This window comes from Phyllobates terribilis, unplaced genomic scaffold (genome assembly GCF_046119375.1).
Source record: "Phyllobates terribilis strain yellow unplaced genomic scaffold, ASM4611937v1 Scaffold_2__4_contigs__length_985480577, whole genome shotgun sequence".
Taxonomy (NCBI): Eukaryota; Metazoa; Chordata; class Amphibia; order Anura; family Dendrobatidae; genus Phyllobates; species Phyllobates terribilis.
The window spans coordinates 14,148,928-14,293,106 of NW_027362762.1; the positions used below are offsets into that span (position 1 = coordinate 14,148,928).

Consider the following 144,179-nt stretch of genomic DNA (forward strand, 5'->3'; position numbering starts at 1 on the left):
GACTGAAGGCGAGAAGACTGAAGATGAGAAGACTGAGGTCAAGAAGGTCAAGGATGAAAATACTGAAGCTGAGAAGAGTGGAAGACTGAAGGCGAGAAGACTGAAGATGAGAAGACTGAGGTCAAGAAGGTCAAGGATGAAAATACTGAAGCTGAGAAGAGTGGAAAACTGAAGGCGAGAAGATTGAAGATGAGAAGACTGAGGTCAAGGATGAAAATACTGAAGCTGACAAGAGTGGAAGACTGAAGGCGAGAAGACTGAAGATGAGAAGACCGAGGTCAAGAAGGTCAAGGATGAAAATACTGAAGCTGAGAAGAGTGGAAGACTGAAGGCGAGAAGACTAGAGATGAGCGTTGTTCTACTCGAACTGTTCGCCAATCTCAAATTCGAGCTGTTTTGGGCGGTGTTCGAGCCGTTCGGCGAACACGAACGATTTGAGAAAAATTCGGCTGTTCGAGGTTATGTTCGATAACTGTTCATGCACCAAAATCATAACTGGATTTTTTCTCAGTAATGATGAAAACTAATGTTAATACGCAGTTTGAGTGTACAGCGGGGCGGGGGGAGGGGCAGGGGATGGATCTCTGCAGAAATAATGAAGATCTCCATTTTTTTTTCTCTTTCCCGCATTTACAGTGGGGAGGTGCAATCTGTCAGCCTATCAGCAGCGCACACACGGAGCGAAGTGCTGTTTTTCACACAAGCAAGGGCATGTGTCATTGGCAGTGTATGTCACATGTCCTTGCCCTATAAGACCAAGCCATTTTCCCCGTCGCCACCATTTTCTCACTGCTGCAGCTGCGTGTTAGACGGCACCGCTGTTGCTGTGTGCGCTATACCTTGTTAATTTCAAGCCAATTTTCGCACAAATCTACAGATAGCTTGGGAGTAGGGAATAGTCGTGATTGCAGTTCTTTTAAGGACTAGGTTACAGCATTTCCTACGACTTTTATCAGGCAGGTCTGTGCTCTTAAATAGATAGATTGTGGGAGTAAAGACTAATTGTAATTGGAGTCCTTTTCAGGACTAGGTTACATCAGTTCCTATCAGTTTTTGCCAGGCAGGTCTGTGCCAGTGCTGTGCAAGTTTTTTTCACAGCATTTGGCTGAATCTAGCAAAGCTAATCCTTTTTGGCCTATTGCAGAGTGTGTTAGTCAGTGGAGTAGCCTATCTGTGTTGCAAGATATACCACCTGTGTATAGAATACCAATTTTTTTACTGCACCTAGTGAAGTAAAACCTTTTGGGCATAGCATCATTCTATTAGTCCATCTATACTGACCTCCATCAGGTTGCAAATTGAATATAATTTTTTTCTGCATCTAGCTCTGAAAAAATATTTGGGCTTCTAGCAGTGTGTGGGACTTTCTCTATTAGTCCATCTATACTGACCTCCATAAGGTTGCAAACTGAATATAATTTTTTTCTGCATCTAACCCAGCCAATAGTTTTGGCCTAATACCACAGTTTGGCCACTCAGCTCTGCTCGGTTACCATCCATTGTTTTTTTGTGCAAACAACTCCAGAGTTGTGAATTAGTTAACCACCAAAATGAGTGGAAAAAGGCCTGCTGCTGGTGGAAAGGGGAATAGGCGTGTTGGGAAGGGGAAAAAAGGTTGTGTCCGTGGGGTAGGTGTTAAAGCAACAGTAACATCTGCAGAAGAAAGACCATCTTCCAGCCAAACTAAAATGTCTACTTCTTTTAGCGGACAATGTGATAAGATCCCTTTCTTACGGCCACGCCAATCGCTACAAATTCCAGATGAGGCACAAAAACAGCAGGTGCTTCAACGGATATCAAGTGCTCCTTTAAGTGGGCTCTCCTCCACATCAACTTCAACATCACAAATACTCCTGTCCTCAGAGGTGTCACCCCAATCGCACTTGCTTCCTCACAGCTCCCAAATCTCCAGCTGCCCGTCTGAGTGTGAGGTAGAACAGATGGTTGAGTCTGCAGAGCTGTTTACTCATACTATAGCCTGGGTATCAGAGGTCGACTCCAGCGCTTCTGTGAATCCAGACGAGGAAATGATCTGCACTGATGCCCAGAATCTTTATGAGTCGGATCCAGGACCAGACGCAGAAGGTTCTGACCATAATGTAGACCCTCATTCCTAAACTGTAACTCCTGTTGGTGGAGACAATGAGGAAGACGATGATGAGACTCAAATACCTGATTGGAGCGACAACTTTAGTTTTTTGTCAGGGCAGGAACAGGTTGGCTCTGAGGACGACGGGTGTGATAACGCACAGGGTGATGATGATGAGGTTGGAGATCCCACTTACTGTCAACCCACAGTCAGCCAAGCGATGAGGTCAGCAGAGGAGGTGGAGGAAGATGCTAGTGACGACGAGGTCAGGTTGCGCCTTCCTGGACAGAGACGTAGTACTGGAAGCACGTCAACAACTGCATCCTCAAACACAACTCTGCCTCTCACCACAAGTCGTGGTGGCTCTTCAGGTCGCATGGGTGCTAAGCCTTGCATAGCCTGGGCATTTTTTCAGATCGATAAAGATGACCCAACTCGTGTTATCTGTAACATTTGTCAGCAAAAGCTAAGTAGAGGCCAAAAAATACATAGTTTGAATACTTCATGCATGAACTGGCACATGGACATGAAGCATAAGTTGCAGTGGGAAGCTCAGTGTGCTACAATGCGGCCTAGCCGGCCGGGCCAACCACCGTCTGCCATATCTTGTGCATCCGCGGCCTCTTCATCCTCTGTGACTGGGGGGACAGCAGTCACACCTGTTTTGGGGCGCAGACCTGCCACCTCTTTACCCGCAACAGCCAGCGTGATTGGCAGGTCATCATTTTCTTTGGAGGTGGTAACACCAGCTGGTGTTGAGCGCTGTCCGACATCGATAGCACCACCTTTGGATCAAGGCAACCTAACATGTCCGCCTGCATCTTCCTCACAGACCGGCAGTTTGCCGGGGACACCCTTATCAACCCCGTCTAAGCACAATAGCCAGCCCTCGGTCCCTCAGATGTGGACAAGTAAAAGACCATTTCCTCCTAGCCATGAGAAAGCTAAGAGGTTGAATTTCACCATCTGCAAGCTCTTGGCTACAGAAATGCTGCCTTTCCGCCTGGTGGACACAGAGGATTTTCGAGACCTTATGTCCGTCGCAGTGCCCCAGTACCAGATGCCCAGTCGGCACTACTTCTCAAAGAAAGGTGTGCCTGCGCTCCACCAGCATGTCGCACACAACATCACCGCTTCTTTGAGAAACTCTGTGTGTGACAGGGTGCATTTCACCACAGACACTTGGACGAGTAGGCATGGACAGGGACATTACATGTCGCTGACTGGGCACTGGGTAACTATGGTGACAGCAGGACAAGGGGCTGCTGTCCAAGTCTTGCCGTCCCCACGAGTTGTGCGTCAATCCTCTTTATGTCAAAGTTCCTCCACTGCTTCTGCCTCCTCAACCTCCTCTCGGTCTTCTACCTGCACCCAAAGCCTGTCTGGTCATGCCACAAGCTTTCTAACTGCGCAGAAGGGATCCTGCACACCTCCTTACTATGCTGGCAGTAGGGCTCAACGTCATCAGGCGGTTTTTACTTTGAAATGTCTGGGAAATGTGAGTCACACAGCTGAGGAGTTGTGGTCAGCTCTGGAGAACCAATTTCATGAATGGTTGTCTCCACTGGACCTGAAACCAGGGAAGGCCGTGTGCGACAATGCTGCAAACCTGGGTGCGGCCCTTCGCCGGGGCAATGTCACACATGTGCCTTGTATGGCTCACGTGTTGAACCTGGTTGTCCAGCAATTTTTAGCCCACTATCCCAGACTAGATGGCCTTCTTCAGAGGGCACGGTCGCTGTGTGCTCACTTCCGCCGTTCGCATCCCGCAGCTCAGCGACTTACATCTCTACAGAAGTCGTTGGGCCTGCCACTTCACCGGCTAAAATGCGATGTGCCTACCCGGTGGAATTCAACTCTGCACATGTTGCAGCGACTGTGGCAGCACCGACAAGCCCTGGTGCAATACGTTCTGACGTATAGCCTGGGCCAACGAGATCCAGAGGTGGGGCAAATCACGCTGGAGGAGTGGTCTCAGATCAGGGACCTATGCACCCTTCTGCACAGTTTTGAAATGGCGACGAAGATGTTTAGTGCTGACGATGCCATTATCAGCATGACTATTCCGGTGATTTACATGCTGGAGCACATGTTAAACAGAATTCGGAGTCAGGTGGTGGCACAAGAGGAGGTGGAGGAAGTAGAGGAGGAGGAGTTGTATGCGGAAGGGCTAACATCTGCAAGGTCCAGACGGTCGGCAGCACCAAGGCGGCAGGCATGTGAGGGTGGGGGAGATGGTTTTACCAGGGTGCATGGTAGCAGCCACACTAGTGAGGAAGGTGCAGGAGCCCAGGAAGAAGTGGAGGACGAACTGATGGAAGACTCATCAGATGAGGGAGACCTTGATCACATTTCTGTTGTGCGAGGTTGGGGGGAGAGGACAGAGGAAGGAAGCATGATTGTTACCTCGCCACCAACACAACAGGGACTTGGTGCTCCTGGATGCGCAACACACATGAGTGCCTTCTTGCTGCACTACCTGCAACATGACCCTCGAATTGTGAGAATTAGAAATAATCCTGACTACTGGGTTGCCACACTGTTAGATCCCCGGTACAAAAGTAAATTTGCCGAAATTATTCCTGCCATAGAAAGGGATGCACGCATGCAGGAGTATCAGCAGAGACTGTTGCAGAATCTTACATGTGCTTTTCCACAAAACACCAGTGGTGCAAGTAGTGAATCTCACAGTTCCAACTTGCCAACCGTGGGACCGTCAAGTGTTCAGCACTCAAACCGTAACAGAACCACAGTATCTGCTGGTAACATCAATTTTGCGGAATCATTTCACCACTTTTTTAGCCCATCCTTTGCAAGGCCACAGGAGACAAGAAGTCTGACACATAGTCAACGCCTAGAGACGATGATACAGGAGTATCTCCAAGTAAACATTGAAGCCATGACTGTGTCACTGGACCCTTGCTCTTTTTGGGCTTCCTATCTGGATAAATGGCCGGAGCTAGCCACTTACGCCTTGGAGATCTTGTCATGCCCCGCAGCCAGCGTTCTGTCTGAACGTGTGTTCAGCGCTGCTGGTGGTGTGCTGACAGATAAGCGCACGCGGCTCTCCACTGATAATGTAGACAGACTCACGTTCATAAAGATGAACAAATCATGGATCCGAAACGACTTTTCTACCCCTGTGTCATCCTGGGGAGAGTAAAAGCTTGATGATTGGTTAAAATCACCCTACCAACCGTTTTAAGCTTTCAAATTACTAATCATGTTTATCTGTATCTTGGCTGGAAAATAATTTGGGCTTTGTAGCAGTGTGCAGTACTGATTCTATTAGGCCATCTATACTATACTCCACCAGATTTAAAATTACTAATCATGTTTATCTGTATCTTGACTGGAAAATAATTTGGGCTTTGTAGCAGTGTGCAGCACTGATCCTATTAGGCCATCTATACTAAGCTCCACCAGATTTAAAATTAATAATAATTTTTAGCTGCATCTAGCCTGGAAAATAATTTTGGGGCTCCGAGATGCGCAAGACACATAAGTGCCTTCTTGCTGCACTACCTGCAACATGACCCTCATATTGTCAGAATTCGAAGTAATCATGACTACTGGGTTGCCACACTCTTAGATCCCCCAAACTTTTCGATCAACCGTTTCATTTTAATAAAGACCAAAAAAATTGTCATTTTTGAAATTATAAGCATTAGCAGGTTATTAAAAACTGAAATCAAACAGTTTTCAACTCAAAACTTTATTCTAGGTGATGTTACATTTTCACATAGGACCCCTTGTTCGAAAGGAGCTTCTGAACTCTCTCGTCCATTGAATTTGTCAGGTTTTGGATGGTTTCTGCTTCAATTGTTTTGCATGAGGACAGAATACCCTCCCAGAGCTGTTGCTTAGATGTGAACTGCCTCCCGCCATCATAGACACTCCTTTTGATGATGCTCCAGAGGTTCTGAATGGGGTAGAGGTCAGGGGAGCATGGGGGTCACACCATAAGTTTGTCCCCTTTTATGCCCATATCAGCCAGAGATGCAGATGTTTTATGTGCAGCATGAGATGGTGCATTATCATGCAAAAAAATGATCTTGCTGTGAAATACACGGTTCTTCTTCTTGAACCATGGCAGGAAGTGCTGTTTGAGAAAATCCATATACATTATGGAGTTCATCTTTAGTGCCTTCAGGGATCCTAAAGGGGCTGACAATCTCTCTCCCCATGATTCCAGCCCAAAACATTACTCCACCTCCTCCTTGTTGGCGCTGTAGCCGTGTTTGCGTGGGGTGTCCATCAACCAGCCATCCTCCACTCCATCCATCTGGACCATCGAGCGCTGCACGGCACTCATCCGTGAACAAAACAGTTTTGAAATCAGTCTTCATGTAATGTTTAGCCCACTGGAGCCGTTTCTGCTTGTGTGAAGTGGATAGAGGAGGTCGACAGGATGGCGTATGCACAGCTGCAAACCTCTGAAGGACCCTGCATCTTGTTGTTCGGGGGACGTTGGAGGCACCAGCAGCTTCAAAAACTTGTCTGCTGCTATGACAAGGCTTTTTTGCCGCTGCTCTTTTAACCTGACGTAATTGCCTGTAGGAAAGAGTCCTCAATTTGCCCTTATCAGCACGCACACGTGTGTACTGTGAATCAGCTACATACTTCTTGATTGCCAAGACACTTCATCCTGATCATCGCACAATGTTGATTGTAGTCATGCCTTGACCTAAACACTCCACAATTTGTTGCTTCTCAGCAGCCGACACATCCTTTTTCTTTCCCATTTTGGCAGAAAATGTAGGCTGCTTAATAATGTGAGACAGCCTTCTTAAGTAGTCTTGCCTTTCATTGGACACACCTGCCAAACTAATTAGCACTGGTGTCTGCAATTGCTTACAGTGATATAAAGAGCCCTGACACACATCACCATCAATGAGTTTAACTGACAAACAAACAAATTCTTCCCTTATCACTCCTAAACACTTTTTGCATAATAATTTGGAACACAGTGTACATGTGCTTTTCCACAAAACACCAGTGGTTCACGTAGTGAATCTTACAGTTCTAACTTGCCAACCGTGGTCTGTATGGAGTTGTTCAATAAAGGGCCCAAAATTAAGATAACATAGATGGGTGAGGTCTCTATGAATAGGAATTCCTAAGTATTTGATACCCTGTGAGGGCCAGGCAAAGGGAAAGTTGGACTGGATGGAATCCTATATGGATTTGGGGAGGGAGACATCGAGGGCCTCAGACTTCGCTGCATTGATTTTAAAATTTGACCATGTAACAAAGTGATCTATTTCAGCCATAACAGCAGGGATGGATATATGTGACTGAGTGATATATACTAGGACATCATTAGCAAATAGAGAGCACTTGTACACGGTGCCTCCCACCTCAATCCACCTAATATTGGGGTTATGGCGAATTGATGAGAGCAGGTGCTCCGTCACTAGGATGTATAAGAGAGGGGACAGAGGACATTCCTGCCTTGTCCCATTGGTGATTGTGAAAGGTGATGAAAATGTTCTGACGCACCCCCTGGGCCTTGGGACACCCGGAGCCGGACCCTTTTTGGTGGATGCTGGTGGCTGTAGTCTTCGTGGCGGCGACCCGGTTCCGTGGCTCAGGGTGGTCAAACCAGTGGCGGAACTATTTATGTCCGACTACGCCACCCGTGGATTGCGGTCAGAGTGAACCGCCGCTGCAGGGCAGACCGCTGAGGCTGGTGTTGTGGGTGCAGCAGAGCGTAGCATAACTCCCCACGGGAGGAGTATAGCCTCAGGGCAGTGTATGCGGAGGATGGGGGTGATGGTGCAGGGCAGCAGCAGTAACGACACGGAGTAAGTGATGCAGTCCAGGGCCTTTACTCACAGTTCTTATTATCCAGACCACGTCTGCAGGTAACGGCTGCCCACGTCGTACTGTGCTCACCAGGTGAGGGGCTCAGACAACTCCCAGATAACTTGGCGCCAGTTTCCCTGACCCTATGTGCTGCCCTCCTAGCGGGTGTAGCGAGGGGCTGCGCCACATAAAATGTCAGAGCCTCCGGTTTCTAGCTGAGGGTCGTTTCCTGCCTCCACTAGTTTCGGGTACCGGTCTCCCCCTTTGGCCTGACCCCTCCATGCAGGTGGATTCGGGCGTGCGGTGGCGACTCGCCCGTCCGCACCCCTGAGATCCCTTCGTTCCTCGTTCCTGGAGCCTTCTCCGCTCCTCTTCCTTCCTTCTCCCTCTTCCAGGCCTGGGCCTCTGTTACTAGGCCCGCCTCCGGAGCAGAGCTCATGCAGAGCCCCTGCTCCCTGCCACTTCTGCTCAGACTTCTCTGCACTGAACTAAGATGGTGCCCACCTTTTATACTCCCTTCTCAATGCACCCAGGAACTGCTTCCTCCCTGCTCCTGCACTACAGGGTTCCCCTTCCTCAGTGTTCCCTCCCCCCACTCCAGCCAGGGACAGGGACTGTCGTGCCCATCTCAGGGGCATATTGGTCGCCCTACCCCACGGCAATGTGGTGTAATGCATGCAGGTGTCGGGTCCTGATCCACACTCCATCCTTACCTGAGAGTGAGATATCACACCTCTGGGTGAGGTGCAATACCTCTGTAGCAACCGAGCCCTCAGGGTGCTACAGTTCCATTTATCTTCAGCCTAGGTGACGCATTGTGATACAGGGCCGTGATTTTGGCTATAAAAGGGTCCCCTAGACCCCTACCCCAAGCTTTTTAAGAGAATCATATATGGCGTGCCAGGAGACTCTATGGAATGCTTTCTCAGCATCCAACGAGAGTATCTAATTACAAATTTTTAACTGCATCTGTGGCACCCCAGGGGTCTGGTTTCCACAGTAACAAGCAATGTTATGTCTGAGAGCAGGTGGGAGGTCTCTTGGCCAGGGATCCTGTGCATGCCACACCTCCTGCCCAGTCTTGGGAGGGGAAGACCTTCCCCTATATAAACCCGGGGCTGAAGCAGGGTTAGTCAGTCAAGGAGAGTAGAGACAAGAAACAGTCACAGGAAGAAACAGCAGAAGCTCAGTGGGAGCAATACTACTACAAGTCAGGGGCTGGCAGCTGCAGAGCTCGCCCTGACTGAGAAGCTTTCTTACCGGACCCGGCGTCCGAGGCTGTGGGGACTAACTCTTACCCAGCAGCAGAAGCCGACCGGCAGGGGATTTCAGGTCCTCAGGCCCAGAAACCCGAAGGCACGGTCACACGCGTGGGACCAGCGCCGCCATCGTGGAGCGGAAGCCATTAGAAGGCCCCGAGTCACCGGCCATACGGGTGAGCACCACACGGTACACTCAGGGACGTGGGCTACTTATATCCGCTTCTAGCAAGGTAGCCAGAAGAGTACAGTCAGTTTGGGAGGCCTACAACTCCGCCTGGCCAGGGGAGATCCCATCTGCTCAAGGACTGACCAGGCCCCGTTCGCTAGCAAGTACTCCGGGAGGGTCTATCGTTGTTACCAGTAAAGACCCTGAATTACACCGCACCGTCTCTGAGTGGTTCCTGCTACCCTCATCTTCCACGTCGGCTGCCCTGAGGCCATACCCCTCCCGTTGGGGGTTATACTATCACGCTGCACAATTCTACACCGGCCTCAGCGGTCTGCCCTGCAGCGGCAGCTCCATAGCTGCAAATCAACGGGTGGCGTAGTCGACACACAAATAACATCTATCAAGACTGCCACACACTGAGTTGACTCCCTGGGCACGGACCGGGTCCCTGCCACTCGGAGACTACAACCCTCATCTGATCCGGTTCCGGGTAAGCCCCCATGCGCGAGACGCTGCGCGACACAGCAGGCCCAGGGGCGCGTCAACTTTGGCGTAGTCGGCAGGATTTCGTGCCCGCAACCACCGGGTACTGCGTGCCTGAAAAAGAGACTTTTAAAACTTACCATCCGTGAAGTTTTCCCGCCATCGGTGAAGATTCCCGCCATCCGGCGCCATTTTCAGCCTTCTTCCCGTCATCTGTGAAGATTCCCGCCATCCGGCGCCATCTTCAGCCTTCTTCCCGCCATCCGTGGAGTTTTCCCGCCGTTGGACGCCATCTTGAGGACGCCGCGTGGGAAGAAGAGGGGCGTGGACTCCGAAAGCGCGCGAGAACTGAAGCCCCGCCTCACGTCCGGACGTTGCGTAAGGTCCTGGAAGGAGCCCAGCAGACGCCGACGTCACCGGAGCGCGACGGAAGGTCCTCAACCCTGACGATCTACTGCGGAGCCGCGGCCTACGGAACAGGATCATCGCAAGGTAGGCCACGGTCCACTAGGGGGGAGGAAGATGTCGGATGCGGAGGAGAGCTTCATTACCTCAACCCCCGCCAGCGCCACCGCTGCTGCAGTTATTCCCTTCACCATGCCCTATATCCCGGGAGCAGCTTGGCTACCCCAGTACTCAGGGGAGTCACATACCCTGCATGACTTTAGAGAAAAGCTGGATAGCCTCTTCCAGGTGTACCCCCTCACAGAAGAGCAAAAAGTGAGCATCCTGGTGGCCCAACTAACCGGGGCAGCCAAAAGGGAAGTAAAATCCTGGCCACCTGGGAGGAAGACTGTCGCAGGGATACTAACCCGGCTGAAGGATACCTTTGATACCCGCACCTCAGCCGAGATTAAGCTTAGATTCTACGGGTGCAAGCAGCGAGCGCATGAGAGTATAAGGGACTATGCACTAAACCTACAAGAGGCCCTGAGGGCCATTAAGCAGACCGACCCTGATGGAGTGGGAAACGAGGACAGGCTGTTGACCGAACAATTTATAGAGGGACTATATTGTAATGCCCACCGAACCCAGTTGCGGGCGATGGCCTTACAGGATCCCCATCTGGGCTTTGCACAGTTCAAGGACAGAGCCATCCGGGTGCTCCGAGAACCGGCACCGGGTGGCGTTGTGACCCACAGGCGCCCAGCTATCACTTACCACCAGGAGGCGGCGCCCTTGTCGGCAGGGCCTGTGGGAGCTGATGCGCAGGCTTTGGACAATGACCCGGCTCCAGACCTACACCATCAGGTCCAAGAGCTAGCTAAGAGCGTTGCTGCGCTAACCCGAACTGTGCAGTCTTTACAGGTTTCCACCCCAGGGAAGATCCAGCTGGCATCCGGACCGGAGGACATCCCGTGGCGTCGACCAAGGAGGACCCCACCGGCCAGAGGAAGACCCAGTGACCGATACAGCGAAGACGGACGACCCATCTGCCGCCGCTGCAATCAACCCGGACATATGGCAAGGTACTGTTCTTTAAACGGGCACAACCTGGGGTAGAGGGCCAACCCCCAGGAAAAAGATCACCAGGCCCATCGAACTGGCGCGACAGATATGTGGGAGGACGTCCAGTCTTGCCTGTGGTACTGGATGGCATTCCCATGAGTGCCCTACTGGACACCGGGTCACAGGTCACCACCATCCCGTACGTGCTCTTTAAGCAGTACTGGAATGACTCGGATATTACCCGCTACCCTGACGACGACTTGAGTATCATCGCCAGCAATGGCCAGCCCGTGCCACAGTTCGGATTTAAAGAGGTGACCATCAAAATCGGTAGAGTCGAACTGGCAGCACAGGGACTGATCATTGTAGATATTGACAAACATGAGAGTCACCCAAAAATAACTCTAGGAACTAATGTAATTGAAAATTGTCTTGCAGAGGTGATTTTCCTTTTACAGCAGGTTGCCAAGAACGCCAGCTCCGGCGAGCAGCGGGTGCTCCAGAAAGAGATCCGGGCACTGATGCGACGGCAACAGGTGGAACTCTCCGGCGGTGAGATTGGTAGCGTAAGAATGTGTGACCCTTTTCCTATTGCCATGCCCCCAAAAAGTGAAATGATGATTTGGTGCCGGGCAGCTATTGGTCTGAGAGGTAGGGATTACCAGGCAATGGTAGAACCAGTTTACTCGGACAGTAGGCCCACCATTTTGACAGCACGGGGGGTGGTTGATGTACGCCATGGGAGGGTGCCCGTTCGCATAATAAATATCGGGGAGAGGGAAGTGTACCTGCCCCGGTATGCCACGCTAGCCAAATTATATACCATTAACCAAAATTCTATACAATCTGTGGAACCCTTGCCTCCATCTCACCCGGAGGAAGGTAACGGCTCTAAGAAAAACATGGAGGACTGGTGTCATCAACTACATCTGGGTACTGACTCCACTCCCGCACACCAGAAACAAGGAGTCTATCGGGTGGTTCAAGAGTACGAGAGAGTGTTCAGTAAACACCCGTTAGACTTCGGGCGAGTCAAGGGGGTAGAACACCACATCCCCACGGGAGACCATCCTCCTATAAAAGAGAGGTATCGACCCGTACCCCCTGCCCACTACCAACACGCCAAGGGGATGCTTAGAGACATGAAGGAGGCTGGGGTGATCAGGGATAGCTGTAGCCCCTGGGCAGCTCCACTAGTCTTAGTCAGAAAAAAAGACAACACCATGAGGATGTGTGTAGATTACCGGAAAATCAACCGTATCACACACAAGGATGCGTACCCCTTACCAAGGATAGAGGAGTCATTGGCTGCTTTAAGATCTGCTAACTTCTTCTCTACCTTGGATCTCACTAGCAGGTACTGGCAGGTTCCTGTAGCAGAGGCGGACCGGGAGAAGACCGCATTCACCACCCCGATGGGACTTAGCGAGTTCACCTGCATGCCGTTCGGACTCTGCAACGCACCAGGAACCTTCCAACGACTAATGGAGTGTTGTCTGGGCCACAGAAACTTCGAGACGGTCCTGTTGTACCTGGACGATGTCATCGTATATTCCAAGACGTATGAGGACCACCTGAAACACCTGGCGGAAGTGTTCGAAGCTCTGGCGAGTTACGGCCTAAAGGTGAAACCCTCCAAGTGTCACCTCCTGAAACCAAAGGTGCAGTACCTGGGACACGTGGTGAGCGCTGACGGAGTGGCTCCCGACCCTGATAAGATCACCGCAATTAAGGAATGGCCAAGCCCCTCCAGCGTAAAAGAAGTGCGGCAGTTCCTCGGGTTGGTAGGCTACTACCGAAGGTTTATTCCCGGTTTCACCAAAAAGGCAGCACCTATGCAGGACCTCCTGATAGGCCAGTCCCGGAAGGCCAAGAACCAGAAGCTGCCCTTCAAATGGGAGGAGTCGGAAGAAGAGTCCTTCCGCCAGCTGAAGATGGCCCTCACGGGGGACGAAATCCTGGCGTACCCGGATTATAGCCAGCCCTTTATCCTCTACACCGACGCCAGTAACATCGGGCTAGGAGCCGTACTGTCCCAGATCCAGCAGGGGAAGGAACGAGTAATCGCCTACGCCAGCCGAAAGCTGCGACCCACCGAAAGGAACCCCGAGAATTACAGCTCATTTAAGCTAGAGTTCCTGGCCGTAGTATGGGCAGTCACCGAGCGCTTTAAGCATTACCTCGCTTCTTCCCGGTTCACCGTGTACACGGATAACAACCCGTTGACACACCTGGACACGGCAAGACTCGGTGCCCTGGAGCAGAGGTGGATGGCCCGTCTGTCCAACTACGAGTTCACAATCAAATACCGGGCCGGACGCTCCAATACCAACGCGGACGCCCTGTCCAGGATGCCCAACCTGCCGGACGAAGGAGAAGATCCGGAGGGACTGGAAGAAGTTGAACTCCCTGCGTTCCACCGTCATGGGACTATCCAGTACTCCCACCGGGTAAGGAGTAAGCAGGCTGCTACGTTGAACCCCTTACCTCACTACAACTGGGCGGAAACGCAAGACAGCGACCCTGCCGTCCGACTGGTGAAGGAGATGCTGACTCGCCCGGAGGCTTGCCTTGAACCAGACGCTCCGGAGGAAGCCAAACAATTATGGGCAGAGAGGAGTCGACTGTTCCTTTACAAGGGGAAGTTGTGCCGCAGAATGGTTAACTCCCGGACGCATGAACTACTCTGGCAAGTAGTGGTGCCACGAAGAGACGCAGCCATGGTGATGGAGGCATACCACGACGGAGCTGGACACTTCGGGTGGAAGAAGCTGGAGTTCCTGCTGCGCAAGCGATTCCACTGGGTAGGCATGAGGGGAACCATTGAGAAGTGGTGCAGAGACTGTGGCCCGTGCAACCTAAGAAGGAAGGACCGTGCCAGCCAGAAGACTCCCCTGCAGTCTATCGTCACCCGGCAGCCGTTGGAACTGGTAGCCTTGGATCATGTAAAACTGACCCCAAGCAGAAGTGGCTACGTCTACGCACTAACCATCGTGGATCACTACTCCCGGTTCTTGGTTGTCGTCCCCGTCAAGGACTTAACAGCTCGAACAGCAGCGAGAGCCTTCCAGCAGCATTTCTGCCGTCCACACGGGTACCCGGACCAAGTGTTGACAGACCAGGGACCTGCCTTTGAAGCGGAGGTCTTCCAAGAATTCTGCACTCTGTATGGCTGCCGGAAGATAAGGACGACACCCTATCATCCGCAAACTAATGGACTTTGTGAGAAAATGAACCAGGTGGTAATGGATCTTCTGAAAACGTTGCCCCTGGAAGAACGCAGTCTGTGGCCTGAGAAGCTGCCCGATCTGGTGGACCTATACAACCACATCCCGGTAGGTTCCACCAACTGTACCCCGGCTTACCTAATGAGGGCAAGACCTGGTAAGTTACCTGTTGACCTGGAAATGGGAGTCCTGACACCCGAGGACACTTCACCAGAAGCAGACTGGGACACAGAGAGGCAGCAGCAGTACCGGAGAGTACAGGAGAGCGTGGAGCGAAGTCTCTGTCAGGCTAGGGAAAGACAAGAGAAAACTTACAACCAGTATGCTCCCGCTGTTCCCCTGGTACCCGGAGAGCAGGTCTTGAAGAGGAAGAGACGGCTCCACAAGTTGGACGACCAGTGGGAGAAGGACCCGTACACCGTACTGCCCTCAAGCCACGAGAACCCGAAGGTTTGTACCATCAGTAAAGACGGAGGGGAAACTACAGCCATTGTATCCCGGGACCACCTGAAGAAGTGTCCCGAACAACTGAGGAACCCTGAAGAGGAACAAGAAGACCATCGACCCGTAGAGGAAAGGGAAGATATGGTTAGTACTGTGCTCGGGGACTTCCCTCGGTCTTGGACTCAAGTCGATGGTGCGGTTGTGGTACCCGTACTCACCTTCCTCCAACCAGCATCCCAAGCACCTACGGAGCAACAGGTAGAGCTGGAAGAACAGCCGGTCCAGGAGGCAGAAGACCCCACACCCGCAGACCAGGAGGATCAACCCTCTGCTTGCAGTGAGCCTGCCATATCCCTAGTGAGCCAAAGAGCCGGTAGACAGCTGCCCAGTTTACCATTGACAGCTCCTACACCCTGTAGTTCAGGGCTAGACAGTCAGCTCCGTAGGTCCACTAGGGCCACTAGAGGCCAGTTACCCGCACGCTGGAGGATTTAAAGTGTATAAATTGTTTTATTTATGTTTACCTGTGTATTGTTGCTTGTGTATAATTTTGTGTTTCTAGTTATTTTTAGGAATCCTTGGTGGATCTACCGGGAATCCTTGTACAATTAGTTGGAGCGTAACCCAGGATGGACTAGAGACTGTTAAAGACTCGGGGTAGGACAGACCCCTACCTGGTTACGTCTCCCTGATTTGGTGAAATGGACACCTTTGTTTCTTCAAAGACTGCACCCGGTTACGGACATGCCGTGACCACCTTTATGTGTTTCTTTATTGTATTGTTATTGTTATATCTTGTTATGTTTTTCTAAAATATGTTTAGTCCCGGAGTACTAAATTTCACTAGGGGGGAATGTGGCACCCCAGGGGTCTGGTTTCCACAGTAACAAGCAATGTTATGTCTGAGAGCAGGTGGGAGGTCTCTTGGCCAGGGATCCTGTGCATGCCACACCTCCTGCCCAGTCTTGGGAGGGGAAGACCTTCCCCTATATAAACCCGGGGCTGAAGCAGGGTTAGTCAGTCAAGGAGAGTAGAGACAAGAAACAGTCACAGGAAGAAACAGCAGAAGCTCAGTGGGAGCAATACTACTACAAGTCAGGGGCTGGCAGCTGCAGAGCTCGCCCTGACTGAGAAGCTTTCTTACCGGACCCGGCGTCCGAGGCTGTGGGGACTAACTCTTACCCAGCAGCAGAAGCCGACCGGCAGGGGATTTCAGGTCCTCAGGCCCAGAAACCCGAAGGCACGGTCACACGCGTGGGACCAGCGCCGCCATCGTGGAGCGGAAGCCATTAGAAGGCCCCGAGTCACCGGCCATACGGGTGAGCACCACACGGTACACTCAGGGACGTGGGCTACTTATATCCGCTTCTAGCAAGGTAGCCAGAAGAGTACAGTCAGTTTGGGAGGCCTACAACTCCGCCTGGCCAGGGGAGATCCCATCTGCTCAAGGACTGACCAGGCCCCGTTCGCTAGCAAGTACTCCAGGAGGGTCTATCGTTGTTACCAGTAAAGACCCTGAATTACACCGCACCGTCTCTGAGTGGTTCCAGCTACCCTCATCTTCCACGTCGGCTGCCCTGAGGCCATACCCCTCCCGTTGGGGGTTATACTATCACGCTGCACAATTCTACACCGGCCTCAGCGGTCTGCCCTGCAGCGGCAGCTCCATAGCTGCAAATCAACGGGTGGCGTAGTCGACACTCAAATAACATCTATCAAGACTGCCACACACTGAGTTGACTCCCTGGGCACGGACCGGGTCCCCGCCACTCGGAGACTACAACCCTCATCTGATCCGGTTCCGGGTAAGCCCCCGTGCGCGAGACGCTGCGCGACACAGCAGGCCCAGGGGCGCGTCACATCTAGCCCAGGAAATACTTTGTGCCTAGTAGCAGTGTCTGCTAGTCAGCGGATTATCCCGGCTGTTAAGCAAGCTATACCACCTGTAGTTTGGACACTTAATTTTTTCAAAGGAAATGCTTCGGGACCACGGGATACTCAGTGAAGAGCATCAGGAGGCACCCCAAGGCATAGGGGCTGGTACTGGTAGTAGGATGCCTTGCGGTGGACAGCCGAGCTCGATCCTTATAAAAGCTTTTTAACTGCAGCAGCTTTAGTGGACGCTACTGGAGCTGGAATTACGCGGCTGCTGGCATGAGACTTGCCCTCCAATAGATCCTTGTAAATGGATTTAAAGTGTATTCATTCAAATTAGAGAGACAATTTAAATTAAAAAGCTTAGAGCTGCCTCCACCACAGGGGGGCTCGCTCGACCCACCAGCGGACAGGCACCAGTATTGGGAGAGGGGGGCTGGCCATCAGGGTTCACCGCGGCTCTGGCACAAACCCGGCGACACGGAGGTGGCACGGGCAGGAGCGGACTGAACGTGTCGGCATCTCACTTTTTGGATTTTAGAAGGGCATGACATGCCTATATCTGTGTCTCCCCCTCCTTTTACTCCTCCACCTCTTTTCTTTTCGCATGACTATATGTACTTGTCACTTTTCCATGTGTTAGTTGTGTCTTCTGAGCAGTTTGTCAGCTTTTGGACACCTTTGAAGGTGTTTTCTATGTGTTTCTATGTGTTTTTGTTTGCCTGCCATTGGTTTTAACGGTGTTCGAAGGTGTTCGACGAACAGTTCGACGAACAGTTCGGCGAACACACGGGTGTTCGACGAACCGAACCGAACTCGAACACTACGGGGGTGGCTCAACACTAGTGAAGACTGAAGATGAGAAGATTGAGGTCAAGAAGGTCAAGAATAAAAATACTCAAGCTGAGAAGAGTGGAACACTGAAGGCGAGAAGACTGAAAATGAGAAGACTGAGGTCAGGACGGTCAAGGATGAAAATACTGAAGCTGAGAAGAGTGGAAGACTGAAGGCGAGAAGACTGAAGATGAGAAGACTGAGGTCAAGAAGGTCAAGGATGAAAATACTGAAGCTGAGAAGAGTGGAAAACTGAAGGCGAGAAGATTGAAGATGAGAAGACTGAGGTCAAGGATGAAAATACTGAAGCTGACAAGAGTGGAAGACTGAAGGCGTGAAGACTGAAGATGAGAAGATTGAGGTCAAGAAGGTCAAGAATAAAAATACTGAAGCTGAGAAGAGTGGAAGACTGAAGGCGAGAAGACTGAAAATGAGAAGACTGAGGTCAGGACGGTCAAGGATGAAAATACTGAAGCTGAGAAGAGTGGAAGACTGAAGGCGAGAAGACTGAAGATGAGAAGACCGAGGTCAAGAAGGTCAAGGATGAACATACTGAAGACAAAAAGAATGAAAATGAGAAGACAGAGGACAAGAAAAGTAAAGAAGAAAAGGCTGAAGACTAGAAGACCTAAGAAAAGAAAGCAGAAGATGAACATATTGAAGATGCGAAGACTGAAGACAAGAAGACAGAAGATGAGAAGACCAAAGACAACAAACCGAAGACCCGAAGAGAGCAGAGGACCTGTTGGAGAGCTGTGGCAGCAGGACAGGTGAGGGGTGGGCCTGGGGAGAGGTGATTATGATTATGATTATTATTTTTGGCCCTTTCCAAGCCCTCTGTTTATTATGCTTTGGCGCCTGCTGGACACTTTTGCTTCAGACTGAATTTATTTATGCCAAATTAAATGTGCCAGATGATTCAAGTGAATGTGACCAAAATAAATCATAAGCGATTCACACATATCTACTGGAGAGTTAATTTTCTGTACGATTAGTTATTTTAGCTATTATATGATTTCATCCTCAGTCTCCTCAGTGAATATTCTCCTCCGCGAGACTCGGTCTCTGAGGCTCAGAGACTGGATATAAAGGAGGAGAGTCTTCAGGTGTCTACGCTTCTGCCTCCTCTTCCCTCCGGTCTCGCTGCCGTGTGTCGGTGAGAACCTTCACTCCTGATTCACTCTGTTTTTACTCTGGTCAGACCTAAAGTCTGATTGGTTCCAGACACAACTTTTTAAAGCTACATCATTCTCTTGAATGTTTTGGAAAGCTTTGAATCTTAGCAGCGATTTTTTACATTTTCAAGAAATTTTCAAAAAATCAGTTCCATAGCAGCTCTGAGGAATCTTTTATATCTGCAACAATCCATAGGCATTTGGGACGTCAGAAGAGAAACAAACTCCTTTTCTTTAATATAACGTTTATCATAAATGATTTGTTAATTAGATTCTGTAGGTCGATCCGACACCGAATATATATCACTGTTATATGTTTTAATGCTCTTGCATTTTCATTTTAATGATTACTTTTTTGCGTCATCGTGTTCTCAGGACATTTCTGTTTTCACACTGACATCTCTTTATGGAAACTTGTTTTCTCTGTGAATTGAACTGTATTTTCTATTTTGCGTTTGAGTTGCTTTTTTAACACTTTTGCTCCATCTTTTTGGAGAGAAAGTGACCAAAAATTAAAAAATTCTGTAAAGAAGAATGGCACTCCATCCTAATATGTGAGGGGCACGGATGGGGTCCCAATGCTTATAACACAACAACTTTATGGAATCCGGCACTCAGTTAAAGATTTTTACTTGAATCAGAGTAGTGTATAGATATTTTTTTTGGACATTTCGGTCTCTGTGATATGTATCATTGTATATGTACAAATATAATGAGACAAGATTCCGGTTGATCAGAATTCACAAGAACGGCCTGTCACAGAGAAAAGCAAAATATACACGAGGCCAATATGCAAATATCCCTAATTTTAACGCTCTAAGTTAGACAATCAATTGTGATAGAAAAATAGACCAGATCAAGATAGGAAGGAAGTGAACTCAAGAGATTAGGTCAAAAAATAAAATAAAAAAACAAATAGAACAACAAGGAGTTAGTGAGTAGCACATAAGTACAATGGAAATGGCAATAATGGTGACCTAGATGGGTAGTCATAAGTTCACTGAAGATGAAGTTGAATTTTTTTATCTTCTGCCCTCCCCTCATTTTTTGTATATGTTCTTCTTTTTTATTGTTTTGTCTTTTTTGTCATCTATTGTTAACCCTGTTCACAGAGTTTGACCATAATTGTATTCTTTTCTAATTTCAGTGTAGTTTCTGAACAAGGTCACAGAGACCGAAACGTCAAAAAAAATTCTATACACTACTCTTTGATTCAAATAAAAGTCTTTAACTGAGTGCCGGTTTACATAAAGTTGTCCAAAATAAAAAAACAACAGCCTACTGTAATAAATGAGAAACAGCGCCACCACGGGGAAAGTAAGGAATTACACAGTCCCCTTTGATAGCAATAGCATGCACTTGGCAGGCACGGTCCTCCAACAAGGTGTTTTTTTGTAGTTGCTTCATGTTCCAAGGATGAGGATCCTGAAAATCCTCAATGATCCTCAACACCTATTGCCTCTAAATTCCCTAAAATGGTATTTAAAAATGGGTTTTCTACATCAGAGATTCAAGGGTTCGTCAATACCATATGTGGTCTTTCTGGTTGTTAATTATGTCATTCCCTAGTTCAGTGGATCCCACCCACACGTCACTCTCACATGGCTCCAGAATAATGAAATATGGGGAGCTGTTTTCAGGATCCTCGTGGTATAGACATATGTTACTTCCATTTGCTTCCTCAACAGAAACCAGAGGCATCTTAATATGAAGGGTCTAAAGGGTCGCGGATATCTAACCTTCCCCAAAACAGCAGAGATTACTGAATTTCCCAATCTGATTCCTGAAATAAGAAGCTCAGAAAACCTCATGAAATGGACTAGGGATGAGGAGCAGACTGGACAATAATATGTTTCAGTGATTGTAGGCAGAGGTCTCTAGCGTAGACCGATGGCCAACCACTTAGCCCTCCCTAGTATACAGTATCTAGAAAACACAAGTTCCAAAATGTCCCAAATCTTTGTAGACAAAGTGCAGAGTATTGTACTTGGTGCTACTGGATTCCATTTTTGTGGAATCTTCTGTTCTTTGTACCTACATATTAATTTCTCCTTCTGAACGCCCATAACATTTTTCCTCTTCACATTTTGGTCTTTTTGGTTGACAATTCTAATGATGAACATATTACTGTTGTAATCTAAGGTAGGTGTCCTCTTAGGATACTAAATCTTGATTTCTTTTAATTATTTTCCAGTTCAGGTTCTATCCAAACTCCAGCGTGTAATAGTCTCTGACTTCTCCACAGCAGACATTGCGGAGGTGGCCGATCTTCTCAGGTTGTCCACTTTGCACCTTGATCCTTCTCTTCAATGTTCTCAGGTGATTTTGGTGACTCTTCCTCCTCAGTAACCGAGTTTTGATGACTGGCAAATTTGTAGATGGTGTTAAATTAATATCTATGTAATTTGATTCTGTGTGTTCCCATCATGGAGAAGATTCTTCCCTGTTTTTTCCATGTTGTCCTCATTCTGCCTCATTTCATCTAAACATTAATGTGCCCTATGAACTCCATCTTCTTCCATTTTTATTTACAGGATACCAGAAGTATAACATTTCTGATGGAAATGTTGAACACAAGCACTTTCCACCCAGACTACTTCCTCCTGATGGGAATCCCCGGTCTGGAAGAATCACATCTCCTGCTCTCCATACCATTCTCTATAATGTACGTCATGGATCTTATTGGAAACTCCATCTTGATTTTGGTTATCGAAAGAAGTGAGACTCTCCATCAGCCCATGTACCTGTTCCTGGTGATGCTGGCCACTTGTGACATCCTCCTGAGCTCCACCACCGTGCCCAAGACTCTCTGCATCTTCTGGTTTAACTCTCATACAATCTCCTTTAATGGTTGTCTTGTCCAAATTTTCTTTATTCATTTCAAATTTGGGACGGAGTCCGCCATCTTGGTGAGCATGGCTTTTGATCGTTACTATGCCATTTGCCAACCTTTAACATACACCTCTACCCTCACTGGAACATTTATTAGGAGAATAATATTTTTTGCCCTTCTTAGAAGTTTTTGCATCATTACTCCAGTTGTTTTTCTACTTTATAGACTACCTTATGAAGGCAGCAATGTAATAGAGCACACGTATTGTGAGCACATGTCCATGGCCAGGCTGGCTACTGCCGATACACTAGTCAATGTGGTATATGGACTCATCATAGCGGCTAGTGCCACTGGCATGGACTTGATCCTCTTTGTCATTTCATATGTTGTTATTATCAGGGCTGTACTACGACTCCGATCCTCAGAGGCTCGCCTTAAGACCTTCGATACGTGCACGTCTCATGTCTCTGTCATCATCCTCTTCTATATACCGGCCTTCTTTTCTTTCATTATCCACAGAATTGGCCATAAATACATCTCTCCCCGGTTCCACATCCTCTTGGCCAATCTCTACGTCATTGTCCCACCAATGATGAACCCAATCATCTACGGGGTGAAGATGAGAGAGATCAGACAGCGGGTGGTGGCCATGTTCTGTAAAGTATTTATTGGAGATCGACATGAGAGATAGTATCTGAGAACGATGAGACTGTCGTAGACCAACGTGGTCCTCAGATTAGATGAATCTCCACAATCTATAACTCAAGTGGAATACATTACCGAGCTTTTCTAGGGTATTGAAAATGATCTGCTTCTTTTTTTTTTATAAAAATAGTGAAACTCTTGACCATAGGATTTATCTGGTATCAATTAGAATGGGACTAAGAAGTATTATCAGACACAGCCATGGACTGAACCGCATTGTTTTAGTTGGGGTAAAAAGAGAAAAAAATAAAAGCTGATAATTTTTTTTCTTGTTTGGACAACCTATTTAACTAATTTGTTCTCCTTGGTTTTGGGTTATTTAATTAGCATTTAAGCTCATACTAATAAAAGTGGTGTATTATGTATCATGCTGCCTAAAAAACGCATACTGGCCTCTTAAATGTTTCTCATGATTGGAAAAGATTCTAGTAGAGATGACATCAAGAACATAGAAGAACATTAACAACACGTGTGAAAGAAATTCACTGAAAAGCACCATCAGAGGATAGATGTAAGTACAGCTCAACATAACTGAGATACTAATCACTCAGGAGGTGTCTGCCACTTTGATAAGGATGCCCTTCCATGTAATAGTCCATCAATATCAGTTCAGAAGAGGATCAATTCCCCCATCAATTAATTGACTCAAGGAGCAATAAGGTTCCCACAAGCACCATGTCACCTTCATTGTCATCTTCAATTGGTAATGACTGTTAGAGCTCAGTTCTGTTCCCATAAATTGGACTGAGCTGCAGAGATCTGAGGTACCAGGAATGGTTGTACCAAAATATATGTCCTGGGAAACCACAGAGGGGACGTGGCACTCATAGCGGAGGTGCTCATTAAAGTAGCTGGGGGATGCTGAAAGTAGGATTTATAACAGTCTGATATTGATATTTTTTTCTGGATTACTATCAAACACTTCTTTAAAGAGAAGAACAAAATTAGACATCCCTGGTAGTGATTAGAGATGAGCGAATGTTTCAATATTCGATTCAGATTACGATTGCCGAATTTGGAATATTTGTCGAACATTACCTAGAGCAGTAGGATTCAATGGGGGACAAAAAAAAAGCATACACAAAACCTTCAGATGGGCCCAAAAGCTTCCAAAACACATCAAATTAGGGGTAGACACCTGGAAAGTGCCATCAATTGACCCAGAGTACAAGTACTATAATTATTATTACTATTACAGTGACAATTATTCCGTGGCGCTTTACATGTGAAAAGGGGTCACCGACTGGTACAAGAGGATAGAGGACCCTGCCTGCGAGGGTGCACAAACAATCTACAGGGGATGGGCGAGGATACAGTAGGTCAGGGTACAGCTAGTCGTGCAGCGGTATGGTGGAGCGAGGCTTATTGCAGATTGTACGCTTGTCACAAGAAGTGGGTCTTCAGCTTAATTTTCAAGGTTTGCCCGGTAGGAGACAGTCTGATATGTTGGGGTACAGCGTTATCACAGTAGGGAGGATGCACGGGAGAAATCTTGTGCGCGATTGTGACAAGAAGATATAAGAGGGAAGTAGAGAAGGAGATCTTGGAAGGATGGGAGGTTGCGTGCAGGTAACTAGTAGTCATGAGCGAACATGCTCGCTACTGCTCGGTACTCACCCGAGCATCACTGGGCTCAAAATGCTCGGCGAGTATTTCCGAGTTGCTCGAGCGGAAACTCGGATCCCACTCCATGCATGTTTGGCGCTCTTTAGGGAGACACTGAACATGCAGGTATTGTCTGCCACACACTGTAATGTCGTAGCCATGTTGGTTATGGCATTACATTGATTGGCTGGCCGCATAGCATCATCAGGTCCATATCAGACCTGGCGCCGCCATGCTCGTCACAGTCACTCCGGAATCAGACAGTGTAGGGAGAGCTGCTGCTGCGTCAGGGAGAAATTTGCTTGTTTATACTTAGTATAAGTATTCCACAACATATATATATATATATATCCATCTGAACTAAGAGTCCTTCTGAGGACTAATCCAGCTGCATATATTCAGCGGTGATAGCAGGAGTTAGGCAGGCAGGCAGTGTATGTTGCAGACTGCAGGGCATACAGCACAGGAGGGTCCACTGAACGTCCTGTCTGCTGCTGCTGTAATAATTACAGATATTTGTAGACATAGCCCCAGATATCAGGGGCCAGGGCAAATTTTTTTTATCTTAATCCTGGTTATTTGCTTAAAAAGCAATCCAGAGTACAGCATTTTTCTGCTCCATTTGCTTGTTCTCACTGCAGAATACAGCCAGATCTGTTCCATATTTCAGCAATAAAATCCAGAAATTTAAACTGAACGTGGAAAATATTGGCCTCCTTTTCCATTCTGATGCAGTGTGTCGGTCAAGCTATTCACACTAGGTCTCTGTGTAGAATAATATTAGTAAGCTACAGGCCTGCTATTGAAAACCGTGGTTTTCTGTCAGACGTACCACATATAACTGCGGTTCTAATCCAGCAATTTGTAGTGAACGTGGAAAATATTGTCCTCCATTTATAGATTATAGCAGTGTGTCAGTATACAACATTTTACAGCTCCATTTGCTTGTTCGCAGAATACAGCCAGATTTTTTTCGTTTTATTTATATTACTGTAATGTGGAAGCAGAGGAACTTTTTTCAACTATCAGACGCACGTTATCCATATGACTGCCATAATAATGCAGAAATTTTGTGGAGCGTAGCAAATATTCCACTCCTTTTAAAGTCAGCCACCTGTGTTTTATTGAACCAATTGACACTTGGTCGCTGACAAATACCATACTATTAGGCGACTGCCTGAAACCGTGGCCATCAGACGTTATCCCATATGACTGCCCTAATAATCCAGAAATTATTGTGAGCATGTCAGATATTACACTCCATTTAAAGTATTGCAGTTGAGGGTTCAAACCTCTTCTCAGTTGGCCACTGACAAATAGCATATCTGTGAACAATGTTGTCAGAGTATTACACTACTTTTGCGGACTGACCAAAAAAAATATGCAAAAAACAAGGTAAAATGGAAAAAATGTTAAGAAACATTCTTTCCAGGGTAATGACTTGTATATAAGGCCAAAGAAATAAAAAAAAAAAATTATGGACTGTGGAAGACATTTATGCGACCAGAATGAACACTCATGTATAGCTGGTGATGATACCACCTAGCAGCAGCACCTGTTCCTATTGTAAATGCATCTGACAGCGTTATCGATAGGGAATAGAATAGATTTTAATTTTTTTGGACAGCACCAGCAGCACGAAGTATAAGGCTATAATACCTGTCTGGATCGATGTAATACGCTATCCATACTGCGATACCTCACCCATAAAAGAGTTTCAGATGAGACAGTTAATATTCTAGAATATAGAATCTATTTGAATTGTCCTTCCAATTATTAAGGAGTGTGTCTCCTATACTGTTATTGCATATGCAACAATTTCAAGGGCTGTCAAAAATTAGAACGCACTCCAATAGAGACATAAAAAAAAATACAGTAGGATCTTTCTTTAGTATAAAAACCAGAGTCACCAATGTAACCTCAATGTAATCACATTGTTCAGCTCCTGCACCTCCTCCTCCATCTCCGAAATGACCACATCAGTCACAAGCTGACAGCACTGCAGCACTGCCTTGGCCAAGCGGCAACAGGCTGTGCTGAAGATAACATGCTTAATGCATAGGTGACAAACCGCCCAGCGCTGCAGAGTTGTTGAAAGCTGTAACACAGCAGCCTGATCTGTGGCTCTCACCGCTGAACATACAGCCAGGCATGGTCGTGTGTGACAATGGGCGGAACCTGGTGACAGAGAAATGACAGCTGGGGTAGATACGGTTTCCCTCTATGCCAGTCCTTTCTCCGAGCTAAAGAATATGGCTGTGGTGAAATACAACTCTCACCGAGAAGCTGTGTGAGTGAAAAACATTGGGCCCACCAGAGGATTTGATTTTGAGGGCTCACCTTACTCCCCCGCTCAAGAGCCCCATCACAGCTTGCGCTATCATGAACTCTCCTGATGTAGAAGCCAGGGCCCACCCAAGGATTCTCTGATGTGCCTGTAAAACCCTGCCGAGAAGCAGTCCTGGCTAACAAAAAAGTGTGTGGGAAGGTTCCTGGACACTCTTTAGCTGCTTTTTTACTGTGGACTGGCTCCAGAAATCTATAAGATTGCAATCTATGATCCCTTCACTGGCTCCCAATTGGCCAGAGACTTCAGTTCAAAACTGTAACCATGACATGCAAAGCCATCCACAACCTGTCTGCTCCATATATATGTGACCTAGTCTCCCGGTACATACCAGCACGCAACCTCCGATCCTCACAAGATCTCCTTCTCTACTCGCGTCTTTCTCCTCTTCCCACAATCGCATACAAGATTATTCCTGTGCATCCCCCCTACTCTGGAACTCTGTACCCCAACACATCAGACTTTTGCCTACTGTTGAAATCTTTAAAAGGAAGCAGAAGACCCACCTCTTCCGACAAGCCTACAACCTGCAGTAACCCCAAAATGAACTCCTTTAATTTCCTCCCTCTACTAACCTACCTATACCTGACTTTGCAATTTCCTTTAGGTGCTGCCACCATAACTCCTACGCCTGCTATCTTGTAGTCATATTTGACACACAACTTACCTTTATTCGACTTGGAAATCACCTGCACCTTAAAAACTTCTCCAGAAGTCGACCTTTCATACTGCAAAAACTCTTACTGTCTCTCTTATTCACTAGTGCAACTCTCTTCTAATCAGTCTCCCCCTAAATAAACTGTCTCCTCTCCCATCCCTTCTGAATGCAGCAGCCAGGGTCATATTTCTATCAAGCCGCTTCACTGACATCTCTATCCAGTGCCAGTCACTGCATGGATTAGGTCAAACAATCACTACAGAATACAATACAAACTCATCTCTCTCACCCACCAAGCTGTCTACAGTTCTACACTAGCCTACATCTCTTCCCTCATTTCTGTGTATCACCCCTCCTGTGCCCTCCATTCTGCACCTGATGTAAGACTGACATCCTCCTTAATCAGAACCTCACACCTCTGTCTCCAAGAATTCTCTCGTGCCGTGCCAGTTCTCTGTAATGCCCAAAATGCGTACAACGCGATAGTCACGGTAAATGCAGGGGAACATAAAGTCAGCCTTGTGTGCCAGACTGCCAACAGCCAAGACTTCCCTGTTCTCACCAAGAGTATGACTGTCTATGTTCTCTTCCTCCTCCTCCTCATTATCACCCAATCCACGTTGAGATGAGATGAGGCTGCGCTGGGTAGCATCACCCTGTACAGTTCCCTGCTCCGCCTGCAATGCCTCCTCTTTAATTGTGAGCAGCGAGCGTTTCAGTAGACACAAAAGCGGGATGGTGATGCTAATTATGGCGTCATAGCCGCTCAACATCTTGGTGGAGTCCTCAATGTTTTGGAGGACGGCACAGATGTCTGACATCCATGCCCACTCATAAGCTCTTATGTGCGGAGGCTGACCTGAATGCCGACGGATGTGTTGAAGCTGGTACTCAACAACTGCTCTCTGCTGCTCTAAATCATTTCAAACATCTGCAATGTTGATTACCAATGCGTAGTCACATCGCACACCAATCGGTGAGCTGGAAGCTGCAATCCCTGCTGAAGCCTTGACAGGGCGGCGGAAGCTGTAGCTGACTTTCTGAAATGGGCACACAGGTGGCGTACTTTCACAAGCAGATCTGAGAGATCCGTGTAGATTTTGAGAAACTGCAGAACCACTAAGTTAAGCACATGGGCTAGGCATGGTACATGTGCGAGCTTGCCTAGCTTCAGAGCTGACACCAGGTTCTCTGATACAGCTTTCAACAACTCTGAAACAGTGTGCGGTTTGTCGCCTAAGCATACAGTCCTGCTTATTGTTATTGCTACACATGAAGTTTAAGTAAATAATCTGGAATATGTCCTGAAAAAATAAATCAAATGATGGAGATGGAGGCCAAAGAGGAGGAGGTGCAGGACCTGTAGAATGTGGGGGCAACCCTGATTGACCCAGGGCACACAATCCGCTGCGTCAGGAGGACATGTCCGTCCCAGGGTCCCACTGGGTCCCAGCTTCCACAATATTAACCCAGTGGAATGCGTCAGTGAGATGAACGGTCCCTGGCCACATTCACTTGTCCACGTGTTTTTGGTTAGGCGGTCCTTCCCACTTAAGTGCACTGGGGAGGGAACGGGTAATGTTCTGGGACTCGTGTTTGTGGAAGGTGGAGACAATACTGGGAGAAATAGTGGTGGCTGGGGACCGAGTATGGACACCCGGCCACCGCCGGCATGAGGTTGTGGAAAGCTTCCGCATCCACGAGCCTAAAAGGCAACATTTCAAGTGCAAGCAGTCCAGAAATGTGGCAGTTTAGTATTGCGGCCTGTAGGTGGGTGGGTGACTGGCTGCATACTTGCGCTTGCATTCCAAGGACTGTGGTAGGGACAACTGAACGCTGCAAAGGGACAATAACGTGGACGGTGATGATTGCAAGTCTGCAATGACAGGTGCAGGGAGGGAGGCATCTTCGCATGAGCCATGGACAGGGGACTGGCGTGCATGCACAATAGCGGAAGAGGCAGTGGTGTCACCGGCAGACACTGTTTCTGGACCTTGGTGTTTGGCTCAGCTTGTCAGGTGCTTTGCTGTCATGTACCTGAGCATGCTGGTGGTGGTCAGGCTGGTAGATTTGGTGCTCTTGCTGATGCTGGCCTGGCAGATATTGCAAATGGCCTTTTTGGGGTTATCTAAACAGTCGTTAAAAAAGAACCATACTCGGGAAGACCTAACAGTTGTACTGGCAACTTCCGTTGTGTTGGTGTTCCGGGGAGCAGTTGCCCGCCTTGAGTCTGTGGCCACCACACTTCTTCTCCCTGCCTGTTGTGGTGCTACGCCTCCCTCCCCCTGTGTACTGCTGTCCTCGCTCTACATGTCCCATTACCAGGTTGGGTTAGTGATTTCATCGTCCACCGCTTTGTTTTCCACTTCTCCACCCTGGTCCTCCACCTGCCTTTCTGCCCATTGTGTCTCATCATTATCCACCTCTTGCGACAGTATTTGCACTTTCCCACCGTCACCTTCAGGTGACCATGGCTCCTCAAATCACTACATGTGATTTTCTGTTGCCCTGCTCAATGCTGGCCGGTCGAGAGGCCCAAATTTATCGATGGAAAAGTGAACAGCTCATGGGTTAACCCTGGACTCTAATCTCTCCTTCAAACCACATATCCAAGCTCTTTTCACTTCCAAGCAGATCGAGCGAGAGGACAAAATCTATAAATGGAAAGATTAACAAAACAGCTCTTGGAAGTGTCCAAGTGTGGGATCAGTTGTCTCAGGGCACTCAGAATGGTGGGAGGAAGGAGGATCAGGGTGAGGAAGATGCTGACTCCAAGTAAAAAAAATCTCCCGGATCCACACATTCCTCAAACAAGAATCTACAAAAACACTAGTGCACGCCCTCATCATCTCCCTTCTCGACGACTGCAACCTCCTGCTCTGTGGCCTCACCTCTAACACTCTCGCATTCCTCCAATCTATCCTAAACTCTGTTGCCCGACTAATCCACCTGTTCCCCCCGCTATTCCCCGGTCTCTCCTCTCTATCAATCCCTTCACTGGCTCCCCATTACACAGAGACTCCAGTTCAAAACCCCAACCATGGCATACAAAGCCATCCACAACCCGTCTCCTCCATACATCTGTGACCTAGTCTCCCTGTACTTACCTGCACGCAACCTCCGATCCTCATAAGATCTCCTGCTCTACTCCCCTCTTAAATCCTCTTTCCACAATCGCATACAAGATTTCTCCCGTGCATCCGCCCTACTCTGGAACTCTCTACCCCAACATTTCAGACTCTCACCTACTGTTGAAACCTTTAAAAGGAAGCTGAAAACCCAACTCTTCCGACAAGCCTACAACCTGCAGTAACCCTCACTTCACCACACCGCTGCACGACCAGCTCTACCCTCACCTACTGTATCCTCACCCATCCCTTGTAGACTGTGAGCCCTCGCGGGCAGGGTCCTCGCTCCACCATACCGCTGCACGACCAGCTCTACCCTCACTTACTGTATCCTCACGCATCCCTTGTAGACTGTGAGCCTCCTCACGGGCAGGGTCCTCTCCTCTCCTGTACCAGTCGCTGTCACATTTTTGTTCAAGATTATTGTAATTGTTTTTGCGATGTATACCCCTTTTTCACATGTAAAGCGCCATGCAATAAATGGCGATAAAGTAATAATAATAATGTGATCCAGACTCACATCTACTGAGACTGGACCATGTGAGAGACAGGGTGGTGGTGGTGGTGGCGGCTAAGTGACTGGAAGAATTATCTGCTATCCAACCAACAACCTTTTCACACTGCTCTGGCTTCAATAGTGGTGTGCTGCGGTCCCCTAGAAATTGGGACAGGAAGGTAGTTCGAAATGACGTGGGAGTTTGTTGTGCTCCCTGAGCAGGCACAGTTTCATCTTGCCCACGGCCTCTGCGTGCACCATAACCATCACTATAATGTTCACTTCCCCGTCCCTTGACACACACCTTGCCCATTTTAAAAGGAGTTTAAGATTTGTCACGTTACCAAAAATGTCTGAATTATTACCTCAGTAATATAGGATCATGTCTGATGAGATGATCACACTTTTATGCAGTGACCTGGGAGTCAGTTGCTTCCAGGGGAACAAAAACGCATCAAAAACGCTATGTGTGAACATAGCCCAAGGTGTGGAGGAGTATTTTTAGTTTTGGTTATTTATTTTGCCTTATATACAAGTCATTACCCTGGAAAGGATGTTCCTTAACATATTTTCCAGGAAAATCCATATAGGTTTCATTTTTGTATGTTTTATTCATAAAAGTGGCGTAATACCTCTGACAACATTGTTGACAGCAGTAACCTGGGAGTCAGAAATGCTTCCAGGGGTCTTCCCCATGCTGTTCCCATGTCATTTGAGCACTGTTCCCATCAATTTGGTTGGGCAATTTTTATATTTTTAGGCCCTCTGCAGACCTCCAGGGGGAGCCGCAGAAAAAATGCTCGAGTTTCCCATAGACTTACAGTGGGCTCGTGACTCGGGTCGAGCACCCGAGTATTCCAATTTGCTCGACCCGAGCATCGAGCACCCGAGCATTTTAGTGCTCGCCCATCACTAGTCGTTAGACTCAGACTTTCATTCCTGAGTTGCTGGACAGAGTTCATCATGCAAAGTTGTTCACAAAACTGGATCTTCGAGAGGCATACAATTTGGTTTCTGTTAGACCAGGTGTTCAATGGAAAACAGCATTCAGATCACATTATGGACACTATGAGAATTTAGTCATGTCTAGTGATGAGACCGCATGCTCGCTACTGCTTGCTGCTTGCCCGAGCATCTCACTGCTCGAGATGCGCGGTGCTCGCCGAGTATTTCCGGGTTGCTCGGCAGGAGCTCGGGTTCCCTCCCTGTATGTTTTGCGCTCTTTACAGAGCCAATGAACATGCAGGTATTGCCTGCCACACACTGTAATGCCGTAGCCATGTTGGTTGTGGCATTACAGTGATTGGCTGGCCGCACAGCGTCATCAGGTGAATATCAGACCTGGCGCCGCCATGCTCGTCACAGTCACTCCGGAATCAGACAGTGTAGGGAGAGCTGCTGCTGCGTCAGGGAGAGATTTGCTTGTTGCTAGTTAGTGTAGGTGTACCAGACTATATGAGGGACACATATCTAACTCGCCCCCTGGGCCGTGGGGCACTCGGAACCGGGCTTTAGGGCAATGATGGGAGTAGTAGTGGCAACCCGATCCCGTGGCTCAGGGTAGTCAGACCAAATGCTGTGGCAGTCTATTTGTAGGGTTTTTGAATGTCCGACTACGCCACCCGTGGATTGTGGCTATGATAAACCGCCGCTGCAAGGCAGTCCACTGAGGCTGATGGTGTGTGCAGCAGAGATAGTATAACTCCCCACGGGAAGAGTGTAGCCTCAGGGCAGTGTGCTGGGATGCTGGGGGTGATGGTGCAGATGCAGCATAAAACACACAGAGTCAGTGATGCAGTCCAGGGTCTTTTACTCACAGTTGTTATCCGAGTCACATCTGCCGGCAATGACTGCCCAAGCCGTACTGCGTCCACCAGGTGAGGAGCTCGGTCAACCCCCAGGCAATTCAGGAGTATGGCACAGGACCCCCTTTTATCCTTTCTCTGGCCTCTCGTGCCCCACCAGTGACCACCCTTCTGTCCAGCTGCCTCGGGCCTTCTCTTGGTGAAACCTGTCGTCAGTTTCCCTGACCCTATGTGGTGCCTTCCTAGCGGGTGTAGCAGGGGGTCGCACCAGTAGATGATCACGACCTCCGGTCTTTGGCTGAGGGATAATTTACCTCCACCAACTTGGGACTCCGGTACCCTTCTGCGGCCTGACCCTTCACCCGATATCTCGTGGGTTCTTAGGGTCCCTTCTGCCTTCTTGTTTCTGGAGCCTTGCTACTCCTCTGTCTCTTCTCCTTCTCTCCTGTTCCTTCTTCTCCTTCTTTTCTCCTCTCTGGCTCCGGCCTTCACCCTAGGCCTGCCTCGTGGAGCTGAGCTCAGGCTGAGCCTCAGCTCCCTGTCAGCTCTCTCTCCTGCTCTGACTGAACACTCTCCTAAGATGGCCCGCACCTTTTATCTGCTTCACTGTGTCTGAGCTCAGGTGACCTGCAACCAATGAGCTCCTTCCTATGCTCCATAAACCGTCCCCTTCTGCTCCTACATCACTGGGTTCTCTCCCCCCTCCCCACTCCAGCCAGGGAGATAGTCAGTTGTGCCTGCAATAAATGGGAGCATCTGCGAACTGTCCCCCGGAAATGAGGAGTGTGTGTATGCAGCTAACTGAGCCCTGGTCCATACTCCATCCTTACCCGGGAGTGGAATATCACACCTCTGGTTGAGGTGCAATACCCCTGTAGCAACCGAACCCTCGGGGCGCTACATATCCATCTCAACACACAGTCCTTCTGAGGACTAATCCATCTGCAGAGATATCAGGCAGGCAGTATATATAGGCAGGCAGGGTATATAGCAGACTGCAGTGCATATAGCACAAGAGGCTCCATTCCAGTTTTGTCTGCTGGTGCTTTTACAGATATTTCTAGAAATAGGCCCTGGTCTCAACGGCCACGAATATTTTTTTTATATCTTAATTCTCATTATTTACTTAAAAAGCAATCCAGAGAACACGTTTTTTCTGCGCCATTTGCTTGTTGGCACTGCAGAATACAGCCAGGTCCTTTCCATATTACAGCGCTAAAAAGCCAGCTATTTAAAACTATGGTTTGTCCATCACACGGATCATATATAATTGCGCTGAAAATATTGCCATTTATGGCCTTCATTTAAATTTTGTTGCAGTGTGTGAGTGAAGATATTGACACCAGTTTGCTGTTAAAAATAGTTACCTACAGGCCAGGTATTTAAAACTGTGGTTTGTCCGTCACACGGATCACATATAAGTTAGCTCCAAATTCAGCCATTTGTAGTGAGCGTGGAAGATATTGTGCTCCATTTAAAATGGCAAGGCACATGGCAAGGGACCGGGAAGTGGACGTGATGGTGATGATGGTGCATGTAGAGGCCGAGGCCATGAACTAGCTGAAATTGTGCCACAACAAACACCCGCATCTTCTCGCTTGACCTAACTGTCCCAATTAATAGGGGACCGCAGCACACCACTATTGAACACAGAGCAGTGTGAAAAGGTTATTGATTTGATAGCAGATAATGCTTCCAGTCACTTAGCCACCACCACCACCCTGTCTTCCACACGGTCAAGTCTCAGTAGCCGTGAGTCTGGACCGCATATTCCTCACCCTGATCCTCCTTCCTCCCACCATGCCGAGTGCCCAGAGACAACTGATCCCACACTTGGACACTCCGAAGAGCTGTTCACTTTTCTATTTATAGATTTGGGCCTCTTGCCTGGTCCACTTGAAGTGGGGCAAGAGGAGATCGCATGTAGTGATGCCCAAATATTTGAGCAGCCACAGTCATACGAAGGCGATGGTGGGAAAGTGTCACAAGAGGTGGACGATGATGAGAATTGCCAGAAAGTCAGGAGGAGGACCAGGGTGCGGAAGTGGAAGATGAGGTGGTTGATGATATAGTAACTGACCCAACCTGGCAGGAGGACATGCAGAGCGAGGACAGCAGCTCACAGGGAGGGAGGCAGAGCACCCCAACAGGTAGGAAGAAGCAGTGTGGTGGTCGCAGACAGAAGGCTACCATTCCCCGTAACACCAACATGGTGGAAGTTGCCAGTACAACTGTTCGGTCTTCCCAAGTCTGGTTGTTTTTTAAAGACTCTGCCAAAAACCCCAAAAAGGCCATTTGCACCACCTGCCAGGCCAGCATCAGCAGGGGTAGCAAAACTACCAGCCTGACCACCGCCAGCATGATCAGGCACATAGCAGCAAAGTACCCGACTTTGTGGGCCGAACCCAAGGGTCCAGGAAAATTGTCTGCGGGTGACACCACTGCTTCTTCCGCTGTTGTGCATGCAAGCCAATCCCCTATCCATAGTGCATGTGGAGATGCCTCCTGCCCTGCACCTGTCATTGCACACTCTCAACTAGCGCCATCAGCAAGCACATCCTTATCCCAGTGCCGCGTTCAGTTGTCCATACCCCAGTCTTTGGAAAGCAAGCGCAAATACGCAGACACAAACACGCAAACACACCCCACAGGCCACACTACTAAATTCCCACATTTCGCGACTGCTTGCGCTTGAAATGTTGCCTTTTAGGCTCGTGGAGATGGAAGCTTTCTGCAACCTGATGGCGGCGGCTGTCCCTCGGTACTCGGTCCCCAGCTGCCACTATTTCTCCAGTTGTGCTGTCCCACAACATTAGCCATGCCCTCAACAATGCAGTTACAGGGAAAGTCCACCTAACCATGGACACGTGCTTGTGGGCAGGGATGGTACATCTCACTGATGGCCCACTGGGTTAACATAGTAGAAGCCGGGACCCAGTCGGACCTTGGGACGGAACACGTCTTTCCGACTCCAAGGATTGCAGGCCCTAGGTCAATCAGGGTTGCCCCCACAGTCTACAGCTAGTGCACCTCCTCCTCAGCATCCTCCTCCTCTTCAGCCTCCATCTCCGAAATGACCACATCAGTCACAAGCTAGAAGCACTGCAGCACTGCCTTGGCCAAGCGGCAACAGACTGTGCTGAAGCTAATATTCTTAGGTGACAAACCGCACAATACTGAAGAGTTGTGGACAGCTCTGAGATAGCAGGCAGATCTGTGGCTCACACCTCTGAACCTACAGCCAGGCATGGTCATGTGTGACAATGGCCGGAGCCTGGTGGAGACTCTGTGCTTAGCCTCGTGGTTCAGCAGTTTCTCAAAAACCGGAGCTACCGGATCTGCTTGTCAAAGTACGCCACCTGTGTGCCCATTTTAGAAAGTCAGCTACAGCTTCCGCCGCCCTTGCGGTGCTTCAGCAGCGTTTGCAGCTTCCGGCTCACAGACTGGTGTGTGTGATGTCTCCACACATTGGTACTCTACATTGCAGATGTTGGGAAGGATTTGTGATCAGAAGAGGACAGCTGTTGAGTACCAGCATCAACAAGGCCATCGGTATTCAGTTCAGACTCCACACATAAGACCTCAGGAGTGGACATGGATGTCAGATACCTGTACCATCCTCCAGAACTTTGAGGACTCTACCAAGATGGTGAGCAGCGATGATGCCATAATTAGCGTCACCATCCCGCTTCTCTGTCTTCTGAAATGCTCTCTGCTCACAATCAAAGAGGAAGCATTGCAGGTGGAGCACGATGAGATGGAGCAAAGAACCACAAAGCCCAGCCTCAACTCATCCCAACGTGGATTGGGTGACAATGAGGAAGAGGAGGAGGAGTAAGAATAAAGCTAGTTTCCTGCGCTATATGCGGTACTACCTGCACAACTGTCATACCGTCTGTTCAGCGTGGATGACCTGAGGACAGAGAGGAGGAAGAGGAGGAGAGCATGGCCAGTCATCCTCTTGGTGAAGACACCGAAGTCTTGCCTGTTAGCAGTCTGGCACGCATGGCTGAGTTTATGTTACTCACTTGACCCTCGGGTTCTCAAAATTTTGGGTCACAGTCATTACTAGATGGTGACACTTCTAGACTCACGCTACAAGGAGAACTTTATATCTCTTATTCCTGAGGCGAACAGGTCTACAAAAATGGGGCAGTACCAGAAGGCCCTTGTTGCGGAACTATTAAAAAATTCCCATCTGAAAACGCTGGCGGCAGAGGTCACAGTTCATTGGACAACCAAGGAGTACTGGCGAGAGAGACACAACTCCAATCCAGCAGATGCAGGGGAACACTGTCAAAGTTCAGGGAGAGGTTTCTCAGCCCCTCCCATTGCACAGGCCCTGAGGCGCAGGGTACTCTCACAAGGAGTGCAAAGTTTGGGAAGATGCTGAGGGAGTACCTTGCCGACTGTACCAACGTCGTCCGTGATTCCTCTGTGCCTTATAATTATTGGGTATCCAAGCTGGATACGTGGAATGAACTGGCTCTCTACGCCTTGCAGGTCCTGGCCTGCCCTGCCGCCAGCGTTTTATCAGAGCGGGTTTTTAGTTCCGCTGGTGGAATTATAACTGATAAGCGCATCCACCTGTCAACTGAAAATGCTGACCGGCTGACTCTTATAAAAATGAACAAGGGCTGGATTAGGCCAAACTTCTCAACACTGCCAAATGATAGCAGCGTAACATAAACTCAAATCTAGTGTCTTATTTTGTGAGGTGCAACACCCACATAATTTTTTTAAAAGGTGTTTATGATGCCGCTAAAAAAATGTTTTTATACAGTATGTTCATGTATACCCCCCAGGGATAAATATTTGTCAGCCCATACACTTAGTACATGGGCTTTACAAAGTATAGGAGACCCGCTCCTTTCTAATGAGAACATTTTTTATGAGACCCTCCTCCACGTCTTTTCCAAGGTGCACTGGATAGCCTCCAAATTTTTGGCAGCCTTAGCATTCACTGCAAAGGCCAACACTATGGGAGATCCACTTCCTAATAATGGGAACATTGTTTTCAGCTGGCCCTCTGACCTCCAGGTCTCTTCCAAGGGACATTGGAGTGCCTCCAAATTTTTGGCAACCCTTGCATTCACTGCATAGGCAAACACAATGGGAGACCCACTTCCTAATAATGGGAACATTGTTTTCAGGAGGCCCTCCTCTAATTCTCTTCAAAGGGGTATTGGGGTGTGTCCAAATTTTCATAGGGGTATTGGGGTGCGTCCAAATTTTGGCCAGCCCTGTCACTCACTGCATATGCAATAACAGTATAGAAGACCCACTCTTTAGTAATGGGATCAGCAAAGCATAGCCGGCTGATGGCTCTCTAACAATAGTGAGGGTCGACTGCTGGCCCTTTAAGAATAGTAAAGGCCGCCTGATGACCCTATAAAAATAGGCTTTGTGACTTTCAGAGTCCCTCCATCATAAATGAAACAGGATGTGTCTGATGATGTCTCACACACCACATGGCCAGATAAGGTTGTAAAATGTTAAAATGACATTTCCTGGTGAATGCATTTGTCACGGTTGAAAGCAATGCAAAAGTGCAAAAACGCACCAAAAACACTACATGTGAACGTAGCCCAAGGTGTGGAGGAGTATTTTTGTTTTTGGCTATTTATTTTGCCTTATATACAAGTCATTACTCTGGAAAGGATGTTCCTTAACATATTTCCCAGGAAAATCCATTTTGGTTTCGTTTTTGTATGTTTTATTGTGAGTCCGTAAAAGTGGCGTAATACCTCTGAAAACGTTGTTGACAGCAGTGACCTGGGAGTCAGAAATGCTTCCAGGGGTCTTCTCCATGCTGTCCCCATGTCATTTGAGCACTGTTCCCATCGATTTGGGCAATTTTTAGACCGTCTGTAGACCGCCGGGGGGAGCAGCCTGAAAAATGCTCGAGTTTCCCATAGACTTACATTAGGCTCATTGCTCGGGTCGAGCACCCGAGTATTTCAATGTGCTCGACCCAAGCATTGAGCACCAGAGCATTTTAGTGCTCGCCCATTACTAGTCATGTCGTCTGGACTGTGCAATGTTCCTGCAACATTTCAGCATTTTGTTAATGACATTTTCAGAGACTTGCTTGATCAATTTGTTTTCATTTATCTGGATGATATGCTAATCTTATCTAATTCTGCAGAAGAGCATCAGAATCATGTGAAAACTGTGCTAGAGCATCTAAGAACCCATCATTTTTAGATTAAGCTGGAAAAATGTCAGTTCCATCAAACAGCGTTCTTGAGCTATATAATCTCTACTCAAGGATTGCAAATGGACTCTAGCAAGATTTAAGCTATCACTGAGTGGCCAACGCCAAAAAACGTGAAAGAAGACCAACAATTTGTGGCCTTTGCCAATTTCTACAGACGTTTCATTAAGAATTTTTCAGGTATAATTGCACCAATTATCAAATTAGCAAGGAAAAGCATATTGTTTGCTTGGTCTCCTCAAGCACAAGATGCTTTTTCTTGCCTTAAGACAAAGTTCACCACATCTCATATACTGATTCATCCCAATCCTGAACATGCCTTTATTGTAGAAGTGTATGCTTCAGACAGTGCAGTAGGGGCCATTTTATCACAAAGAACAGGAACAAAAGATTTTCTACATCCTTGTGCTTATTTCTCCAGAAATGTGACCATGTCAGAGAAGAATTATGATGTGGGGAACAAGGAATGGAGATATCATCTAAAAGGAGCGACTCAACAAATAGTTTTTCTAACTGACCATCGTTACCTTGAATTTATCAGGTCTGCCAAATGTTTGTCTCTTCCCGCCAGGCTCGAAGGAGTCTCTTTCTTAACATTCAACTTTGTTATCTCTTACAGATCTGTCTCCTGTAACAGTAAGGCTGATGCTTTATCTAGGATCTTCTCCAAAGATTCTTCTACAGCAGCACCACCAACAACTTCTTCCTGAGTCCAACTTCCTGGGGGTGATCCATAACAAAGATTTGCTGGTAGATATTCAGGAAGCATACGAGACAGACCCAATTCTTCTGCATCCACTAGATCTCTTACCTTTCAAAATAAAGTATGGACTCATAATCATTGCATCTATGTTCCAGAAACTGTGAGATTTAAAGTATTAAAACTAATCTATAACTCCACGTTAGCAGAAGCAATTAAAAAAACACAAGAATTTCTGTCTCGTTTCTTTTGGTGGCCAAATTGGCAAAAAGATGTTAAACAAGATGTATCTTCCTGTAACACTTGTGCTATGTGTAAAACTCCTGCACATCACCAATGGGATTATTGCAGCTTCTGAAAATTCCAACTCGTCCTTAGGGCTTTATATATGTGGACTTTATTGAGGAACTACCAGTTTCAAAGGGAAAGAATTCAATCCTAGTAGTAATGGACCAACTCACCAAAGCAGAACATTTTGTCTCCTGCACTGGTTCACCACCTGCTAAAGACACGGCTGATCTTATAATTCAAATGTGTTTCGTCTTCATAGGGTTCCAGACGAAGTTGTCCTTGATCCTGGAACACAATTTATATTGGGATTCTGGAAGAATTTTTGTGCAGCATTGGACATAGATGTCAGTTTATCTTCTGTATCCATCCTCTATCTAATGGTGAGACTGAACGCACAAAACCAAACCTTAGAGAAATATCTCAGCTGCTTCATTTGTCATCTTCAGGATGACTGGGTTGATTTGCTTCCTATGGCAGAATTTTCTTACGACAATTCTCAAAATGCTTCCACCAAACAAACGCCATTCTTCGCAAATTCTGGGTACCATCCAAGTATACTTCCTAATTTTCCTCCCAGAGAAATACCTAGCACTGCTGTCACCGACAGAATACAATCCCTGCAACAAAATCTGGAAATACTAAAAGACACTTTAGAATTGCCCAGAAGAAATATAAAGAAGCAACAGATAAATCTCGCAGACCTTCTCTAAGCTTCCAAGTGGGTAATGAAGTATGGCTTTCCACCAAGAATTTGAAACTCCATATACCCTCACCAAAACTGGGTCAAAAATGTATTGGTCCATAATAATAATTGGACAAGTTAGCTCAGTAGCTTTTCGCCTTCAACTTCCCAGAACAATGAAGACAGATCCAGTGTTCCATGTCTCCTTACTAAAGCCATTTGTTCCAAATCTTTTTCCAGGGAGTCGTCTGCCTCCTCCTGATCCTATTGAAGTGGATGGTCAAGAACCACAGTTGAAAAGGTCCTGGATTCCAGCATATTCAGAAACAAGTTGCTAACTACTTAATAAAGTGGCAAGGGTATTGCCCTGAAGATAATTCCTGGGAACCTGTAGAAAATCTCAATGCTCCTCAACTGCTTAAAGAGTTTCACCAAAAATACCCACATAAACCAAGCCAAGCATCATTCGGAGGCCACTGTTGAAAGGGGGAGTAATGTCAGGATTTGTGTTGCCCTTCTACAGTTTAACTACTAGTGGCTGCTATTGTTCACTTTAATAATTATGCTGCAGCTTCACTCCTTACCACTGGTGGCTGCTGTTGTGTTCTGCAATTGCCCTTTACTATGATGGCTGATTCTGAATCTATTGAATCCATCTTGTTTCCTGTTTGGGCCTACTTAAAGCCACATGGACCTCTCACTCATTGCTTGAGTATTGTGTCTAGCTGTTAGCCTAGTTCCAGTCTCAGCTCCTGAACATTCTTACCCAGACTGTTCTCATTCATCTATGCATTATTTCCTACAACTCCTTGCTAACTTCAAGATCTTCTACTACCACTTGCTGTTCCTACTTGTGCTCCTTCGGCCACTGGTTTCCAGCAGTACTAGGCCAGTATCGTAACAGGGACCAAAGCGAGTGCCTCAAGGCACAAGAGGCAAAATCCAGGGAGTATAATCGGTTGGCTCGAGTGAGAAAATTTAAGCCTGGGGATCGGGTACTTGTGTTAGTGCCCACAGTGGAGAGCAACTTCCTTACCAAGTGGCAGGGACCCTTTGAGGGGGTAGGAAAGGTGAGAGAGGTCAACTATAAAGTACACTGACCAGGGAAAAGAAAGCAATTCCCCATATATTATGGCAACCTACTAAAACCCTGGAAGGATAGGGACCCGCTTGAAACCCCTTGCTTGTTGGCCTAGTCGGACGCCAACATTGCGGGTGTCAAAGTGGCAGAAACTTTGCTGCCTTTTCAAAAACAGTATGATCAGAAACTGGTACACCAGAATAGAGACAGGTTCTCTCAGTTACCAGGTATCCCTCGTGGCATCAGGCACCAACAAAAATTTCAGCCACAACTGCCAGGAAAATTGTTCAGGATGCAAAGAAAAACCCACAAATAACATCAGCTGAAATTCAGGACTCTCTGAAAACTAGCGGTGTGGCTGTTTCAAGGTGCATAATAAGGAGGTACTTGAAGAAAAATGGGCTGCAGGGTCGAGTCGCCAGAAGAAAGCCATTACTGCACAAATGCCACAAAGTATCTCACCTACAATACGCCAAACAGCACAGAGACAAGCCTCAAAACTTCTGGAACAAGGTAATTTGGAGTGATGAGACCAAAATTGAACTTTTTGGCCACAAGCATAAACGTTACATTTGGAGAGAGGTCAACAAGGTCTATGATGAAAGGAACACCATTCCTACAGTAAAGCGGGGAGGTGGATCGCTGATGTTTTGAGGATGTGTGAGCTACAAAGGCACAGAAAACTTGGTAAAAGTTGAAGGAAAGGTAAATGCAGCACGTTATCAACAAATACTGGAGGCAAATTTGCACTCATCAGCCAGGAAGCTGCGCATGGGACGTACTTGGATGTTCCAACATGACAATGATCCAAAACACAAGGCCAAGTCGACCTGTCATTAGCTACAGCAGAACAAAGTGAAGGTTCTGGAGTGGCCATCTCAGTCTCCTGACCTCAATATTATTGAGACACTCTGGGGAGATCTCAAGCGCGCAGTTCATGCTAGACAGCCCAGGAATTTACAGGACCTGGAGGCCTTTTGCCAAGAAGAATGGGCAGCTTTACCATCTGAGGAAATAAAGAACCTCATCCACAACTACCACAAAAGACTTCAAGCTGTCATTGATGTTAGAGGGGGCAATACACGGTATTAAGAACTGGGGTATGGGAACTTCTGATCAGGGTCATTTGGATGTTTTTGGTTGTCATTGAGATTTAAAAAGAGAAAACACAGTAGTTTGACAATAAATGGCTTCACCCCATCAATAACCATGAGTGGAGGAAAAGGTTTTTTGTTCTCATTCATGTTCTCTGAAACAAGACCAAGAAAGGAAAAATTCTGCCGGGGTATGTAAACTTCTGAGCACAACTGCTACTATATATGTGCCCGTGGTCAGCATACCCTTTCCTTTCCCCTTTCAGACTTCCCAGTATCAGGGAATAAGCAGGCATCCATTGATGTCTCCTCAGGATGTCGGATAATTAGCGCTAATTGCTCATCTTTCCTGATGGTCCCAGGTGACTGATCGCAGGTGAAGTATTTAAGTCATAAGGTTCCTTCTGAAAGTCTCTGTGTAGTAAGACGTCGGCTGCAGCAGCTTCAGCTCCATATTCGGTGAGTCCCCTCCAGGTGATCCCCTTCGTGACGGGTGGCTTTAGTTCTGGTGTTTTATGTGGCACAATGTAACTCTAAGGCTTCATCCAATATCCAACATCTATGGCACCAACAGAAGTCTGTGGCATAATGCGCTGCCATGTACAGTACTTCATATTGTATATTATTGTATACAGAGGTTTACCATGATATTTTGCATCATTGCACTTTGTTCTACAGTGATATTCATGGCTTTGTGTGTCCTTTTGTAAAGTGCCTCCAGCATTGTGGCACATAACTGTATGGACACTGTGACGCTTGGATGGATGCTTGGATGGACGTATGGACGCTTCTCTGAGCGCGAGACCTTAGGCAGCCATATTACACAGCAATAGAGTGTCGGCAGGAGGAGAAACCTAACAGCCATCCAGATCTAGTCCTTCCATCATCTGTGAAGTTCCTGACATTTTTCGGGTACTAGGTAATGAAGTACAGATATCAAGGATAAAATCAAGTTATCGGGTTCATATCCCATAGCAGGTATTAGCTCCATGGTCTGCATCTATGGTGGGTTGTCCTGCGACTTGGTCCATTGTAGATGTAGGTTCATGTATGTCAGGGACCCCCCAGCATTACAAGACATATATTCACACTCCTACATGGTGGGCAAGTAAATATTCTAGAGACTAAACCATCAAAACCATGAGATGAGCCAGAACGAGCGTACAGAAAGAGTCTGCCAGTAGAGTGCTAATGTGACGGTGCTATAAGGATGACACGGTACACCAATGGTTGACCCGACATGATATCGTAATCCATTACCACCCACATCATATAAAGCTGTTCCATGTACACGTAGAGGATCATTGATGCTAGATGTGTGTCTCCATAGATAACATAGTGTTTTAGAATCCAGTGTATCTAAGATGTGATACATCAGCGCCTCCTCCTCCACGTCATCCCTGTCCTTTTCCCTGAGTTGACATTTCCATCCTCTGGATTTTAGGCTCTTTACCTCCTATTTCGATATTTCCTGTTTTCAGTCTTGGTGTTGGGAGAAGTCTTCGTGTTTTTCACAGTCACGGTGAGGAGATGATTGCGTCATTTTCTTGAAAGTATTGACGTTTGGAAATTTGAATTTCTAATCCAATGTTCCTAAGTGTCATAACAGATAATGCAGGAGGTCGGATCTAGAAACCAATCTTACATGGAAACAGCTCGTAAATTCAGGAGACAGCCCGGTGAAATCAGGGGGTTCCTCATGGAGCTTTCCCATGACTGGTCTTCATTGGAGACCCTCATACCCCCATATGGGCAAATCATTCTCCATATATCAGGTACTTCATGTGACGGGAGCTAGTTACCCCATCCGCAGATATCCAATCTTCTTCTGCTGGCCCCTGACATGGAAAGGCTTTTCTTACACTGGGATATATAAAATATGACTATCGCACAGTGTCTCCAAGATGAACTAAACTTTTATTCTCACAAGCAGGTTTTATAGAGAATCACACAGGCTATTTTTAGCACCCATTGTTCTCACCAGATAATACCCAAAGTAGGCTCCGAGACAGCAGTTATGCAACAACCCATTATTCAGCACATTGTCTGTTTGCCACTGCTAAGTGAGCACAGGAAGGTGGGGGTGAAGAGTGCTTCAGTCACATCACAGAATGTCCAACAATATGCGATCCACAATATTCACACCACTTTATAACATTATGTCACATTAGCTGCATAGGCACTATGACAACCCCCATGTGGCAAAATCTTGGAGTACGGGGTTGATCCGTCACACTTCAGGCATACCATGTGCAAAGACGAGCAAAAAATCCAGCCCAAAGCCATGTCATCTCCATAGACATTGGTCGTAGTGAAAAGCTTACTAACTGTAAATATAACATAGCTATAGGGTTATAGGATATTGCCTGAGACACAATTCAGTGTGCGATTTGATATCTGCAAGTGTCTATATATGTGTGACTGTGTGTATACATGTTGACGTGTGTGTGTCTATATACCGTATTTGTTTGAGTCTATGTGAAGTGGATTAGTGATTGTCAGTGAGACCTTCACCCCCAACATTAATGTCTGACCTCTGCAATTCTTACACAAATTCCTACTGATTCCCCAAATTCATATCAAAAGTCAACCTTCAAGAGTGGAGGCAGTTATATTAATGCCAATGTTATGGAATGGGATGTGATGCTAATTTATGTAGCTGGGATAGTTAGGGGTGCATATACTTTTCACCAAAATAGTTTAGATAAAAATGTTCCACTGACCAGAGAAAGTTCCCGTAGTAGGGGTGTAAATCTCCTCTGATGTGTGTATCTGTTGTAAACTTCTTACTATAGATATCCTCATCACAAGAGGAAAGTGGCAACTGCTCCAGGACAAGCTCCAACAGTTGTCCCTTTTCTGGAGCTATTGGGAAACATTTGCATTCGTGGAGCTCTGAAGAAATGATCTAATAAAGATCTCCAAGATTTATCTCACATCTGCACTCTCTTGTGACCCAATGAGGTCTCATCTCCTAGTGCTGGTGGATGGATATGTCTTGTTTTCTATGATTCCACTTTGTATCATTGGTGTTTCTTCTTTTAGATGCAGGAAACCTTTCACGTCGTGATTGCCATTGATTATGTCAAACATGAGCGTATTCCACCCTGACTATTTCATCTTACTTGGGGTCCCTGGCCTGGAGGACTCACATCTCCTGCTCTCCATCCCCTTCTCCATAATGTATGCAATTGCTTTGTTTGGTAATTCCACATTAATGTTTGTCATTGTCACCAATGACCATCTCCACCAGCCCATGTACATCTTCCTGACGATGCTGACGGCCACGGATATTCTTCTCAGCTCTTCTGCCGTTCCAAAGACCCTCAGTATATTTTGGTTCAATTCTCACGAAATTCTCTTTAATTGTTGCCTAATCCAGATCTTCTCCATCCACTACCTCTTTGTTTTAGAGTCGTCCATCCTCTTGACCATGGCTTATGACCGATATATTGCTATTTGCTCCCCACTGACCTACACAACCACCATAACGGCATCATTTATCAGGCGGATATCACTTGTGGCCATTATCAGGGCCTTCTCTATTATCACTCCTCTTGTGCTTCTTCTCAATCGTCTTCCATATAATGAAAGCAACACGATAGCCCACACTTACTGCGAGCATATAGCAATGGCGCGCAAGGCAACTGCAGACATCACTGTCAATAGTGTGTATGGCTTGGTGTCTGCATTTTCCTCCACAGGAGTAGACATGATTCTCATCGCTGTGTCCTACGGGATCATCATTCGGACAGTCATGAGTCTTCCAACTTCTGAAACTCGATCGAAGGCCTTCAATACCAGCTTGTCTCATGTGTGCGTCATCCTCCTCTTCTACATACCGGCCTTCTTCTCTTTCATTGCCCACCGAGCTGGCCAAGGTAAAATCCCCCCATCTGCTCACATCCTACTGGCCAATCTCTATGTTATCATCCCTCCAATGATGAACCCCATAATCTACGGAATCAGAACCAAAGAGATAAGAAACAGGTTGGTTGCCATGTTGTGTAAGAATATGAGGAGAAATTCCTTCTCTGTCTTCAATCTTGGCCAAAAGACTCGAGTGACCAAACAAGAAAGATGTGGAGCAAATCATGTTAGCCATCATATCGATATTGTAAGTCCTATGAGTTGTATACCCATCCTACCATAGTGAGTCCACCCTACAAATCTATCATGTCATACAGGTGATTGATCATATCCTACGAGGCCTCATTTACTGAGAACCATTTGGTGGACTGTGTGAACTATGTCAAGGACCGCTCAAGATCCTCAAGTCAGCACTTGTCACCAGGAGCCATCACGTACATGGAAATATAAGAAAAAAGTAACCAAAAGATTAAATGTCTGTAATTATTATATTATATAATCGTCCACTATCTGGTAGAAGATGTGTAATAGATGACAATCTATGTTACACAGTGTACCTTTATTACTGAATCCATCGTTATGTCACACACGGCATTCATGCACATATACACCAATAAAGGAGATATATATTTTAATATCCTCATTCACTGGGCGGAAGCCAAAACTTTAAGTGTACTACCCTACTGTTGGGAATATCTGCTCATGCAGTAATGAAAACCATAGTGGTCGTAGTCTGGGTTGATGCCGTGGCATCCTTCTACCATGGTCACCCTACATTTAATGCTGTGGTGGGGTCTTCTGCTGTGGTTTCTTTACAGTTAATCAAATGGTATCCAGGCACATTCTGGATTGCTGGGAGCCAAGAGAACATACTACTGGCCTCTGCTGTCTGGTGAACAAAGGCCTATATACCGTATTTTTCATACCATAAGATGCACCCCAAATTTTCAGGTGTAAAATAAGAAAAAAATATGCTTTATTAGACTGTCTTATAGTTTGAATAGGTACGGTATCTTATCTGGGGGCAGTGGAGTCACAGGAGGTAGGGTCCTTCAGGAAGTCGGCGGAAGTGGAGGAATGCTGCGGACCCTGGGTGCGGGAAGTTGCGGTGTTGGTGGAGCATGATCGCAAGGCCCGCCGTTCCCTCCCTCCCTCAGGAACCCATCGGTGGAAGCAGAAGAGGTGAGATGCTGTGAGGCCGGTGTCTGACTGTCGTCGGTGAGGCAGAGAGGCGCGCGCTGCTTTCCGGTGGCCGCAGCCATCTTCCTGAATCCGTGATCTACAGGAAAATGGCTGCCCGAGCCCCCAGTCTGTGCATGTGTGGCACCCCAGGGGTCTGGTTTCCACAGTAACGGCAATGTTATGTCTGAGAGCAGGTGGGAGGTCTCTTGGTCAGGAATCCTATGCATGCCACACCTCCTGCCCAGTCCTGGGAGGGGAAGAACTTCCCCTATATAAACCTGGGGCTGAGGCAGGGTTAGAGTGTTCAGAGGGAGAGTTCAGCCAGGAGGGCTGACAGGGAGCTGTGGCTCCGGCTGGGCCCAGCTCCTGGGCCATGCCAGAAGTAGAGACAGAGAAGAGAAGCAGCTATGGGAAGAAACAACAGGAGCTCTGTGGGAGCAGTGTTACAAGGAGTCAGGGGCTGGCAGCTGCAGAGCTCGCCCTGACTGAGAAGATTTCTTACCGGACCCGGAGTCCGAGGCTGTGGGGACTAACTCCTACCCAGCAGCAGAATCCGTCAGGCAGGGGATTTCAGGTCCTCTGGCCAAGAAACCCGAAGGCACGGTCACACGCATGGGACCAGCACCGCCGTCGTGGAGCGGAAGCTACTAGAAGGCCCCGAGTCACCGGCCATACGGGTGAGCACCACACGGTACACTCAGGGACGTGGGCTACTTATACCCGCCTCTAGCAAGGTAGCCAGAAGAGTACAGTCAGTTTGGGAGGCCTACAACTCCGCCTGGCCAGGGGAGATCCCATCTGCTCAAGGACTGACCAGGCCCCGATCGCTAGCCAGTACTCCGGGAGGGTCTATCGTTGTCACCAGTAAAGACCCTGAACTACACCGTACCGTCTCCGAGTGGTTCCTGCTACCCCCATCATCCACGTCGGCTGCCCTGAGGCCATACCCCTCCCGTTGGGGGTTATACCATCCCCGCTGCACCATCCTTCCACCGGCCTCAGCGGTCTGCCCTGCAGCGGCAGCTCCAAAGCTGCATTCAACGGGTGGCGTAGTCATCCAACATCCACTGCTAATAGACCGCCACTTAGTTTGACTCCCTGGGCACGGACCGGGTCACCGCCACGAGACTACAACCCTCAAAAGATCCGGCTCCGGGTAAGCTCCCGCGTGCGCAACGCAGCGCGACACAGGCCCAGGGGTGCGTCAACTTTTGGCGTAGTCGGCAGGATCTCGTGCCCGCAACCACCGGGTACTGCGTGCCTGAAAAAGACTGTTCAAACTTACCAGTGGTGAAGATTCCCGCCATCCGGCGCCATCTTCTGTCTTCTTCCCGCCATCCGCGAAGTTTTCCCGCCATCCGGCGCCATCTTCTGCCTTCTTCCCGCCATCCGTGGAGTTTTCCCGCCGTTGGACGCCATCTTGAAGACGCCGCGCGGGAAGAAGAGGGGCGTGGACTCCGAAAGCGCGCGAGAACTGAAGCCCCGCCTCACGTCCGGACGTTGCGTAAGGTCCTGGAAGGAGCCCAGCAGACGCTGACGTCACAGGAGCGCGACGGAAGGTCCTCAACCCTGACGATCCACTGCGGAGCCGCGGCCTACGGAAGAGGATCATCGCAAGGTAGGCCACGGTCCACTAGGGGGGAGAAGGATGTCGGATACGGAGGAGAGCTTCACCGCTTCAACCCCCGCCAGCGCCACCGCTGTTGCGGTCATGCCTTTCACCATGCCCTATATCCCGGGGGCAGCCTGGCTACCCCAGTACTCAGGGGAGTCACATACCCTGCATGACTTTAGAGAAAAGCTGGATAGCCTCTTCCAGGTGTACCCCCTCACAGAGGAGCAAAAAGTGAGCATCCTGGTGGCCCAATTAACCGGGGCAGCCCAAAGGGGGGTAAAGTCCTGGCCACCTGGGAGGAGGACTGTCGCAGAGATACTAACCCAGCTAACCGAGGAGGAGCTGCAGTACTACCAATACGAGGAAAGCCAAGAGGACCCGGACGGGTCTGAGGACTACCCTCAGGAGGGAGCACAAAGAGGACATAGCTACTGAAGGGAAGTAGCGTGAATAAAGAGCTGTAAATAGTTACCCGTAAGGGTACAAGGACTGCTGCTAATTAAAATATGGTCCCCGTTGGGATTAGTGAATTGTTCCCCATGTGCCCCTATCTTAAACCAGGCTGAGGACTGTGAGCAGCCATTCCTTATCCCCACTGGCCGAGGACTGAGAGCGGCCATATCCTGTAAATAATTATGTGTTTCTAGTAATTTATGGGAGTCTTTGGTGGATTTACCGGGAATCCTTTGTACATGGTTGGAGCGTAACCCAGGAATGGACTAAAGACTGTTAAGGACTCGGGGCAGGACAGACCCCTACCTGGTTACGTCTCCCTGTTTTGGTGAAATGGACACCTTTGCTTTTCTTCAAAAACTGCACCCGGTTGCGGACACGCCGTGACCATCTTTATGTGTTTTTCTTATTGTATTATTATTGTTTATACCTTGTTATGTTTTTCTAAAAATATGTTTAGTCCCGGAGTACTAAATTTCACTAGGGGGGAATGTGGCACCCCAGGGGTCTGGTTTCCATAGTAACGGCAATGTTATGTCTGAGAGCAGGTGGGAGGTCTCTTGGTCAGGAATCCTATGCATGCCACACCTCCTGCCCAGTCCTGGGAGGGGAAGAACTTCCCCTATATAAACCTGGGGCTGAGGCAGGGTTAGAGTGTTCAGAGGGAGAGTTCAGCCAGGAGGGCTGACAGGGAGCTGTGGCTCTGGCTGGGCCCAGCTCCTGGGCCATGCCAGAAGTAGAGACAGAGAAGAGAAGCAGCTATGGGAAGAAACAACAGGAGCTCTGTGGGAGCAGTGTTACAAGGAGTCAGGGGCTGGCAGCTGCAGAGCTCGCCCTGACTGAGAAGATTTCTTACCGGACCCGGAGTCCGAGGCTGTGGGGACTAACTCCTACCCAGCAGCAGAATCCGTCAGGCAGGGGATTTCAGGTCCTCTGGCCAAGAAACCCGAAGGCACGGTCACACGCATGGGACCAGCACCGCCGTCGTGGAGCGGAAGCTACTAGAAGGCCCCGAGTCACCGGCCATACGGGTGAGCACCACACGGTACACTCAGGGACGTGGGCTACTTATACCCGCCTCTAGCAAGGTAGCCAGAAGAGTACAGTCAGTTTGGGAGGCCTACAACTCCGCCTGGCCAGGGGAGATCCCATCTGCTCAAGGACTGACCAGGCCCCGATCGCTAGGCAGTACTCCGGGAGGGTCTATCGTTGTCACCAGTAAAGACCCTGAACTACACCGTACCGTCTCCGAGTGGTTCCTGCTACCCCCATCATCCACGTCGGCTGCCCTGAGGCCATACCCCTCCCGTTGGGGGTTATACCATCCCCGCTGCACCATCCTTCCACCGGCCTCAGCTGTCTGCCCTGCAGCGGCAGCTCCAAAGCTGCATTCAACGGGTGGCGTAGTCATCCAACATCCACTGCTAATAGACTGCCACTTAGTTTGACTCCCTGGGCACGGACCGGGTCACCGCCACGAGACTACAACCCTCAAAAGATCCGGCTCCGGGTAAGCTCCCGCGTGCGCAACGCAGCGCGACACAGGCCCAGGGGTGCGTCACATGCGTCGGTTTGGGCGGCCATTTTCCTGTAGATCATAGTTTCAGGAAGATGGCTGCGGCCGTGGCCACCGGGAAGCAGCGCATGCCGCTCTGCCTCACCGCCGACAGCCAAAAAGATAGACAGTGGAGTGGGGTCTATCTGAAGACGAAAGGATTGATCCAGCTCACCGGACATCAGAGGAAAGTAAAATGTAAAAATGTATTTAGTCCATAGCTAAAAACCGAATAATGTCGGTACATACATGTATTATATCCGATAGTACGGAATAAGGAGGGGGCACTGGGGGTACAAATGCTGTATTACCAGATGCGTTTCAAACGAATGTTCTTAGACTTGGTATATGGATGTATATATGTATGGTATATCCATAGACACCTCTATCCCCTCCTCTGTGCCCCCGACCATACCCTCATGTTCCCCATTTGACTCCTCTGGTCTCCTCTTGGATTTCCAGTGGTCCACAAGTTCTATAGTGGTACACAATATGTGATCGACATCTTGCTGCTTAGCTCCACAATGCACGGATTTACTTGGCTGCCGGGAGGGGACTGCACATCCGCCTCCTATTCAATTGAATGGACAGCCAAGCACCGCAGGTAAGGACTTCAGGCCGGTGGCCGCAGCTGCCGGCACCGATATCAGCTTATCGGCGGGGGTGCCGAGTGCAGGACCCCGTCTGATCATACATTGATTGGGGCAAACATATAAAGTAGTGGCCAACTCCTTTAATGTCCTGGTGGAATCGTACACCTTGCTCTTCACTCACAGCTACCAAATTTTCAGGAAAGTAGCCAAGGTGGGAATGGAGGAAATGCACTTTCAAACTCATCAGGCAACCTAAAGCTGGAAATGCTTTCAGCATTCATCCAACAATTTTTTTTGTAGTCAGGATTACCTAAAAATTTCTCTATGACCTCTTTAAATGCAATCCACCCTTCTTTTTGAGGATCCGTCATGGTATTGACAAACTATCAGCTATAATCCTTCTAATGTCTGGTCTGACGAACACACCTTCCTTCAATTTTGCCTCCGAGAGGCTTGGAAAGTTGGTGACCAAGTGTTTGAGGCATTCCCCATCTCTTGGAAGTGATTTTACGAATTGCTTCATCAAGCCCAATTTTATGTGGAGAGGTGGTAGCAGAACTTTATAGGTAGGTACCAAAGTTTCTCGGAGGACATTTTTTTCACCGACTGTGACCACCCTCGGTTGCCAACTCTTCTTGGTCCAGTGATTTTGTCGGTCTCGACTGTCCCACAGACACAGAAAACAAGAGTATTTGGTATACCCAGCTTGTTGCCCGAGCAGCATGCAGAAGGCCTTCAAATCCCAACACACTTGCCAACCATGGTCTTCATATTTAAGTTTACGAAGAACCAATTCCAAGTTCTCATAGGTTTCCTTCAAGTGTACGGAATGACCTACAGGGATGGAAGCATAAAAACTGCCGTTGTGGAGCAAAACTGCTTTGAGACTTCTTTTTGACAAATCAATAAAAAGACGTCATTGCGCTTAATCATATTGGATTTTGAATTGACCAATCAAACCTTCGACATCGATGCAATTAACCATCTTGTCTTCCTGGGCAAAGTAAGGAACGAACTCCTTTTCACAATGTCTGAACCATGAAAAAGACGCTCCTGGTAACAATAAATTCCTGCTTTTGAGCCTTGATCCTGTAACGGGTCTGGGAGGTGGAACCTCTGAGCTATTATACAAAGGGGCAGTCTTTTTAAGGAGGCAGGTGGCTCCCAGGGAAGGCGGGAAGGTAGACACGGCAAGTGACAAGAACAGTCTCAGAGTAGAAGGACAGAACGGACACGGCAAGTGACGGGAACAATCTCTTGACAGGCGGGAGGTCACAGCAAGTGACAGCAGAGCCTCCAGGTAGACTAGCAGGCAGGTAGCAGGTGGGCGCTCCCAGGTGAGCGGGCAAGAGTGTCTGGACACGCAGGTGTTCACAGTAAGTGATGGCTAAGCCTCCAGGTAGGCTAGCACGCGGGTAGCAGGTGAGCGCTCCCAGGTGAGCGGGCAAGAGTCTCTGGACAGGCAGGTGGTCACAGCAAGTGATGGCTAAGCCTCCAGGTAGGCTAGCAGGCAGGTAGCAGGTGGGCGCTCCCAGGTGAGCGGGTAAGAGTCTCTGGACAGGCAGGTGGTCACAGCAAGTGACGGCAGAGCCTCCAGGTAGGCTAGCAGGCAGGTAGCAGGTGGGCGCTCCCAGGTGAGCGGGTAAGAGTCTCTGGACAGGCAGGTGGTCACAGCCAGTGACGGCAGAGCCTCCAGGTAGGCTAGCAGGCAGGTAGCAGGTGGGCGCTCCCAGGTGAGCGGGCAAGAGTCTCTGGACAGGCAGGTGATCACAGCAAGTGACGGCTAAGTCTCCAGGTAGGCTAGCAGGCAGGTAGCAGGTGGGCACTCCCAGGTGAGCGGGCAGACTGATCCATAGACAGACTGGCAGGTGCTGGTAGGCAGACTGTCGGACCGCAGGAATGCAAGCAGATAGACAGGTATCAGGCAGGTATCAAGCAGGAATCTGGCAGGTAACTGGCAGGTATCTGGTAACGGAACCTGAGGGCTGAAGCAGAGTTGATAGGCTTTGCAACAACATTGCTCGGGCACCTCCATTTTGGAGGAGGTGCGTTATATATGGTGAGGTCCTCTGGCCATTGGCCGGGGACTCCTTGGGACGGCGCGCGCGGCCCCTTTAAGAGAGAGGGAGCACGCGCGCCCTAGGCACAGTGACCGGGAAGCAGCGCGCGCTGCCAGCAGAGCAGGAGGAAGACGCCGGGCATGGAGCGGAGAGGTGAGGGGAACGGCGTCCCTGCCTAGCAGGAGGCAGAGACGCCGACGCTACAGATCCGAGTAACTCAGGGGCATCTTTGGGAAGATTCAAGTCTCTTACTAAATCCTTTATCTCCTCCTGAGAAATTTTTTTTTGTCTTGTATCATCTTCAAAGTCAGAACTTGATTTGTCACCTGGTTCAGGTATGATTCCACCTTCATCGGAGCTCGGGATCTCTTCCAAGGTAGCAGGGACCTTGGGTACTGATATATCTGTGCCATGGGGGATGGGACGACTTGCTCTGTGAAGACTGGGATATGAATTGAATGCTTCCATTTGGAATTATACCCTTTCACATTGCATGAACAGAAGTAACAGTTGTCACTATGGTTCTCTTGCTTTCGCCATACCATAGGAATGGAAAAACGGAAAGCTTTTTTCTTACCCTTGAACCAATTTCGGAGGTCCTCAACACACCATCTGGAAACTTTATGAGGCGCCGAAACTTTATCTTGATCTCCAAGTTTTAGTCCGAAGTATGCCAAGTATACTTTTTTCACAAAGCCTGTAATATTCAGCTGTTGATTCAACACTATATATTCACCACAAATGAAACAAATGGTCATGCGAATTAATACACTTCCACAAAGCCATAACGCTAATTTTGGGAAACATGGTTGAATGAAATTCCAATGTAAGTTTCTTGAAAGCATAAGGAGGACCTTTCATTAAGTCACTAACCACCTGACTGCCACCAGATAATCACGCAGTTCCTATTGATGTTAATGGGAAAGAAAATAAGCCGATGAGTTTGCAGAAGAACCTATCGGTTTGTGGCAAGTCCTGACGCTTAGGATTTTTTTCAATATTTTTTTCGCTATCAAAACACTAAAATACATGGAAATTATATGAAAATGATCAAACAGCTTTTTAGTCGCAGACCTGTGTAAACTGTGATAATAAGGTAACGTGGCCCTCGGGTGTAGGCCCGCATATGTGAAGGAGCAGGAGCGCCGGACCCCCCCTCTGAAGACCTTTTGTCATACGGTAATAATTTATTGACATGTCTGTAAGTGTGTGTGTGTGTACCGCCTGGTCTGGTTAGTCTGGGGATGACAGGGTTAATAGCCGGCCGGACCTCCTGGTCTGGTTGGTCCGGGGATGACAGGGTTAATAGCCGGCCGGACCTCCTGGTCTGGTTGGTCCGGGGATGACAGGGTTAATAGCCGGCCGGACCTCCTGGTCTGGTTGGTCCGGGGATGACAGGGTTAATAGCCGGCTGGACCTCCTGGTCTGGTTGGTCCGGGGATGACAGGGTTAATAGCCGGCCGGACCTCCTGGTCTGGTTAGTCCGGGGATGACAGGGTTAATAGTCGGCCATTCCGATGACAGGAGGAGTTACAGAGGAACTAGAGAGATGGTAGTTCCTGTTTGTAGTTAGTTGAGAATTGAAGGAGAAGGACACTTGGTCAGACCTGCTCTGGGTGCGTAGAGGAGAAGACTTGATACGCAGGTGGTCAGCAACTGACAGAAGTGGCAGTCAGATCGACTTCATCAGGCACGTCGGGCCGCCTACAAGAAAGAGGAATATTAACTGGAAAGTCGATGTGTTGTCCAGACCTGGGAGCCTTGAAGAAAGTAGAGTGGAGTGGCCATGCTGGGACACGCTTGTGAGGAGTCACAGAGACACACATTGACCCTAGTGAAAATGGAGGGCCTCATTGAAGTTTGCTGTATTCCTGTATCATTGCCCACAAGTTTTGTGCCACCACCTGAAGCCGTGCAGCATCAGCCCCTGTATCGTACAGAAGATGTGATCCCCACTGCCGCCTGTACATATCTTCTATCCATCCATTCAGTAAATCGTGCATTTTCATGTCCCTGTCGGCCTCCTTCTCATGAAGCCTGGTCTGCGGCACCATTCGCCAGTGTGCGGTCTGAAAACGAATCCAATTAAAATGACATTGCACAAACACCCAGGGAGCAATGTGTGAGATAGTGAAACGGTCCCCATTGCCCATGATCAGAGATATGTACCTTTTTAAAGAGGCGGATGGTAGCCCCTGTACATATGATGCAGCACCCGGGTCACCAGTGGGGTATAGATGTGAATGTCTGTGTCCGTATATGTGTAAACATTGTACCTGTTGTATATAAGCTTAATCACCTGCTTGCTGTCAGTAATGGCATGGTACAGCTTTATATGGACTGAAATGCTGTTATTCGGCTACAAAAGGCCACTGTTTCCTAATCACAACTGAAAGGATAAGTCTGCCCAGCAACAGACTGCAGGGTCAGAGATAGGTGACAGTTGGATGTGCATCACAGGAAGGAGAGAGGTGATGTCACGCAAGGTGAGGGAAAGACTAAGTGCACAACAATGGGAAGAGGGGGAGGAAGCCCAAACACTAGGGAAAGGGGGAGTGGAGACCCCTAGGCAGATCTGACAACACCCTGGCTCCCCTAACATTCCTAAATAGGTTCCGCACCTCTCGCCAAGCAGAAAACCTAATCCCTGACTGCCCCTAGTGATAGGCCCTAGATAGGGAGGGGACAGGGTGATCACTAGTCAGTCCCCACTGCAACTAAAGACAAACAGGTAAACAGACAAGGGAATACACTTAGCTTGAGAAGACACCAGAGAGATCACACCAGCTATCCTCCAACAGAACTCCAAGAAGACACTAGCCGACTACTAGTATTTCAAGCCTGGACTGAGGAAAATAAAGCTATCACCGGTGACTCTCTGGAGAGACTGAAGGTAATTAAATATCCTGCAAGGGTGTGTCATTAAGCAGCAGAAGGTGGAGGTCATTGCTGGGTCCTAGAGGAAGAAGGATATCACTACACTACAGAGATGAAAAGATCAAGAAGGTGCCTGCAGAGCCAAGTGCAATGACTTTCTACAGTTGGATCCAGAACGACTGTCTGTCACACCTGACACACCCGGGACAGGTGGCCATCTTGGAGGCAGTTTGGAGTTACTGAGGACAGAGAGAGGACCTGTCAGAGAGAGATCCAGTGACATCTAGAAGAATCTCACTGGGAGAAGAGCCACAGCGGTGTAGAGCTGATCGTGCCTGTGACCAGATCCTTACCAGATAGTAGAAGATTACTGTCAGGAACGCCGCTGAAATACGGGAAAACGCCGGCGCCAAAATACTTGAGACTGAGACAGAGCCTTTAGTTATCTAGATAGGCAAATTGACTGTTTCAGGCCACAATTGCTGCAAAGATCAGTGTCCGGGACCTTCCGCCTCGCTGTTACATCACCTATTTTTTCGTCATTAAGGAATCTGTGTTTGCCATAAAGTTACAATTCACACCTAGGTGCTGTCAAGGCATGCAAAAAACTTCAGGCCACACTTGAGCTTGCCCAGGAGGGAGCTTCTGAGGAACATTAAAGTTGCGGAACATTTGCTTGAGATGTTTAAACTTAATTTCCTTCTAAGCAGCCACTGCATTTGGTTATTTGTTCAGTTATTCTCTGTGTTGTTGGGAAAGGACCATTCTTCGGTGTTCACTGTAGTCATATTGGGGAGGTGTATATTCGGTTGGAGAATAGAGGTAATTCATTGTAAGTTGTAAGCTGTTGTGCTGTACCGCAGGTGAGCCCGTACTACACACCCATCCAATTGTTTCAGAGCCCAGGGTATTAACAAATGTGGGCGATTGACTCACTCGGCTCCTTCCAGAGGTAGAAACAGGAATGTTTTTCACCTGCTGGTTTATTTTAATACTGCATAAACCATGGCAGATTCAACAAAATAAACATGGCCTTGCTGGTATAACGGCAAAACAAAAGATAAATGGAAGTACAGTCCGTAAGCATGTGAGATTCACCCCCTGAGGTTGCAACACACTTCAGCTCCTCCTGAGCTGAAGTTCCACACAGGAGGCTTCCTTGTCTCCAAAACACATAACAGATAAAAAACTCAATGCTGGAGATTTAACTCCTCCTGCCACACCCTTGAGGTGGAGATATGGTGAGTAGGCAGCGTCCTGCCGAATCTCACAACTACTCACAAAAAACCCAACCCAAAATGGCTGCTTAACCTCTTCAGCACCTAACATGCTGGAGAAAAGCTTCTCGGTTTCACTTGATGGAAGATAGTAACCTCCATGACACATATCTCCCTCACATACAATACAGACCAAAAGTTTGGACACACCTTCTCATTTAAAGATTTTTCTGTATTTTCATGACTTTGAAAATTGTACATTCACACTGAAGGCAGCAAAACTATGAATTACCACATGTGGAATTATATACTTAACAAAAAAGTGTGAAACAACTGAAAATATGTCTTATATTCTAGGTTCTTCAAAGTAGCCACCTTTTGCTTTGATGACTGCTTTGCACACTCTTGGCATTCTCTTGATGAGCTTCAAGAGGTAGTCACCGGAAATGGTCTTCCAACAATCTTGAAGGAGTTCCCAGAGATGCTTAGCACTTGTTGGCCCTTTTGCCTTCACTCTGCGGTCCAGCTCACCCCAAACCATCTCGATTGGGTTCAGGTCTGGTGACTGTGGAGGCCAGGTCATCTGGCGTAGCCCCCCATCACTCTCCCTCTTGGTCAAATAGCCCTTACACAGCCTGGAGGTGAGTTTGGGGTCATTGTCCTGTTGAAAAATAAATGATGGTCCAACTAATCACAAATCGGATGGAATAGCATGCCGCTGCAAGATGCTGTGGTAGCCATGCTGGTTCAGTATGCCTTCAATATTGAATAAATCCCCAACAGTGTCACCAGCAAAGCACCCCCACACCATCACACCTCCTCCTCCATGCTTCACGGTGGGAACCAGGCATGTAGAGTCCATCCGTTCACCTTTTCTGCGTCGCACAAAGATGCGTTGGTTGGAACCAAAGATCTCAAATTTGGACTCATCAGACCGAAGCACAGATTTCCACTGGTCTAATGTCCATTCCTTGTGTTCTTTAGCCCAAACAAGTCTCTTCTGCCGGTTGCCTGTCCTTAGCAGTGGTTTCCTAGCAGCTATTTTACCATGAAGGCCTGCTGCACAAAGTCTCCTCTTAACAGTTGTTGTAGAGATGGGTCTGCTGCTAGAACTCTGTGTGGCATTGACCTGGTCTCTAATCTGAGCTGCTGTTAACCTGCGATTTCTGAGGCTGGTGACTCGGACAAACTTATCCTCAGAAGCAGAGGTGACTCTTGGTCTTCCTTTCCTGGGGCGGTCCTTATGTGAGCCAGTTTCTTTGTAGCGCTTGATGGTTTTTGCAACTGCACTTTCGGACACTTTCAAAGTTTTCCCAATTTTTGGGACTGACTCACCTTCATTTCTTAAAGTAATGATGGCCACTCGTTTTTTTTTACTTAGCTGCTTTTTTCTTGCCATAATGCAAATTCTAACAGTCTATTCAGTAGGACTATCAACTGTGTATCCACCTGACTTCTGCACAACACAACTGATGGTCCCAACCCTATTTATAAGGCAAGAAATCCCACTTATTAAACCTGACAGGGCACACCTGTGAAGTGAAGACCATTTCCGGTGACTACCTCTTGAAGCTCATCAAGAGAATGCCAAGAGTGTGCAAAGCAGTCATCAAAGCAAAAGGTGGCTACTGTGAAGACCCTAGAATATAAGACATATTTTCAGTAGTTTCACACTTTTTTGTTAAGTATATAATTCCACATGTGGTAATTCATAGTTCTGATGCCTTCAGTGTGAATGTACAATTTTCAAAGTCATGAAAATATAGAAAAATCTTTAAATGAGAAGTTGTGTCCAAACTTTTGGTCTGTACTGTACATCACCAGTGACCCTGTTTTAACATGGGTACTTTAGATGCAGCGACACAGAAACACAGAGCAGCCAATACAGGGTTAATAAACAGGGGAGGTTTATGATAACAGGGTCAATCTCCACACAGGGAGTAACAGGGGAAAATATGGGGGAAAAACAAGGGAAGTGGCAGGTAAAAATCTATTACTGACAGTTCACAGTTTAACTAGATATAGCAGAGTCAAACCAGTTGCAATCGGCAGTTTTTACACTTAGCTGACTCTTTTCCTCGACAAGGCAGTTGCCAGCTGATGCTGGTGTTGATTTCTTTTAGGCTTCCCCGCCCAAACAATGCTCCGTCTTCTGGCGGCCGTGGGCCGTCTCCGGTTTTACCCACTGAGCCCCTAGTCCATAACAAGGCACCTCACGTGCTCGGCTCCATGGACCCTGCGTCTCTTCTCCCTCTAGTCGGCTTGACTCCTCCGGTCCACTGCACTCGGCTCTTGCTCCCAGTCCTGGAGCCAGGAGCCTGGACCCTCTCACACTGCTCTGCTGGGCAGGACCCAGCTCCCCTTTCCCACGCAAACGTCCTCGTCTCTTCCTCTCTCTAGCCACTCCACCAGTTCCCCAGTCACCTGACCGCCCAGCTCTCACTCTGGACACGCCCCCAGCTTCCCAGTCACCTGACTCCTGTCCTCGCAGTCTCTCTTCCCCCTGCAACCAGAGGCACGGCCCTGGTTGTTCCGGATTCCTTGCTCTGAAAGTACTTACACCCCGGTCTTCCCCCTTACACTGACACACAGATAATAGGCGATTGGTCCATTCAGGCACGCCAGTAGGCAAAAATATAGTTGTTAGAACCTTGCTGTTAGGTTTTTTTTCCTTTGCTGGTCACATGACCTTGTTGGCCTATTTAATCCTGCTCCGCCCTTCTGGCTTTGCTGGACTTCATTGTATATCTACTTTCTAGCTAGCCTGTGCTCTGTATCTAACTCTGTTAGTTTGCTTGGTCTACGGACCTCTATGTTCTATCTATTTTGTTTGTTCGTCTGTCTGCTACTATTTCTGTTAGGAGGTGTCCCATATTCCTCCCAGTCCTTAGTACTTGTAGGGATTCCCTCCCCACATCTATAGGTCTCCGTACAGACTAGATTAGGACTTTAGCAGGTCTGATCGCAGGATCAGGTTCCCTGTTACATCGTAGGGATTCAGCTGAGTCCTATAGTAGGGACAGATCTCCTCTCTTTCCTTAGCTTTGGTAGCAGAACATAACAGTAAGTCCAGCCAGCAAATTCTCTAAGGAAAGATTTTTCTGTTCCATCATGGTGTCGGTTCAGGATTTGGCTCATCGCCTGCAGGGACTCTCTCTGGAGGTGGCCGAGCTCCGTCAGCACGTGAGTAACTGTCCTGGAGCACATTTCTTGGAGCCTAAGGTATGTTTGCCGGATTTATTTTTTGGTGAACACCGAGAATTTTTTTTCATTTAAAAATGCTTGCTTATTGTATTTTCGTTTGAGACCTAAGTCCTCTGGGGATGAATCCCAGCGCGTAGGGTTCATAATGTCACTTTTGCGCAAAGAGCCTCAGGAGTGGGCCTTTTCTTTGCAACCTAGTGATACATGCTTCAGATCAGTGGATAGTTTTTTTTCTGCTTTGGGACTATTATATGATGATCCTGACAGTGTTGCATCAGCTGAGACTGAGTTGAGACGTTTAAAACAAGGATCAGGTAATGTGGAAAAATATTGTACACATTTTCGTCGTTGGTCCACTCAAACAGGGTGGAACGATTCTGCTCTGAAAAGTCTATTTCTTGCTGGGCTCAGTGAAAGGGTTAAAGACCTGCTAATTGCTTATCCTACACCTGAGGATTTGCAACAGGCTATGCAATTAGCTATACGGGTGGATAGAAGACTGCGTGCTAGGGTTAATGAGAGCAAATCCTCTGCTATGTCAGTTTCTGGTTATGATAATGTGTGTACTAACAGTGGTGAACCAATGGAGATTGGATCGGTGGCACCTCGCTCTCAAGAAAAAGACCGTCGTTTTTCGGAAGGCTTGTGTTTCTATTGCGGAAAATCTGGTCATTTGATTAAAGGCTGTGAGCTTCGTATGAAGAAAGAAAAAAAAATGGTCAGTCATGCCCGTATTGCCTGTTTAAATTCCAAGGGTATATTTTTAGCTGCTTCCACGATTGCTCAGGAAAAATTAATGGAATTTCGGGTGTTTGTTGATTGCGGGTCTACACTGAATGTAATTGATGGGGGATTCGTGGAAAAACTCAATTTAAAACCTGAACCTTTATCATCCCCCATTGCTGTGGTTTCTGTGGATGGCTCCCCTTTGAAGAATATTACTCTCAAGGTCAGTGAATTTCCTCTCACTATTAATGGTGTTCACCATGAGAAATTGGATTTGGTAGTGTTGAATAACTTGCCTTCTCCAGTAATATTGGGTTTGCCCTGGTTAAAATTTCACAATCCTGTACTGGATTGGTCTACCAGTGAAATTAAATCCTGGAGCCATAAATGTTATGACAAGTGTTGTAACGGGCGTATTGCAGCTTTGGATAGGGGAGAATTGCCTGTTCCTATTCAGGATTTTTGGAGAGTTTTTTCTGAGAAAGAATCGCAGGTTTTGCCTCCCCATAGAGACTATGATTGTTCTATTGAATTTGTCCCTGGAGCGACTCTTCCTAAAAGTCGTTTATTTAATCTTACTATTCCTGAGAGGAAGGCTTTGGAGGAATACATACAGACAAGCTTGGCCGCCGGTCACATTAGGCCCTCTAAGTCTCCTGTGGCAGTTGGATTTTTTTTTTGTAAAAAAAAAGGACGGCGGTTTACGTCCTTGTCTGGATTTTCGTGAGATTAACAAAATTACGGTACGCAATCCTTACCCACTGCCATTGATTCCTGATCTGTTTAACCAGTTATTGGGGGCCAAGTGGTTCTCTAAAATTGACCTTAAGGGGGCATACAATCTGTTGCGCATGAAGGAGGGTGATGAATGGAAGACTGCTTTTAACACTCCTGTGGGTCATTTTGAGAATCTGGTTATGCCTTTTGGTCTTACTAATGCTCCTGCATTTTTTCAGAATCTGATTAATGACATCCTTAGACCTTTGATCGGTAAAAATGTGGTTGTGTATTTGGATGACATTTTGATTTATTCGCCAGATCTGGAGTCTCATTGGCAGAGCGTGCGTGAGGTATTACAATTGTTAATGGACAATTCGCTTTTTGCTAAGCTGGAGAAATGTGAGTTCGCTGTACAGAGAATTAGTTTTTTGGGCTACATTATCTCCAGCAAAGGTTTTGAGATGGATCCGGTTAAGGTTCAGGCTGTGCAGGAATGGCCTAGGCCTATTGGTTTGAAATCGATACAGAGGTTTTTGGGTTTCGCCAATTACTATAGAAAATTCATAAAAAATTTTTCTAGTATTGTCAAACCTCTGACTGATCTCACCAGGAAAGGTGCTGATGCGGTTCAGTGGTCTTCTGAGGCCATTGAAGCTTTTGTGTATCTCAAGGAGAGGTTCACCTCTGCTCCCATCCTTATGCAGCCTGATGTTACTAGGCCGTTTTTGGTTGAGGTTGATGCTTCCTCTGTGGGGGTTGGCGCAGTATTGTCTCAGGATAACGGGGATGGATTACATCCCTGTGCCTTTTTTTCAAAAAAATTTTCGGAGACTGAATTGAATTACGATATTGGTAATCGGGAATTATTGGCTATTAAACTCGCATTTGAACACTGGCGCCACTTCTTGGAAGGTGCGGAATTTCCCGTTCAGGTTCTTACGGATCATAAAAATCTGATATATCTTGATGCTGCCAAGCGCCTGAATGCCCGTCAGGCTAGGTGGGCACTGTTTTTCTCGCGGTTTAATTTCTCCATTACTTACATCCCTGGTACTAAGAATGTTAAGGCGGATGCCTTGTCTCGCAGTTTTTCTCCCATAGTCGGTGCTGAGAAAGAGGAAAACATTTTACAAGAAGGTGTTGTGATAGCTGCTTTAGACTCCGTTTTGGAAGATGAGATTCTTAAAGCTCAGGAGAATGCCCCATCTAACACTCCTCATGGGAGGTTGTTTGTGCCTGGGACCTTTAGGAGAGATTTGTTTGTTGAGTGTCACGAATCTCGGTTGGCAGGTCATCCCGGAATCTCTGAGACCAAGAGACTGGTGGGTCGCAGTTTTTGGTGGCCTGGATGGCAGAAGGAAGTCATTAAGTGGGTGCGCCAATGTACTGTATGTGCTAGATCTAAGTCCTCACATACTCCTGCTGCGGGGTTGCTTTGTCCTTTGGAGGTCCCCAGTGCTCCTTGGACACATTTGGCTATGGACTTTATAACTGACCTTCCCCCCTCTGAGGGTTTTACTGTCATCTGGGTGGTCGTGGACCGTTTTAGCAAGATGTGTCACTTGGTTCCCTTCGTCAAACTGCCCTGCGCTAAAACTCTCGCTAAGGCCTTTGTCAAGGAAATTGTCAGACTTCATGGCGTTCCTACTGACATTGTTTCTGATAGGGGTCCTCAGTTCGTGGCTCGTTTTTGGCGTGCCTTTTGTGACAGGTTGGGAATTCATTTGTCGTTTTCGTCCGGATATCATCCTGAATCTAATGGCCAGACAGAAAGGAAAAACCAGGATGTTGAGCAGTTCTTGCGTTGTTTTGTGGCACACAATCAAGAGGGGTGGTCTGAGTTTCTGCCACTTGCCGAATTTGCTCTGAACAATCATACATCTTCTTCTGCTGGTTGTTCGCCTTTTTTTTGTTGTTCTGGGAGACATCCGTCGTTTGGGTCGTTCTCCAAGTTGGGATCTGCCGTGCCTGAGGAGAAGAATTTTTCCGGTGATTTGGAAAGAGTTTGGACGGATGTGCGTGGTAATCTTCAGGAGGCCAACAGAAAATCTAAAGACTACTTTGATAGGAAACGACAGGAGGTTTTGTTCGCTGTTGGTGACATGGTTTGGTTGTCCTCTAGGAATCTGCGGTTGAGGATTCCTTCTAAGAAATTGGGTCCCAAGTTTGTAGGGCCCTTTAAGGTGCTTCAGGTTGTCAACCAATCTGCTGTTAGGTTGGAGGTTCCTACCTCCTGGAGAATTAATCCGGTCTTTCATGTCTCTCTGTTAAAAAAAGCTGTTGTGTCGGATGGTGACGCCTCTGCCTCTGTTCCTCCGGTGGTGGAGGACGGGGAATATGAAATTTCTCGCATCCTTGACTCTAGACGGTATAGAGGTAGTTTGCAGTATCTTGTGGCCTGGAAAGGTTTCGGACCCGAGGATAACTCTTGGGTGAGGTCAGATGATGTTTCCGCGTCCAGACTTATCAGAGCGTTTCACAGGAGATTTCCTGATAAGCCTGGTCCTAGGGGATCCGGAGGATCCTCTTAGAAGGGGGGGTACTGTTAGAACCTTGCTGTTAGGTTTTTTTTCCTTTGCTGGTCACATGACCTTGTTGGCCTATTTAATCCTGCTCCGCCCTTCTGGCTTTGCTGGACTTCATTGTATATCTACTTTCTAGCTAGCCTGTGCTCTGTATCTAACTCTGTTAGTTTGCTTGGTCTACGGACCTCTATGTTCTATCTATTTTGTTTGTTCGTCTGTCTGCTACTATTTCTGTTAGGAGGTGTCCCATATTCCTCCCAGTCCTTAGTACTTGTAGGGATTCCCTCCCCACATCTATAGGTCTTCGTACAGACTAGATTAGGACTTTAGCAGGTCTGATCGCAGGATCAGGTTCCCTGTTACATCGTAGGGATTCAGCTGAGTCCTATAGTAGGGACAGATCTCCTCTCTTTCCTTAGCTTTGGTAGCAGAACATAACAATAGTGAGTATAGTTGGCACGTATTGCAGGGCGCCATGCTGTACAGCAAAAGGGTCTCGACCCCTGGCTGAGCATTTGTGGACTTCTTTGAATGTTTCTCCTCTTTCTGGTCACATTTATCCACATATTTAAGTAAATTATTTTTGGTGGTTGAGCTGGTGTTAGAGTCGTCGTCGTTCGTGACTTGGCTGTATCCTGGGAAGCCCACCTCTGTATACGGCTTACACATGGACTCGGTGTTTGGGGGCTCTGAGTCACAGGAAAAGGTTTATTCTCCAGCTGAATTCTTGTTGTTATCCACAATTACAATAGGTAAAAAAGACTATTCTGATCCAGAGATGCAAAGATATGGACTTCTTAACATGGCTGACATACACAAGATGAAGAAGAAGGGAGAGGATACTGACATCAGAGCTAGGGAGCAGACAGGGAGAGAGGGGGACAATACAATGCTGCATGCTTCCCAAGTTGAGGGACATGACTGGGCAAGTACAGACGACTGTTCTCCATCTTATAAAATAGCTCCGATTTTGCTAATCACATTCTGATCAGAGTAAGATCCAATTTTCTTGGAGGTTGAAAGAAAAAATAAAAAGTTTCTCCACCTTCTCCATGCAGTGAGTCAGTGAAAATCAGACCATACTCAAATGTCATCTAAGTGTGGTTCGAGTTTTTTCACAGACCCGTAGACAACATGAATGGGTGTGCCATCGTATTCACGGAAGCAAGCCGTGCCTGCTGTGTATTGCAAAATCAGACATGTGCGCGGCCCCATAGAATAACATGGGTACGAGTGCGCTCTGTCAAGAGCACGGATAGCACTCATCCGAATAAAACAGTCGCCTGCACGAGCCCCGAGATATAGAGAGAGATTTGAATCGTTCTTCAGCTCAATCTCAAGCCATGACGACTTGTTGGATGAACGCTCTGTAGGAAGATGGATCTTGTGAAAGCCTAGGTCCACCAGGGTCTTTTATACTTGCGTCCGTTTACTTCTCCTCCATTGTTAGGCTAAGTGCTGCAGATTTTTCCTGAGCGTTTTTCCTGCCAGGGACAAGCGGATGTGAAGCGTTCTTCACTTGCATTTCCGCATGCGGGTTGTCAAACGCGTTTCCAAGCGATTTTAGCATCACTTGGAAAGTGCTTGTCAACTTGGTCACACTATATAAATCCATAGTGCTAGGGGGCACTGTTTGCATCTTTGTTTCAGCCGTTAATGAAGGAGCAGTGGGTGCTGCAGGCACTGGGGTGGCCCCACCCTGGTAACGCTGGATAGCAGTATCTGTTGGTTCCAGGGGCTGCAGACCCTTAATAGCCATGTCCTTCAGGGCTTCAAAGGTGGCATTTGGATGATCTAAGGCCCACCACCGTACAGTTCTGCTCTCCTCCTGGGACCTCAACCCCCGGATGAACTGTTCTGTCAGCATTTTGTCCTCACCATGTATGCTGGCTGGACTAACCTGTTTCAGGGCCCGCAAGACTTCCTGTAAGCGCCAGGCGTAGTCCCAGATACTGTCCTCAGGCTTCTGGGTACAGTGATAGAACCTCATCCGGAGATCTGTCTCAGTGCGGTTTTCAAACACAGTTTGCAATCTCTTAAAGATAATGGATATTGATTCCTGGTCTGCGGCTGACCAGGTTTCAACTTCCCGCTCTGCGGCACCAGTCAATTGTCCCAGCACAACAGCGGCTCTCTGCTTACCAGTCATTGAGTACATATCCAGTACACTGCATATTTTCCTTTTGAATCCAGACAGGGTGTCTGGTTTGCCGTCATACTGGGGAAGCCATTTTGCTTCAGGGATATACGGCAGGGCCATGGGTATTAATGAAGTCACGACCCCTGCTGGTGGGGCGGCCGGTCCGGCCTGAGCAGCGCCGGGCGCAAGTTGAGCATCAGGAGCGTTAACCGGTGCTCTGGCGTTTTGCTGGTCGTCGGCCATGGTTGCGCCTCCCTAGTAAACTGTAGCCTACCTCCTGTTTCTTTTTCGCGTAGGCCGAAGCTCCGCAGACGATGGTCTCCTTCCAGGACCTGACGCTTTCTGGTCCGGCGTCGAGGCGAGAGGCGGGGCTTGAGCTTCACGCGCTTCTAGCAGTCACGCCTCTCCGATTCCCGCGGTTACACCCCTCTTCTTCCCGTGTGGCGACGCGGTAATGGCGGCGATGTTCACCACAGTAAAAACACAGTTCAATTACGGCACACAGTACCCGGTGGCAATGGGCACGAAATCCTGTTTGTGACGCCAGGAAGAGAGCTGTGTCACCCAGGGGGAATATAGGGGACTCGGTACCCGGGCCTTTTACCTTGTTCAGGAGGTCACGGCAGTCGGCTCCCGGGCCCGTACTCTGGGTCTCTCTTTAAAAAGGGGTTTTAGTGTACAGTTTGTCTCGTGACGCCACCTGTGGTTTCCGGTAATGGTTACTGGCGCAGCTGCAGACCTCCGGAGGTGATGGGATGGCAGCTCGGGTGTTTCTGCTCCCCATAGGCGTAGTGGGCCCCCGGGGCAGTGTAGGTGCAGATGGTGGTGATGCTGGGGCTTGTAGTGCAGGATAGATGGCGCAGCAGGAGTAACTGACAGAGACAGGGGATTCACTTCAGTACCTTTACTGGTGCGGATATCAGGTACAGTCCAGGGTACTCGGTAGAAAGGGTGCACTTCAGGACTTCTCCTCAGTGAGCAGGTATAAGGCCTCCTGGTCCGTGTCTCCCTCTCTCTAAGCTCCTGGCCAGCCTGCAACTGGGCCTAGCTTCTGTGTCGTGCTGTTCCTTCACCTGTCGCTTGGTAGTAGGACCTTTTTCTGGCAACCACTATCCCTGGACGCCGGGTCCTTCGTGGTTCCTAGTCCTGTCAAGGGTTTAGCTTCAGGTCTGCCAGGGGCTTGTAGTCCTCCTGGTATGCCGGTGATCCCTATTGGGTATAAAGGACCCTGTAGGCATGGACCCGGTGTCCGGTTCGTGTCTTGGGGTGAGCCTATGATGCTCCTCTGCCCCCTCAACTCCTCTCTCCTCTCCTCTTTGCCTTCAGCCACACTCGGGGCCCTCAATACAGCAGCAGCAGGCGTGCTGCGTCTTCACTGCTCTCAGTGGCAGCACACTCTCTGACTGACTGAGACTGAACTGCCTGGCTCCACCCTCCATATATATATATATCCCTAACAGGGCTCCCTCTGGTGGTATGAGATGGAAGGGTGGAGGTGTTTGTTTGTAATGAGGGCCTCTTGTGGAGAAGTCCATCCATGCACCCTTTTGGGTCCTGTGGTACCTGTGAACAGCAGGGTGCCACAAAGGGACATTGCCCGGACCTCCCAGGACAGCAGTCAGCTCCTCCAAACCAGGACAAGGACTGACCCCTGCTGGATCTGCGACGGTTGGGAGCCATGACGGGCCGGTTTTAAGGGACTTTATTTTGCTTCTATTATGGCAATTCTGAGGAAAAGAAAATGTAACCAGAAGAATAAATTAAACTCACATCCAAACAAAGTGTCTTCTTCTGTCGCAGCCAATGTTGGTCCCAAGGTCTCCAGTACTGGGAGTCAGGGATCATCTGACCGGATCTCCAAATCCCCGCACCGCTCTGGGGCTCAGGTGGAGGAGATCACACCTGAGCCCTGATGTCACAGGGGCCCCGCGGGCCCCGGCCACCTGTGAAAACACCAATCTGATAAATGGCAGAAGAAGGATGGAGAGAAGTTACAGATTCTACGCACAAGTCCAGGAGCTTCTGATGATTCCTCTCCACCACAGATGATGTCACCGCACGTTCCTGCAGATAATGAGGAGAGTAGTGATAAGATGATGGGATCCCGGGTTTGATCTTTGATTCCCTCTTCATCTTCAGAGACGGCTGTGAGCAAGTAACCAAGAGCAGAAGGTGTCTCCAGCTCCAAGATGGACGCGACTGAGGTGGTGACGTCAGGAGGAACGCAAAGCGAAAGGTGAGAAGAGCACAGCACCCCCAGTGAGGTCACAAGAGCTGACAATCTATGAGGAGAGGAGGACACTGAACTGCAGCTCTGGAGGTGACTGGAGGAATAGATATGATGTAACAGCAGAATAGTGACCGCAGCTCTGGAGATGACTGGAGGAATAGACATGATGTAAGAGCAGAATAGTGACTGCAGCTCTGGAGGTGACTGGAGGATAAGACATGATGTAACAGCAGAATAGTGAGTGCAGCTCTGGAGGTGACTGGAGGATAAGACACGATGTAACAGCAGAATAGTGACTGCAGCTCTGGAGGTGACTAGAGGATAAGACACGATGTAACAGCAGAATAGTGAGTGCAGCTCTGGAGGTGACTGGAGGATAAGACGATGTAACAGCAGAATAGTGACTGCAGCTCTGGAGGTGACTGGAGGATAAGACACGATGTAACAGCAGAATAGTGACTGCAGCTCTGGAGGTGACTGGAGGATAAGACATGTAACAGCAGAATAGTGACTGCAGCTCTGGAGATGACTGGAGGAATAGACAATGTTGTAACAGCAGAATAGTGACTGCAACTCTGGAGGTGACTGGAGGATAAGACACGATGTAACAGGAGAATAGAGAGTGCAGCTCTGGAGGTGACTGGAGGATAAGACACGATGTAACAACAAAATGGTGTCTGCAGCTCTGGAGGTGACTGGAGGATAAGACATGATGTAACAGCAGAATAGCAACTGCAGCTCTGGAGGTGACTGGAGAATATGACATGATGTAACAGCAGAATAGAGAATGCAGCTCTGGAGGTGACTGGAGGATAAGACACGATGTAACAGCAGAATAGTGACTGCAGCTCTGGAGGTGACTGAAGGATAAGACACAATGTAACAGCAGAATAGTGACTGTAGCTCTGGAGGTGACTGGAGGATAAGACGATGTAACAGCAGAATGGTGTCTGCAGCTCTGGAGGTGACTGGAGGATAAGATACTATGTAACAGCAGAATAGTGAGTGCAGCTCTGGAGGTGACTGGAGGATAAGACACAATGTAACAGCAGGATAGTGACTGCAGCTCTGGTGGTGATTGGAGGATAAGATACTATGTAACAGCAGAACAGTGAGTGCAGCTCTGGAGGTGACTGGAGGATATAACGATGTAACAGCAGAATGGTGTCTGCAGCTCTGGAGGTGACTGGAGGATAAGACGTGATGTAACAGCAGAATAGTGAGTGCAGCTCTGGGGGTGACTGGAGGATAAGACAAAATGTAACAGCAGAATAGTGACTGCAGCTCTGTAGGTGACTGGAGGATAATACATGATGTAACAGCAGAATAGTGACTGCAGCTCTGGAGGTGACTGGAGGATAAGACACAATGTAACAGCAGGATAGAGAGTGCAGCTCCAGAGGTGACTGGAGGATAAGATGTTATGTAACAGCAGAATATTAACTGCAGCTCTGGAGGTGACTGGAGGATAAGACACAATGTAACAGCAGGATAGTGAGTGCAGCTCTGGAAGTGACTGGAGGATAAGATGTTATGTGACAACAGAATATTAACTGCAGCTCTGGAGGTGACTGGAGGATAAGACACAATATAACAGCAGAATAGTGACTGCAGCTCTGAAGGTGACTGGAGGATAAGACACAATGTAACAGCAGGATAGTGAGTGCAGCTCTGGAGGTGACTGGAGGATAAGACACAATATAACAGCAGAATATTAACTGCAGCTCTGGAGGTGACTGGAGGATAAGACACGATGTAACAGCAGAATAGTGACTGCAGCTCTGGAGGTGACTGAAGGATAAGACACGATGTAACAGCAGAATAGTGACTGCAGCTCTGAAGGTGACTGAAGGATAAGGCACGATGTACGGTAACAGCAGAATAGTGACTGCAGCTCTAGAGGTGACTGGAGGATAAGACACAATGTAACAGCAGGATAGTGACTGCAGCTCTGGAGGTGACTGGAGGATAAGATGTTATGTAACAGTAGAATAGTGACTGCAGCTCTGGAGGTGACTGGAGGATAAGACACAATGTAACAGCAGGATAGTGACTGCAGCTCTGGAGGTGACTGGAGGATAAGACATGATGTAACAGCAGGATAGTGACTGCAGCTCTGGAGGTGACTGAAAGAAAAGGCATAATCTTGTTGCAGCATTGTGATTACAGCTCTGGTTGAGACTGTATGAAGTAACTGAAGAGCAGCAGGATATAAGGAGTTGTAAGGTTGATGTACAGTATAAGTTCAGGTTCCTTTTGTGGATCTTATCTCCTTATTTTGCTTTTAGTTACAGTTTTACCGAGATTAGTTGGAAACCATCCAACACGAGCAAGTTCCACCCGAACGTCTTCCTTCTCTCGGGGATCCCTGGTCTGGAGGATTTCCACCTGCTGTTCTCCATACTGTTCTTCATCATGTATGTTCTGTCTCTGATGGGGAACTCTGTCCTATTCCTTGTGATCTCCATCACCGAAAGCCTTCATCAGCCCATGTACCTCTTCCTCTTGATGCTCTCAGTAGGGGACATCCTCTTGAGCGCCTCTACTGTCCCGAAAACCCTCAGCATTTTCTGGTTTGGATTCCATGAGATCTCTTTCAATGGCTGCCTGGTACAAATCTTCTTCATTCACTTTACCTGTATGACTGAGTCGGCGGTTCTTCTTGCCATGGCGTACGACCGTTACATCGCTATCTGCTATCCTTTAATTTATGTGACCAGACTGACAGCGTCGTTTATCAAGGGGGTGATGGTAACCTCAGTGGGGCGAAGCGTGGTCATTATTATTCCGGTGATTCTGCTGCTCATACGCCTTCCTTACCAGAATAGTAATGTGATAGAGCACACGTACTGTGAACACATGGCCATGGCCCGATTGGCCACCGCTGACATCACAGTCAATATAATCTATGGTATGGTCATCATCGTCTGTACATCCGTCATAGATTTACTGCTGATCGGCTTGTCCTACGTGGCCATCATTCGAGCTGTGGTGGGATTGTCCTCCTCAACGGCTCGACGTAAGACGTTCAGCACTTGTGTGTCCCACATCTGTGTTATTATCCTTCTCTACGTGCCAGCCTTCTTCTCTTTCATTGCTCACCGGATTCCGCACAACCACATCCCCCCATATCTCCATATACTGGTGGCCAACCTCTATGTTCTGGTGCCGCCGATGATGAACCCCATCATTTATGGAGTAAGGACTAAGGAGATCCGGCAGAGGGTCATTCTGCTGTTTTGTGGTAACATGTGACACTATAAATTAGTGTAAATATAAGTCCATGATGGAAGCAAATCAACCATGGCCACTAAGGAAAGGTCATCAGCTCATAAAGGTTCATGCACCCTATGGGTCTGGGGTGGACATAGACAGTTCATGGCTTCTGTGCCAGAGAAATACATGGATCTCTGTCTAGTCCACAGTTAATAGAAGTATGGAGATATTTTTTCAGACCTGCTGGACAATATAAAACATCACTTAGCCTCATAATATAGTGGTGGCTTCTTGTATATAGGACACCATTGCAAGATCCATAAATGGCATAACTGTCCATGTCATGAGTCAGGAATGTAGGTTGAGTAGGGCAGATGAAGCATGGGCCATGATGTCTACTTGGTAAACTGGTTGTCTTCTACTTTGCCAAGGAATTTTGATACAGGTCTTGGGCAATGATCTACAAGGTACAGAAAATCCGGGCTCCAACTCTACAACATGATCTATCAGAGAGGTCGGTGGAGAAGCCTAGACCCTGCTGGTCTGATGACTATGGTGACTTGAACCAGTACAGTCATGGTACATACTGTTTTTCGTCATTGGTTCCCTTTCCTTCTGTCTGTTCCCCTTGTCTACAACTGAAGAAGGCTGAGAATGTAAAAATGTTTGGTAATTGACCCCATTATTACTATTATTATTAGTTTATTATAAAGGCTCAAAACAAGACATAATACAAAGCAGAGAGAGTAGAACATTGGTTGTGTGTAGTATCGATGTGAGTGCAATATGTGTGGTGTCACCAGCGATGATCCTTGATGGGGTCGGCTCCTTGTGGTTTCTTTTGACAACACCGGTATTCTGGTTTTCTGCTTATGTGAGGTCCATCTGATAACAATTCAGCTTGTTTCAGCTTGGGGCAATTCATGGAGCATGCCGACAACATTTTCCCATAGAAGATAATAGATGATGGTCACACCTTCTCACCTTCCCAGCACCGCAAGCTCAGCAAAGTTCACAAAGAATGTCAGGAAAACACATGCAATGAGACCATAAGTGATGGTTGTAGACTAATCCTCCCTTTCCCTGCACAATGACCTCTGCACATGTATTATGATCTGCATTTATATGAAAAAAAGAGTTGGCGAGCAAGAAGACGACCTTGGTTGAGAGGATGACAGAGACCGCAAGGATTCATCACCTCTTGGTGCAGGCAATGGGAATAAGTCAGGATGTTCTTCGTCTACTGCAAAGTCATCTTGATGATGAGGGTGATGGTGTAGTGGTGCAGCGCAACAGTTAACAAACGTAACAACTTTCTATGTTTACAATACTGTTATCCTAACTATACACAATCTCAGCACTAAGGCGAGTCTCTAGCTAAGGTTCATCCACACCTGCCTACAACCAATGTCTTATTTTGAGAACCTGTGTTTGGCACCAATCTCTTCCTGCAATTTGCAATCATGCATCCACCTGTATCCCTATGGTGGGGCCTGAGCTTAGGACTTACCGGCCATTAACTGTTCTCTGAAGAAGCTGTCTTATCATCTGATTGGGCACTTAGCTGGGAGACTGAGGAGAGGGTCCTGACCTCATCACAGGAGCGCAATTTTCAGTCTTTCAGACTAGCAAAGGGCCCTTCACATCACTCAGATGCCTTGGGGGGAATCGAACTCTGCATCCAACCATGGTCGTCCCCCCAAGGTGATTCTTTCTCTCTGGCCAGAGTCACAGGCAAGGCTTCACCTTCGAAAAATATATACAGTACAGACCAAAAGTTTGGACACACCTTCTCATTTAAAGATTTTTCTGTATTTTCATGACTATGAAAATTGTACATTCACACTGAAGGCATCAAAACTATGTATTAACACATGTGGAATTATATACTTAACAAAAAAGTGTGAAACAATTGAAAATATGTCTTATATTCTAGGTTCTTCAAAGTAGCCACCTTTTGCTTTGATGACTGCTTTGCACACTCTTGGCATTCTCTTGATGAGCTTCAAGAGGTAGTCACCGGAAATGGTCTTCCAACAATCTTGAAGGAGTTCCCGGAGATGCTTAGCACTTGTTGGCCCTTTTGCCTTCACTCTGCGGTCCAGCTCACCCCAAACCATCTCGATTGGGTTCAGGTCTGGTGACTGTGGAGGCCAGGTCATCTGGCGTAGCCCCCCATCACTCTCCTTCGTGGTCAAATAGCCCTTACACAGTCTGGAGGTGTGTTTGGGGTCATTGTCCTGTTGAAAAATAAATGATGGTCCAACTAAACTCAAACCAGATGGAATAGCATGCTTCTGCAAGATGCTGTGGTAGCCATGCTGGTTCAGTATGCCTTAAATTTTGAATAAATCCCCAACAGTGTCACCAGCAAAGCACCCCCACACCATCACACCTCCTCCTCCTTGCTTCACGGTGGGAACCAGGCATGTAGAGTCCATCCGTTCACCTTTTCTGCGTCGCACAAAGACACGGTGGTTGGAACCAAAGATCTCAAATTTGGACTCATCAGACCAAAGCACAGATTTCCACTGGTCTAATGTCCATTCCTTGTGTTCTTTAGACAAACAAGTCTCTTCTGCTTGTTACCTGTCCTTAGCAGTGGTTTCCTAGCAGCTATTTTACCATGAAGGCCTGCTGCACAAAGGCTCCTCTTAACAGTTGTTGAAGAGATGTGTCTGCTGCTAGAACTCTGTGTGGCATTGACCTGGTCTCTAATCTGAGTTGCTGTTAACCTGCGATTTCTGAGGCTGGTGACTTGGATAAACTAATCCTCAGAAGCAGAGGTGACTCTTGGTCTTCCTTTCCTGGGGCGGTCCTCATGTGAGCCAGTTTCTTTGTAGCGCTTGATGGTTTTTGCAACTGCACTTGGGGACACTTTCAAAGTTTTCCCAATTTTCCGCACTGACTGACCTTCATTTCTTAAAGTAATGATGGTCACTTGTTTTTCTTTACTTAGCGGCTTTTTTTGCTTTTTTCTTGCCATAATACAAATTCTAACAGTCTATTCAGTAGGACTATCAGCTGTGTATCCACCAGACTTCTGCACAACACAACTGATGGTCCCAACCCCATTTATAAGGCAAGAAATCCCACTTATTAACCCTGACAGGGCACACCTGTGAAGTGAAGACCATTTCCGGTGACTACCTCTTGAAGCTCATCAAGAGAATGCCAAGAGTGTGCAAAGCAGTCATCAAAGCAAAAGGTGGCTACTGTGAAGAACCTAGAATATAAGACATATTTTCAGTGGTTTCACACTTTTTTGTTAAGTATATAATTCCACATGTGGTAATTCATAGTTTTGATGCCTTCAGTGTGAATGTACAATTTTCATAGTCATGAAAATACAGAAAAATCTTTAAATGAGAAGGTGTGTCCAAACTTTTGGTCTGTACTGTATATAGAGTTATATATAAACCTGCGCTAGTTTAAAAGTTTGGAGAAATGGTAAGAGAGGATGTTGAGAAGGCCGAACTTTTTAATTCCTATTTTGCATCTGTTTTCTCTCAGAAAGAAAATGTATCATCAACTGATCTTCACTGTCGTTTTAAAGGAATAGAGGAATCTAAGTTATCTGTAAACAGAAAGATTGTGAGGGAATATTTAGCTAACATAAATGAGTTCAAGTCTCCAGGTCCAGATGAATTACACCCCAGAGTACTGAAGGAGATTGTAGAAGAAATTTTAGAACCACTCTACATAATCTTTGAAAATTCTTGGAGAACAGGAGAAGTCCCAGAAGACTGGAGAAGAGCAAATGTTGTTCCTATCTTCAAAAAGGGGAAGAAGGTGGACCCAGGGAACTATAGGCCGGTGAGTCTGACTTCTATACCAGGAAAGATCTTTGAACAAATTATTAAACAACATGTATGTAAGTACCTGGATAAGAATGAAGTGATTAACCAGAGTCAGCATGGGTTTGTAACTAACAAGTCATGTCAGACTAACTTAATTTCCTTCTATGACAGAATCACTGACTGGGTGGATCAGGGAAATGCTGTAGATATAGTATATCTTGACTTCAGCAAAGCATTTGACAAAGTATCTCACACCATCCTTATTGAAAAAATGACCAAGTATGCAATGGACCAGGCAACTGTTAGGTGGATTCATAACTGGCTTAGTGATCGGACTCAAAGGGTGGTTGTAAATGGCTTCACATCCAGCTGGATGAATGTCTCAAGTGGGGTACCACAGGGCTCCGTCCTGGGACCTGTATTGTTCAACATCTTTATCAATGATTTAGATGAAGGAATTGAGGGTAAGCTGATTAAATTTGCTGATGACACAAAGCTAGGAGGGATAGCTAATACTAGAGAAGAGAGAGAGAGGATTCAAAAAGACCTAAATAAACTGGAGCAGTGGGCAGCAACCAACAGAATGGTTTTTAACAGGGAAAAATGCAAAGTACTACATCTGGGCAATAAAAATGAAAAAAGCATATACAGAATGGGAGGAATAGAGCTAAGCAACAGTACATGTGAAAAAGACTTAGGTATACTAATAGATCATAGACTGAACATGAGTCAACAGTGTGATGCAGCAGCAAAAAAGGCAAATACAATTCTGGGATGTATTAACAGAAGCATACAGTCTAGATCACGTGAAGTCATTATCGGTCTTTACTCCTCTTTGGTCAGACCTCATCTGGAATACTGTGTACAGTTTTGGGCACCACATTTTAAAAAAGACATAGACAAACTGGAGCAAGTTCAGAGAAGAGCGACCAGAATGGTGACTGGTCTGCAAACCATGTCCTATGAGGAACGGTTGCAGGATTTGGGAATGTTTAGCTTGCAAAAAAGAAGACTGAGAGGAGACTTAATAGCTGTCTACAAATATGTCAAGGGCTGTCACATTGTAGAAGGATCATCTTTATTCTCATTTGCAGAAGGAAAGACTAGAAGCAATGGGATGAAACTAAATGGGAGGAGACACAGATTAGATATTAGAAAAAACTTTTTGACAGTTAGGGTGATTAATGAGTGGAACAGGCGGCCACCAGAGGTGGTGAGTTCCCCTTCAATGGACGTCTTCAAACAGAGGCTGGACAGACATCTGTCTGAGATGATTTAGTGAATCCTGCTTTGAGCAGGGGGTTGGACCAGATGACCCAGGAGGTCCCTTCCAACTCTACCATTCTATGATTCTATGATTCTATGAACGTATAAGTGCTTAATTCTACATAATAAAAGAGGAGATGTTGGCTGTGTAAAATATGAATTTATTTAGAACAATAATAATCGGATAAAAAATATTTTGATAAGAGCAAAGGATAAATAGAGTTATAGGCAAATCCTGATGCTCCTAAGTAAAGTGCGTTGTGCTTCTTAGTTTTGTAGTGGTTGGTTCCACATGGAGATAATATCCTATGGGAGGAAAGAAAGATAATAAAAGTATTCTAGTGGGTGGCCTAATTGGGGGTGAAATTATAAGAAGATATTTACCTAAAATTGGGGTTGGAGGGATATGATAGGTCAGTAGAGGATCAGCTTGAGGGACAATTCTGCTCTAAAAATCAAAGTAGATGTTTAGGATTTAGGTTCTTAATTTTCGAGAGAGGAGAGGAGCAGGGTCCCGGCCGAAAACCGCTGCTCCGTGTCGCTTCTCCGGGCGCCTGTGTTCTGTGGGCGCAAGGACCTGCGCTGTACACATGGCGAATGTTCAGGACCTGCGTGACGTCACGTGTCTGTTTCCAGTACGGGAGCCAAAGAGGGTCAGGAACTCACGCGTTTCAGAATTCTACAGATTCCTTCCTCAGACCAGGACGACCTGCAGACCTTGACCGCCAAATAGTGAGTTGCCTGACCACCACATTGGTGAAGTACGTATCCTGGACTAAGCACAGCTGCGCTTTTGTACGCACTAATGAGCTTTTCTACTTGGCATTAGTCATGAGCGAACGCGCTCGCCACTACTCGGTACTCGCCCGAGCATCTCACTACTCGACAAGATCAGCGCTCGGCAAGTATTTCCGGGTTGCTCGGGCGGGAACTCGGGTCCCCTCCCTGCATGTTTGGCGCTCTTTACAGAGCCAATGAACATGCAGGGATTGCCTGCCATGCACTGTAATGACGTAGCCATGTTGGTTGTGGCATTACAGTGATTGGCTGGCCGCACAGCGTCATCAGGTCTATATCAGACCGGGCGCCGCCATGCTCGTCACAGTCACTCCGGATCAGACAGTGTAGGGAGAGCTGCTGCTGAGCTAGGGAGAGATTCCCTTGTTTCTAGTTAGTGTAGGTATATAGACTATATTAGAGGCACATATCCATCTCAACAAACAGTTCTTCTGAGGACTAATCCATCTGCAGAGATATCAGGCAGGCGGTGTATATAGGCAGGCGGTGTATATAGGCAGGCAGGCAGTGTATATAGGCAGGCAGGCAGTGTATATAGCAGACTGCAGTGCATATAGCACAAGAGGCTCCATTCTAGTTCTGCCTTCTGCTGCTGTTAGATATTTCTATACAAAGGCCCAGGTCTCAGGGGCCAGGAATAATTTTTTTTTGGATCTTAATCCTCATTATTTGCTTAAAAAACAATCCAGAGAACACCGTTTTCTTGCGCCATTTGCTTGTTGACACTGCAGAATACAGCCAGGTCCTTTCCATATTACAGCGCTAGAAATCCAGCTATTTAAAACTGTGTTTCTCCGTCACACGGATCACATACAGTACAGGCCAAAAGTTTGGACACACCTTCTCATTTAAAGATTTTTCTGTATTTTCATGACTATGAAAATTGTACATTCACACTGAAGGCATCAAAACTATGAATTACCACATGTGGATTTATATACTTAGCAAAAAAGTGTGAAACAACTGAAAATATGTCATATTCTAGGTTCTTCAAAGTAGCCACCTTTTGCTTTGATGACTGCTTTGCACACTCTTGGCATTCTCTTGATGAGCTTCAGGAGGTAGTCACCGGAAATGGTTTTCACTTCGCAGTTGTGCCCTGCAGGGTTAATAAGTGGGATTTCTTGCCTTATAAATGGGGTTGGGACCATCAGTTGTGTTGTGCAGAAGTCTGGTGGATACACAGCTGATAGTCCTACTGAATATACTGTTAGAATTTGTATTATGGCAAGAAAAAAGCAGCTAAGTAAAGAAAAACGAGTGGCCATCATTACTTTAAGAAATGAAGGTCAGTCAGTGCGGAAAATTGGGCACACTTTGAAAGTGTCCCCAAGTGCAGTTGCAAAAACGATCAAGCGCTACAAAGAAACTGGCTCACATGAGGACCGCCCCAGGAAAGGAAGACCAAGAGTCACCTCTGCTTCTGAGGATAAGTTTATGCGAGTCACCAGCCTCAGAAATCGCAGGTTAACAGCAGCTCAGATTAGAGACCAGGTCAATGCCACACAGAGTTCTAGCAGCAGACACATCTCTACAACAACTGTTAAGAGGAGACTTTGTGCAGCAGGCCTTCATGGTAAAATAGCTGCTAGGAAACCACTGCTAAGGACAGGCAACAAGCATAAGAGACTTGTTTGGGCTAAAGAAAACAAGGAATGGACATTAGACCTGTGGAAATCTGTGCTTTGGTCTGATGAGTCCAAATTTGAGATCTTTGGTTCCAACCACCGTGTCTTTGTGCAACGCAGAAAAGGTGAACGGATGGACTCTACATGCCTGGTTCCCACCGTGAAGCATGGAGGAGGAGGTGTGATGGTGTGGGGGTGCTTTGCTGGTGACACTGTTGGGGATTTATTCAAAATTGAAGGCATACTGAACCAGCATCTTGCAGCTGCATGCTATTCCATCCGGTTTGCGTTTAGTTGGACCATCATTTATTTTTCAACAGGACAATGACCCCAAACACACCTCCAGGCTGTGTAAGGGCTATTTGACCAAGAAGGAGAGTGATGGGGGGCTACTCCAGATGACCTGGCCTCCACAGTCACCAGACCTGAACCCAATCGAGATGGTTTGGGGTGAGCTGGACCGCAGAGTGAAGGCAAAAGGGCCAACAAGTGCTAAGCATCTCTGGGAACTCCTTCAAGATTGTTGGAAGACCATTTCCGATGACTACCTCTTGAAGCTCATCAAGAGAATGCCAAGAGTGTACAAAGCAGTCATCAAAGCAAAAGGTGGCTACTGTGAAGAACCTAGAATATAAGACATATTTTCAGTTGTTTCACACTTTTTTGTTAAGTATATAATTCCACATGTGGTAATTCATAGTTTTGATGCCTTCAGTGTGAATGTACAATTTTCATAGTCATGAAAATACAGAAAAATCTTTAAATGAGAAGGTGTGTCCAAACTTTTGGTCTGCACTGTATATGTTGTCAGAAAATACTGCCATTTCTGGCCTTCATTAAAAATTTCCTTTAGTGTGTCATTGAAGCAATTCCCCGCAGTTTACTGTTCACACTACTTACCTACAGGCCAGGTATTTAAAACTGCATTTTCTCCATCACACGGATCACATATAAGTTCGCTCCAAACTCAGTCATTTGTAGTGAGCGTGGAAGATACTGTCCTCCATTTAAAATGGGCAAGGCACGTGGCAAGGGACGGGGAACTGGACGTGATGGTGATGGTGCATACAGAGGCCGACGACAAGGCCGTGGGCAAGCCGAAATTGTACCACAACAAACACCCACATCTTCTCGCCCGACCTTCCAGTCCCAATTTCTAGGGGACCGCAGCACACCAGTATTGAACGCAGAGCAGTGTCAAAAGGTTGTTGGTTGGATAGCGGATAATGCTTCCAGTCACTTAGCCACCACCACCACCACCACTCTGTCTTCCACACGGTCAAGTCTCAGTAGCTGTAAGTCTGGACCGCATATTCCTCACCCTGATCCTCCTTCCTCCCACCATGCCGAGTGCTCAGAGACAACTGATCCCACACTTGGACACTCTGAAGAGCTGTTCACTTTTCCATTTATAGATTCGGGCCTCTCGCCCGGCCCACTTGAAGCGGGGCAAGAGGAAATCGCGTGTAGCGATGCCCAAATATTTGAGCAGCCACGGCCACACGAAGGTGACGGTGGGAAAGTGTCACAAGAGGTGGACGATGATGAGACACAATTGCCAGAAAGTCAGGAGGAGGACCAGGGTGCGGAAGTGGAAGACGAGCTGGTGGACGATATAGTAACTGACCCAACCTGGCAGGAGGACTGGAAAGAGCAAGGACAGCAGCACACAGAGGGAGGGAGGCAGAGCACCCCAACAGTCAGGAAGAAGCAGTGTGGTGGCAGCAGACAGAAGGCAGGCAACCGTTCCCTGTAACACCAACACGAAGGAAGTTGCCAGTACAACTGTTAGGTCTTCCCGAGTCTGGTTGTTTTTTAAAGACTCTGCCGATAACCCCAAAAAGGCCATTTGCAGCACCTGCCAGGCCAGCATCAGCAGGGGTGGCAAAACTAGCTGCCTGACCAACACCAGCATCAGGCACATGGCAGCAAAGCACCCGACTTTGTGGGCCGAACCCAGGAACAGTGTCTGCGGGTGGCACCATTTCTTCTTCCGCTGTTGTGCATGCAAGCCAATCCCCTGTCCATGGTGCATGCGAAGATGCCTCCTGCCCTGCACCTGTCGTTGCACACTCTCAAGTAGCAGCATCAGGAAGCACGTCCATGTCCTTGTCCCAGCGCAGCGTTCAGTTGTCCATACCTCAGTCCTTGGAACGCAAGCGCAAAAATGCAGCCAACGCCCCACAGGCCACACTACTAAATTCTCACATTTCACGACTGCTTGCGCTCGAAATGTTGCCTTTTAGGCTCGTGGAAAGAGAAGCATTCCGCAACTGGATGGCAGCGTCTGTCCCTCGGTACTCGGTCCCCAGCCACCATTATTTCTCCCGATGTGCCGTCCCCACATTACACAAGCACGTGTCCCAAAACATTAGGCATGCTCTCAACAACGCAGTTACCGGTAAAGTCCACCTAACCACGGACACGTGGACAAGTGCTTGTGGGCTGGGACGGTACATCTCGGTGACGTCACACTGGGTTAACATAGTGGAAGCCGGGACCCAGTCATACCTAGGGACGGAACACGTCCTCCCGACGCCAAGGATTTCGGGCCCTAGATCATTCAGGGTTGCCCCCACAGTCTACAGCTCCTGCACCTCATCCTCCTCAGCCTCCTCCTCCTCTTCAGCCTCCATCTCCAAAATGACCCCATCAGTCACAAGCTGGAAGCACTGCAGCACTGCCTCAGCCAAGCGGCAACAGGCTGTCCTGAAGCTAATATGCTTAGCTGAAAAAACGCACAATGCTGAAGAGTTGTGGACAGCTCTGAAAGAGCAGGCAGATCTGTGGCTCACACTGCTGAACCTACAGCCAGGCATGGTCGTGTGTGACAATGGGTGGAACCTGGTGGCGGCTCTGAGGTGAGGCGAGCTCACACACGTACCATGCCTGGCCCATGTGTTTAACCTCGTGGTTCAGCGGTTTCTCAAATCCTACCCGGAGCTGCCGGATCTGCTTGTTAAAATACGCCGCCTGTGTGCCCATTTTAGAAAGTCAGCTACAGCTTCCGCCGCCCTTGCTGTGTTTCAGCAACGTTTGCAGTTTCCGGCTCACAGACTGGTGTGTGATGTCCCCACACATTGGAACTCTACACTGCAGATGTTGGGAAGGATTTGTGAGCAGAAGAGGGCTGTTGTTGAGTGCCAGCATCAACAAGGCCGTTGGTATTCAGTTCAGACTCCACACATAAGACCTCAGGAGTGGACATGGATGTCAGACATATGTACCATCCTCCAAAACTTTGAGGACTCCACCAAGATGGTGTGCGGCGATGACGCCATAATTAGCGTCACCATCCCGCTTCTCTGTCTTCTGAAACGCTCTCTGCTCACAATCAAAGAGGATGCATTGCAGGCGGAGCACGATGAGATGGAGCAAGGAACCATACAGGGAGATTACACACAGCCAAGCCTCATCTCATCCCAACGTGGATTGGGTGACAATGAGGAAGAGGAGGAGGAGGAGGAGGAAGGACAGGAGCTAGTTTCATGCACTATAGACGGTACTACCTGCACAGCTGTCATACCGTCTGTTCAGGGTGGATGGCCAGAGGACAGAGAGGAGGAGGAGGAGTAGGAGAAGGAGTGCATGGTCAGTCATCCTCTTGGTGAGGACACGGAAGTCTTGCCTGTTAGTGGTCTGGCACCATAGGCAGATTATAATGAGGGCAATCCGGGCGACCGCCCGGGGCCCCGAGCCTGCAGGGGGCCCGCGGCTCCGGGCGGGGTGTCTAATGCCGGATTGCCCTCATTATATGTGCGGGCCGCCGCGGCACATACCGGTAGCAGTGGCGGGAGGGGGGGCCCCGGACCACTCCCCCAGCAGCGGCCACCGCTACTTCTTCATCGGCCGGGCCAGCACTGCAGCAGTTAACTTCCCTGTGGTGGCGTGGCCACGTCACTGCTAGGAGACACGGCCCTGTGCGCGGCCGTGTCTTCTAGTTCTGACGTCACGCAGTGCGCGCCCGGCCTGCAGTGCTGCACCGGAGAAGAGAGAGCAGGCAGGAGGAATGGAGCCGGGGGATGGTGAGTGTGCGTGTGGGCAGATGTGTGTGTGGGCAGGTGTGTGTGTGTGTGGGCAGGTGTGTGTGTGGGCAGGTGTGTGTGTGGGCAGGTGTGTGTGGGCAGGTGTGTGTGGGCAGGTGTGTGTGTGTGTGTGTGGGCAGGTGTGTGTGTGTGTGTGTGTGGGCAGGTGTGTGTGTGGGCAGGTGTGTGTGTGTGTGTGGGTAGGTGTGTGTGTGTGTGTGGGCAGAGGTGTGTTTCTGTGTGGGCAGGTGTGTGGGCAGGTGTGTGTGTGTGTGTGGGCAGGTGTGTGTGTGGGCAGGTGTGTGTGTGGGCAGGTGTGTGTGTGTGTCTGTGTGGGCAGGTGTGTGTGTGTGTGTGTGGGCAGGTGTGTGTGGGCAGGTGTGTGTGTGTGGGCAGGTGTGTGTGTGTGGGGGGCAGGTGTGTGTGTGTGTGTGTCTGTGTGGGCAGGTGTGTGTGTGTGTGTGTCTGTGTGGGCAGGTGTGTGTGTCTGTGTGGGCAGGTGTGTGTCTGTGTGGGCAGGTGTGTGTGTGTGTGGGCAGGTGTGTGTGTGTGGGCAGGTGTGTGTGTGTGTGTGGGCAGGTGTGTCTGTGTGGGCAGGTGTGTGTGTGGGCAGGTGTGTGTGTGTGTGTGTGTGGGCAGATGTGTGTGTGTGTGGGCAGGTTAGAAAGTCTTGCCCTGTTGAACACTACACCTGACTTGAGGCCACCACCTCTTGGCTGTCCAATGTTCTTGCTTCTCTAGGGCTCTTCTCAGATATTCATTATACCAGCTCCCCAGAATACCAAAGCTAGGGTGGGTGACCGCGAGCCCTGGTGGTGGTCATAACTGCGGCCACCCAGGGGCAATACTCCATAACAACAATCCCCTGAGGTGGTGTAGGATGTAAGGACCTATTCACACTACATTCAGCGCTGCATTCAGGTCTTTACACAAGGCTTACAACTGAATCCCTGAAATTCAGGATTGTGCTGTCTGAAATGAGACATCTGAAAGCAGAGCAAATGGAGCCTGAAGATTCAGACTTTAGCCTCGGTTTGCCTCTGTTCAAATCAATGGCTATGTCAAGGCCCATCTGAATGCCATTTTTCAGGGATTTAGATAGAAGCCTGGAAAGAGGAGATGAATGCATTGCAAAATTCAGTGTGAATAGGCCCTTATATCTGGAGTCTTGATATTGATGCCACAAGCATTTTACTTGTTTTTAACTTAAAAAAAAAATACACACACACAAATTATACACACACACACACACACACTATACATACACACATACACACACACACTATACATACACACACACAGATGTGTGTGTGTGTGTGTGTGTGGGCAGGTGTGTGTGTGTGTGGGGGCAGGTGTGTGTATGTGGGCAGGTGTGTGTGTGTGTGATGTCTGTCTGTTTGTGTGTGTGTGTGTGTGTGTTTGTGTGTGTGTGTGTGGGCAGATGTCATTGTGTGATGTCTGTTTGTATGTATTTTTGTGTTTCAAATGTGTTTATGCGTGTATGTATATGTTTGTGTGTGTGCATGACTGCATGCGGCCTCCTGCTGAGTATAGTTGGCGCCGTGCGGCCTCCTGATGTCTCTGGGGGGGGCGCCGTGCGGCCCCCCGCTGTGTATAGATGGCTACATGTGGCCCCCCGCTGTGTATAGATGGCTACGTGCGGCCCCCCGCTGTGTATAGATGGTGCCGTGCGGCCCCCCGCTGTGTATAGATGGCTACGTGCGCCCCCCGCTGTGTATAGATGCCTACGTGCACCCCCCCGCTGAGTATAGATGTCGCCGTGCGGCCTCCTGCTGAGTATAGATGGCTACGTGCGGCCTCCCGCTGAGTATAGATGGCGCTGTGCGGCCTCCTGCTGTCTCTGGGGGGAGCGCCGTGCGGCATCTATACTCAACAGGAGGCCGCACGTAGCCATCTATACTCAGCAGGAGGCCGCACGTAGCCATCTATACGGTGCCATCTATACACAGCGGGAGGCCGCACGGCGCCATCTATACACAGCGGGAGGCCGCACGGCGCCATCTATACACAGCGGGAGTCTCAGTGCTTTGCATGAGCAGTCAATAAATTCTGCTTGACTAATTCTGAGCACCATAAAGTCTGGTTCGCTTCTAACCTGCTCTCCTCATTGTCAGCTTGCTGAATTCTAACTCATTTACTGTCATTCGAGACGATGCCTTTGCTGGTCTCTTTCACCTTGAATACCTGTAAGTGCTCCACTTAATGTCATATTTTTGATTCTGTTCTTCTTCATCTTTTGTCATGTGCAATTGTATGAGCAAGTATTCATATGAATTTATGACCTACTTAAACCTTCGAGGACCTTAAATTTTATTCAATCAAATTTTTTTCCAGCTTAAAACTATGGGACATATATGTGCCTTGGTCCTCAAAGGGTTTTTAAAGGGGCTGCAAACATAAATACGAAAAAAATAATTCAATTAGTGCTTTTTGTGTTCATTTAATTTTTATTTGAAGTCCATTTTTTTTATATACCTTGAAATTAAGCCCTACCCCATGGAATGAAGCCCTACCTACACGACATCTGAGAGCTACATGGATCCCGCTTGTGAGGTGCCTGTCCGTCACTACTATTCAGTTTTAGGGTCCACTCACTAAGCCATATATTCTCTCATGCAAGAGAATAGGGCCAATTATGCTAATGACACTCGGCTCAAACTCTGTCAGAGCTTCAACTGAGTGTGATCCGATTCTCTCGCAGCACAGATATGGAGAAGATGGAGAACTTAATTTCTCCATCTTCTCCATAGTCTCTGTGAGTGTTCATCGGACTGCACTTGGATGACATCCGAGTGCAGTCCAATGTTTTACGTGCACCCATAGACTTGTATGGGTGCACATGGTCCGAATATCGAATGAGATTATTTTCTCATGCCAATAATCGCACTGTCCCATAGTATAACATAGGGCCGAGTCCTATCCGATAAAACATCACATAGCATTCGGCCGTGTTATACGACAGTGTGAGCGAGCCCTTAGAGTCAAGGAATATTTACATGCAGATGATGACATTACTCTCCCAGTGTATATTTTTTTAAGCGAGTTCATAGTAAATGCTTTGCCTTTTTGACATGTGATCAACTAAAGAACAAGAAAGATTTAGGACCTCCCCTATAGAGAAACGGAAAATAGTTTGGAGGACTTGCATGTCCTTTTTTATTTATTATGAGAAAATCATAAAAGATCCCGTTTTTTAACCATGCTGTGACTTTCTGCTGAGGGAGAGGGAGAGAGCTGCCCTATTCAGAGTCTGTAATAAGACCGGCTGACAAAAGTGTTGAAGATACAGTCTAATGTGAATTAACAATGAAAAAAAGTTAATTTTACAAATGGCTTGTATTTTTTTTAATACAAACTTTTTTGTGTTTACAGCTCCTTTAAAGGGAATCTGTCATCAGGTTTTTGCCACCTAATCTGAGAGCAGCATAATGTAGGGTTAGAGGCACTGATTCCAGTAATGTGTCACTTACTGGGCTGCTTAGTGTTGTTTTGATAAAATCATTGATTTGTCAGAAGGTAATTATCACTAGATGACTAGTAAGTTCTGTAGGACCCCACCCCCATCACTGATCAGTAGATTTCTGTGTACACTGAGCATGGGTAGAAAGCTGCCAATCAGTGGTGTGGGTGGGGCTATACAGAGCGCAGCATTCAGAGAGCTGCTAGATCTGCAGCAGATAAAACGGTGATTTTCTCAAAATGACAACAAGCAGCTGAAAAAGTGACACATCGCTGGAATCAGGGTATCTGCCCCTATATTGTGCTGCTCTCAGATGAGGCAGCACCATTAATATTGTGCCAAATTAATTTCCCGTGAACTATCACATGATCTATCACAGGGGATCATGTGACATGTCACGTGATAAATCAGGTGTGTGTGTGGGGGGGGCCCGCGCCTTCTAAACTGCCCGGGGCCCTTGCTATTCTTAATCCACCCCTGTCTGGCACACATGGCTGAGTTTATGTTACGCTGCCTTTCCCATGACCCTCGCGTTCTCAAAATTTTGGGTGACAGTCATTACTGGTTGGTGACACTTCTAGACCCACGCCACAAGGAGAACTTTATATCTCTTATTCCTGAGGCGGACAGGTGTACAAAAATGGGGCAGTACCAGAAGGCCCTTGTTGCTTAACTATTAAAAAAATTCCCATCTGAAAACGCTGGCGGCAGAGGGCACACTTCGTTGGACAACCAAGGAGTACAGGCGAGAGAGACACAACTTCAATCCAGCAGAGGCAGGGGAACACTGTCAAAGTTCTGGGAGAGTTTTCTCAGCCCCTCCCATCGCTCCGGCCAAGAGGCGCGGGGTACTCTCACAAGGAGTGCAAAGTTTGGGAAGATGCTGAGGGAGTACCTTGCGGACCGTACCAACGTCCTCCGTGATTCCTCTGTGCCTTATAATTATTGGGTATCCAAGCTGGATACGTGGAATGAACTGGCTCTCTATGCCTTGGAGGTCCTGGCCTGCCCTGCCGCCAGCGTTTTATCAGAGCGGGTTTTTATTGCCGCTGGTGGAATTATAACTGATAAGCGCATCCGCCTGTCAACTGAAAATGCTGACAGGCTGACTCTTATAAAAATGAATAAGGGCTGGATTGGGCCAGACTTCTCAACACCACCGAATGATAGCAGGGTAACATTTTTTATGAGGCCCTCTTCCAAGGGGCACTGAAGTGCTTCCAAATTTTTGGCAGCCCTTGCATTCACTGCATAGGCCCACACTATGGGAGACTCTCCTTGCTAATGGGAATTTGTGGTTACTGTGGCTCTGCTCTGTGTGTCTTTAAACTCTTAGTGGGGTTTTTCCTAAAATTGGTCAGCCGTTGGACTCACTGCATACCCTATAACTGTATAGCAGACCCTCTCCTTTCTAATGGGAACATGTCGTACTCGTTACTGTGGCCCTGCTCTGTGTGTCTTTAAATTCTTAGTGGGGTTTTTCCCAAATTTTGGCAGCCCTTGCAGTCACAACATGGGCATTACCACTATAGGAGACCCGCTCCTTTATAATGGGAATATTTTTTTTACTGAGACCCTCCTCTATGTCTCTTCAAAGGGGTATTGGGCTGCGTCCAAATTTTTGGCAGCCCTTGCAGTCACTGGATACGCAATAACAGTATAGGAGACCCACTTGTTAATAATGGGAACAACAAAGCATAGCCTGCTGATGGCTCTCTAACAATAGCTAGGGCCGACTGCTGGCCTTTTAAGAATAGTAAGGGCCGTCTGATGGCCCTATAAAAATAGGCTTTATGACTTTCAGAGTCCCTCCATCATAAATAAAACAGGATGTGTCTGATGATGTGTCACACACCACATTGCCAGATAAGGTTGTAAAATGATTTGATTCTGAGGGCTCACCTTTCTCCCTCGCTCAAGAGCCCCATAGCAGCTGCAAAGTTAGCGCTATCATGAACTCTCCTGAGGTAGAAGCCGAGAAGCAGTCCTGGCTAAGAAAAGTGTGTGGGAAGGTTCCCGGACACTCTATGGCTGCTTTTTTACTGAGGTGGAAACCCACGCAAACACGGGGAGAACATACAAAGTCCTTGCAGATGTTGTCCTTGGTGGGATTTGAACCCAGGATCCCAGTGCTGCAAGTCTTCAGTGCTAACCACTGATCCAATGAGCTGCCGTTCACCCTCTAATATCTAACAGGCTGGAGATACTTGCACCTACTGCCACTCTATCTTCAGCTCCTTTGTGAGAAAATGTATTTGGGCAGCCACTCAGTCTACCAAATAAAATTCCTGAGAAGGAAATTGGGGATGGCTTCGCTACTGGTACTGGGGGCTGTGCTAATACCATGGCGTCGTACCATAGTTTGCTGGAAATATTCCAGGCTGGTAGGAGGCAAGCAAATTCCCACAGAAAAGTACCAGCAGTAATGTTCAGGGACCCGCGCTTGTAGAAGGCAGAGACAACACCGGGAGAAATAGTGACGGCTGGGGACCGAGTATGGACACAAGGCATGAGGTTATGAAAAGCTTCCACCTCCATAAGCCTAAAAGGCCACATTTCAAGTGCAAGCAGCTCTACAGGACTTCCTGGGAGAAATAACATGCAGGGTAGTTACAGTTTCCCTCTATGCCAGTCCTTTCACCGAGCTAAATACAACTGTCAGCAAAAAAAGTTGTGGACTGGCTCCGTACCGTCCCTGGCCACATTCACCTATCCACGTGTTTGTGGTTAGGCGGTCCTTCCCAGTAAGTGCACTGGGGAGGGCACGGGTAATGTTGTGGGACCCGTGCTTGTGGAATTCGGAGGCGATACAGGGAAATATAGTGGCGGCTGGGGACCGAGTATGGACACCCGTCCGCCGCCGGCATGAGGTTGTGAAAAGCTTTCGCCTCCACGTGCTTAAAAGGCCATATTTCAAGTGCAAAAAGCTGCCCAGAAATCTGGCAGTTTAGTGTTGCGGCCTGTGGGTGGGTGGGTGGCTGGCTGCATACTTGCACGTGCATTTCAAGTAACAGTAAACTAAGCAGATGGTGGCTTCTATCATCATCATGGCCTCACCTCGGTACTATGAACTCTCCTGAAGGAGAAGCCAGGGCCCGCCGGAGGAGTCTCCGGTTCTATGGTGGGCCCGTCCAACCCTGCCGAAAAGCAGCCCTTGCTAAGAAAAGTGTGGGGGAAGGTTCCCGGACACTCTATGGCTGCTTTTTTAATGTGGATCGGCCATGCTTATGCATGTTATTTCTCAAACCGCATTACAGATCAGGCCATTGTCCAACTCTGTATTCAAGAAATTAAATGCGCAAAGAAAGATGTGTGTGTCAAAGCACCACCGACAAGGGCGAGTTGATGTTGGACAGGCTGCCATTGCTTCTGCAACAAGCTGCATTACAGGACTTCCTGTGAGAAATGACACGCAGGCTATTTAGGGTTTCCCTCTATGCCAGTCCTTTCACCGAGCTAAATACAACTGTCAGCAAAAAGTTGTGGACTGGCTCCGTACCATTCCTGGCCACATTCACCAGTCAACGTGTTTGTGGTTAGGCGGTCCTTCCAAGTAAGTGCACTGGGGAGGGCACGGGTAATGTTGTGGAACCCGTGCTTGTGGAATTCGGAGGTGATACAGGGAAATATAGTGGCGGCTGGGGACCGAGTATGGACACCCGGCCGCCGCCAGCATGAGGTTGGGAAAAGCTTCCGCCTCCACGAGCTTAATAGGCCACATTTCAAGTGCAAGCAGCTGTCAAAAATTTGGCAGTATAGTATTGCCGCCTGTGGGTGAGTGGGTGGCTGGCTGCATACTTGCGCTTGCATTCCAAGGAATGGGGTAGGGACAACTGAACGCTGCAGTGGGACAAGGACGTGGACGGTGAATGTTGCAAGTCTGTAACGACAGGTTCATAGCGGGAGGCATCTTCGCATGCGCCAAGGATCACTTATGATGGGCACACTTTTAGGCAGTGACCTGGGAGTCAGAGATGCTTCCAGAGGTCTTCCCCATGCTGTTCCCATGTCTTTTCAGCACTGTATGCATGTGTCACACACCACATGGCCAGATAAGGTTGTAAAATGTTAAAATTACATTTCCTGTTGAATGCATTTGTCTTGGTTGAAAGCAATGCAAAAGTGCAAAAACGCATCAAAAACGCAAAGTGTGAACATAGCCCAATGTGTGGAGAAGTATTTTTGGTTTTGGTTATTTATTTTGCCTTATATACAAGTCATTACCCTGGAAAGGATGTTCCTTAAAATATTTCCCAGGAAAATCCATTTTGGTTTCATTTTTGTATGTTTTATTGTGAGTCCGTAAAAGTGGTGTAATACTCTGACATCGTTGTTGACAACAGTGACCTGGGAGTCAGAAATGCTTCCAGGGGTCTTCCCCATGCTGTTCCCATGTCATTTTAACACGGTTCCCATCGATTTGGGCAATTTTTAGGACCTCTGCAGACCGCCGGGGGGGAGCCGCCTGAAAAATGCTCGAGTTTCCCATAGACTTACATTGAGCTTGTTGCTCGGGTCGAGCACCCGAGTATTCCAATGAGCTCGACCCGAGCAATGAGTACCTGAGCATTTTAGTGCTCGCTCATCACTACCTGGCATACCTATTACCTTGCCCAGAGATAAACGGTTTTTAACCTTGGGCGAACCTCTATACCATTTTTATAGGATTAACCCCGCAGTACCCTCTAGGCACATGCTAACATTGGTTTTCTCATTATATACTTTTTTTGGGTGAACTCCTATACTATTATCTGTAGGATTAACCCCTGAATGCTCTTCAGGCACATACTAACATTTACCTTTTATCGTCTGTTCTTTCCAAGGAGCTCTATTTTACAACGGCTGATTACCGCTAACCACAACAAGTACCATCCTTTAAAAAAAAAAAGGTACCATCCATACAACAGGTATTACCGATATTCAGCTCACAAAATCCTAGCCTGAAGGGACATCTTCCCAGGCAACTACTTTGATATACCTCAAGCGTCATATATTTACCAGCTATCACAATACAGGTACCGTTACCCCAAAATCTAAACTCCCCCCCCCCTCATTTTTTATTTTCCCGCAATAATTACTGTATAAAACTCTCTACAGATTGTCTTCAGTCAATTACCTCTATCCAACTGGTACGTGCCCTTTACCAGGCACGCCTTCCTCTCTGTATCTCACTGGACCCTGAAGAGGACCATAACCACAGAGGTACGTCACCTATCCTCCAAGTCTGGTATATTCCTAATTCATCATTTAACCAGAGACCCTAAAAAAGCTAATCCAACTATCCACAGCTCCAGGGGAATGCCAACACTAAACTGGACCAAAAACTATCCTTCTACCGCCAACTCAGGTAAATATACTCGCCATAAATTCGAGAATTAAGAACCTAAATCCTAAACATCTACTTTGATTTTTAGAGCAGAATCGTCCCTCAAGCTGATCCTCTACTGACCTATCATATCCCTCCAACCCCAATTTTAGGTAAATATCTTCTTATAATTTCACCCCCAATTAGGCCACCCACTAGAATACTTTTATTATCTTTCTTTCCTCCCATAGGATATTATCTCCATGTGGAACCAACCACTACAAAACTAAGAAGCACAACGCACTTTACTTAGGAGCATCAGGATTTGCCTATAACTCTATTTATCCTTTGCTCTTATCAAAATATTTTTTATCCGATTATTATTGTTCTAAATAAATTAGTATTTTATACGGCCGACATCTCCTCTTTTATCCATTAGAATTAAGCACTTATACGTTACAAAATTTGAGACTAGCGCAGGTTTATATATTATTCTATATATATATTTTTCAGCTGTTATTTACCCACTAGACAGCTGTGATAGTTATCTCCCTTGCAGCAGATCAAAGTTCTACCTATTAGCGCCACCACTCCCCTTTTCTCATCCTTATATTAAGGCTTCACCTTCACTCAAATTCCTGTTACGCTTCACACCGGTTCTTAGGATGCAGCTCACCACAATCTCTTTCCTCTCCTCACAACTGCTTGTTTTTTGCTTCCTCTCCCAACAGCAAGTTTACCATGGAGTCCCTTTTTTTAGAGGCCACAGAGACCTCTTGTGGCCGGAGGCTGATACCGCAGCAATGTCCACACATCTCCCTCTCACAATGGGAATCATAAGTGTGTGATGATGAGGACACTTTTGCCTTAGACCTTTCACCTTGGTATTAACTCCACTATCCTGGCTGCTTCAAGCTCATGTGATAAAAATTGGCTTCCCTCCTTAGATTCTGATACCTTTTCCACTACCTACCCATTCCCAGTCCCAGCTAGGGTTTTCTGAAATAAAGTAAGTGAACTCTGCAGATTTATTTGGCAAATGTATAGCTGTCTAGGAGAAAAGTCGGTCCCCAAATTCTCCTTATATCACAAGGTGGCACAGATGCACAGCTCTGTACAGTTTCTACGCATAAAGGCACCGCTAGATGGATACAACTAGAACCTGCATCATACAACCTGAAAGGGCCTGTGTGCCCACCGCTCCTCTACCCAAAGGTATTGCACCTCAGATCACCAGAAATATGTTCATTTTCTTCCAGTAGCAGCGCTTTCAGAAATGCGCAGCATTGTAACGCTAGGTTCCTGTAAATTAACCTTACATCTGCAGGTAAATAGCAATATTGCTCATAACAGGTTACCTTTAACCCTCAGCTTACTGATATATTTACTAGATGTGGTGCCTGGATGTCGGGGTTTTGTTTGTATTCTGAATCCTTATATAGAAAAAGTTCTGACTTGGGATGAGCTTGACCAGTGGATGTTCAGGTTCGTCAGGTTCGTCCGAATGTTAGCTAAAAGTTCATTTCAACAAGCAGAACTTAACTGGAATCCAAACCCGAACCTAATAGAAGTCATTGGGGACCCGAGTTAATGTTTGTTGCAGCTTATTGTATGCTATCCTTGGAGGACAGAGATGCAGGGTCATTGAACAATCAATGTTTGCTAATATGTTGATTACCCATTGTATCAGTTCATGTAGCTTGTTGACCTGCAAATAATGACAGACAAACTATGCAGATTGATTGAATACTCAAACAATGAGAGTTGACCTAATCCCACTTTACCTCTGACCTGGGGATGATGGCCTGAAGGACAGATGTGGGTACACAAAAAGGACCTCTATCCTTCTGCAGGGAGACTATACAGAACAGCAGCCAGGGAACCATGGCTCCAACATACACATTTGACACTCTACAGGACGCAAGCTTAAGGAACCATGGCCCCAACTGGAGGAATACAGATCTGCTCCATTGACAATCACTGAACCCATGGAGACATTCGAAGAAACCAGGTTGGAACAATTAGGTCACCTGGCCCCACGGAAACGTTCGGAAAAGCCAGGTTGGGACCATCCCATCGCCTGGCCCCATGGAGACATTCAGAGAAGCCAGGTTGGGACAATCAGGTTACCTGGCCACGTACTTCAATGAACTGTCAGCTTCTTCTCTGTGGGTGCCCGCTAAAAGCCGAGTGCCACTGGTGGGGGTAGTGGGCTCTGGAAACCTCAAGATCTCAGCTGCTCTAATCTTGGCGAGCTAGAGGAAGGGTGAGACTCTGTAATTTGCACCATCTTGTGTATTTGCTGGGACTGTTCTATATGGTATTGTTTGTTGGTAGTTCAATAAAGTATTGCCACACTGTTTTACCCTCACCCTGTATTGTCTGAGTAGTATTCAGGGAAGGAGAGTGGGCGTTCAGCGGGATGAACCCTGTCTTTCTAAAGGCAGCCTTGCCAGCTGACAAGAGCACCCACTGATCCTCCTGTCTCCACAAGTTAATTTTACTTTCAATTGGGAATTTCTGTCTACAAATGACCAGAAACAATATGAAGCTGTGAATGAATGTATGGAAAGAAGCTACCATGCTGTGGACTGTGGAAGAAATGCATGTGACTAGAAAAAACACTCATTTGCAGCAGATGATAGTGATAAGAGACAATAAGGAACAGAACAATATGGGAGGAGGTAGCCAACACTGTTTTTTTTTTAATTACTAAAAAGAAGATAGAATACAAAGAAGCAAAAAAATAACAATCTAGAACCAGGAGGCGGAGGTCCAAGTGGTGGAGAAGGTGGCAGTGGACGTGGCAGTATAAGTGGAAGAGGCGGAGGAGGAGAAAGCCAACATTGTTTTTGTTTTTTAATTTGGGGAGGGCCTCAAATTAAATGAATGGAAAATGAAGTATAACAATGGCTGGGTGTGGCTAGTAAGCCAAAGGTACGGACAAGTCTAATGTGATCTACGCTTGAATGAATGTGAGCTTCCCTACGTTAGCTGTGGACAGGCGGATGCGCCTGTCTGCGATCACACCACCTACCATGCTAAACACACATTCTGACAGTACACTTGCCACAGGGCAGGCCAGCACCTCCAAGGCATAAAGTGCAAGCTCAGGCCATGTGTCCAATTTGGAGTCCCAGAAGTTAAATGGGGCAGACTCATAACTAGAGATGAGCGTTGTTCTACTCGAACTGTTCGCCAATCTCAAATTCGAGCTGTTTTGGGCGGTGTTCGAGCCGGTCGGCGAACACGAACAATTTGAGAAAAATTCGGCTGTTCGAGGTTATGTTCGATAACTGTTCGTGCACCAAAATCATAACTGGATTTTTTCTCAGTAATGATGAAAATTAATGTTAATACGCAGTTTGAGTGTACAGCGGGGCGGGGGGAGGGGCAGGGGATGGATCTCTGCAGAAATAATGAAGATCTCCATTTTTTTTTCTCTTTCCCGCATTTACAGTGGGGAGGTGCAATCTGTCAGCCTATCAGCAGCGCACACACGGAGCGAAGTGCTGTTTTTCACACAAGCAAGGGCATGTGTCATTGGCAGTGTATGTCACATGTCCTTGCCCTATAAGACCAAGCCATTTTCCCCGTCGCCACCATTTTCTCACTGCTGCAGCTGCGTGTTAGACGGCACCGCTGTTGCTGTGTGCGCTATACCTTGTTAATTTCAAGCCAATTTTCGCACAAATCTACAGATAGCTTGGGAGTAGGGAATAGTTGTGATTGCAGTTCTTTTAAGGACTAGGTTACAGCATTTCCTACGACTTTTATCAGGCAGGTCTGTGCTCTTAAATAGATAGATTGTGGGAGTAAAGACTAATTGTAATTGCAGTCCTTTTCAGGACTAGGTTACATCAGTTCCTATCAGTTTTTGCCAGGCAGGTCTGTGCCAGTGCTGTGCAAGATTTTTTCACAGCATTTGGCTGAATCTAGCAAAGCTAATCCTTTTTGGCCTATTGCAGAGTGTGTTAGTCAGTGGAGTAGCCTATCTGTGTTGCAAGATATACCACCTGTGTATAGAATACCAATTTTTTTACTGCACCTAGTGAAGTAAAATCTTTTGGGCATAGCATCATTCTATTAGTCCATCTATACTGACCTCCATCAGGTTGCAAACTGAATATAATTTTTTTCTGCATCTAGCTCTGAAAAAATATTTGGGCTTCTAGCAGTGTGAAGGACTTTCTCTATTAGTCCATCTATACTGACCTCCATCAGGTTGCAAATTAAAAATAATTTTTTTCTGCATCTAGCTCTGAAAAAATATTTGGGCTTCTAGCGGTGTGTGGGACTTGGTCTATTAGTCCATCTATACTGACCTCCATCAGGTTGCAAATTAAAAATAATTTTTTTCTGCATCTAACCCAGCCAATAGTTTTGGCCTAATACCACAGTTTGGCCACTCAGCTCTGCTCGGTTACCATCCATTGTTTTTTTGTGCAAACAACTCCAGAGTTGTGAATTAGTTAACCACCAAAATGAGTGGAAAAAGGCCTGCTGCTGGTGGAAAGGGGAATAGGCGTGTTGGGAAGGGGAAAAAAGGTTGTGTCCGTGGGGTAGGTGCAGAAGAAAGACCATCTTCCAGCCAAACTAAAATGTCTACTTCTTTTAGCGGACAATGTGATAAGATCCCTTTCTTACGGCCACGCCAATCGCTACAAATTCCAGATGAGGCACAAAAACAGCAGGTGCTTCAACGGATATCAAGTGCTCCTTTAAGTGGGCTCTCCTCCACATCAACTTCAACATCACAAATACTCCAGTCCTCAGAGGTGTCACCCCAATCGCACTTGCTTCCTCACAGCTCCCAAATCTCCAGCTGCCCGTCTGAGTATGAGGTAGAACAGATGGTTGAGTCTGCAGAGCTGTTTACTCATACTATAGCCTGGGAATCAGAGGTCGACTCCAGCGCTTCTGTGAATCCAGACGAGGAAATGATCTGCACTGATGCCCAGAATCTTTATGAGTCGGATCCAGGACCAGACGCAGAAGGTTCTGACCATAATGTAGACCCTCATTCCCAAACTGTAACTCCTGTTGGTGGAGACAATGAGGAAGACGATGATAAGACTCAAATACCTGATTGGAGCGACAACTTTAGTTTTTTGTCAGGGCAGGAACAGGTTGGCTCTGAGGACGACGGGTGTGATAACGCACAGGGTGATGATGATGAGGTCGGAGATCCCACTTACTGTCAACCCACAGTCAGCCAAGAGATGAGGTCAGCAGAGGAGGTGGAGGAAGATGCTAGTGACGACGAGGTCAGGTTGCGCCTTCCTGGACAGAGACGTAGTACTGGAAGCACGTCAACAACTGCATCCTCAAACACAACTCTGCCTCTCACCACAAGTCGTGGTGGCTCTTCAGGTCGCATGGGTGCTAAGCCTTGCATAGCCTGGGCATTTTTTCAGATCGATAAAGATGACCCAACTCGTGTTATCTGTAACATTTGTCAGCAAAAGCTAAGTAGAGGCCAAAAAATACATAGTTTGAGTACTTCATGCATGAACCGGCACATGGACATGAAGCATAAGTTGCAGTGGGAAGCTCAGTGTGCTACAATGCGGTCTAGCCGGCCGGGCCAACCACCGTCTGCCATATCTTGTGCATCCGCGGCCTCTTCATCCTCTGTGACTGGGGGGACAGCAGTCACACCTGTTTTGGGGCGCAGACCTGCCACCTCTTTACCCGCAACAGCCAGCGTGATTGGCAGGTCATCATTTTCTTTGGAGGTGGTAACACCAGCTGGTCTTGAGCGCTGTCCGACATCGATAGCACCACCTTTGGATCAAGGCAACCTAACATGTCCGCCTGCATCTTCCTCACAGACCGGCAGTTTGCCGGGGACACCCTTATCAACCCCGTCTAAGCACAATAGCCAGCCCTCGGTCCCTCAGATGTGGACAAGTAAAAGACCATTTCCTCCTAGCCATGAGAAAGCTAAGAGGTTGAATTTCACCATCTGCAAGCTCTTGGCTACAGAAATGCTGCCTTTCCGCCTGGTGGACACAGAGGATTTTCGAGACCTTATGTCCGTCGCAGTGCCCCAGTACCAGATGCCCAGTCGGCACTACTTCTCAAAGAAAGGTGTGCCTGCGCTCCACCAGCATGTCGCACACAACATCACCGCTTCTTTGAGAAACTCTGTGTGTGACAGGGTGCATTTCACCACAGACACTTGGACGAGTAGGCATGGACAGGGGCGTTACATGTCGCTGACTGGGCACTGGGTAACTATGGTGACAGCAGGACAAGGGGCTGCTGTCCAAGTCTTGCCGTCCCCACGAGTTGTGCGTCAATCCTCTTTATGTCATTTTTCCTCCACTGCTTCTGCCTCCTCAACCTCCTCTCGGTCTTCCACCTGCACCCAAAGCCTGTCTGGTCATGCCACAAGCTTTCTAACTGCGCAGAAGGGATCCTGCACACCTCCTTACTATGCTGGCAGTAGGGCTCAACGTCATCAGGCGGTTTTTACATTGAAATGTCTGGGAAATGTGAGTCACACAGCTGAGGAGTTGTGGTCAGCTCTGGAGAACCAATTTCATGAATGGTTGTCTCCACTGGACCTGAAACCAGGGAAGGCCGTGTGCGACAATGCTGCAAACCTGGGTGCGGCCCTTCGCCGGGGCAATGTCACACACGTGCCTTGTATGGCTCACGTGTTGAACCTGGTTGTCCAGCAATTTTTAGCCCACTATCCCAGACTAGATGGCCTTCTGCAGAGGGCACGGTCGCTGTGTGCTCACTTCCGCCGTTCGCATCCCGCAGCTCAGCGACTTACATCTCTACAGAAGTCGTTGGGCCTGCCACTTCACCGGCTAAAATGCGATGTGCCTACCCGGTGGAATTCAACTCTGCACATGTTGCAGCGACTGTGGCAGCACCGACAAGCCCTGGTGCAATACGTTCTGACGTATAGCCTGGGCCAACGAGATTCAGAGGTGGGGCAAATCACGCTGGAGGAGTGGTCTCAGATCAGGGACCTATGCACCCTTCTGCACAGTTTTGAAATGGCGACGAAGATGTTTAGTGCTGACGATGCCATTATCAGCATGACTATTCCGGTGATTTACATGCTGGAGCACATGTTAAACAGAATTCGGAGTCAGGTGGTGGCACAAGAGGAGGTGGAGGAAGTAGAGGAGGAGGAGTTGTATGCGGAAGGGCTAACATCTGCAAGGTCCAGACGGTCGGCAGCACCAGGGCGGCAGGCATGTGAGGGTGGGGGAGATGATTTTACCAGGGCGCATGGTAGCAGCCAAACTAGTGAGGAAGGTGCAGGAGCCCAGGAAGAAGTGGAGGACGAACTGATGGAAGACTCATCAGATGAGGGAGACCTTGATCACATTTCTGTTGTGCGAGGTTGGGGGGAGAGGACAGAGGAAGGAAGCATGATTGTTACCTCGCCACCAACACAACAGGGACTTGGTGCTCCTGGATGCGCAACACACATGAGTGCCTTCTTGCTGCACTACCTGCAACATGACCCTCGAATTGTGAGAATTAGAAATAATCCTGACTACTGGGTTGCCACACTGTTAGATCCCCGGTACAAAAGTAAATTTGCAGAAATTATTCCTGCCATAGAAAGGGATGCACGCATGCAGGAGTATCAGCAGAGACTGTTGCAGAATCTTACATGTGCTTTTCCACAAAACACCAGTGGTGCACGTAGTGAATCTCACAGTTCCAACTTGCCAACCGTGGTCTGTATGGAATTGTTCAATAAAGGGCCCAAAATTAAGATAACATAGATGGGAGAGGTCTCTATGAATAGGAATTCCTAAGTATTTGATACCCTGTGAGGGCCAGGCAAAGGGAAAGTTGGACTGGATGGAATCCTATATGGATTTGGGGAGGGAGACATCGAGGGCCTCAGACTTCGCTGCATTGATTTTAAAATTTTACCATGTAACAAAGTGATCTATTTCAGCCATAACAGCAGGGATGGATATATGTGATTGAGTGATATATACTAGGACATCATCAGCAAATAGAGAGCACTTGTACTCGGTGCCTCCCACCTCAATCCACCTAATATTGGGGTTATGGCGAATTGATGAGAGCAGGTGCTCCGTCACTAGGATGTATAAGAGAGGGGACAGAGGACATCCCTGCCTTGTCCCATTGGTGATTGTGAAAGGTGATGAAAATGTTCTGACGCACCCCCTGGGCCTTGGGACACCCGGAGCCGGACCCTTTTTGGTGGATGCTGGTGGTTGTAGTCTTCGTGGCGGCGATCCGGTTCCGTGGCTCAGGGCGGTCAAACCAGTGGCGGAACTATTTATGTGGTTTTGATGTTTAAATGTCCGACTACGCCACCCGTGGATTGCGGTCAGAGTGAACCGCCGCTACAGGGCAGACCGCTAAGGCTGGTGTTGTGGGTGCAGCAGAGCGTAGCATAACTCCCCACGGGAGGAGTATAGCCTCAGGGCAGTGTATGCGGAGGATGGGGGTGATGGTGCAGGGCAGCAGCAGTAACGACACGGAGTCAGTGATGCAGTCCAGGGCCTTTACTCACAGTTCTTATTATCCAGACCACGTCTGCAGGTAACGGCTGCCCACGTCGTACTGTGCTCACCAGGTGAGGGGCTCAGACAACTCCCAGATAACTTTGGAGCGCTTCACAAGACCCCCTTTGTGTGTCCTTTGTCTGGCCTTTCTTACCAACACTTCTGTCCGGCTGCCTCGGGCCTCCTCTTGGTAAACTTGGCGCCAGTTTCCCTGACCCTATGTGGTGCCTTCCTAGCGGGTGGAGCAAGGGGCTGCGCCACATAAAATGTCAGAGCCTCCGGTTTCTAGCTGAGGGTCGTTTCCTGCCTCCACTAGTTCGGGGACCGGTCTCCCCCTTTGGCCTGACCCCTCCACGCAGGTGGATTCGGGCGTGCGGTGGCGACTCGCCCGTCCGCACCCCTGGGATCCCTTCATTCCTCGTTCCTGGAGCCTTCTCCGCTCCTCTTCCTTCCTTCTCCCTCTTGCAGGCCTGGGCCTCTGTTACTAGGCCCGCCTCCGGAGCAGAGCTCATGCAGAGCCCCTGCTCCCTGCCACTTCTGCTCAGACTTCTCTGCACTGAACTAAGATGGTGCCCACCTTTTATACTCCCTTCTCAATGCACCCAGGAACTGCTTCCTCCCTGCTCCTGCACTGCATGGTTCCCCTTCCTCAGTGTTCCCTCCCCCCACTCCAGCCAGGGACAGGGACTGTCGTGCCCATCTCAGGGGCATATTGGTCGCCCTGCCCCACGGCAATGTGGTGTAATGCATGCAGGTGTCGGGTCCTGATCCACACTCCATCCTTATCTGAGAGTGAGATATCACACCTCTGGGTGAGGTGCAATACGTCTGTAGCAACCGAGCCCTCGGTGCTACAGTTCCATTTATCTTCAGCCTAGGTGACGTATTGTGATACAGGGCCGTGATTTTGGCTATAAAAGGGTCCCCTAGACCCCTACCCCAAGCTTTTTAAGAGAATCATATATGGCGTGCCAGGAGACTCTATGGAATGCTTTCTCAGCATCCAACGAGAGTATCTACTTACAAATTTTTAACTGCATCTAGCCCAGGAAATACTTTGTGCCTAGTAGCAGTGTCTGCTAGTCAGCGGATTATCCCGGCTGTTAAGCAAGCTACACCACCTGTAGTTTGGACACTTAATTTTTTCAAAGGAAATGCTTCGGGACCACGGGATACTTAGTGAAGAGCATCAGGAGGCACCCCAAGGCATAGGGGCTGGGACTTGCACTAGGATGCCTTGCGGTGGACAGCCGAGCTCGATCCTTATAAAAGCTTTTTAACTGCAGCAGCTTTAGTGGACGCTACTGGAGCTGGAATTACGCGGCTGCTGGCATGAGACTTGCCCTCCAATAGATCCTTGTAAATGGATTTAAAGTGTATTCATTCAAATTAGAGAGACAATTTAAATTAAAAAGCTTAGAGCTGCCTCCACCACAGGGGGGCTCGCTCGACCCACCAGCGGACAGGCACCAGTATTGGGAGAGGGGGGCTGGCCATCAGGGTTCACCGCGGCTCTGGCACAAACCCGGCGACACGGAGGTGGCACGGGCAGGAGCGGACTGGCCGTGTCGGCTTCTCACTTTTTGGATTTTAGAAGGGCATGACATGCCTATATCTGTGTCTCCCCCTCCTTTTACTCCTCCACCTCTTTTATTTTCGCATGACTATATGTACTTGTCACTTTTCCATGTGTTAGTTGTGTCTTCTGAGCAGTTTGTCAGCTTTTGGACACCTTTGAAGGTGTTTTCTATGTGTTTCTATGTGTTTTTGTTTGCCTGCCATTGGTTTTAACGGTGTTCGAAGGTGTTCGACGAACAGTTCGACGAACAGTTCGGCGAACACACGGGTGTTCGACGAACCGAACCGAACTCGAACACTACGGGGGTGGCTCAACACTACTCATAACTTAGTATGTGGAGACGTGTGGACAGGTATTCTTCCACCATGTTGTTGAAATGCTGACATCTGGTATCAGATGGTAATTCCGAATATTGTGGCGTGCTAACTCCTGAGGAAGTTTTTCCACATTTTGGCCAGGCTAGCCCTGCTTTCCAAGGTGGTGACGGTGCCCCAGCTGCATTGGCGACTTCCTTCCCCTCTGCCTTGTTCTTCCATTGAGCCCCGACTGTCAGGTGGGAACGCTGTCAGTAGTGCCTCTACCAGCGCTCGTTTGTATTCACTCATTTTGTGATCCTGCTCCAGTGATGTAAGGAAAGATGATACGTTGTTCTTGAAGCGGGAATCCAGCAAGGCGGCCAACCAGTAATCTGCAATGGTAACAATACGGCCAACTCTGCAGCACAGCAGCATTTATTGGCACATGTGTGCCAGGCTGCCCAAAGGCAACGACAAGCTGTCGTCGGGGGGAGGTGTATGGTCTGGGTTCTCTATATCCCCCTGCCACGCTCCAGTGATGCCCATGAGCTGCTTTGAGTGCCACCCTCCTGTGAACATTTTAAGTATGGAGAAATGTTAGCAGCGACTATAAGCAGTGGGCTGCTAGGGACAACAGGAGCCTGTTACTCGGGGCAGTTGATTTCCATACAACCCTTCCATGTGAATCTGTCTGTCAGCCTGAGGACCTCGAGATGGATGTTAGGGCCTTTGGGTGCACTAAATCTGCATGTTTCAGGGAAAGATGGACTCATACTCTAAGAGGTGGGAGGTAATGGAATCCGGGTGCACTGCTAGTGGTGGAGGAGAATTCCTAGCGCTAGCAGAGTTAGCAAGAGGGATGTTCGACCCATAATGAGAATTGGGGCTTAAGTTTTGTCCGGTACCTGTGGGAAAGACTATGCCCTGCTGTGCCCTATCCTACATGCTCCATTGTAATGGCCGTATACGGCAAAGTAAAAGTTTGACTGTTTTAATGTTTTAACATATTTGGTGGCCCCTGGATTGTGTGCTGCAAAGGTTATGGAAGATGAAAACCTGGAGCTAGTGTGGGCCCATGTACCACAAGTAAGTTTGATGCACCCCACACACGGCAGCACACCCGAACCGGGACATGATTTTCCTGTAGGGTGCTAGAGCGTGCAGAAGCAGCAGCTCACCCATGACTACAACGCTCAGGCACCTTACACCGGCACCAACCACTCATCTATCTGCTGTTTGATGCCTTCCACAGCTCCTGCATGGTGCAGGATTTTTCTCCCAAAAGATCAGTTTCCGAACAACCTGTTGTCGTTTCCCCATGGCTATACTGAAATTGGTGGTGCAGGTCTTGCTGTGACCGGATGAGGAGGCGGCGGAGGAAGTGGAGTAAGACGAAGAGGCAACCTGGACAGATAAACGTCCAGCAATCCTCGGTGGAGATGGAAGGTGTTCTAGAGCATGTTTTTTCTCTGTGCCAGCCGCCACTACATTTATCCAGCGGGCAGTTAGGGAGATGTGTGGCGCCCCTGATCGTTCGACCGCCACAGGGATGCTGCACCTCTTCAATGGGGTGTGGTGTTCCTCCTTCGAGGTAAGAACAGTGCAATGGTCAGGACCCCACCTCCACATCCAACACCACACTTCTCCCACCAGAGGGGGCTAGTAGGCACTAGTGTGCTGCCCCTACTGGGAAAATGGGAAACTGGGGAACCAAGAGATAGGGGGAACCATGTAGTGGGTGAGGGTGGAGGACGCACATTTAGTTTACACTCAATATTCCATATTTAATAAACAGCCATCTTGGGCTCATGGTTCTTTGATTGTGATCTCCATCCCTGAACGTGGCTTCTGGGTGAACCTGCAGCGGATGGAGGCACGGCCCTCGTACTCTGGCCTTGAGTCGAGGGGCAGGTTGGAGTTAACGTATGTCTCAACCCGGTCAAGGACTATACCCAAGAAGGCCTGGAGCTTAGGAGTGTAGCTCCACCGCAAAAGGATCCCAGGGGGAAGCAGACGGAGCGGTATACGCCACCTGTCCTCGCTATTCTGGCCTAGTCAGAGGGATTCCGGCTGCAAGAGGGGTACCGGCCCCCGACACCTGACTTTGCTCCTCCACGTCCTAGTCAGGGAAGCCCGGCAGGCCCAGAGGATCCCACCGGGTAGCGGAAGGAGCGGAGCTGCCACCCGTACCCTTTTTCTGAGCGTAGTCCAGAGGGAGACCCGGCCTATCTACACACACAGACAGGAGAGGACTCAGTCTGAAGTCTAGGAACACTTTGGTGCGGGGTCCTGATTAAGCACTGGAACTACTCGGAGGTGGTCGGACCCCCGTCCCTGGTGACCGCAGAACTCCGTGAGGAGCAGGGAGAAGCCTTGCAGCTGCACTCTCTACCGTGAGTAAAAACCCTGGAAGTCAACTCCTATGGCCTCCGGACTCTTTATTTCTGCACCGCACTGCGCAGCACCAGACCTCCTACACTACAACTCCCTCCATCCTCGTCTCTGCCCTGAGGCCCTGCTCCGCCTGTGGGGAGTAGTATCAACGTCGGCTGCCACAACATCCCGCCTCAGAGGACTGCAGCAACGCTGGTGGCCTTCACCAGGTACCACAGGTGGCGTAGTCAATAGCAACCACTCAACCCTGATAGCCCGTACCACCCTTTTTAATGTGACGGCCCTGGGCACGGAACGGGTCCAGGCCACGGCTACTACCCACACCAAACATCTGACCCGGCTCCGAGTATCCCCTCATCTTCCCAGGGTAGGGCTGCGAGCGTCACACAACTTGGCGTAGTCGACAGGATCGCGTGCCCGCAGCAACGGAAGGAATTTGCCCATTGCTACCGGGTACTGTGCGCCTTACACATTAGACTGTTGTTTCCATTCAAAATGGCGCCCGCCCAAGAAGAACGGATGCCATAACGCACTGAAAGGACAGTCTCCTAGCACCTCCTATCGTGGGCCTGGCTCCCACATGGCGCCAAAAGAGCAGACCGCCCCTTCCATCAGAGACTATCCGCGGGGTAATGCCCGTCAAAATGAATGGGAAGTTCGAAGGCGTGCCTGTCAGCCTACCGCCCTGGAGCCGCCCCAAAAAGAGGAGGGAATGGAAAAACAACAAGGTGTGGCCATAGCAGTTGGAGACTTGCAATCCTCAGGAGCGGACATGGACACTACTGAAGCGAGTCTATCGGAGCCTTCCGAACCCTGCCCAGGTTCTTCTCCCATCAGTGAACGAAGCGGCATAACTCTAACAGCGGGACATATGGAGTTTCTCCGTCAGGAAACCCAGGACCTTGCTCGGAGAGTGGCTGAGGCCCAGCAAGCGGCATCCGCTGCGTGGCGGGAGGAAATGCTGCAGCGCATCCGGACCCGCCGCCAAGGAGCAGCAGCTCAGGAGGGGGCAGCAACAGAGGTCACATACAGCTCAGGAGCGGTTGAGTGTGATACCCCTGTCCCGGCTGCTGAGCCCACCGTGCCCCTCCTGGACCTCATGACCGAGTACCTGCTGCCCGGCGCGGTCACCTGGGAGCAGGTCTTTGCCCCGGAGCAGCCCCTGCTGTCACCGCTGCCCACACCTACAGTCACCTGGTCGGCGGCTGAAGAGTGGGCCTGGGACAACCAGGGGGGGACCTGATGGGCTTCCCCCGGGAGACCCGGGCTGAAGCACGTAGGAGGAGTGAGCTGTGCCACCAGCAGATCCTCCAGCTTGAGCGGGAGCAACGCCAGAGGGAAGTTCGCTGCGAGCGCCTCGAGGTGCGCGCCAAGGCTGCAAAGTCTAGGGCCCGCCAGGAGGAGGCAACCCGTCCGAGCCCCCGTGTGGAGGGGCAAGTTGTCCGCTTCCAGCATGAGGCGGGGTGGGGCTTCATCCGGAGCTCCCAGAATGAGCAAGACATCTTCGTCAGCCGGCGGGACGTCGAGCCGCGGCTAAAAAAGGAACACCCTGGCCGCAACCTCTTTCCGGGTGACATAGTTTCATACACCCGCCATTCCGGGGTGCGGGGGTGGTTCGCCCTGGATGTCCAGAAGGTGTCCAGGAGTGATGCTCCCTCGCGCTCGGGCATGGAGGACCGGTCAGCCTCCGTCGGGAGGAATGAGCCTTTTCCCCGGTGGGGACCCGAGGATTAAGCAGCCCCGGCGGCTGTAACCAGTTTTTAGTTGCAATGTTATGTTTATATTACTGTTTGCCATGTTTTCTCCCGGTTTTTCTAGAGACATTTGTCCCTGCGGACTTGCAGTAGGCAGACTCTTTAACTGTACAGTATATAGTTTGCATCTCTTTAGGTGCTCCATATTGGTTTTATGTAAAAACCGCGGCTATTTCTACCTCAGACCTCAGAAGAAAAACCTGTCTGGAGTGGCTTTCCTGGAGGTCCAACTCGGGATCTTCATGCCCTGCAGCCACCCCAAGGCCTACGTTGGGGGTTTGGGACAGGTCGCTCGCGCTTCTGAACTGACTTTTCGTCCTTGCACTTTAACCCGTCTGTCTATGCATAATGTCTCTGGATGGTTTTATACTTTTATACTTTTATAATTTGTGCAGTTTGTAACGTTAAAGGAGAAGTGCCTCCCATATTGGGAAGATTGTTTACTGTTATCAAAAATATAAAAAGACTGTACCAGGTTTTGCTCTCTTTGCAGCCCGCGGACGTGCTGTGTTTCACCAGGGGGGAATGTGGTGCCCCTGAGGGTTCGACCGCCACAGGGATGCTGCACCTCTACAATGGGGTGTGGTGTTCCTCCTTCGAGGTAAGAACGGTGCAATGGTCAGGACCCCACCTCCACATCCAACACCACACTTCTCCCACCAGAGCGGGCTAGTAGGCACTAGTGTGCTGCCCCTACTGGGAAAATGGGAAACTGGGGAACCAAGAGATAGGGGGAACCATGTAGTGGGTGAGGGTGGATGACGCACATTTAGTTTACACTCAATATTCCATATTTAATAAACAGCCATCTTGGGCTCATGGTTCTTTGATTGTGATCTCCATCCCTGAACGTGGCTTCTGGGTGAACCTGCAGCGGATGGAGGCACGGCCCTCGTACTCTGGCCTTGAGTCGAGGGGCAGGTTGGAGTTAACGTATGTCTCAACTTGGTCAAAGACCATACACAAGAAGGCCTGGAGCTTAGGAGTGTAGCTCCACCGCAAAAGGATCCCAGGGGGATGCAGACGGAGCGGTATACGCCACCTGTCCTCGCTATTCTGGCCTAGTCAGAAGGATTCCGGCTGCAAGAGGGTTACCGGCCACCGAAACCTGACTTTGCTACTCCACGTCCTAGTCAGGGAAGCCCGGCAGGCCTAGAAGATCCCACCGGGTAACGGAAGGAGCTGAGTTGCCACCCGTACCCTTTTTCTGAGCGTAGTCCAGAGGGAGACCCGGCCTATCTACACACACAGACAGGAGAGGACTCAGTCTGAAGTCTAGGAACACTCTGGTGCGGGGTCCTGATTAAGCACTGGAACTACTCGGAGGTTGTCGGACCCCCGTCCCTGGAGACCTCAGAACTCCGTGAGGAGCAGGGAGAAGCCTTGCAGCTGCACTCTCTATCGTGAGTAAAAACCCTGGAAGTCAACCCCTATGGCCTCCGGACTCTTTATTTCTGCACCGCACTGCGCAGCACCAGACCTCCTACACTACAACTCCCTCCATCCTCGTCTCTGCCCTGAGGCCCTGCTCCGCCTGTGGGGAGTAGTATCAACGTCGGCTGCCACAACACCCCGCCTCAGAGGACTGCAGCAACGCTGGTGGCCTTCACCAGGTACCACAGGTGGCGTAGTCAATAGCAACCACTCAACCCTGATAGCCCGTACCACCCTTTTTAATGTGACGGCCCTGGGCACGGAACGGGTCCAGGTCACGGCTACTACCCACACCAAACATCTGACCCGGCTCCGAGTATCCCCTCATCTTCCCAGGGTAGGGCTGCGAGCGTCACACAGATGTAACATCCCTGCCCATGCTTAACGGTCCACGTACCGGTGGTTATGTGAACCTTGCCACTGATCGTTTTGCGCAGTGTACACCTGGTTTGGACCACAACATGTTTGTACAAGGCAGGGATGGCCAGCCGGGAAAAGTAGTGGCAGTTGGGAACAACGTACTGAGGGACAGCCACCAACGTCAGCTTTTTAAAACTGTCCCTCTCCACCAGCCGGAATGACACTATTACAAAGGCTAGGAATTTGGAAGTGCTGTCATTCAGAACCATGGCTCGTGGGTAGATAGGGGGGGGGGTATATCGACTCTCTCTCTAGGGTTTGGCGGATGGAGAGCTAAACATTTCCATGGGACAGTGTGGACATGCTCGGTGACACTGGTGGCGCTGTCATATCCTCTCTATGCGGTGAGCCAGGTGGCCCTGTTGATTGTGAGCAGGAGAAAGAGTCTGAGACTGCAGCAGAAGAAGGAGCTAGAGGAGGCTCAGATCTGTCATGCTTTTTAAGGTGTGTACTCCACTGCACCGCATGCTTGGAATTCAGATGCCTCGTCATGCAGGTTGTGATCAGGTTCAGAAGATTTCTGCCTCGCTTCAGGCTCTGACGACACAGCGTGCAAACCACCCGCTTTTTGTTGTTAGCACATTGCCAGAAGAAATGCCCCGCCAGGGAGCTCCTTTGAGCTTGCTTTGCTTTGCTCATTTCCTTGGCGCAGTGAGCTGTAGCTACCAACGTACTAGCTAAGAGGCTGGTCACTGTCCTTTTGCACCCTGCTCCCTCTTTTGCTGTGCTACTGGGGCTGCGTGATCACCTCCTCTTCCTCCAAACTGCACATGTCACTAGGATGGACTTCACTTCATGTGGGGACTAGGACCTCATCATCCCCCCGCATCATCTTCTACCTAGACCTCACCCCTGCCCTCCTTCCAGTCTGAACAGTGCAGAAAGATACAACAGTTGGCACCAGTGTTTCGTCATCCTCCGAGATGTGCTGTGGTGGTCTGCTGACCATGTGCAATAACCTTCCCACGTACTCAACATCCAATGTATCAAGTGGTGCAGAGTAGAACAATTTGTTTTTCGGCACACTACTCCCACAGATACGGGTGCAGAGTATAGAAAATTGGTTACGCACACTTCTCCCACAGACACAGGTACAGAGCAGAAAAAAATTGTTTAGGCACACTACTCCTACAGACACGGGTGCAGCGTACACACGGAGACTTTTTGGCAAACTGGGCACACACAAAACTTAATACTGTCCCTGACTCCAGCTGTGTCCTGTCCCTACACTAAGCAGAGCAGAATGGTGGCGGCACCAGTGATCCGTCATTAATACAGACCAGTTCACGTGCTGCGTCAGCCAATCACAGCCTTTCAGCAAACTTTAATAGGCACCGAACAGTAAACCCGATTTTCAGTAAAAAGTCTGTGTTCAGAGTTCAGTACCGAACACTATGTTTCCAGTACAAACCCCCAACTTTGCTGTTCGGGTTCGCTCATCCCTAATCCCTAATCACAGAACAGTGATATCCCTGATGTGCTCGATGGAGACAAGTCAGGAGACGCTGCAGCCATGGGAGCAGGTTCAGGACACGCCGGCGGCTCACAGTAGTATGAGGAACATGCGGCCTGGAGTTGTCATGTTCCTAGTGATGTAATTTCAGTGATGAAGAGTGGGAGATTATTTTCTCCGGGGTCAGGAAAGATTGAGTATCATCTGTCCATATCTGAGTGCTCATCGTATGACACAAACCTCTGATGTGATCTCAGCTTTGGGGAACTACGCGCTGATGGCTCCTTCACCGATGTGTCCTGGAGATACCGATGCTAAGTTCATTGGAAAATAGCACCGAACTTACGGGACAAAGGATCAGTTTCTCAGGTCCAGGACTATCTAGATCCCACGAATGTGGTGGATACAGTAACTCCTCTTCCTCGTACTCATGGGTTCCATTGCTCCCATTCCTCTGCAGGCGAGATCATCGCAGCAGGGGCCACACTTGCAGTCACTTTCCTACAGCCAGTCGGCACAATCCTCCACTATCCGAATGACCCTACTAACTTATTATGGGCTGCAGGGTGTGAAAGCTTTTGTTTTGCCACTGGGTCACATTTTCCATAGTATCTGTGGACCAGGGTCAAATCCAATATGGAGCCGGACATCAAGGCCAACCAGCAGCACAGGACTGAGTGGAGTAACTCCCAGGGTGCCCATGGACCAATCCTACTGGGTTTTTGGACCCAGGTAATCCAACGACAGTGAGCCCAGAAGACCTGAGAGGGGCCAGACATGGATTTGCCAGCCCCTACAGATGTCCAGGAGGCCCCCGAAAGAATGAGAGACCCACTTTACACCAGGAAGAGGAGCAAATCTCCAGGAAGAAGCTGCCACTGTGCACACAAGGCCGTCTCCTGAGCACTGACGCTGGTTGACCACAGTCTGAATGATCATCATGGCATCCGTGCATTGTAGGAGCTCACTGCAAAAACTACCCCCTACGCTGCACTCTATGTTTTATTGCAATGTTCCTCTAAATAAAGCTCACCGGTCAGACGAGGGCCTGAAGAACATAGCGGGACTCTCAGTTTAGTGATTGGGGGCACATGACAAAGCTCAAGGGACACAGCGTGGAAGAGCTGAAGCGGACATTGCACTTCTAGGGCCAGATGGAGCTACGTGGAGGACCAGATGGGGGACTTTATCAGCCTGACAGGCGAGTGGCAAGGTGGAGTAATATGGGGGATTTTTTCACTCCCTTTTCTGGTCTTCTACAAAACAACAAAATGGCGGCAGCACAAATCCACTCTTTGCTCCACTCTTTTTAGGTCAGAGGGCCACTTTACCAGGTCTCCCTGGAGGACATTTCTACAAGTTGCCCTGTACATGGCCAGAAGAGGCTGGAGTAGTGGTGGCGGTCACAAGCCCATGGCTGTGTAGAGGCCGGTGATGGTCTAGTGAATATGACACTGAGGTTATCTACCCTTATAATCACTGGGTCCTCCCATAATTTTCTCCTCTAGATCACCCCCGGCCTGCGAGGGACTGATGTGCTGCCCATCCTGAGCTTCCTGGTGCATGAATAAAATGCAAGCAAAGCAGTAAAGACTGACATAGAGAAAGATGGAAACAAATTTACTTAATAATAATATGGATATTCTATGAGGGACAGCTGACATCTATTATGGTGTTGACAACTACTACTGTGTGAAATGCTGAGGCTTCAGTAAGAACCTCACCACCCGAATATGACTGTAAATGTGGAGTAAACCTACAAAGTGACTCCATGTTGCTCGCCGGTGCCACCGAGCTGCCGCTTTTCTCTGTCACCGGTTTATTCTTCAGGAAAATCCACCCCATGTACCAAAATCACATACAGGGGCCACGGGGTAAATATGATGGAGGGGTCAGCCGGGGGATTTGGCATCATGTGGAAAAAATTCTGCATCATTTGGTTGATAACACATTATCATACACAACATGGCTGCTGCAGAACATCTTTTTCAAGAAGAAGTTTCAGTTTCATACCAGATATCCAGTGACGGACAGAATATAATGTGACCCGGTTAAATATCTCTATCCTTATAGCTCAGTATCATGAGGGGTTAACAGGACGCTATGAGGTTTCCACAGCTCCTCCGGTCCCAGTGGTCTATACCCAGGTTATAAAACTCCTGCGCTGTAAGGAGCTTGTATGAGGCCCAGGAGGTGCGAGGTGAGAGATACCTCAGAGGATGAGACCGGGGTGAAGCCAGGACACGGCTCTGTGCTGCGCAGGTCAGTATCTGCCATTACTGAGGGTAAGAAGAAACATCAGATCATCCCATACAGCTGGGGCGGCAGACAGAAGATCCGAACCGAGTGAGACCCTCCATGGATGAGAAGCCCCTGCACATTGTGAGTGATCCCCTCCATGAATGAGAAGCCCCCACACATTGTGAGTTATCCCCTCCATGGATAAGAAGCCCACACACATTGTGATTGATCCCCTCCATGGATAAGAAGCCCCCACACATTGTGAGAGATCCCCTCCATTGATGAGAATCCCCCGCACATTGTGAGAGATCCCCTCCATGGATGAGAATCCCCCGCACATTGTGAGTGATCCCCTCCATGAATGAGAAGCCCCCGCACATTGTGAGTGATCTCCCTCCATGGAGGAGAAGCCCCCACACATTGTAAGTGATCCCCTCCATGGATGAGAAGCCCCCACACATTGTGAGTGACCGCCTCCATGGATGAGAATCCCCCGCACATTGTGAGAGATCCCCTCCATGGATGAGAATCCCCCGCACATTGTGAGTGATCCCCTCCATGAATGAGAAGCCCCCGCACATTGTGAGTGATCTCCCTCCATGGAGGAGAAGCCCCCACACATTGTGAGTGATCCCCTCCATGGATGAGAAGCCCCCACACATTGTGAGTGACCCCCTCCATGGATGAGAATCCCCCGCACATTGTGACTGATCCCCTCCATGGATAAGAAGCCCACACCCATTGTGACTGACCCCCTCCATGGATGAGAAGCCCCCACACATTGTGACTGACCCCCTCCATGGATAAGAAGCCCCCACACATTGTGAGAGATCCCCTCCATGGATGAGAATCCCCCGCACATTGTGAGAGATCCCCTCCATGGATGAGAATCCCCCGCACATTGTGAGTGATCCCCTCCATGAATGAGAAGCCCCCGCACATTGTGAGTGATCTCCCTCCATGGATGAGAAGCCTCCACACATTGTGAGTGATCCCCTCCATGGATAAGAAGCCCACACACATTGTGACTGACCCCCTCCATGGATAAGAAGCCCCCACACATTGTGAGAGATCCCCTCCATGGATGAGAATCCCCCGCACATTGTGAGAGATCCCCTCCATGGATGAGAATCCCCCGCACATTGTGAGAGATCCCCTCCATGGATGAGAATCCCCCGCACATTGTGAGTGATCCACTCCATGAATGAGAACCCCCCGCACATTGTGAGTGATCTCCCTCCATGGATGAGAAGCCCCCACACATTGTGAGTGATCCCCTCCATGGATAAGAAGCCCCCAGACATTGTGAGTGACCCCCTCCATGGATGAGAAGCCCCCACACATTGTGAGTGACCCCCTCCATGGATGAGAAGCCCCCACACATTGTGAGTGATCCCCTCCATGGATAAGAAGCCCCCACACATTGTGAGTGATCCCCTCCATGGATAAGAAGCCCCCACACATTGTGAGAGATCCCCTCCTTGGATGAGAATCCCCCGCACATTGTGAGTGACCCCCTCCATGGATGAGAAGACCCAGCACGTTGTAAGTTACCCCCTCCATGGATAAGAAGCCCCCACACATTGTGAGTGATCCCCTCCATGGATGAGAAGCCCCCACACATTGTGAGTGATTCCCTCCATGGATGAGAAGCCCCCACACATTGTGAGTGATCCCCTCCATGGATAAGAAGCCCACACACATTGTGACTGACCCCCTCCATGGATGAGAAGCCCCCACACATTGTGACTGACCCCCTCCATGGATAAGAAGCCCCCACACACAGTGAGAGATCCCCTCCATGGATGAGAATCCCCCGCACATTGTGAGAGATCCCCTCTATGGATGAGAATCCCCCGCACATTGTGAGTGATCCCCTCCATGAATGAGAAGCCCCCGCACATTGTGAGTGATCTCCCTCCATGGATGAGAAGCCTCCACACATTGTGAGTGACCCCCTCCATGTATGAGAAGCCCTCACACATTGTGAGTGATTCCCTCCATGGATGAGAATCCCCCACACATTGTGAGTGATCCCCTCCATGGATAAGAAGCCCACACACATTGTGACTGACCCCCTCCATGGATAAGAAGCCCCCACACATTGTGAGAGATCCCCTCCATGGATGAGAATCCCCCACACATTGTGAGAGATCCCCTCCATGGATGAGAATCCCCCGCACATTGTGAGTGATCCCCTCCATGAATGAGAAGCCCCCGCACATTGTGAGTGATCTCCCTCCATGGATGAGAAGCCCCCACACATTGTGAGTGATCCCCTCCATGGATAAGAAGCCCCCACACATTGTGAGTGACCCCCTCCATGGATGAGAAGCCCCCACACATTGTGAGTGACCCCCTCCATGGATGAGAAGCCCCCACACATTGTGAGTGATCCCCTCCATGGATAAGAAGCCCCCACACATTGTGAGCGATCCCCTCCATGGATAAGAAGCCCCCACACATTGTGAGAGATCCCCTCCTTGGATGAGAATCCCCCGCACATTGTGAGTGACCCCCTCCATGGATGAGAAGCCCCCGCACATTGTGAGTGATCTCCCTCCATGGATGAGAAGACCCAGCACGTTGTAAGTTACCCCTCGCTAGTGTTGAGCGATACCTTCCGATATTGGGAAATATCGGATCGGATTGGATCGGACCGATACCCAAAAAGTATCGGATATCGCCGATTCCGATACCGGAAACCAATGCAAGTCAATGGGACAGAAATATCGGAATAAAAATAAACCCTTTCTTTCCTTGTAGGTTAATTCTACATAAAGGAAAACAACTAAGAATAATGTAGAATGTATTACATGAAAAGCCGGCAATTCAACAGCGGCATACACCGGTACCCGACAATTTAGAACAGAAAGAATAGAGCATCACACATAGATTAGATAGATAGAAACATGTCAGTCACATATATAAGAAGTACAGTGACAGTGTTGCTTACTGTACTTGTCATTTAGTGTAAAGGATTTATTTAAAAAAAATAATAGTGTTTTCATGCACTGTCTCTTTAAAAAAGCCAATGAACTCAGCTCACCTCATGCACGTCACTGACAGCGTGGGAAAATTCTCCTGCGCTTGCGCTTGCCGTGAGCGCAGGAGAATTCTCTCACGCTCACCGCATGCGCAGGAGAATTCTCCCACGCTGTCAGTGACGTGCATGAGGTGAGCTGAGCTCATCTTTATGCCGTCACAGCCAGATACTGAGGAGCGCAAGCATGCCTGCGCTTCTCAGTGTCTGCGGGATGACAGGCTGGATGGCAGCGTTCTGCTGCGGTCCAGCCTGTCATCTCGATGTAGCAGAGCTGGAGCCGTCGTGGGAACCATGGAAAGGTAAGGATGATGTTGGTTTATTATTTTATTTTTATTGCAGGAGATCGTTGGCTTCAGCTGGAATGGGCGTGACGGTAAGTATGGTTTAATTTACAACAATAAAGAATTGTGTCTTTATTTCAATTAAAGGACTTTATTCTGGGTGTTTGTGTTTTTTTGTAACTTTGACTATGGGGTTAGTAATGGGGGTGTCTTATAGACGCCTCTCCATTACTAACCTGGGCTTGATGTCAGCTGGCATTATAAGCTGACATCAACCCCAACCCTATTACCCCACTGACACCGCTACAGGGCAGTGGGAAGAGCGAGGCTAAGTGCCAGAATTGGCGCATCCCATGGGATGCGCCATTTCTGGGGCGGCTGACGGCTGGTGTTTCTAGCCTGGGAGGGGGCCAATATTCATGGCACCCTTCCTGGGCTATTAATATCAGCCCCCAGCTGTCTACCTAGCCTTTGTTAGCTATTAAAATAGGGGGGACGTCACGTCATTTTTGGGGGGTCCCCCATTTTGATAGCTAGTAAAGGCTAGGTATTCAGCTGGGGGCTCATATTAGTAGCCTGGGAAGCTCCGTGGGTATTACCCCCTTCCCAGGCTTCAAACATCTGCCCCAGCTGTCTGCTTAACCTCCGCTAGAGACTAAAATTATGGGGAACCCCACGCCAATTTTTTTTTTAATAAATCCTTTATTTTAACACTAAATGACAAGTGCAGTAATCAACACTATCACTGTACTTATTATATATGTGACTGACATGTTTCTATCTATCTAATCTATGTGTGATGCTCTATTCTTTCTGTTCTAAATTGTCGGGTACCGGTGTATGACGCTGCTGAATTGCCGGCATTTCATGCAATACATTCTACATTATTCTTAGCCATCCAGCTTGTCATCCTTCAGAGCGCAGGCATTATGGGAACTTCCGATTCCGGTATTCGATATTCTAAAAGTATCGGAACTCAGTATCGGAACTCCGACACCGTGAATATCGGTCGATACCCGATATTTCAGTATCGGAATGCTCAACACTAGCCCTCACACATTGTGAGTGATCCCCTCCATGGATGAGAAACCCCTGCACATTGTGAGTGATCCCCCTCCATGGATGGGAAGCCCCTGCACATTGTGATTGACCCCCTCCATGGATGAGAAGCCCCCGCACATTGTGACTGAGCACTTCATGGATGATAAGCCCCTGCACATTGTGAGTGAACTCTCTACATGGATGAGATGCCCCTGCACATTGTGATTGACCCCATCCATGGATGAGAAGCCCTCGCACATTGTGAGTGAGCCCTTCATGAATAATAAACTCTAGCACATTGTGAGTGATCCCCTCCATAGATGAGAGGACCCCACACATTGTGAGTGATCCCCTCCATGGATGAGAGGCCCCTGCATATTGTGAGTAAGCCGCCTCCATGGATGAGAAGACCTCGCACATTGTGAGTGATCCCCATTCATGGATGAGAAGCCCCCATACATTGTGAGCGAACCCTTCCATGGATTAGAAGCCTCGGAACATTGTGAGTGATCCCCTCCATAGATGAAAACATCCACACATTGTGAGTGACCCCTCCGTGGATGAGAAGCCCCCGCACATTGTGAGTGAGCCCTCCATGGATGAGAAGCCCCCACACATTGTGAGTGAGCCATCCATGGATGAGAAGCCCCACGCATTGTGAGTGAGCCCTCCATGGATGAGAAGCCCCACGCATTGTGAGTGAACCCTTCCATGGATTAGAGGCCTCAGAACATTGTAAGTGATCCCCTCCATAGATGAAAAGCATCCACACATTGTGAGTGACCCCTCCGTGGATGAGAAGCCCCCGCACATTGTGAGTGAGCCCCTTCCATGGATGAGATGCCCCCATACAATGTGAGTGACCCCCTCCATGAATGAGAAGCCCCCACACATTGTGAGTGATAACCCCGATGGATGAGAAGCCTCCACAAATTGTGAGTGACCCCCTCCATAGATGAGAAACGCCCACACATTGTGAGTGACCACCTCCAGGAATTAGAAGCCCCCACACATTGTGAGTCGCCTTCATGGAAGAAAAGCCCCCATACATTGTGAGTGACCCATTCCATGGATGAGAAGTCCCCGCACATTGTGAGTGCCCCACTCCATGAATGAGAAGCCCCTGCACATTGTGAGTGCCCCCCTCCATGGATGAGAAGCCCCTGCACATTGGGAGTGAGCCCTTCATGGATGAGAAGCCATTGCACATTGTGAGTGCTCCTCTCCATGGATGAGAAGACCCCACACATTGTGAGTGAGAGCTCCATGGATGAAAAGCCCAAGCACATTGTGAGTGAGCCCCTCCATGGGTGAGAAGCCCCCACACATTGTGAGAGCCCCCCTCCATGAATGAGAAGCCCCTGCACATTGTGAGTGCCCCCCTCCATGGATGAGAAGCCCCTGCACATTGTGAGTGAGCCCTCCATGGATGAGAAGACCCTGCACATTGTGAGTGAGAGCTCCATGGATGAAAAGCCCAAGCACATTGTGAGTGAGCCCCACCATGGATGAGAAGCCCCCACACATTGTGAGTGAGCCCCTCCATGGATCCGAAGCCTTCCACATTGTGAGTGAGCCCCTCCATAGATGAGAAGCCCCTGCACATTATGAATGAGCACGTCCATGAATGAGAAGCCCCTGCACATTGTGAGTCATCCCATCCATGAAAGAGAAGCCTCCACACATTGTGAGAGACCCCCTCCATGTATGAGAATCCCTCGCACATTGTGAATGACCCCCTCCATGCATGAGAAGCCGCCGCACATTGTGAATGACCCCCTCCATGCATGAGAAGCCCCCACACATTGTGTGTGACCCCCTCCATGGATGAGAAGCCTCTGCACATTGTGAGCAAGCCGCCTCCATGGATGTGAAGCTTCTGCTCATTGTGGGTGATCGCCTCCATGGATGAGAAGCGCTAGCACATTGTGAATGAGCCCCCTCCATGGATTAGAAGCCCCTGCATATTGTGATTGACCCCCTCCATGGATGAGAAGCCCCCGCACATTGTGAGTGAGCCCTTCATGGATGATAAGCCCTAGCACATTGTGAGTGACCCTCTCCATGGATGAGATGCCCCTGCACATTGTGAGTAAGCCGCCTCCATAGATGAGACGACTTCGCACATTGTGAGTGAGCCTTGCATGCACGAGAAGACGAAGCACAGTGTGAGTGAGCCCCCCCACAGGTGATAAGCCCCTGAACATTGTGAGTGAGCCCTCTCCATGGATGAGAAGCCACTGCACGTTGTGAGTGATCTGCCTCCATGGATGTGAATGCCCGCGCATTGTGAGTGATCTCCTCCAGAGATGAAAAGGCCCCACACATTGTGAGTGATCCCCTCCGTGGATGATAAGCCCCCACATAATGTGAGTGACCCCCTCCATTGGTGAGAAACCCCAGCACATTGTGAGTGACCACCTCCAGGGATTGGAAGCCCCCACACATTGTAAGTAAGTTGCCTTTATGGAAGAAAAGCCACCACACATTGTGAGTGACCCGTTCCATGGATGAGAAGCCCCCACACATTATGAGTGACTGCCTCCATGGATGAGAAACCTTAGCAAATCATGATTAACCCCCTCCATTGATGAGAAGCCCTAGCACATTGTCAGTGACCCCCTTCATGGATGAGAAGCCCCTGCTCATTGTGAGTGATCCCCTCCATGGATGATAAGCCCTAGCACATTGAGAGTGAGCCCTCCATGGATGAGAAGCCCCCGCACATTGTAAGTGCTCCTCTCCATGGATGAGAAGCCCCCGCACATTGTGCGTGAGCCCTCTCCATGGATGAGAAGCCCTCACACATTGTAAGTGAACCACCTCCATGGATGAGAAGCCCCCACACATTGTGAGTGAACCACCTCCATGGATGAGAAGCCCCCGTACATTGTAAGTGAACCACCTCCATGGATGCAAAGCTCTCACACATTGTGAGTGATTCCGTCCATGTATAAGAAGCTCCGGCACATTGTGAGTGAGCCCCTCCATGGATGAGAAGTCCCGCACATTGTGAGTGACCCCTGTCATAGATAAGAAGCCCCTGCACATTGTGAATGAGCCCGTCCAGGGATGAGAAGCCCCTGCACATTGTGAGTCATGCCCTCCATGGATGAGAAGCCCTCGCACATTGTGAGTGACCCCCTCCATAGAAGAGAAGCCCCTGCACATTTTGAGTGAGCCTCTCCATGGATAAGAAGCCCTCATACATTGTGAGTGAACCCCCTCCATGGATGAGAAGGCCCCGCATATTGTGAGTGACCCCTTCCATGGATAATAAGCCCCTGCACATCATGGGTGATCCCCTCCATGGATGAGAAGCCCTCGCACATTGTGATGACCCCCTCCATGCATGAGAAGCCGCCGCACATTGTGAATGACCCCCTCCATGGATGATAAACCTCTGCATATTGTGGGTCATCCCCTCCATGGATGAGAAGCCCTCACACATTGTGACACTGTGAGTGACCCCCTCCATAGATGAGAAGCTCCCGCACATTGTGAGTGAGACTCTCTATGGATGAGAAGCCCTCATACATTGTGAGTGATCCCCTTAATGGATGAGAAGCCCTCGCACATTGTGAATGACCCCCTCCATGCATGAGAAGCTTCCGCACATTGTGAATGACCCCCTCCATGGATGAGAAACCCCTGCACATTGTGAGTGAGCCCCTCCATGGATGAGAATATCCCCCCATATATTGTGAGTGACCCCCCTCATGGATGAGAAACCCCTGCACATTATGGGTGATCCACTCAATGGATGAGAAGCCCTCGCTCATTGTGTGCGTCCCCCTCCATGCATGAGAAGCCGCCGCACATTGTGCATGACCCCCTTCCATGGATGAGAAGCCCCTGCACATTGTGAGTGAGCCCCTCCATGGATGAGAAGATCCCCCCATATATTGTGAGTGACCCCCCTCATGGATGAGAAGCCCCAGCACATTGTGAGTGACTCCCTCCATGGATGAGAAGCCCCCACATATTGTGACTGATCCCCTCCGTGGATGAGAAGCCGCCTCACATTGTGAGTGACCCCCTCCATGGATAAGAAGCCCTCGTACATTGTGAGTGAGCCCTCTCCATGGGTGAGAAGTCTCAACAGATTGTGAGTGACCCCCTCCATTGATAAGAAGCTCCCACACATTGTGAGTAAGCCTCTCCTTGGTTAAGAAGCCCCCACACATTGTGAGTGAGCCCCCTCTATGGATGAGAAGCCTCCACACATTGTGAGTGAGCCGCTACATGGCTGAGACGCCCCCATACATTGTGAGTGAGCCCCCTTCATGGATGAAAAGCGCCCAAACATGAATGGTCTCAGGACCTTCTCCAAATACTCATTCTTCCAGACATCTGCGGAGCTTCATCAGAGAGAATAACATTACCCCCTTCCTCTGCAGCGCAATCTCTGTACTGCCTACAGAAAGTCAATTTGTCTTTGATGATTTTCTTAGAGGGGGTTGGCTTCTTTGCTGCCCTCCTTTACACCAGGCAGTCTCCACTAGCCTTTACCTCACTGTGCATCCAGATGCTCTAACACCTGTCTGCCGGGTTCATCTGTGGGGGCTTCTCATCCATGGAGTGGGTTCACTCACAATGTGTGGGAGCTTCTCATCCATTGAGTGGTCACTCACAATTTGTGGGGGCTTCTTATTCATGGAGGGGGTCACTCGCAACGTGTGGGGGCTTCTAATCTATGGAGGGGGCTCACTCACAATCTGTGAGGGCCACTTATCCATGGGGGGCTCAATCACAATCTGGGGGGTACTCATCCATGGAGGGGCTCACTCATAATCCATGGGGGCTACTCATCCATGAAGGAGATCACTCATAATGTGTGGGGGCTTCTCACATTGTGTTGAGGATTCTTTTCTATAGAGGGGCTGGGTCACAATGTGTGGGGGCTTCTCGCCCATGGAGGGGGTCACTGACAATGTGTAGGGGCTTCTCATCCATGGAGGTGGGCTCATTGAAAATGTATAGGGGGTTTCTCATCCATGGAGAGGGTCACTCACAGTGTGTGGGGGCTTCTCATCCATGGAGGGGGCTCACACGCAATGTTTCCATGACACATAGCTTTCTGTCTCACTTTGCAGGGAGGCAAGGTACACCACTTCTGAATCCACATCAGTGTGAATAGGTGGTCCGTTGGATTATTATTATTTATTATTATAGCGCCATTTATTCCATGGCGCATTACATTTGAAAAAGGGGTATACATAGCAAAAACAATTACAATAATCTTAAACACAATGTGACAGCGACTGGAGGAGCGAGGACCCTGCTCGTGAGGGCTCACAATCTACAAGGGATGGGTGAGGATACAGTAGGTGAGGGTAGAGCTGGTCATGCAGCGGTATGGTGGAGTGGTGGTTACTGCAGGTTGTAGGCTTGTCGGAAGAGGTGGGTCTTCAGGCTCCTTTTGAAGGTTTCTATGGTCGACAAGAGTCTGATGTGTTGGGGTAGAGAGTTCCAGAGTAGTGGGGGAAGCACGGGAGAAATCTTGTATGCGATTGTGAGAGGAGGAGATAAGAGGGGAGTAGAGAAGGAGATCTTGTGAGGATCGGAGGTTGCGTGCAGGTATGTACTGGGAGACTAGGTCAGAGATATATGGAGGAGACAGGTTGTGAATGGCTTTGAATGCCATGGTTAGGGTTTTGAACTGGAGTCTCTGAGCAATGGTGAGCCAGTGAAGAGATTGACAGAGAGGAGAGGTCAGGGAATAGTGGGGGGACAGTGTTGGAAGGGAGGCCACAGAGCAGGAGGTTGCAGTAGTCGAGGCGGGAGATGATGAGGGCGTGCACTAGTGTTTTTGCAGATTCATGGTTGAGGAATGTGGGGATCCGAGAGATATTTTTGAGTTGGAGTCGGCAGGAAGTGGAAAGGGCTTGGATATGTGGTTTGAAGGAGAGTTCAGAGTTCAGAGTCCAGGGTTACCCCAAGGCAGCGAGCTTGAGGGACTTGGGAGAGTGGACGTTGATAGATAGGTCAGTTGGGGAGGTTGAATGAGATGGTGGAAAGATGATGAATTCTGTTTTGTCCATGTTAAGTTTTAGAAATCTAGCAGAGATGAAGGATGAAATAGCAGACAGACATTGTGGGATTTTGGTTAGTAAGGAGGTGATATCAGGTCCAGAGAGGTAGATCTGTGTGTCATCAGCATAGAGGTGATAATGAAAGCCATGAGATTCTATGAGCTGTCCCAGGCCTAAGGTGTAGATGGAGAAGAGTAGGGGTCCTAAAACTGAACCTTGGGGGACACAAACAGATAGGGGGCGAGATGAGGAGGTGGTGTGTGAGTGAGAGACACTGAATGTCCTGTCTGTTAGGTATGAGGAGATCCAGGATAGGGCCAAGTCTGTGATGCCGAGAGATCAGAGAGTTTGTAGTAAGAAGGAATGATCCACTGTGTCGAAGGCAGATGACAGGTCTAGGAAGAGGAGGACAGAGTAGTGTTGCTTGGATTTGGTGGTTAGTAGGTCGTTGGTGACTTTAGTCAGTGCAGTTTCAGTAGAATGGTGGTGTCGAAAACCAGATTGTAGACGGTCGAAGAGGGAGCAGGAGGAGAGGTGGGAGGACAGCTCAGAATGGACGTGCTGTTCCAGTAGTTTTGAGGCATGGGGGAGAAGTGATATGGGGCGATAGCTAGTCAGAGAGGATGGGTCAAGGGAGGGCTTTTTGAGGATGGGTGTGATTGAGGCATGTTTGAAGCATGAGAGGAAGACACCAGTTGTTAGTGACAGGTTGAAGATGTGTGCCAGGGTTGGGGTGAAGATAGTGGTAAGGTTTGGGATGAGGTGGGACAGGATTGGGTCAAGTTTACAGGTGGTGAGGTGTGATTTGGAGAGTGAAGAGGAAAGTTGATCTTCCGTAATGGTGGAGAAGGTGGTTTTGGAGGAGGAGGGTTGAGTAGGTGTGGGGAGGGGCTGTGGGGGCTATAGGCAAAAGCTTTGTCTGATGGTATCAATCTTCTGCTTGAAGAATGAGGCAAAGTCTTCTGCTGAAATAAGAGGAGAGGGAGGAGGCACTGGGGGACGGAGGAGAGAATTGAAGGTGTTGAATAGTTGTTTGGGGTTGTGAGACATGGAGGATATGAGAGATGCGAAGTATGTTTGTTTTGCTGCAGTGAGTGTGAACTTGAAGGTAGCGAGGGACTGTTTGAATGCGATGAAGTGCTCATTGGAGTGGGACCTTTTCCATCTACGCTCAGCAACCCTGGAGGTCCGTCGCAGTTCTTTAGTTATCCTGGTATGCCAGGGTTGCCTGTTGATTGTGAGAGCTTTGGTATGTGTGAGGGGGGCGACCAAATCGAGAGCTGCAGCTGTTGTGGTGTTGTATAAAGTGGCAGCAACATCTGCATCATGTAAGGAGCTAATGTCTGTAAGAGGGAAAAGGGATTCAGAGAGTGAGTGTAGGTCAAGGTGTTTAAGATTTCTGCGAGGGTATGCAAGTTTGTGGAGTGGGGATTGTAGCCCTGGAGAGGAGAGGGTAGAGAATGTAAGTAGGTTGTGGTCAGAAAGAGGGAGAGGCGAGCTAGAGAGGTTAGATAGGGAACAGAGGCGAGTGAAGATGAGGTCCAGTGTGTGGCCGTCTTTGTGGGTGGGTGTGGAAGACCACTGAGTAAGACCGAAGGAGGAAGTGAGGGATAGAAGCTTAGAGGCAGCTGAGAGGGAAGTGTCAATGGGGATGTTAAAGTCGCCCATGAGGATAGTGGGGATGTCAACGGAGAGGAAATGAAGTAGCCAAGTGGTTAAGTGGTCAAAGAAAGTGGTGGTTGATCTTGGGGGGCGGTAAATGACAGCCAGTTGGAGGTTGGAGGGGGAGTAGATGCGCACGCAGTGCACTTCAAAAGAGGGGAGAGTAATGGAGGGCGGCAGTGGGATATGGGTGAAGGAGCAGTTATCTGATAGGAGGATGCCTATTCCTCCACCATGCTTGCCGGTGGAGCGGGGGGTATGGGAAAGGTGGAATCCGCCATACGAAAATGCAGCAGGAGAGGCTGTGTCAGAGGGGTGAGCCAGGTTTCAGTGATGCCGAGGAAGGAAAGCTTGTTAGTGATGAAGAGATCGTGAATGCAGGAAAGTTTGTTGCAGACAGACCGAGCGTTCCATAGAGCTCCTGTTAGAGGGACTGGAGAAGCGGGGGCTGGGTGGATGGGTATAAGGTTAGAAGGGTTATGAGAGTTTGGGATAGATCGTGGGTAGGAGGTGGAAGTGATTGAAGGGATGTGGTGAGGAGGGCCAGGATGTGGAGAGATGTCGCAAGCAGTGAGGAGGAGCAGTTAGTAGGTGGCAGCAGTAGAGGGCATGAGGTGGCTGTCTGTGTTTGGAGACAAAGGATTGTTGTATATTGAGGAATAGCTCTGAAGAGGAGGTGAGATGGGAGGGAGAGATGAAGAGTTCATTACTAGGTGTAGGGATTACGGGTGGTTGGAAAAGGTGAAGGATTAAGGGGGTGAGAGTGACAACAAAGACAAACATTGTTTACTGTGATTTAGTATCCAGTTACCTTCAGTTACCTTCAGGTTCAATTCAGGATTAATTCATATTTCTCACACTTAAGCAATGGCCACACTTAAGGTGCTGGACACAGACTAAAGTCTAACAGACTCCTAGTTCACAATATATGTGCTACAGAATGCATTCAGCTGTGAACCAGAGAGGAGTGGTCTGTGCTCATCTTGATCAGCTGATTAAGGCTGAAACAGATGCTGAATAGTCAAAGGCTAAGTAAATAAGGTCAGAAATGAAAGTGGGGGGTAGCTGGTGTTACTTGAAGAACAAACCATTAGTAAATAGGAGCAGAGTGGTATAGAGAAGTCTGCATGGAAGTTAGGATGGGAAAGTTGAGTCACGTACCATTAGTAAATAGGAGCAGAGAGGTATAGAGAAGTCTGCATGGAAGTCAGGATGGGAAAGCTGAGTCACGTACCTGTAAGAGGAATGGATAAACAGAGATGCTGATTAGAGTGTGGTGGTGGCAGGTAAGGTACAGTCTGCATGCATCATATTATTCATGATTAATTCATATTTCTCACACTTAAGTAATGGCCACACTTAAGGTGATAGACACAGATAATGTTTCCAGCATGCTTGCCAGCACCACCCACCCATCTTCCACACGGTCCAGTTTCACCAGCCAACAGTCTGGATCACTTAATATTCACCCTAATTCTCCTTCCTCCCACCATATTGAGTCCCAGGAGACCTGTGATTCCACACTAGGACACTCTGAGGAGCTCTTTACAACATAATTTCTTGATTGTGGACTCTCTGCATGTTCCAAGAGGGACAAGAGGACACATTCTTTAGTGATGCACAAAACAGCCATGGTCACAAGAAGATGACGGTGGGGAATGGCAAATTTTGTCTAAGTAGTTTGATAATGATGAGACACAATTGACAATAAGTCAGATTGTTGGTGGATGACAAAGGTATCGATCCAACCTTGGAAGCTGGCATGCAAAGCGAGGCCAGCAGTGCTGAGGGGGAGGGATTGGCAGCATTGAAATAGACATCAAGAGGCAATGAAGTGACCAGAGGGAGAAGGTGGGAAACTGTTCCTCAGAGCACCAACACTAATGAATTTCTCCGTCAAAGAGTTAGGTGTTCCCCAGTCTAGGACTTTTTTAAAGAGAGCTCTGAGACAAAAAATGATCTTTTGCAACCTGTGCCATGCCAAGATCAGCAGAGGCCTGACCACTAAAAGTCTAACCACCACCAGCATGATCCGGCACATGTCATCTAAGTACCTGACTCGGTGGGCTGAACGCCAGGGTCCATGATTACTGCCAGTGGGTGACACCACTGCCTCTTTCCTTGTGTTAGATGTTTTCCAATCTCCTGTCTAAGACACTGGCGCAGATGCCTCCCGCCCTGCACCTTTCCTTGCACATGCTGAAAGGCACCTTCATCAGGACTTCCAAAAACTTGTCACAGCACAGTGTTCAGCTGTCCCAACTCACAGGCCCAAATGCTAAAGGGGCACATTTCCAGGCTGCATGTTGTGGAAATGTTGCCATTTAGACTGGTAGACACAGAAGATTTCCACCAACTCCCCGACATGACCATGCGCTGGAGCTCCACACTGCACATGCTGGCAAGGTTTTGTGAGCAGCTGAGGCCAATTGTTGAATACCAGCTGCAACACGCCAGTCGGTATTTTGGGCAGCCTCCGCACGTAACAATTTAAGAGTAGGCATGGATGTCTAACATTTGTGCGGTTCTCCAAGACTTTGAGGACTCTGCAAAGATATTGACGGCCAATGACACCATAAGCAGTGCAACAATCCTGCTTCTGTGCCTACTTAAACAGTCGCTGCTCGCAATTAAATCTGAAGGATTGCATGCGGACAAAGTGGAGATGGAGGAAGACATAACACAGAGAATTACTACTCAGCCTCATCTCATCTGCTCAGCATAGATTGGGTAACAATGAGGAGGTGGAGGCTGAAGAGGAGGAGAAATAGGAGCTGGCGCAAAAGAGGCTAGTACCCACACAAGCTCCGTCCCATCTCTGCTACATGGATGAGCTGAGGAGGGGAATGAGGAGGAAGAGAGGAGGAGGAGAAAATTGAGAGTAGTTATCATGGTGGAGATAGGAAAGTGTTGGCTGTAGGGAGCCTGCTCATATGGCTGAATTTGTGTACCACTGCTTTTCACGTGACCCTCGCGTTACATTCATTTTGGCCAAAAAAGAGTATTGATTGTTCACCCTGCAAGACCCACATTACACGGAGAACTTTGCATCTCAACTTCCTGAGACGGGAAGATCTACTAAAATGGTGCTATACCAGAAGGCCATTGTGGAAATATGTCTAAAAAATTCTCATCAGACAATGATAGCAGCAGGGGGCAAGCTTCCTTGCCCAATCAAGGAGGAGAGGTGATGAAGACACACACCAGGTACAGTGGAGGCAGGGGTACATTGTCAAAGGCCTGGGCCAATTTCATGACACCCTCCCAGCATTCAGGCCTGATGACTGGGTATTTTTGACAAGGAGGGAAAAGTTTTAAAGATGGTCAAGCAATAACTAGCTGGCAAAACCAGCATACTCCCTTATTCCTCTATTAACTATTGGGTGTCAAAGCTGGACACCTGACATGAGCTGTCCCTCTATGCCTTGGAGGTGTTGAGCTGTCCTGCCGCTAGCATCTTGTCTGAGCAGATGTTTAGTGCCGCCGAGGAAGGGGTGTCATTACAGGCAGGCGCTTTTGGCTGTCAACAGAAAATTCTGACAGGCTCACTCTAATAAGAATGAACAAAGCCTGGAGTAGCCCCTACTTTTCCACACCACCAGACGACAGCAGCACATAAAGTGTTTTTATGTTCAATATTTGAGGCCCGCCAGTTGTTGCCTTAAAAGGTCTATGGATGACTGGATTACCCTCCTTATCATTTTCTCCTGGCTTTGCCTTTATGAGTGTAGAAGTACCACAACTACACTTTCTTAATTTTTTTATGAGGCCCTCTATTTGGTACCTTCAAGGGTATATGGATGAACCTCTTTACAATTTTTTTTGGGCTTTGCACTGTGTGCCGAGCCTTTATGAGTGTAGGAGTACCATAACGACATCTTCTTAATATTTGAATGAGGCGCTCCAGTTGGTGCTCTTAAGGGTGTATGGATGACTCTGCTTATAATTTTTGGCAGGCTTTGCACTTAGTTCATAGCCGTTATGAGTAGTGATGAGCGAGCATGCTCGTTACCGCTCGGTGCTCACCCGAACATCTCACTGCTCGAGACGCTCGCCGAGTATTTCCGGGTTGCTATGGCGGGAGTTCGGTTCCCCTCCCTGCAAGTTTGGCGCTATTCGGAGCGCCAATCAACATGCAGGAATTGTCTGCCACTCACTGTAACGCCGTAGCCATGTTGGTTGTGGCATTACAGTGATTGGCTGGCCGCACAGCGTCATCAGGTGTATATCAGACCTGGCGCCGCCATGCTCGTCACAGTCACTCCGGATCAGACAGTGTAGGGAGAGATTTGCTTGTGTATTAGGTAGTGTAGGGAGAAAAAACGTACATTACACATATCCATCTGCAGAGATATCAGGCAGGCAGGGTATATAGGCAGGCAGTGTATATAGGCAGGCAGGGTATATAGCAGACTGCAGTGCACATAGCACAAGAGGCTCCATTCCAGTTCTGTCTGCTGCTGCTGTTAGATATTTCTATACACAGGCCCAGGTCTCAGGGGCCAGGAATACTTTTCTTTAAATCTTAATCCTCATTATTTGTTTAAATAGCAAACCAGAGAACACCAATTTTCTGCGCCATTTGCTTGTTGGCACTGCAGAATACAGCCAGGTCCTTTCCATATTACAGCGCTAGAAATCCAGCTATTTAAAACTCTATTTTCTCCGTCAAACGGATCACATATACGTTGTCAGAAAATACTGCCATTTCTGGCCTCCATTAAAAATTTCCTTTAGTGTGTCAGTGAAGCAATTCACAGCAGTTTGCTGTTCAAACTACTTACCTACAGGCCAGGTATTTAACACTCTGTTTTCTCCGTCACACGGATCACATATAAGTTCGTCCTCCATTTAAAATGGGCAAGGCATGTGGCAAGGGAAGGGGAACTGGACGTGATGGTAATGGTGCATGCTGAGGCCGAGGACAAGGCCATGGGCAAGCTGAAATTGTACCACAACAAACACTCACATCTTCTCGCCTGACCTTGCTGTCCCAATTCCGAGGGGACCGCAGCACACCACTATTGAACCCAGAGCAGTGTCAAAAGGTTGTTGGTTGGATAGCAGATAATGCTTCCAGTCACTTAGGCACCACCACCACCACCATCCTGTCTTCCACACGGTCAAGTCTCAGTAGCCGTGAGTCTGGACCGCATATTTCTCACCCTGATCCTCCTTCCTCCCACCATGCCGAGTGCCCAGAGACAACTGATCCTACACTTGGACACTCTGAAGAGCTATTCACTTTTCCATTTATAGATTCAGGCCTCTCGCCCGGTCCACCTGAAGAGGGGCAAGAGGAGATAACGCATAGCGATGCCCAAATATTTGAGCAGCCACGGTCACACGAAGGCGACAGTGGGAAAGTGTCACAAGAGGTGGACGATGATGAGACACAAATGCCAGAAAGTCAGGAGGAGGATCAGGGTGCGGAAGTGGTAGACGAGGTGGTGGATGATATAGTAACTGACCCAACCTGGCAGGAGGACATGCAAAGTGAGGACAGCAGCACACAGGGGGAGGGAGGCAGAGCACCCCAACAGGCAGGAAGAAGCAGCGTGGTGGCCGCAGACAGAAGGCAGGCAACCGTTCCCCGTAACATTAACACGAGGGACGTTGCCAGTACAACTGTTAGGTCTTCCCGAGTATGGTTGTTTTTTAAAGACTCTGCTGATAACCCCAAAAAGGCCATTTGCACCACCTGCCAGGCCAGCATCAGCAGGGGTGGCAAAACGACCAACCTGACCACCAGCATGATCAGGCACATGGCAGCAAAGCACCCGACTTTGTGAGCTGAACCCCAGGGTCCAGGAACAGTGTCTGCAGGTGACACCATTGCTTCTTCCGCTGTTGTGCATGCAAGCCAATCCCCTGTCAATGGTGCATGCGAAGATGCCTCCTGCCCTGCACCTGTTGTTGCGCACTCTCAAGTAGCAGCATCAGGAAGCACGTCCATGTCCTTGTCCCAGCGCAGCGTTCAGTTGTCCATACCCCAGTCCTTGGAAAGCAAGCGCCAATATGCAGCCAATGCCCCACAGGCCACACTACTAAATTCTCACATTTCACGACTGCTTGCACTCGAAATGTTGCCTTTTAGGCTCATGGAGATGGAAGCATTCCGCAACCTGATGGCGGCGGCCGTCCCTCAGTACTCGGTCCCCAGCCGCCACCCTTTCCCCTGGTGTGCTGTCCTCGCATTACACAAGCACGTGTCCCAAAACATTAGCTGTGCCCTCAACGCAGTTACCAGGAAAGTCCACCTAACCACCATGGACACGTGGACAAGTGCTTGTGGGCAGGGATGGTACATCTCGCTGACGGCACACTGGGTTAACATAGTGGAAGCCGGTACCCAGTCGGACCTTGGGACGGAACACGTCCTCCCAATGCCAAGGATTGCGGGCCCTAGGTCAATCAGGGTTGCCCCCATGGTCTACAGCTCCTGCACCTCATCCTCCTCAGCCTCCTCCTCCTCTTCAGCCTCCATCTCTGAAATGACCACATCAGTCACAAGCTGGAAGCACTGCAGCACTGCCTCGGCCAAGCAGCAACAGGCTGTGCTGAAGCTAATATGCTTCATTGACAAACCGCACAATGCTGAAGTGTTGTGGACAGCTCTGAAAGAGCAGGCAGATCTGTGGCTCACACCGCTGAACCTACAGCCAGGCATGGTCGTGTGTGAGAATGGCTGGAACCTGGTGGCGGCTCTGAGGCGAGGCGAGCTCACACATGTACCATGCCTGGCCCACGTGCTTAACCTCATGGTTCAGCGGTTTCTCAAATCCTACCCGGAGCTGCCGGATCTGCTTGTTAAAGTACGCTGCCTGTGTGCCCATTTTAGAAAGTCAGCTACAGCTTCCGCCGCCCTTGCCGTGTTTCAGCAGCGTTTGCAGCTTCCAGCTCACAGACTGGTGTGTGATGTCCCCACGCGTTGGATGTCTACACTGCAGATGTTGGGAAGGATTTGTGAGCAGAAGAGGGCAATTGTTGAGTACCAGCATCAACAAGGCCGTCGGTACTCAGTTCAGACTCCAGACATAAGACCTCAGGAGTGGACATGGATGTCAGACATATGTACCATCCTCCAAAACTTTGAGGACTCCACCAAGATCGTGAGCGGCGATGACGCCACAATTAAAGTCACCATCCCGCTTCTCTGTCTTTTGAAACGCTCTCTGCTCACAATCAAAGAGGATGCATTGCAGGCGGAGCACGATGTGATAGAGCAAGGAACCATACAGGGTGATTACACACAGCTAAGCCTCATTTCATCCCATTGTGGATTGGGTGACAATGAGGAAGAAGAGGAGGAGGAGGAAGGACAGGAGCTAGTTTCATACACTATAGACGGTACTACCTGCATCATGTAAGGAGCTAATGTCTGTAAGAGGGAAAAGGGATTCAGAGAGTGAGTGTAGGTCAAGGTGTTTAAGATTTCTGCGAGGGTATGCAAGTTTGTGGAGTGGGGATTGTAGCCCTGGAGAGGAGAGGGTAGAGAATGTAAGTAGGTTGTGGTCAGAAAGAGGGAGAGGCGAGTTAGAGAGGTTAGATAGGGAACAGAGGCGAGTGAAGATGAGGTCCAGTGTGTGGCCGTCTTTGTGGGTGGGTGTGGAAGACCACTGAGTAAGACCGAAGGAGGAAGTGAGGGATAGAAGCTTAGAGGCAGCTGAGAGGGAAGTGTCAATGGGGATGTTAAAGTCGCCCATGAGGATAGTGGGGATGTCAACGGAGAGGAAATGAAGTAGCCAAGTGGTTAAGTGGTCAAAGAAAGTGGTGGTTGATCTTGGGGGGCGGTAAATGACAGCCAGTTGGAGGTTGGAGGGGGAGTAGATGCGCACGCAGTGCACTTCAAAAGAAGGGAGAGTAATGGAGGGCGGCAGTGGGATATGGGTGAAGGAGCAGTTATCTGATAGGAGGATGCCTATTCCTCCACCATGCTTGCCGGTGGAGCGGGGGGTATGGGAAAGGTGGAATCCGCCATACGAAAATGCAGCAGGAGAGGCTGTGTCAGAGGGGTGAGCCAGGTTTCAGTGATGCCGAGGAAGGAAAGCTTGTTAGTGATGAAGAGATCGTGAATGCAGGAAAGTTTGTTGCAGACAGACCGAGCGTTCCATAGAGCTCCTGTTAGAGGGACTGGAGAAGCGGGGGCTGGGTGGATGGGTATAAGGTTAGAAGGGTTATGAGAGTTTGGGATAGATCGTGGGTAGGAGGTGGAAGTGATTGAAGGGATGTGGTGAGGAGGGCCAGGATGTGGAGAGATGTCGCAAGCAGTGAGGAGGAGCAGTTAGTAGGTGGCAGCAGTAGAGGGCATGAGGTGGCTGTCTGTGTTTGGAGACAAAGGATTGTTGTATATTGAGGAATAGCTCTGAAGAGGAGGTGAGATGGGAGGGAGAGATGAAGAGTTCATTACTAGGTGTAGGGATTACGGGTGGTTGGAAAAGGTGAAGGATTAAGGGGGTGAGAGTGACAACAAAGACAAACATTGTTTACTGTGATTTAGTATCCAGTTACCTTCAGTTACCTTCAGGTTCAATTCAGGATTAATTCATATTTCTCACACTTAAGCAATGGCCACACTTAAGGTGCTGGACACAGACTAAAGTCTAACAGACTCCTAGTTCACAATATATGTGCTACAGAATGCATTCAGCTGTGAACCAGAGAGGAGTGGTCTGTGCTCATCTTGATCAGCTGATTAAGGCTGAAACAGATGCTGAATAGTCAAAGGCTAAGTAAATAAGGTCAGAAATGAAAGTGGGGGGTAGCTGGTGTTACTTGAAGAACAAACCATTAGTAAATAGGAGCAGAGTGGTATAGAGAAGTCTGCATGGAAGTTAGGATGGGAAAGTTGAGTCACGTACCATTAGTAAATAGGAGCAGAGAGGTATAGAGAAGTCTGCATGGAAGTCAGGATGGGAAAGCTGAGTCACGTACCTGTAAGAGGAATGGATAAACAGAGATGCTGATTAGAGTGTGGTGGTGGCAGGTAAGGTACAGTCTGCATGCATCATATTATTCATGATTAATTCATATTTCTCACACTTAAGTAATGGCCACACTTAAGGTGATAGACACAGATAATGTTTCCAGCATGCTTGCCAGCACCACCCACCCATCTTCCACACGGTCCAGTTTCACCAGCCAACAGTCTGGATCACTTAATATTCACCCTAATTCTCCTTCCTCCCACCATATTGAGTCCCAGGAGACCTGTGATTCCACACTAGGACACTCTGAGGAGCTCTTTACAACATAATTTCTTGATTGTGGACTCTCTGCATGTTCCAAGAGGGACAAGAGGACACATTCTTTAGTGATGCACAAAACAGCCATGGTCACAAGAAGATGACGGTGGGGAATGGCAAATTTTGTCTAAGTAGTTTGATAATGATGAGACACAATTGACAATAAGTCAGATTGTTGGTGGATGACAAAGGTATCGATCCAACCTTGGAAGCTGGCATGCAAAGCGAGGCCAGCAGTGCTGAGGGGGAGGGATTGGCAGCATTGAAATAGACATCAAGAGGCAATGAAGTGACCAGAGGGAGAAGGTGGGAAACTGTTCCTCAGAGCACCAACACTAATGAATTTCTCCGTCAAAGAGTTAGGTGTTCCCCAGTCTAGGACTTTTTTAAAGAGAGCTCTGAGACAAAAAATGATCTTTTGCAACCTGTGCCATGCCAAGATCAGCAGAGGCCTGACCACTAAAAGTCTAACCACCACCAGCATGATCCGGCACATGTCATCTAAGTACCTGACTCGGTGGGCTGAACGCCAGGGTCCATGATTAGTGCCAGTGGGTGACACCACTGCCTCTTTCCTTGTGTTAGATGTTTTCCAATCTCCTGTCTAAGACACTGGCGCAGATGCCTCCCGCCCTGCACCTTTCCTTGCACATGCTGAAAGGCACCTTCATCAGGACTTCCAAAAACTTGTCCCAGCACAGTGTTCAGCTGTCCCAACTCACAGGCCCAAATGCTAAAGGGGCACATTTCCAGGCTGCATGTTGTGGAAATGTTGCCATTTAGACTGGTAGACTGGTAGACACAGAAGATTTCCACCAACTCCCCGACATGACCATGCGCTGGAGCTCCACACTGCACATGCTGGCAAGGTTTTGTGAGCAGCTGAGGCCAATTGTTGAATACCAGCTGCAACACGCCAGTCGGTATTTTGGGCAGCCTCCGCACGTAACAATTTAAGAGTAGGCATGGATGTCTAACATTTGTGCGGTTCTCCAAGACTTTGAGGACTCTGCAAAGATATTGACGGCCAATGACACCATAAGCAGTGCAACAATCCTGCTTCTGTGCCTACTTAAACAGTCGCTGCTCGCAATTAAATCTGAAGGATTGCATGCGGACAAAGTGGAGATGGAGGAAGACATAACACAGAGAATTACTACTCAGCCTCATCTCATCTGCTCAGCATAGATTGGGTAACAATGAGGAGGTGGAGGCTGAAGAGGAGGAGAAATAGGAGCTGGCGCAAAAGAGGCTAGTACCCACACAAGCTCCGTCCCATCTCTGCTACATGGATGAGCTGAGGAGGGGAATGAGGAGGAAGAGAGGAGGAGGAGAAAATTGAGAGTAGTTATCATGGTGGAGATAGGAAAGTGTTGGCTGTAGGGAGCCTGCTCATATGGCTGAATTTGTGTACCACTGCTTTTCACGTGACCCTCGCGTTACATTCATTTTGGCCAAAAAAGAGTATTGATTGTTCACCCTGCAAGACCCACATTACACGGAGAACTTTGCATCTCAACTTCCTGAGACGGGAAGATCTACTAAAATGGTGCTATACCAGAAGGCCATTGTGGAAATATGTCTAAAAAATTCTCATCAGACAATGATAGCAGCAGGGGGCAAGCTTCCTTGCCCAATCAAGGAGGAGAGGTGATGAAGACACACACCAGGTACAGTGGAGGCAGGGGTACATTGTCAAAGGCCTGGGCCAATTTCATGACACCCTCCCAGCATTCAGGCCTGATGACTGGGTATTTTTGACAAGGAGGGAAAAGTTTTAAAGATGGTCAAGCAATAACTAGCTGGCAAAACCAGCATACTCCCTTATTCCTCTATTAACTATTGGGTGTCAAAGCTGGACACCTGACATGAGCTGTCCCTCTATGCCTTGGAGGTGTTGAGCTGTCCTGCCGCTAGCATCTTGTCTGAGCAGATGTTTAGTGCCGCCGAGGAAGGGGTGTCATTACAGGCAGGCGCTTTTGGCTGTCAACAGAAAATTCTGACAGGCTCACTCTAATAAGAATGAACAAAGCCTGGAGTAGCCCCTACTTTTCCACACCACCAGACGACAGCAGCACATAAAGTGTTTTTATGTTCAATATTTGAGGCCCGCCAGTTGTTGCCTTAAAAGGTCTATGGATGACTGGATTACCCTCCTTATCATTTTCTCCTGGCTTTGCCTTTATGAGTGTAGAAGTACCACAACTACACTTTCTTAATTTTTTTATGAGGCCCTCTATTTGGTACCTTCAAGGGTATATGGATGAACCTCTTTACAATTTTTTTTGGGCTTTGCACTGTGTGCCGAGCCTTTATGAGTGTAGGAGTACCATAACGACATCTTCTTAATATTTGAATGAGGCGCTCCAGTTGGTGCTCTTAAGGGTGTATGGATGACTCTGCTTATAATTTTTGGCAGGCTTTGCACTTAGTTCATAGCCGTTATGAGTAGTGATGAGCGAGCATGCTCGTTACCGCTCGGTGCTCACCCGAACATCTCACTGCTCGAGACGCTCGCCGAGTATTTCCGGGTTGCTATGGCGGGAGTTCGGTTCCCCTCCCTGCAAGTTTGGCGCTATTCGGAGCGCCAATCAACATGCAGGAATTGTCTGCCACTCACTGTAACGCCGTAGCCATGTTGGTTGTGGCATTACAGTGATTGGCTGGCCGCACAGCGTCATCAGGTGTATATCAGACCTGGCGCCGCCATGCTCGTCACAGTCACTCCGGATCAGACAGTGTAGGGAGAGATTTGCTTGTGTATTAGGTAGTGTAGGGAGAAAAAACGTACATTACACATATCCATCTGCAGAGATATCAGGCAGGCAGGGTATATAGGCAGGCAGTGTATATAGGCAGGCAGGGTATATAGCAGACTGCAGTGCACATAGCACAAGAGGCTCCATTCCAGTTCTGTCTGCTGCTGCTGTTAGATATTTCTATACACAGGCCCAGGTCTCAGGGGCCAGGAATACTTTTCTTTAAATCTTAATCCTCATTATTTGTTTAAATAGCAAACCAGAGAACACCAATTTTCTGCGCCATTTGCTTGTTGGCACTGCAGAATACAGCCAGGTCCTTTCCATATTACAGCGCTAGAAATCCAGCTATTTAAAACTCTATTTTCTCCGTCAAACGGATCACATATACGTTGTCAGAAAATACTGCCATTTCTGGCCTCCATTAAAAATTTCCTTTAGTGTGTCAGTGAAGCAATTCACAGCAGTTTGCTGTTCAAACTACTTACCTACAGGCCAGGTATTTAACACTCTGTTTTCTCCGTCACACGGATCACATATAAGTTCGTCCTCCATTTAAAATGGGCAAGGCATGTGGCAAGGGAAGGGGAACTGGACGTGATGGTAATGGTGCATGCTGAGGCCGAGGACAAGGCCATGGGCAAGCTGAAATTGTACCACAACAAACACTCACATCTTCTCGCCTGACCTTGCTGTCCCAATTCCGAGGGGACCGCAGCACACCACTATTGAACCCAGAGCAGTGTCAAAAGGTTGTTGGTTGGATAGCAGATAATGCTTCCAGTCACTTAGGCACCACCACCACCACCATCCTGTCTTCCACACGGTCAAGTCTCAGTAGCCGTGAGTCTGGACCGCATATTTCTCACCCTGATCCTCCTTCCTCCCACCATGCCGAGTGCCCAGAGACAACTGATCCTACACTTGGACACTCTGAAGAGCTATTCACTTTTCCATTTATAGATTCAGGCCTCTCGCCCGGTCCACCTGAAGAGGGGCAAGAGGAGATAACGCATAGCGATGCCCAAATATTTGAGCAGCCACGGTCACACGAAGGCGACAGTGGGAAAGTGTCACAAGAGGTGGACGATGATGAGACACAAATGCCAGAAAGTCAGGAGGAGGATCAGGGTGCGGAAGTGGTAGACGAGGTGGTGGATGATATAGTAACTGACCCAACCTGGCAGGAGGACATGCAAAGTGAGGACAGCAGCACACAGGGGGAGGGAGGCAGAGCACCCCAACAGGCAGGAAGAAGCAGCGTGGTGGCCGCAGACAGAAGGCAGGCAACCGTTCCCCGTAACATTAACACGAGGGACGTTGCCAGTACAACTGTTAGGTCTTCCCGAGTATGGTTGTTTTTTAAAGACTCTGCTGATAACCCCAAAAAGGCCATTTGCACCACCTGCCAGGCCAGCATCAGCAGGGGTGGCAAAACGACCAACCTGACCACCAGCATGATCAGGCACATGGCAGCAAAGCACCCGACTTTGTGAGCTGAACCCCAGGGTCCAGGAACAGTGTCTGCAGGTGACACCATTGCTTCTTCCGCTGTTGTGCATGCAAGCCAATCCCCTGTCAATGGTGCATGCGAAGATGCCTCCTGCCCTGCACCTGTTGTTGCGCACTCTCAAGTAGCAGCATCAGGAAGCACGTCCATGTCCTTGTCCCAGCGCAGCGTTCAGTTGTCCATACCCCAGTCCTTGGAAAGCAAGCGCCAATATGCAGCCAATGCCCCACAGGCCACACTACTAAATTCTCACATTTCACGACTGCTTGCACTCGAAATGTTGCCTTTTAGGCTCATGGAGATGGAAGCATTCCGCAACCTGATGGCGGCGGCCGTCCCTCAGTACTCGGTCCCCAGCCGCCACCCTTTCCCCTGGTGTGCTGTCCTCGCATTACACAAGCACGTGTCCCAAAACATTAGCTGTGCCCTCAACGCAGTTACCAGGAAAGTCCACCTAACCACCATGGACACGTGGACAAGTGCTTGTGGGCAGGGATGGTACATCTCGCTGACGGCACACTGGGTTAACATAGTGGAAGCCGGTACCCAGTCGGACCTTGGGACGGAACACGTCCTCCCAATGCCAAGGATTGCGGGCCCTAGGTCAATCAGGGTTGCCCCCATGGTCTACAGCTCCTGCACCTCATCCTCCTCAGCCTCCTCCTCCTCTTCAGCCTCCATCTCTGAAATGACCACATCAGTCACAAGCTGGAAGCACTGCAGCACTGCCTCGGCCAAGCAGCAACAGGCTGTGCTGAAGCTAATATGCTTCATTGACAAACCGCACAATGCTGAAGTGTTGTGGACAGCTCTGAAAGAGCAGGCAGATCTGTGGCTCACACCGCTGAACCTACAGCCAGGCATGGTCGTGTGTGAGAATGGCTGGAACCTGGTGGCGGCTCTGAGGCGAGGCGAGCTCACACATGTACCATGCCTGGCCCACGTGCTTAACCTCATGGTTCAGCGGTTTCTCAAATCCTACCCGGAGCTGCCGGATCTGCTTGTTAAAGTACGCTGCCTGTGTGCCCATTTTAGAAAGTCAGCTACAGCTTCCGCCGCCCTTGCCGTGTTTCAGCAGCGTTTGCAGCTTCCAGCTCACAGACTGGTGTGTGATGTCCCCACGCGTTGGATGTCTACACTGCAGATGTTGGGAAGGATTTGTGAGCAGAAGAGGGCAATTGTTGAGTACCAGCATCAACAAGGCCGTCGGTACTCAGTTCAGACTCCAGACATAAGACCTCAGGAGTGGACATGGATGTCAGACATATGTACCATCCTCCAAAACTTTGAGGACTCCACCAAGATCGTGAGCGGCGATGACGCCACAATTAAAGTCACCATCCCGCTTCTCTGTCTTTTGAAACGCTCTCTGCTCACAATCAAAGAGGATGCATTGCAGGCGGAGCACGATGTGATAGAGCAAGGAACCATACAGGGTGATTACACACAGCTAAGCCTCATTTCATCCCATTGTGGATTGGGTGACAATGAGGAAGAAGAGGAGGAGGAGGAAGGACAGGAGCTAGTTTCATACACTATAGACGGTACTACCTGCACAACTGTCATACCGTCTGTTCAGCGTGGATGGCCAGAGGACAGAGAGGAGGAGGAGGATAGCATGGTCAGTCATCCTCTTGGTGAGGACACAGAAGTCTTGCCTGTTAGTAGTCTGGCACGCATGGCTGAGTTTATGTTACGCTGCCTTTCCCATGACCCTCACATTCTCAAAATTTTGGATGACAGTCATTACTGGTTGGTGACACTTCTAGACCTACGCTACAAGTAGAACTTTATATCTCTTATTCCTGAGGCGGACAGGTCTGCAAAAATGGAGCTGTACCAGAAGGCCCTTGTTACGGAACTATTAAAAAAATTCCCATCTGAAAACGCTGGCGGCAGAGGGCACACTACGTTGGACAACCAAGGAGTACAGGCGAGAGAGACACAACTCCAATCCAGAAGAGGCAGGAGAACACTGTCAAAGTTCTGGGAGAATTTTCTCAGTCCCTCCCATCGCACAGGCCCTGAGGCACGGGGTACTCTCACAAGGAGTGAAAAGTTTTGGAAGATGCTGAGGGAGTACTTTGCCGACCATATCAACGTCCTCCATGATTCCTCTGTGCCTTATAATTATTGGGTATTCAAGCTGTATACGTGGAATGAACTGGCTCTCTATGCCTTGGAGGTCCTGGCCTGCCCTGCCGCCAGCGTTTTATCAGAGCAGGTTTTTAGTTCCGCTGGTGGAATTATAACTGATAAGCGCATCCGCCTGTCAACTGAAAATGCTGACCGGCTGACTCTTATAAAAATGAATAAGGGCTGGATTGGGCCAGACTTCTCAACACCACCGAATGATAGCAGCGTAACATAAACTCAAATCCAGTGTCTTTTCTTGGGAGGTCTATTCCCATGCACCTTTTCACACCCACACATGGGTATACGCTCCTGATTTTGACTATTTTCTCTTGTCCTCCTCCTTCTCCCCATCCTCCACCACCATATCACCAGGGTGACCGTGGTCTGTGATGCAACACCCACATCATTTTTTTAAAGGGTGTTTATGATGCCCGTAAAAATTTTTTTTATATAGTATGTTCATGTATACCCCCAGGGGTAAATGTTTGTCAGCCCATACGCTTAGTGCATGGGCATTACAAGTATAGAAGGCCTGCTCCTTTTTAATGGGAACATTTTTTTATGAGGCCCTCCTCCACGTCTCTTCCAAGGGGCATTGAAGTGCCTCCAAATTTTTGGCAGCCCTTGCATTCACTGCATAGGCCAACACTATGGGAGACTCTCTCCATTCTAATGGGAATTTGTCGTTACTGCGGCCCTGCTCTATGTGTCTTTAAATTCTTAGTGGGGTTTTTCCTAAAATTGGTCAGCCGTTGGACTCACTGCATACCCTATGACTGTATAGCAGACCATCTCCTTTCTAATGGGAACATATCGTACCTTGTTACTGTGGCCCTGCTCTATGTGTCTTTAAATTCTTAGTTGGGTTTTTCCTAAAATTGGTCAGCCGTTGGACTCACTGCATACCCTATAACTGTATAGCAGACTCTCTCCTTTCTAATGGAAACATGTCGTACTTGTTATTGTGGCCCTGCTCTGTGTGTGTTAGAACCTTGCTCTTAGGTTTTTTCCTTTGCTGGTCACATGACCTTGTTGGCCTATTTAATCCTGCTCCGCCCTTCTGGCTTTGCTGGACTTCATTGTATAACTACTTTCTAGCTAGCCTGTGCTCTGTATCTAACTCTGTTAGTTTGCTTGGTCTACGGACCTCTGTGTTCTTTATATTTTGTTTGTTCGTCTGTCTGCTACTATTTCTGTTAGGAGGTGTCCCATTTTCCTCCCAGTCCTTAGTACTTGTAGGGATTCCTTCCCCACATCTATAGGTCTCCGTACAGACTAGCTTAGGACTTTAGCAGGTCTGATCGCAGGATCAGGTCCCCTGTTACATCGTAGGGATTAAGCTGAGTTCTATCATAGGGACAGATCTCCTCTCTTTCCTTAGCTCTGGTAGCAGAACATAACAGTAAGTCCAGCCTGCAAATTCTCTAAGGAAAGATTTTTCTGTTCCATCATGGTGTCGGTTCAGGATTTGGCTCATCGCCTGCAGGGACTCTCTCTGGAGGTGGCCGAGCTCCGTCAGCACGTGAGTAACTGTCCTGGAGCACATTTCTTGGAGCCTAAGGTATGTTTGCCGGATTTATTTTTTGTGGACACCGAGAATTTTTTTCATTTAAAAATGCTTGCTTATTGTATTTTCGTTTGAGACCCAAGTCCTCTGGGGATGAATCCCAGCGCATAGGGTTCATAATGTCACTTTTGCGCAAAGAGCCTCAGGAGTGGGCCTTTTCTTTGCAACCTAGTGATACATGCTTCAGATCAGTGGATAGTTTTTTTTCGACTTTGGGACTATTATATGATGATCCTGACCGTGTCTCATCAGCTGAGACTGAGTTAAGACGTTTGAGACAGGGATCAGGTAATGTGGAAAAATATTGTACTCATTTCCGTCGTTGGTCTACTCAAACAGGGTGGAACGATTCTGCTCTGAAAAGTCTATTTCTTGCTGGGCTCAATGAAAGGGTTAAAGACCTGCTAATTGCTTATCCTACACCTGAAGATTTGCAACAGGCTATGCAATTAGCTATACGGGTGGATAGGAGACTGCGTGCAAGGGTTAATGAGAACAAATTCTCTGCTATGTCAGTTTCTGGTTATGAGAATGTGTGTACTAACAGTGGTGAACCGATGGAGATTGGAGCGATGGCACCTCGCTCTCAAGAAAAAGACCGTAGATTTTCTGAAGGCTTGTGTTTCTATTGCGGAAAATCTGGTCATTTGATTAAAGGCTGTGAGCTTCGTATGAAGAAAGAAAAAAAAATGGTCAGTCATGCCCGTATTGCCTGTTTAAATTCCAGGGGTGTATATTTAGCTGCTTCCATGATTGCTCAGGAAAAATTAATGGAATTTCGGGTGTTTGTTGATTGTGGGTCTACTCTGAATGTAATTGATGGGGGATTCTTGGAAAGACTCAATTTAAAACCCGAACCTTTATCATCCCCCATTGCTGTGGTTTCTGTGGATGGTTCCCCTTTGAAGAATATTACTCTCAAGGTCTGTGAATTTCCTCTCACTATTAATGGTGTTCACCATGAGAAATTGGATTTGGTAGTTTTGAATAACTTGCCTTCTCCAGTAATATTGGGATTGCCCTGGTTAAAATTTCACAATCCTGTACTGGATTGGTCTACCAGTGAAATTAAATCCTGGAGGCATAAATGTTATGACAAGTGTTGTAACGGGCGTATTGCAGCTGTGGATAGGGGGGAATTGCCTGTTCCTATTCAGGATTTTTGGAGAGTTTTTTCTGAGAAGGAATCGCAGGTTTTGCCTCCCCATAGAGACTATGATTGTTCTATTGAATTTGTCCCTGGAGCGACTCTTCCTAAAAGTCGTTTATTTAACCTTACTATTCCTGAGAGGAAGGCTTTGGAGGAATACATACAGACAAGCTTGGCCGCCGGTCACATTAGGCCCTCTAAGTCTCCTGTGGCGGTTGGATTTTTTTTTGTAAAAAAAAAGGACGGCGGTTTACGTCCTTGTCTGGATTTTCGTGAGATTAACAAAATTACTGTACGCAATCCTTACCCACTGCCATTGATTCCTGATCTGTTTAACCAGTTAATGGGGGCCAAGTGGTTCTCTAAAATTGACCTTAAGGGGGCATACAATCTGTTGCGCATGAAGGAGGGTGATGAATGGAAGACTGCTTTTAACACTCCTGTGGGTCATTTTGAGAATCTGGTTATGCCTTTTGGTCTTACTAATGCTCCTGCATTTTTTCAGAATCTTATTAACGACATCCTTAGACCTTTGATCGGCAAAAATGTAGTTGTGTATTTGGATGACATTTTGATTTATTCGCCGGATCTGGAGTCTCATTGGCGGAGCGTACGTGAGGTATTACAGTTATTAATGGACAATTCGCTTTTTGCTAAGCTGGAGAAATGTGAGTTCGCTGTACAGAGAATTAGTTTTTTGGGTTACATTATCTC

The 144,179-nt window shown here is 48.5% G+C and overlaps 3 protein-coding genes across 3 annotated transcripts; all 3 read left to right on the forward strand.

Moving 5' to 3' along the window:
- Nucleotides 1-21,373: 21,373 nt before the first annotated feature.
- Nucleotides 21,374-22,339, forward strand: LOC141248836 (olfactory receptor 52Z1P-like). The gene has a single exon (XM_073669467.1). The coding sequence runs from the start codon at nucleotides 21,374-21,376 to the stop codon at nucleotides 22,337-22,339; it is 966 nt and encodes a 321-aa protein (XP_073525568.1).
- Nucleotides 22,340-45,533: 23,194 nt separating this feature from the next.
- Nucleotides 45,534-46,610, forward strand: LOC141243330 (olfactory receptor 52D1-like). The gene has a single exon (XM_073668920.1). The coding sequence runs from the start codon at nucleotides 45,540-45,542 to the stop codon at nucleotides 46,608-46,610; it is 1,071 nt and encodes a 356-aa protein (XP_073525021.1). The 5' UTR covers nucleotides 45,534-45,539.
- A 22,773-nt stretch (nucleotides 46,611-69,383) lies between these two features.
- On the forward strand, nucleotides 69,384-72,679 carry LOC141243346 (olfactory receptor 52E8-like). Its single transcript, XM_073668921.1, has 2 exons — nucleotides 69,384-69,430; nucleotides 71,713-72,679. The coding sequence occupies exons 1-2, from the start codon at nucleotides 69,384-69,386 to the stop codon at nucleotides 72,677-72,679; spliced, it is 1,014 nt and encodes a 337-aa protein (XP_073525022.1).
- Nucleotides 72,680-144,179: the final 71,500 nt, after the last annotated feature.

Bases quoted from the DNA above. Each gene is read 5' to 3' on its own strand.
- LOC141248836 (XM_073669467.1), top strand. From the start codon at position 21,374: ATGGAAATGTTGAACACAAGCACTTTCCACCCAGACTACTTCCTCCTG.
- LOC141243330 (XM_073668920.1), top strand. From the start codon at position 45,540: ATGTCAAACATGAGCGTATTCCACCCTGACTATTTCATCTTACTTGGG.
- LOC141243346 (XM_073668921.1), top strand. From the start codon at position 69,384: ATGGACGCGACTGAGGTGGTGACGTCAGGAGGAACGCAAAGCGAAAG. The intron at 69,431-71,712 runs GTGAGAAGAGCA...TTTTGCTTTTAG, and splicing joins GGAGGAACGCAAAGCGAAAG to TTACAGTTTTACCGAGATTA.